The sequence below is a fragment of the Panthera tigris genome, chromosome C1 (assembly GCF_018350195.1).
Source record: "Panthera tigris isolate Pti1 chromosome C1, P.tigris_Pti1_mat1.1, whole genome shotgun sequence".
Taxonomy (NCBI): Eukaryota; Metazoa; Chordata; class Mammalia; order Carnivora; family Felidae; genus Panthera; species Panthera tigris.
The window spans coordinates 214,332,815-214,473,490 of NC_056667.1; the positions used below are offsets into that span (position 1 = coordinate 214,332,815).

Consider the following 140,676-nt stretch of genomic DNA (forward strand, 5'->3'; position numbering starts at 1 on the left):
TCGCGAGTCGACGTGAAATATATTTTACAACAACCCCGTAAGGAGAGCCGCATTTTAGGCCTGCACACAACCCGGGTAAAATCACCTCTTACGCCAGAAAGTTTACTGCCATAAGTTCAAGTTGTCCCCCGAGCCAGTAAGATCCTGTTCCTAGAACCTGCGTATGTTTTATGACTCGCTTCCTGTCACCAGGACCTAAATCTTCCGGAAAGGAGTCATTAAACCGGAGGAATGTTAACCAGCAGATGGGTCTCGTTTTCCCACATCTGGCCCAGCGCACATTTCTAGTTGGATGAATGGTGGTGGTAGTTCTCACTCACTCCTTTTGACGCAAGTCTGCAGCTGTGTGCAGCACAGGCCTGGCCTGGTTTCTGAGTTGTCCCCTCAGCAACGCTTCCCTCCTTCTTCTGATGCTGTGGCTGGTCTCTCATCCTAGGGGTTGTGCTTCCGGTCCTCTGTGCCGATGCAAAAATGGGTCAGAGAGGAAATGTGAGCTCCCTGGCTTGTGTTCGTCGTAGCATGGCACGTGGCTCAGCGTGACAGATGAAAAGGACCTCGTCAGTTTTAAAGAGCTACACGAGGTCCGTGGCCCGGGTGACACCACGCCGGAGATAAATTCAATCGCAGTAAGTCATTCGCAGAGATTAGTTTGCTCTGGCCGCCATCTGCTGTGTGAGCTCCCGACCTTTCCTTCCACCCGCTCCCCCCTGCCCCCCGGTCATCGCTGGGGTGTCTCCCGGGGAAGCCTCACGCGGGCCACGTGCAGATTCTCATCCTTCCGCTGATCTGCAGCTGAGTGTCCGGTTATGGGCGAACGAAGCTCAGATTCAAGCGGAGGCCCGTGTTTCCCTCTCCCAGGTAAAACTTGGCCATCTTGGCAAATTTGTCTTTTCTTGCTCAAGGATCCTTTTCTGCAAGGAGGCGTGGAACGATGAGCCACCTTCGCAGTGAGTTCTCAGCGGCTCTCCTGGCATCGCCTCTCGGGTTCCCCAACTCTTGAGCGAGGTTTGGCGGAACGGGGGATTCCTTCGAGAGGTGTTGCCGAAGCCACTGGCATCCCCTCGCCTACACCGTGGTCCATACAGAAAGTTGGCTCCTTGTTACAGAGCTCAACCTCATTTAGCTCTAAAGAACCTCAAGCTTGGAGTGTCCCGAGTCTCACCTGGGTGGCCAACGGGTCTCGAGACCCCCGGGGGAGGATCGTGCTTCAGAAAAACGAGAAGTCTGAGCCCAGAGCCTGGGTCTGCACCCAGAGAGAGCAACTTGTCTTGATTTGCCAAGGACATGTCCAGGGAATTGACTTGGTCCCAGGAAAATGAGACAATTGGTCACCCTACCTGTATTTCATGTGTTCACTGGTGGCAGCGGTGGGTACCTTTCTGACCTGTTTGCTCCACAGGCATGAGAGCGTTCCAAGGGAAAAGCATCTCTTTCCTGGAACAACCTCTTCCACCATCAACACGCACGTCCCTACCTCCGTGGGAAGTCCATCCTTCTCCCTCTTGTGACTTCTACGAGGACACAGAAGCTTCCCTCTTCTAGAAGTGTTGCAAGGTGCCGCGATAACCGAACTAGGACTCTTGGTTTGAAGGCACATTGGGTATGGCCCCCAATGCCCATTCCAAAATAAAAATGCTCTACACCCCCAATGCCCGTTCCAAAATAAAGGTCAGTGGGAAAGAAAGATTCCTGACCAAGCATCATAAGACACTGTAAATGCCAGGCATAGCTGCTGATCCCTCCGCTTCGCCAAGCCTGCTTTCACCTCAGGCCCCTTGCATTAGCTCTTCCTTCTATTTGAAATAGGTTCTCACCCTTCAAATATTTGCATGGGTCACTTCTGCACTTCATCCAGATCTCTGTACAACGTCACCTCCTTAGAGAGAGCTTCCGTGATTAATACGGCTGCAAGTAGGCTTCCCCGTTCATACTCTGCCTTGTTTGTCTTCACTGCCTTAATACTGTCCACACTGTATGTCTCAATTTGCCTGTGATACGTCTTCTCCACTAACATGTAACCTTTATCGAGGAAGGGACTAATCGCGTTCATCACTATTGTGCCCCAGTCCCTGGGACACTGCTTGCAAAATAGTGGATGCTCAGTTCAAAACGCCAGTGTCATGGAAAGAAGTGTCACTTGGTTTCTTGGGTTCCAGATAAGATTTAGCATATCACACTCCGTACATATTATATAGTAATGGTCCGGTGACCTCCCCTGAAAGCCTTCTCCACATTCTCTAGGGAGGTCCAGACATTTCATGGATACTTCTGGTACTCACCATCTGGGATTTCTAACATTGTTCAGTTTAAGTGGCTCGCCTCCACGCAATTTCAGTCTTTTAAATTGGTCCAATCCATGAGATGCTCAGAAAAGTCCCTTGTGTCAAGGAAGATGGAGTTCACTATACTGTGGCAATGCTAGCAACTTAAAAAAGAGTGCTGAAAGAAAGTCAGCAAGACAGAGGTGCAAAGAACACCATAAATTTGCATGATCCAATCGATGTGATTGACTACCCAACAGCAGAACACACATTTTTTGCAAATGCATACGGACCATTCGCTGATATAAACCGTGTGCTGTCTACAAAGCAAGTCTTAATAAGTAAGAAGGGTTAAAATCATATAGAGCTTTTTTTTTAACGGACAGAATATTTGAATAGGCTCTTCACAAAGGAAGATACATGAATGGACAAAAAAATATCATGAAACGAGTTCATTAGCATTCGTGATTCCGCAGGAGAACGATAATGAAAACCGTCGTAAGGTACCAACCACACTCGCTGAAATACCTAAAATTAACAAGACTGACAATACCACGTGCCGGAGAGATGGTGCACCCTCTTTGGAAAACCAACCAGCACTCCTTTGCGAAGTGAGACATATACCCACACTGCCCCCCACGATTCCACTGCTGGGATTTATCCAAGATCACTGAAAGCATCCTTTCGGAAGACTCGCGCAAGAATGCTCGCAGCACCTTTCTTCCTAACTGCCAAATCAGGACCACAAAACTCAGGTCTCCACTCACAGGAGGACCGAAAAAACAACCACTGTGGTGTATTCATACAATGACTGGTACTTAGAGACCAAGTACTGACTCACTACTGATCCATACAACATGGATCGCAAATCTCCGTGATCCCAGATACATACTGCATGGTTCATTTGCATAAAGCTGGAGAAACGACAGATAAGCCACAGTTACAGAAATCAGAGCTGTAGTGCCTCTATGAGGCGGGGCATTGACAAAAGGTGGCAAGAGGGAAGCTTCCGGAGTGACTGGCGTATCGTATATTTTGACCGGAATGTTGGTTTTGCAACCATCAAACCGAACACTTAAGATCTAAGCGTTATGTTCCATGTAAGTGTTTCCAGACGATACTAAGCTAGATTTTTAGTGATGCCAAAGTCAAAGCAAAGCAAAGATCTCATCAAAAACATGAGAGTAGCAGGTGTCCTGGGGGAGAAACACATTTGGGGGGCTTGGAGCCCTGGAACACTCTCATCCTCCACCTTGGACAGGACTTTTCGTTTCATATTTGTTAAAACACATATTCTCGGGGAGCCTGGGTGGCTCAGCCGGTTAAGCATCCGACTTCGGCTCATGTCATGATCTCACGGCTCGTGAGTTTGAACCCCAAGTCAGGCTCTGTGCTGACAGCTCAGAGCCTGGAGCCTGCTTCTGCTTCTGTGTGTCCCTCTCTCTCTGCCCCTAACCCACTCATGTTCTGTCTCTCTGTGTCTCTCAAAAATAAACATTGAGAAAAAAAATTTTTTAAAGAATACTGCATTTTCGGGATTCCAGGATAACACGATCCTAATACTTCATTCTCGGTTAGGAAGTCCCAGTTTCTATGACGATGTACTACCCCCAGCCATCACCACTTTTTTCTGAGATCCCTTATAAATGAGCTATGACATTTGGTAGCAAATCCTGGATATGCAGCCGAGGGAATAGTACATGATTTTGACAATGCATTTTACGCTGGAACGCAAATGGGTGTGCATTCAGACTTACATCACACACACTTGTAGGGTGTTAACTATTTGGAAAACGGAAATGCAGTGTTAGCGCCCTTCAGAGCTCAGATCTGTCCTCAGTCGAAAAGGGGTGAGTATAAGCAGCCTCTGTCTCCAGGTCCATTGACAGGCAGATTCCTGGAAATACCAGGGGACTCATAATGAAACCTTGCTTCTCAACATAATCCCAAAGCGTAGAGTCTGTTACTAAAACAGCAAGACTTCAATATACAGCTTTATGTTCAGCCTATTTTAGGACACCAAAAGTATGAAGATTCGTGGGCATTTTGTAATTTGTTCCTGATTTCTTTCCATCGCTTTAGAAATTGCATTCATCTGTATGATTTTAGTCCCTGGGGTATTTAAAAAAAAAAAAAAAAAAGACAAGAAAAAGCACGGAGCATAGGTCTCAGGCATCTATCCAAAGGTGGCCTCACTACTAAGCTAGCCCCCTGGGAATGAGCTGGGCTCACTGACGAACAGGTTCAAGGGGGTCATGCCAGATTCGGGAGGCCATTCTAGCACAAAAGGCATGCTTGACATATCTGCCATTCTCTGCAGAAACACCTACTGAGCCCAGGTAAGGGGGGGACCACAGAAGAAAGCAGCCTTTGCGTCAGCGTGCACCGGTGAGCCCTGCCCCGTCTGCCCGTTCCGTCCGTATCAAATCCTAGTTGCACAGCTTGGGGAAGAGCCCATCATTCCAATGATGCGTTTTACCGTGAAACCCCACGGCTCACCGTTGTTCAGAGACGACCAGTAAAGACAGAGCACCGGACTCCTTGGGGTCAGCCAACAAGGAGCCACGCTCTAGCACCGGGTAAAGGAGGGCAGGATGGGGGCCCCGTGAGCCCTGAACGCAGTCATCCATGCAGTCCAGGCTTTGAACAAATGCAGCAACACACCTTCACCACCGTGGCCCAGTCTTGTGGTTGGTTCCCCCAGTATGAGGTCATGCTCTCTGCACCCCAGTTCTGGGACTTGGGTCCTGTCTGTATAGAGAGCAGTGATGGTACCGAACGTTGCCCGATGCTACCCCATACTCTCGATTATGACATTCGTTAGGGGCCGGATCGTGTCCCCTCAAAATGCAGAGGTTGAATTCGGAGTGCCTCAGAACGTGAGCATGACCTCCGAGAGTTCTACGAACGTTGGGATCCGAAAATCTGTTCTGTAGCTCTGAGAGTGGCAAACTGAATTAAAATTCACTGGAACTCTCCTCTGGGTAGGCACAGTTCTTGGCACGTGAGAGCACCCCGGTTAGGAAAAGACAGAGTCCTTGTCGTTGAAAAGATGAGAAACAAACACGCAAAAAAATTGAATAATCAAAATTCTGAGTGACAGCTCAAGGGTCACAACTGGGTAGATACCATGTTGCGGCCCAAGGATAATCTCTAGATGACTTGAAAGATGAAATTGCTATTGGAAGAATATCGAATTTTAGACCAAGTCCCCGGGACATCTAGAAAACATATTTTCCAGCAGAGTGACTAATTAGGACACATCTGCTATGTGGTCAGTTTCGTGAAATCTTGGTGACACCACCCAGTGTTAGGACCTTGATAAATTGTGACGTTTCTAGACTTGGACACAGCGTTGGCTTCTGTTTGTCTGTTTTTCACCAACACTCAACTCAGGGAATGCAGATGTGTCCGATTTGTGGATTTCTATAATAAATATGAGGTTCCGATGTTTCCGCTCTAGCCACTTTGGAAGCGACAGTTTCCTGTGCGTGGGTAGGGCTTGCTCAGCACCCATAGGAAGGTGTGCTCCGAATCCCCACTTAAGAAAATACACTTGGGTGGGACAGCTGGTTGGAGGCACCCAGGGACACACTCTGAAGCTGAAAATAAAGACGCTTAGGTTTAGTGCCCATGTTGCGTTACCTTCTCATTACCTCCTCCATTAGCACAAATCACTTAGCCGTAGAAAGCACATCAAAACTATTACGCAAGCGCACATCTTACCATAAACTCTCCTCCGAGCTCTGCGGAAGGGTTTCCGTAGCCCCGTCAGACGAGTTCTTTTCCCAGAACTGCCCCTGTCACCTCAGGGAGAAAGGAAAGGGCTGGAAGCATTTTTTGGAAAGCAAGTGACGTAACGCAGGCTTTCTCGAGCTTGACTTCCCGAGTTACACTTGACCAGAGGATGCTCACAGGCGTGACACAGCCCCCGGGGGCTTTGCCGGGGCGGAGGGGCAAGCCACCCCTCTCTGGCTGTCACTCCGATGCTTTTCTACCAACCCAGCAAAACGGATGCCAGCGAGTGAGGATGCTGTCCTGGAGGTAGCAGCTCAATTTATTCTGATGCAGATCGTTAGCTAACTTTGGTCCTTTACGTATCTGCCGTAACAAATTGTGCAGGGTGTACCAAATGCGTCTGATCCCCCCCCCATGGGTTGCAAACCCCGGACGGAAAGAGCTAACACAGAGTATAGAATAAAGCAGCCCCCACCATTTGAAGTAACGCACGCCAAAGAAAAAACAAGAGTCGCATTTATTTTGCAAGCATACGCAAAACTTCAGCGCAAAGCCTCAGAGACTTGGGTGTAGACGTGCTTAAGGGAACCCTTTCTCTCTTACCAAGTGAGGTGCTGAAGGCACCAGTGAGGGAGGATCACAATTTTCACGCCAAAAACTGGAATACATCTGCTACAGGCAGCTAGAAAACAGACGAACTATCTAAATTCCAGATGGTTCTGTAAGATCTAAGAGATGTCGTGAAGTCAGGAGAAGGAAGGCCCGTGCCATCCAGCCAAGAGGGGGACAAAGGTGGACAATTAGGAATGGGAGAGGTTCTGGAGAGGCAGCAAGGACCTGAGGCGCTGCCCTAACCATGTGACAACGAGGGATGCGTGTTTTGTGTCCTGGTGCCCAGGGTGGCGGCACTGGGTCATGTCCATCGGGCGCAGCCGTGAACCAAACGTTGGAATCTGCACCTGTGATGCTCAGGTGCCCCTCTCCTCTACGGGACGGTGAGGATGCCACAGATACCTGCCTGCGTCTCTTGTTGGATAAACGTTTCTGAACATGGCGGCCACTGCACAGAACATAGCAGAACCGAATCTATTCACAAGATGGCGGGGGCGCCGACGGCCAAACACATTTCCAGGGCCGTTGTGAAAACCGCTGCAGGCCTGTGAAGTTGACATTGTTCTCACTTCTTCCTGGCGATCCTATAAACTGAACTTTGCAAGCCGATTCCTAAAACGTAAATATTTAGAAGGCGTGCTTGGTGATAAAAATACTCCATTAATAAATATTTAGGGAAACGAAAGTGTTTCTGCAAATGGTACCAAGATGAGAAATTCTTACAGCAAGAGAAAAGAAAAAAAGTCTGAGGTTACTCATAAATGGCCAAGCCACTTGAATTCTTTGTTTTGAGAATCGAAACTTCCTCCACAAAGTTGAAGGAATCCAAAATCCCCAGAAACTGAAATGTGTGCAAGGGTTAAACCTCTGGGCAGCGAAACAAAGGATACAAATTGAAAGGCGGCGGGAGAGTTTTGAGGAGATGGAGGCGCTCCAGAATGTTCTCTGTAGAAGATGGCCAAACGGAACACACACACGCACGTGCTCACGCGCGCACACACACACACACACACACACACACGAAGTTATGTTTTGTCATTGGATACTTTTTGAAATACGTATTTAATAAAGGAGCAAAAGTTTTGGGGGTTGTGGGTGGCTCAGCCGGTTAAGCTCAGGTCATGATCTCAGGGTTTGTGAGTCCGAGCCCCACAGCAGGTTCTGGACTGACTGTGTGGAGCCTGCCTGGGGTTCTCGCTCTCTCTCGCTCTCTCCCAAAATAAATAAATAAACTTTGATAAAATGAAAGTAAATAAACATAGGAGCAAATTTTCGGAAGCTGCTGCAGCACAAGTAGGTTCCTGACTATTGTGCCATCACCATTCTCGTGCTCTTTCGTGCAGTGGGTACTGACTGAGCCCTGAGACACCGAGGGAGAGGGTGGGACTCAAAGGCAAAAGACCCCAAGCGCAGGCTTCGCCCTCCTGGGCTTGGGGACAAAGGGAACACACCCAGGCCTGAGGTACAATCTGCAGTGAGCATCCCCCATCGTCGTGAGAACAGCAGCAGGGGGACTTCTCTGTGGCGGGAGACTCAGGTGGCCCGACCTTCCTGGTGCGCCTGGGACTGCCCAACCGAGTACCCAAAGTCCCTGGAAAGTGCATGGTCCTGGGCCAGCGGCCGGGTGGCGAGAAGGCAGGTGTTCGGGTCAGGGAGGAACGGGGTGCCGAGATGACAGGAGAGAACCGAACCTGGGTGTGAGTTGGGGATCGTCAGCACGAGGATAACACAGATGGTACCCAACCGCGGGGCAGGGGTTTGGGCCCCCTCCCCGGGACACGGTGTGCGTGCGTCTGGGACCCAGGCTCCGGGATCGCCCTTCCCCTGGGAGGCTTTTCCCTCCGGGCTCCGACGTCCACATGCCCCCGTCTCCCTTTCCAGTTCTCTTCCAACTGGCGCACGTTTACCCCTGTTTACCCCCGTCTCACCACATTTAGCCCTTCCCTTTGTGAGGGCATCGCGGGGCTCTGTTTTTCCAATTCCGATTTTTTCCTTTGACTTGGAGAGCGAACCCATGGCTACTCCTTTCTCCCTTCCAGTCAGCTCAGCCACTACCACAAACACCAGCGACACTGACTTGTCACAGTTCCGGGGAAAGGGAGTCCCGGATGGGCCCAGCTTGGGGGGGGTGGGGGGGCTGGGCCCGCTCTGCGGAGATCCCTCCTCCAGGTCTGGGGCTCGCCCCTTCCCGCTGTGACCCCCGTGTGGTGGGAAATGGGGAGACAAGGGAGCTCTCTGGGGGTCTCCCACTCAGGCGCTAGTCCCACAAGGAAGACTCCACCCTCGTGACCTAATTACCTCCCAAAGGCCCCACCTCCAAACACCATCCCAGGTCGGTGAGGGGTTAGGATTCCAACATACCAATTTGGGGAAGACACAAGCATACATTTATGTCCTCCTGTATTAGACAGTGGGCTGTGGTCCTTCTGTTTGCTTCTCTCAGCACTCTCCCCGGCAGAAAACAGGTATTTACCAAAGCCAATTTTCTCCAAATCCCACTTAATGGGAACCAGGAGCAGTGGAAGTGATGAGGCAGGAGGAGAGCGTCTAATCCAGACATGACCTCGGACAGGCGAATGGATGCGTGAGGAAGACGCAGACAGACACAGAGCCACCGTGCTCCCTCCCGTCACCCGGCCTTCGTGGCCACCATCCCAAATACCCCCACCTCCGAAATGGTGCTCCCCAGGGTCCCATTCAGACCGTGCCTTCTCCTTTATCCGAATGTCGTGCCCCCCGGCAACATACAGCAAGTTGGAAAACAAAACCTGGTCACCCTCTTGCTATCCTCCTCCTTGACCTCACGCGTTGAGGAAGTCCTGAGTGCTGGCCGTCCGCCTTCACCTCCCAGGCCTCCTCCAACCCTCCGCCGTCTGCCCTCTGCCCCCCTGCCCCTCCTCCATGGCTATTGCTAAAGTGATTCATTTTCCCGCTGCCAATCCAAAGGATGTTTTCCTGCGTTTCTCTTTTTAACCATCCTGCTGACACCGGACCCTGCTGATGCGCTCCTATACTTGAAATCTTTTCTCTACCTGTCTCGAAGTCTCCTATCTACCCCGGATCCCTATTATCTTTGACTGCCCTTCCTTAGCCTTCTTCCAACTTCTCTTTGGATGCTCATTTACTCACTCAACAAACAGCTATGCAACATCACCTATTTGCCGGTGCATAAAGCCGTGGCAGTAGCCTCTTTTCTGGCAGAATTTACAATCCAACATGCAGGGGGAGGGAGGGAGAGCAAGGGGTGACGGACAAACACGGAATGAACAAGTGTGCAATCTGATGTCAAAGAACTCTGTGTGTAGGCAAAGTCAGAGCTGGTCAAGGGTAGCGGTCGAGGAGGTCTCTAAAGGGAGAGAGGCGGTCGGAGAAGGTGTCTCCAAGAAGGACACAGTCGATCAGAGATGGGACAGGGCGAGGGTCTGGGGGAGCGCGGGTCTGACAAACAGAACAGCAAGTCTGGGACGCCGAGCAGGTGCCTGGTAGATTGGAGGGAACGTGAAGGCCAAGGTGCTTGGGCATAAGTGACAAAGTCAGGGCCTGCACACGGAGGAAAAAATGCCAGCGTTCTCCAGGCTGCTGTCTGAGCCTTCTCTCTCTTACATTTTCGTAGAGGAGCCTTCTCATCCATCTTCAATTAAGCTTCTGTTAAGCCCTTCATCCCGGTGACTCCAAATCTACAACTCCAGCCCGTACCTCTCAGTCAAGCGTCAGACCCGTAGTTAAGGCATCCGAGACATGACGCATCCAAACCTGACCTCAGCATTTCCTCCCAAACCGCCACCGCTTCTCTTCTGGGATTCTCCATTCCCCGGGGGGGGGGGGGGGTGGGCGGGGAGGGGGGACACGTGGTCCACTAGGAAACTGGGGCCCCTTCACTCAGCCGCCAAACCGTGGTTTCCGCCTCCACAATCTTTACTACTTTGGGGGAGGGGGACACACAGGGTAGTCCGTAACGGCTCGTAAATAGTTGTTAAATGAAAAAATGAACCTGGAATCTTGGGGCTGGTGGGGACTTCAGAGGCGATCTAGCCCATCTGCTTATGGGACCCAAACTGAGAGGACAGAGTGAGCTATTCCGGGTCACGCAGGCAGCAGGGAGCAACACGAAGGACTGCACAGGCTTCACTTGTTAGGAAGCAGCAGCAGGTGCACGGCTTGCTGGGAAGGACATCGGATGTCAAAGAGACCTGGGTTCTGGGTGCCTGGGTGGCTCAGTTGGTAAAGCGTCCAACTTTGATCTCACGGTTCGTGGGTTCAAACCCCACATCACGCTCTGTGCTGACGGCTCAGTGCCTGGAGCCTGCTTCTGATTCTATGTCTCTCTCTCTCTCTCTCTCAAAAATATATAACCATGAAAAAAAAAACTGTTTAAAGAAACCCGGATTCAAGTTTCTGACAATGCCATTTTCTGGCTCTGTGCGATCTCGAGCAAACCTAATTAATCATCGAGAACGATTTCGGCAGAAGGGAAAATAATACGAGGTAAAGTGTTAGCATCACACCTGCAACGCTAGAAAGTCTCAAGAACGGTGAGTTAAATTTGACTCGGTGCTTCCTGGGGGAAGGTGCTGCCCTGGAAAGCGCGCTGTGGCTCCTAAGATGATGCAGACAGTCTGTGCCTTTGACGGCCTCTTCCTGCGGCTGCTGGAGAGACGGGACGTGACGGTGAGGCGGGCAGAGAGTCCCCACGCTGGGGCTGGGGGGTCCCCCTGCAAGGCACAGAGCAGAATAAATGTCGGGAAGAGCTTCTCGTGGAAACAACTGACGAAGCCTTGGGAACTCGAGGTCTGCATTCTGAGCAAGGGCATGAACAGAGGACCCATCACCCGAGAGTGCAAGTCCCCGCGTGACAGATGCAATAACAAGACCGAGTCAAGGGGGGCTTGTGCAGACGACATGGGTCAGGTCTACGAAGGACGAGGAAGCCTCCCACCGCCTGAGCTCCACACCACAGCCTCTGGGAGGAAGAGACTGGAAGTTGCATCAGACGCGGAGGTTTGGGGACTCTTTTAGTGCGCAGTCTGGAGTTGTACGTTTCGAATACACTTCGGTACTGGATGCACACTTCGAGAGCAAGTGTTTTGCTGTCGAAAAGAACCCTCACGTCTTAGACTCCAGAAACAGATGGTCCCCCTCCCTCAGTCTATGAGAGCTTAGATTCTGATGCTCAGGGGAAAAGACAAGGTAACCTCGCTGACCCCCTTGCCCAGTGTGCCCTCTCTGAACCCGGCCAGTTACCCGGAGAGGGAGCAGGGTGAACTCTGCGGGTCACCTGCCGCCTGCCCTCTGACCCACCTGATCCCTGATGTGGCCTTGTCCCGGGAGAGCAGTTGGGGGGCCCTTCAGGCTGATACCCTGAATAATCAGCCTAGAGGGAGGCCACTGGAGAGGGATCACCCCAAGGCCAACCCCATAGCAGGCTGCCTCCCAACACCGTCCCCTCCTCCTATGTAATGGTTCCAGCGAATGCTAAACACTCCGCTGGCCAGAGCAGAGGTCTGCTGACAGCTTCTGGATTCATCTCCGGGGCGAGCTGCCTGCTTTCAGATAAGCAGCGAGGGCTGTTGGCAGCCAGGGAGGAATGAATCATGAGGGAAAGACCTAGACTATCTTAGAGTCATGACAAGCATGACCCTCCCCTTTGATGCCAAGAGAACTAGAGCAACGGGTATCCAGGCACCGAACGGTGGCTGGAATCTCAGAATCTGGTGTGAGGCCCACCCACAGCTCAGTTCTCCCTCTCTTCTAGCCGGGATCTCTTCTGAGTCATCCAAATTCCCTGAGCCTTGGTTTCTGTATTAACCACATCTTTGATTTCTTGGGTTCTGATACTCGGACATTCGATGCTCAAGAGAGTGAACAACTTGCCTGCCAGGACAGGATTCAGTCAATCCAGATCTCGTACTCTTTATTGGGCCTCCCGCTCCTAAGGCCCTTTCCAGTGGCCCTAATCACCCTCCAGCCGGGTCCCAGACAGCTAGTGACAGTCCTCGCGCCCCAGAGTCTGAGGCGGTTTTTCTAAACGATTAACCCTAAGCCTGTTCACCCTGCCTTGACCGTCCCTTCCTGTTCCTCACCCACATCTCCCACTCTCTCTGCCTCCCCACTGACCCTGGTTCTTCTCCACGTGGCCGTGTGTCCCATCCTTCTCTAAGGGACCGTATGATAAACTTCCTCCTTCATGACCATCATTTCCATGTCCGTGTGTCTTACCATACCTGATTAAAACAAGTCCTGGGTACTCTTTCTTTAAATTTTATTTTAGAGAAAACGAGAATGCAGCCGGGGGAAGGGGCAGAGGGAGGGAGAGAAAGAGAGAGAGAGAGAGAGAGAGAGAGAGAGAGAGAGAGTCTGAAGCAGGCTCCACGCTGAACACGGAGCCCAATGGGGGTTTGATCCCACGACCCACGGATCATGACCTGAGTGGAAATCAGGAGTCAAATGCTCCACTGACGGAGACACCCAGGTGCCCCAAGGCAAATCGTGGGTACTCTTAAAATAGTTTCCATAACTTCAAAGAAGGGATGATGAAAATTATGTCTTCCTCAAAGGGTGGCTATGGGGATTGAGTATAGTTGCCCACCTAAGGGACTTGGCATAAGGTCCCTGTCGGGGCCTGATAAAGCACGGTGATTATCACCTTCATTAGCACCTGGAAATTTCTATATGCCTGGGCTTCCAATGATGCTGCCAGAACGTGTCCCTCTCCATCCCAGGTTCCTCTTTCCCTTTTAATGGGCTCAGGTGGGCCCTCTCCTGGCAACAGCAAAAGGCCACCATGCTTCCATGCAGCTTCTGTCCCACCGTGCTTCCAGAAAAAGTCTGAGGTTCATGCCCCATTGGCTTACTTGAGTCACGAGTCCCTCCCTAAGGTTTGGAGGTTCTGATGGGCAGGGCCAGAAGTTGGGGGTGGGGTCATCCCCATCAGAAGCACACATACGAGAGGGTGACTCCTTAGAGGAAAACTGGGGTACACGAGTGAGGGGTTCTCGCTCTCAAAAATAAATAAATAAACTTAAAAATTTTTTAAATAGCAATCTCAAGTCCCCAAAAGGGCAATGAAGACAAAAATGCGGCTAAGATGGCTAAGAGACAAAGAAAGCTTCTTATCACACAATAGTATAAGAGGAAGGAAGGAAGGAGGGAAGGAAGGAAGGAAGGAAGGAGGGAAGGAAGGAAGGAAGGAAGGGAGGAAGGGAGGAAGGAAGGAAGGAAGGGAGGGAGGAAGGGAGAAAGGAAGGAAGGAAGGAAGGAAGGAAGGGAGGGAGGGAGGAAGGGAGGAAGGGAGGAAGGGAGGAAGGAAGGAAGGAAGGGAGGGAGGAAGGGAGGAAGGAAGGAAGGAAGGAAGGAAGGAAGGAAGGAAGGAAGGAAGGGAGGGAGGAAGGAAGGGTGAGAATGCCCTTCCTCACATCTTATCCATGGAAAAACCCACTCCACCAGTAGACATAACAGCAGAACAGAAGAAAAACTTAGAGGTTTTACTAAGGAGTATCTGTCCACCTCCGTGCTCTGTCATTAGGAAGAGATTCAAATGTTGCCTGTGGCTTCCTTATAAATTAAAAAATTTATATTTGTAGTTAGATTTTATATAGGTCATGGTTTTTGGACTGAGGTGCTATTTTACGGTACGATCCTCCCTTTCTGACAAATAATTATTTCTTGGGAACAATAATTTCCTCCTGTAAGGCTTTAGACATCCGGGATTCTGAAGGTTCCCAAGGTTCTCCTTCCCACCGCATGGACATCCTTGGGTCTTTCTGGGGTGACTGCTGGACAGGACGGGGAAGCAGTGTGCTTCACGGTGAGGACAGCGCAGAAAAGGAAGCCGCATTCCCCACTGCTGCATGGTGGTGGTCTTCCCAGGTTCTGGAAAGTCTAACCCCAATTTAAAGCCATATTTAAGCCCAATCTAAACCTACGTTGGTATGACCAGTAGTAACTGATTGAAAAAAGAAGAAGAAAGAAAGAATGCTACTGCCCTGGGCCATGTGGCCAAGCCACTTGCAGCGAGCAGGTAAATATCAGCCTCCCGGTAGACGTTTTTGCTGATCGCACTGTTTCCTCCCCACAAAATTGGCCACGGGTTGTAGAACTGTCATCTCTGCTGTCTATTCCCAAGCCGACTGAGCACTTTTATTAAATTCTCACGGTGTGACATTGAAATACTCCCTGTGGGGAGGCCTGGCCTTGCGCAGTTGGGGTGCTCTGGGCTGCACAGGACTCCCCGGGGTTAGAGCTACACTTTGCGTCCGGCCCGTGGACACATCCTGAGCCACGCCGCACACGCAGGCTGCCCCCTCCGAGCCCACAGCCCCTCCAGCCTCCAAGCCTGGCACTCGCACTTTCCACCTGGATGCCGCCCCTGTTCCCTGTTCCTACACCTGTCACAGTTGCATTCAGTCTCAGCCATCCAGCCATGAGGGTCCCCGTCCCCTCATCCAGGCTGGGTCAGGTGGCTGTCCTGTGTGGGTCCTGCCTAACACTCTACAGCATAAGTGCTTGTTCTCACAACTTCCTAGCCAGAAAGATCTAGAATGCACTTCTTTTCTTATCCCCGGGTCTAGCATGTTACCTGACATACAATAAGCTGTAGTCCAGACACTAACTGTTAAATGAATCACTGAATAAATGAGTAGGACTAGGAGTGTCTATTTAGAAGTATTTCTAGAAGTTTCCTGAAAACCCCAGAACTCCCCTCAGCTGACTATTTTGTCCGCGTCCCTTCTGGACTCTGCACGAGAGACTCGCGTGCTCCGGTGATGCCCTAGTTATGCCCTTGTGTGTACGGATTAATTAAGGACAACCAGCAAGATGGAGGGCTAGGTGTCACAGCATCTCAGAGGCTCCCCAGAACGGCAAACGGGTCACCCAACATTTTCTGACTAAAACAGACAGTCTCTCGTAAAGCTAGTGCCTGACGGATTTCTTGGCAAAGCAACTTTCTCTGAGCTGCCGTAGGAGTGGCAGAGGACGGGGCAGTAACTGGACACCCCACATCCCTATACAGGCGATAGGCTTTGGGGGCCCAGAACCCACCATCTCTCTGTCCTCACCTGTCCCTCTGTCTTCAGCTCACTTTTTCACCCCAGACACATAGGGCATCATTTCAGCTTCCTAAAGGTGAAAATCTCTTTCTGGCTTCAGGGTCTTCGCACATGCTGTTCCCTCTGCCTGGCATGCTCTTCCCTGGCTCCTTTCACTTTGTCTGATGTCACCTCTCTTGAGAGGGCCCTGCCTGGCCATCATACCTAAGGCAGGTGTCTCCTTTCTCAGCCTCTGGTGCTTGCCTTTAGGGCAGGTACCACGAGCAAGCTGGCCCCTTTCCCGTCTCAAACCACTTCTGGTCTCTCGGCACCACGAGAGCAGAGCTGATCCTGTCTCTCCCAGCCTCATATTCTCAGGGCCTGGCACACAGTAGGTGTTCAAGAAATATTTCTCAAGTACACAAACCTCATTCTTCAGGCTTATGAATCATGCAAAGACCACCTTCTCCCTCCACTTAAGTCCACAGAGGGCATTTATTCAGGCTACGGTTTTCACATTCTGAGTTGCAGACAACAAATGTGAAATTCCATTCGGCCACGTTGATGATTCAGTGCCGGTTTTATGGAGTCGATTGGAAAAAAAAAAATGCCTTATGCCTTATACTCTTTTCTCCCTTAGCTGTGTTTTGTATCTTTTTATTCCATTTTCTTCTTCTCACGGGCAATTTGTTCATTCCTGATTTCACGTCACCAAAAGAACAGTATTCTTTTTATTTCCTTGTTGAGAACGCCCTCGTCCATAGAGAGACACTTTCATGATGGGCCTACGTGAAATTTCTGGGTGGTTCCACCCTAACGGGAAGTGTATTTTGCAGGCGGCCAGAACGCTATAACATGAGCAAGTTTGGGCAGAGTTCAGGACCATATGTGGCCCTTGGGAGTTTTCTTCTTTGACCTGCTATCTCTGGGGCCGCTGTGTCTATTTTGAGAAGCACTTAGAGTGAATCTTCGGTGGTGGCGATTGGTGCGGATTAAGCTTAAACTACTGCGGGTTGAAATAACAGAGGCACGTGTTGACAGTCCAAACCACCCCACTCCCTTCCTCTAACCTATCTGTGCATTTTGCTTTCCTACACTCAAGAATCTTCCTAGAATGGCATTTTTCCTACGCACAGAATACAGACCCTTCTAGAAGAGCCCACACTCGTGGAGGAATCCTTTTGTGAAGTCTGAAGTTCGCTTTCTCAGCCTGTCTCCTCGACTCTTTCCCCTCAGAGCAAAGTTACCAAGTTGTCCCCTTCATAACTACAGGGACTTGAAAAAAAGGTATTTCTGTGCACAGATGATACAAACCTAAGCTTGCTCTCTTGGGTTTTATGTGACTCAAAGCACACGTGTAGATATGTGCGTGTGTAAGTAATGATGACAAGGGCTTATGTGTATAAATAATATACACACAACACGGAGCGATCTGCATGCATTCTCTCCCATCGAATCCTTGCGAGCACTGCACCCATTTTCTGATGAGTAAACACCCAGCCATTCAGCGGTGCGGCTGGCATTCAGCCACGGGAAGCCCCATCTCAGTGCCCATTACAGCCAGCCTGGCTTCCTCTGTGTACTTGAGCTTGTGTTTACACATACGAGAGTGAAGACACACATTCACATCACACACCCGTGTAAGATAAATTCAGGCACAAACACACTAACGCATATGTAAATGCTTAGGAAATGTTTCTGCAGGGACATATAATAATGCACTTTTAACCCGTGGACTCCCGGGAGAAGGTATGAAATGGTTACACTACACACTTTTCTAATCATCCCTGTCCTTTGAAACAAACATGCGTTAGTTTCGTACCTAAAACCCCAACTTACTGATTTTGCTGTACATGTTCCCACTAGAAATGGTTGTTGGGTCATTGAACGTTAGGAATAGCTTACGTGTTTGTTTGTTTGTTTGTTTCTTTTGTCTTTGGAAGGGCAAGGAATAAAAATTGGTGGAACGAGAAAGCATACATTCAACAGGAAGCAACCTCTTGAGACCTCCTTGCCTTCGAGAACAAGAAAGGCAAAAAGAGTCCGCACACAACTTACCCTAAACGTGCAACATTGTCGCCCAGCTTCTCCCAGACCCGACTCTGGCTTTCTTATTTATTATTTCTGTGTGTTGAATGCTGATCTGTGCTAATCTGCTAAACAGTTTACATGCAGCATTTAATTTTCATATTTGTTTAGGAAACTGAGTCACAGAGAGGTAAAACAGCCAGAGATTCAAGCCCAGCAGGCTGGCTCCCGGGTCAGTGCTCTTAGCCTGTCCCGATACCATTGAGAATCTCCTGGGCCCCCCAAATGCCCCTTTGATGTTCTCTTCCTCTCTGAGTCTTCTCTACCTGCCCTTTCAGGGTGACTGCCTCCTTTTAAAGGCTGCAACATACATTTTAGGGCTAATTGTATCATTTGCAGGAATTCAGGTGCCCACACCAAAATCAGAACACCAATATTCACCCTTCTTGAACCATGTCTCTGTCTTCCTGTGTCCTCTGAAAATCCAGGGTTTGCATTTAGAATCCTGTGCTCCCATGAGATCCTGATACAGCACATAAAATGAGCATAATAAGGGGCGTGTGGGTGGCTCAGTCAGTTAAGTCTCAGACAGGCTCAGGTCGTAATCTCATGGTTCCTGAGTTTGAGCCCAGCATCAGGGACAGCTCAAGCCTGGAGCCTGCTTTAGATCCTGTGTCTCCCTCTCTCTCAGCCCCTCCCCTACTCGTGCTCTGTCTCTCCCTCTGTCTCTCTCTCTCTAAAATAAATAAACATTAAAAATTTTTTTTAAATGAGAATAATAAAAGTATCTGCCCTACTGGTTAATGGCAAAAAAGGACTCAAGGGGTAACTAGCTATGGACCTTGGTCAGCCAATGATAGCTTTTGTCCCAGGAAAGACCCCTGATTCCTCCAGGTTTCTGCATTGTGAGGGCCTTCAGTCGTGCAGGGGGGACTCCCGTGCTGCAGTAAGAAGGCTGGCAATTGCCGGAAGTGGTTAGAATCCAGTCTCCAGAGTGGTCTCAGGTCAAATTCTGGTTCTATTACTTTCTTGCTGTCCAATCAAACCCTGGAGCTTCAGTCTATGCAAGTGTGAAATGGACTAAAGAGAGTAGCCAAGTATGGGATTTAGGATTAAGTGTGTCACCCCATGGAAAGTGCTTGCCACGCAGTAAGTCAGTGGTGGTTCAATTTACTGAGCATTTATTGAGCGCTTATTGCATGCCTGGCTTAGGGACACAGGCTTGGCGAAACGTAAACGGTTATGATGCTACGTATTCCACTTGCATTTTACGCAGCAGGAAGTACTCCTTTGTAACGTTCACCGTGACTGCCTTTCTTTTCGTCTTACTTTTCCATTTTGCACTTGCCCTCACAGCCCCGCAACCGCCTGCATTCCACCGTCCTCGACCGGTGTTAGAAACAGGATTCTCAGAGTTAGGCACCACCCTCCGCGTTCTGGCCGACGCTGGAGGATCCAAACCTCACCCAGGGGTCCCTCTTGGAGTTCTCCAAGAAGGGGTGGAAGGACAGGGGTGCGGGAAGCACAGGAGCGTGACCGAAAGGTCACTGTGAACCAGGCGCATCTAGATCTGCTCGGTGCCAGGGACCACGACCCCGGGGGCGCCCGGCGACCGGGACCCCATTCTCCGGGCTGGCGCCGGGAGGAGGAAGAGGAGGAGGCACCGAGGCCGGGTCCCCGCCAGGGGTAGGAGAGCCGCGGCGCCACCCCCCGCCGGCACGCTCTCTCCCGGGCGGGCCTCCGGCGGCCCCGGCACAGCCCCGCCCCTGCAAACCACACCCGGCTCCGGCCTCCCGGAGGCCCCGTCGGCCCCGCCCCCTTCGCGCTCGCCCCACCCCCGGCCTCCGGCGACAACGGCTCGGCCACGCCCCCTAATTATCCACATTCCGCCCCTCGGCCTCTCGGCTGCCGCAGCGAGGTCCGCCCCTCCATGTTGGCCCGCCCCCTACTTATTCCTACCCCGCCCCGGCCTAGCAGCCGCCTGGGCTAAACCCCGCCCCCACGGCCTCGGGGGAGCGGGGGGGACCCGCTGGTCCACACCCCGCCCCTGCCTCTGGCCCCCCCGGCCCCATGATCGGCCACGCCCCCTCCGCTCTTGCCCCGCCTCCGTCCGATAGGCCTGCGGAGGCCTGCTCCCTGCTCCCCCTCCCTGTCCCCCTTTTCTCCCTCACTCCCCGTCTCCCAAGTGGCCTCGGCTCAGGCACCGCCCTGCCCCCAGGCCCCGCCCCGGCGCGGAGACCACCCCTCCCCTCCGAGCCCGGGTCCCCGCCTCGCGCGCCCCGCCCCCGCTCCCGCCCCCGCCCTCGCGGCCCCGCCCCGGCGCGGGGACCACCCTCCGCCCGCGGAGGCGCGGGCCGAGCGCTCGGGGCACTCTCGGCGGTCCCGGCCGTTCGCCGCCGCCGCGCGGAGATTCGCGCGGAGATTCCGCGGAGCCGCGCGCGTCCCCGGCCGGGCTGAGCTCCCAGACCGCGACGAGAGCCGCAGGAGCCCGCGGGGACGCAGTGCGAGCCAGGTAAGCTGGCGGCAGCCCGGCCGTCCCCTGCGGGCCGCTCCCGCCCCGCGCCCGGCCTCGCTCCCGCGGCGCCTGCCGGGGCTCGGCGGGCTCGCACCCTCGTGGGCGCCGATCGCTCGCCCGTCGCCTGAGTTCGGAGCTCCGGCTGCCTGGGCACGGCCGGCGCCGGGAGGCTTCGGGAAGACTCGCGCCCCTGGCCGCCTCCTGGGCTCCCGAGTCACCCCGGCGCAGGCGGCCGGGCCGGGGTTCCGGGCGCCGAGCCGCTGTCGGAGCCCCCCTCTCCTGGCCCTGGCGCCTCCCAGGCAGGCCCTGCGGGGTGGCCCGGCTCGGTGACCGCACGCGTCCCCGGGGCGCCCCCTCGCGCGGCTCTGGGGAGGAGAGGGGGCGCGCGGTCCCGGGTTAAACTTGTTGGTGACAATGCATATTTCAACTTCGGAGATCCCTCGTTTTAGGATGGAAATGAAAATCCCGGGTTCTGGCCCGGCTGTCCGGTGAGCGAGCAGCCGCGAGCTGATAGCGCGGGCGGCCGGCGGGTGGGGACGGCCGGGAGAGAGGCACGTTGTTCTCCCAAGTGATGTTTCCCGGGAAGCCGGCTCCGCGCTGCGGATTGGTGGTGCCGGGGAGTGCGGGCGGCTCCTGGCCCGCGGCCGCTCCTGCAGCCGGGGGACCAGGCCGGCGCTGGCCCTTCCCCGGGGTGCCGGGCGGCGCGCGGGCGGCGGGCCCTCTACGTGCCGAGAGGCCGGGGAAGTCTCCCGGCCAGTGAGATTCAAGAAGGGGACGTTGGGCTGGATTTTATTCGTGCTGATTCTTGGCAAGTTGATGCAGCAGATTTGCACTGTGTCCTCCATCAGTAATAAGTTCGTGTAACTTTTGATCACAAAAGCAGTATATGCTTTGGGTAGAAAACGTAATAAAAAGAAACAGAAACAGTAAAACAGAAACCATCCGGGATCGCACTCTTCCTACCTGCCTTCAATGTTTACATTCTTGGGGTCACAGGCTTGGCGATTTAATGAGTAAGTTACAACTGGAGCCTCTCCTGCCTAAATCAAAGTAATCGCTTTACGCGACCTTACCCTTCCCCACCCTTCCAAGTGTGATGGTCTCTGAACACCAAAGTTTGGGTTTATTGGCCTGGCTCCCTTCTCAGCTGGCCACGGGTTCCCTTCCTGCAGGCCTGAGGTGGAGAGAGAGGGCGCAGTCAGCTTAGAACACTGGGTAAGACTTGATTGGCCTGGTGCCTCTCCACCTTCCCCTGTGGTTTTGGTTCCTTGCCTTGTAATAATGAAGGTAATGATTCTCAATCTGCTTCTCAGGCCACCATAAAAATTAATGGGTGGTTTGCAAAGCGTTTTGACATTCTTGGATGGACAGCGGCTGTACTTTAAGGGGCTAGGGAGCATTTTGGTGTTCCACGTTGCTGTCGTCATCAAATAAAAACAGTCTACCTCCCACCTGGCTGCCCTGACCAGGAAACAGTCTCTACTGATGTCCGGTGGAGCCTGGAGAACGTTCCCGGCTCCCTGCTCAGTGCATTCTGTCCAACAGGTCGGGGAGGGGGCGGGGGCTTGGAAGGAGACAGCACCCCCCAATCCGCGTCCTCGCTCTGCTTTCTGCATGTGGGCGGATGTGGGGAGGGTGAGGGGAGACTGACATTAAGGGGGCCCCCCGTTGCACAGGCCCCCGTGCCTGTCCATCTGTGGAATGCCAAGGCCACGCTGATCCCAGAAGGAACAGTTAGTTCTGGGAGGACTCAGAAAGTGAACAAACCTGGCTTCCTAGGGATTTGTCTTACAGCTCGCTTGTTTACTAAACGAACAATGAGCAGCTCAGATCGGCGGTGCCGGAGAAGCTTCTGTGAGCTTTAGTTTTTTTCCTGTTGTTCCAAGACGCAGGCCCCACACTTTGTGGCCTTTGAAAACAATTACTAGGGACTCGGACCTGGTGTGCGAAGCCCGCGTGGGGAGCGGTGCACGCACGTTGCCTTTTGTTCCCCCGGCGGAGAAACCACGGTGGCAGAGCCTCTCTGTAGGCCGGTCTGCAGGGCGCCTGTTTGTCATTTGATAGTTTCGTGTGTTTATTGTTGCTACCACCAGCACTTTGATCTGCCCAAGGTCTAGCTGATCGCAGCCCAGACACAGGGGGATTTCCAGAAGGACCCAGAATGGGGGCTGGACAAATTGCAGCTAAGTGTCCTTAACTGGGCCGTCTGCCAATTAGTGTTATGCTCTTAATTTTCTCGGTGGAGGGAGGAAGAGGCAGTCTTCCTGAATTTTCTCCCTTGCTGTTGTTTGCTAACTTGATTTCTGGTTACCCAGCAGCCTGGAATTACTTTCCTGCGGCTGCTGGTGCAGACTTTTTTCTTATTCTAATGGCTTCTAGTCCGTCGATAAGGTATGCTAATGTGAATGGGGTTTACGCCCTTGGGTCCTGGGAGGCCGCTCCCACATTTAAATCTTCAGATCGCAGCCAGTTCCTTGTGGGAGGAGGCGCCCTGGCTTCCCTCAGCTTCTTAGGGGAAGCCCTTGACCCAAACAAGGTTAAGAATCCCTGAGTTCGACCCTTGCCGACCTCATGCCGGGCTCCACGCAAATGTCTGTGGCTCCCTGTTTAGGGCGTCAGCCTTGTTTTGACTGAGTAGAAGCTGCTGTTGTAGCGAGCGGGCCTTGGGCCAGCCACGTGGGTTTTCCTTAGGTCTGTTATTTTCAAATTCAACACCTGAACCGGGCAGTGCTGTGACTTTTCTTCTGAGAACTGGAGTCAGGCCCCCGGGATATTTTCGAAGGCCCTGGAGATGCACACCGGGGCATCTTTGCCCCGAGGTCACTGCCTGACAACCCAGTTACTGGGAAAGGGGTCACCGAGCAGCTGCCTAGACATCACCCAGAGTGCTCTGGCTGGCTTTGCTCCTGGCCCAGAGGGGAGCCCGGGGTCTTTCAGTGTTTACACTCAGCTCCCAGGACTCTGCGCCTCCGGCCTCCCCAGCTATTGGCACAATAGAAGCCCCACCTTCCGCCTTCACCCTCCGCGGGAGGGACAGAAAAATAATTCACCGAGTCCCCGAACACCCAGGGCACAGTCCCGCGACTTATTCAGGATCTCTCAGGAAGCCTGAGCCTGCTTTTCAGTGGGCCCTGGGGCATCCGTGTGTTACGTAACGCACCTGGTGCCATCTGGCCGCACGTCTTAAGGGAGAGGATGTCCGTATTCGGCCTTTCGAAGGCAAGAGAGTGCAGAAGGTATTTTAGAAATAAAGGGGTGTGTTTCAGGGAGGGAAGGGTGAACCCCACCCGGGGCATCACGGCCCCCCATCCGCCAGGTGACCCAGTGCCCGCCCGAACCAAACGCTCAGTAAGCGAGTAAGATTTCAGGAAGTAGAGAGGTGGGCTGGGTTCACCTAATTGGAGTTGAAATTTGGGGCGGTTTGGGGGCAAGAAGGGCTTACGAAGCATCGGGCCTGGAGTGCACGCTTAAAAATCCTTCCAGACACCGCGAGGGGTTCCATTTTACAAGGAAGCTACGAGAATGTAAGCAGCTCTCACAACACAGTGGTCCAAAAAGTGCTCGAGCTGAGAAATCAGCCTATATCTGCCTGAGCCCAGAGCTCGTGATCGCATCTCCCAGTGTGCTAAAATGAAAAGCATTCATACCTTTGGGTCACATGAAGCCACGCACAGGAAAATAGCAGAGTACCTGCCTCCCTTGCACAATTCTAAAAAAGCTTGCACTCTGAAGGTGAGACATCTCTAAAACCCGTAAAAATCTCTGCAGCCTAAATGGAAGGCAGCCGGTTGGCACCTTTATTCCCCGGAGTGGGGGGGGGGGGTGGCTGTGTCCCGCCCTGTCCGCAGGGTCAAGGTTGATTTCTTTGGAAGACTGAGGTTTTGAAGTTGGGGTAACTCGGACAGGAGCCACCGTGAAGTCTGTTCTGGTACCAGGAAGCGAGGGTATTCCGGGCAGATGAGGTCACTAGAACAAGGTAAAGATTATGGGAAGTCTGTTAAGTCAATGTAAGATAAGGATTCCGCCTTCCGCGTCATAATCAAATAAATGACATGCCCCGCGATTATGCTTATCTGCTCATTAAAAGCTTGTCTCTGGAGAAACTCTCTGCTGGTTCCTGTTAGCCCCACTCCTCTGAACAAATTGAGAAGAAAACTTCCCGTGGAAGGCTTCTGTGGTTCCAGAATTCCTGGTATTCATTTCTCCGCTCTCTGTCTTCCTCTTTCCCCCAGTCTGTGGGACTGAGGCAGGAAAGCCTGTCCCATTTTTAGGAACACGCAAGCCTGCTCTGGTCCCCGGGCCTGGAGGGAATAGAGGTGTCCTTTGCCGGCCCGCCCGGGCCCGTGCTCCACTGAAAACCCCACTCTCCGAGGAAAGGAACAAAGAGCCTTTCTGGCGGCACCTGCCGGTTAGGGTGCTGTGGTGTCAGCACCCCACTGGCACCAGCTGCGGCACTAAATGTCGCACAACCTGCGGGAGCCAGTGGGAGCCGGCTGCAGCCCGCCTTTCGTTGCACTGAGCCTCCGCAGCCGGCCCCCTTACCGAGTGGGGGAACCCGTGACCCAGTCGCCTGGCTTCTGCCCGGACCGCGTGTGCCCGGCAGCTGGGCCGGGAGAGGACGCGGATGTCGCTGGTAGCCTGATTCGGCCAGCCTCAAAACGTACTGGACGTGGAAATCTCCTGGGAGATTTTGTAAAAATCCACCTTCGACAGCCTGGTGCCCGGTGGAATCCAGATCTCTGAGGGTGGGGCCCAGACACGGGCAGTTTCTACAAACTCCCCATGAAAATCCCCGTTCTACTCTAGTACTCAGGGCTCCACTCCGCCGAGGTGGGGGAATTTGTAGGAAGGACTGGAGATGTGGTTTGGGGCCGGGTGGGGCAGACCCGGTATTTGAGGCCAGGGAAGGTTTTTAGGGCCAGGTTCTTGGAAAGGCAGGCAGAGGTCCCCGATCTTTCCAGTTGCCCTTTGGAGACCTTACTCCGTCGGCCCTTTCCTTCCGTGGGTGGCGATCAGCATACTTCCTGGTGGTGCCTTGGTCTCTCCCGCTGGTCTAGAACAGAGAAGGGTGTTCGTGGACAAAGGGATCAGGATCAAGCCAGGAGGCCTGTCCTTGGGGCGATCGCTTCTTGGGTGGGTTTTTGAAGAGCTGATTTTAAAGCAGAGTGCCAGAGTCGAGAGGAGCTTCCCAGGACCACCCAAGCGAAGAAAGGAGAGACTAAGGGCTTTGTGAGTCTGAGCTTGGTTACACACATAATCTGATTATTTGTTCTCTATCATCATTAGCAGCCAAATTATTTTAAAACAGCGAGAGCTCCTTGGGAGACAGCAAGCACGTGGGAAGGGGGGAGCGTCCTTGAACTTCTGAGCCAGGCTTGTTAGCAGGCCTGTTAGCAGGAAGAGGGAAGCTAGGCTCCCGGGATGCAGAATTGGAGGAGGCGTCCCTGGGGTTGTTCCCTTACAGGGTGATGAGATGAGGACCGGTTGAGAGCGCCGACTGGGGCCTCGTTTCCTTAGGGTTGAGCCCATGAATGTGGAACAGCTCACTGGAGACTTTGAGTGTGAGCTGGGGCCCCTGGGAGCACGCTTCGGGTCACCCCATGAAGATGGGGCAGGAAAGCCAAGGGGGAGGAGGAAAGAAGCGGCTGGAAGCAGAAGACCACGCAGGCTCTGTGTCCCACCAAGCCGGGCAGGAGAAGATGGGGTGTAGAGGAAGGGGGTTGAGAGCCTGACATAAACAGGGTGGTTGTGGGGTTGATCAGAGAAGCAACATCAGGAAGACAGGGGGCCACTGGGTTTGGCTTGTTAGACCCGTGTGATTGTGGTGGTTGGAAGCTTCTAGAAAAAAATCAAGAACACCGAGCGTGGACCACTGAGAAGAATGTTGGCGGTAAAGGAAATAGGACTGTTGTTTGATGGTGTCGAGACAAGAGGGACCCAGGGCTGGGTCAGAGGGCCTGCGATGCTCCAGGGCAATGAGTGGGTGAGTGGCCCCGGGTCCCCTGAGGGAAGGAGATGGTTGTGGGTGGTTGTCATTGGGAAGAACAGGTTACAGAAGCCTTCCCCAAATGCCTTTTCGCCCTGTGCTCATCTGGCTCGTTGTTTTGCTCGCCTTTGGGGGGTGCTGGCTGGGGGACTCCTGGGTGCAGGCCCCTTCTCGAGAATCCCTTCCTGGGTCCCCAAGATGGGGAGCTGACCCTGCTCCCTGCATGTCTGTTGACCCGCTAGGCTGGACACTGCTCAGCACCGGTTACAATTGATCGCCACACCTTCCGTGCACAGACAGTGTGTCCCCTGAACGTGGGAACTGACAGGTGGAGAGAGGGGCTGACCAAGCTGAACACTCAAGGCGGTGACCTCCCGTATAAGCATTTGGGGAGCACGTTAGCATTCTCTTCTTAGACATCTTAACAGTTCAAAACGCACACTGGGTGGCGGAAGTAATTTCTGGCTTTTAAGAATTCTGGCCTGTGAATGGTAATCAGCTTACTCGGAAATGTCGAGTGGCACCTCTGTCACTCTGCCATTTACCGTTTCATTCAGCGAGGCTCACCCCACCTTTGCTTACCCATTTCCCGCCACTGCCCCAAATTCAAATCGAAAGGATTTGAATTTTTAATAGGTTTTGAATACAAAGAAGTAAGTGGGATATGCTAACGCTGCACATGCGTTCGACTCTCTGTTTCTTATGACCCTGAGAATCGTGGCTTTGGGAAGTGGTATCACATATGTGTACGTGTCCTTTGGGCGAATGGAAAGTCAAGGCGCTGTGTTGAAACTTCACTGGAAACCATCACTGGACCTGATACAATAATACATGTAAATAACTCACGGAAAGTGCCGGAATCGCTCAGCTGACGGCGTGGAGGTCCGTGGTCACAGTCAACACAGTCGTCTGCTCTGGTCTGGTCTCCCTTTTCCTCTCCGTCGCCCCCATCCCGAATACCCCTCGCGGAAGTTGGGCTATATTTCCCCCCGCTTTGTGGTTTCAGAAATCAGTGTTCAAGACGTTTCCAGGGGAAAAGCTCGGTCCCTCAGAGTCCTGGTGTCCTGGCGACACCTGTTGGATATTTTACCTTTGTAGTGCCGGATGAGGAAACCGCAGTGTCCCATTTTGTTCACGTTTCAGGCCCTCGTCAGAGGGTGCTGGCTCAGGGTGACGTCTCGGGAGATCGGACACTGGCCGTGCATCCAAAATGAATTTCTTCGAGTTCATGCAGCGCACGTGTTTCGCTCGTATTTTATTAGAACCATCTATGATTTCAGGACTGCTCACCTGGGGACAAGTGTATGCTGGTCACAGAGACAGGTGCCTGAAGGACCTTCTCTGCTCCGTAATCAGGGCTGTGGCGGATGCTGGCAGTCACAGGTGGTATAGCGACTGTGGGAAGAAAGGAAAAGGCCACCAGGAGTTCATTTTCTCCAGGTGCGAGCCTTGTCCTTTCCCTCACTTGTATTTTATTTGTAAATATCTTAAGAGCCCGAGAAATTCAGTTTCAGGTAATTTGACATTTAGATGCTCATCTCTCGGAACTGTAGTTACTGTTTGAAAGGGATACACACACACACACACACACACACACACACACGCACGCGCACACACTTGAAATACTCCTATCCACCTTTTAACATGGAGATTTTTCTGTGGTTTCAAGTATTCATCGGGCTTTTCCTCCTTGTCAGGCACTGTGCCGAGTCTCCTATAAATGGCCTTTTCTTTTCAGTCAGTTAGGAAACAGCCTGACTTGCACAAGCGAAAGTCACACGTGCTTCAAGGAAAATGAAGAATGAAGCGACCAGCCACCTATCTTGTTCTTCCAGCCCTGTTCTTTGTACACAAGCCGCTGTCCGGGAACAGAAATAGGTGAAACTTAAGTGTTTCACAGACCGGAATCCGGGAAGTTCCTCTTTGCCGTGGTGTCTCCCATGACTCGGGGCACACCTGGGGTTTCTCAGTCCCATGCACCTGTCCGTGTCTGGAACTTGGGCTTTTCTGTTTACTTCTGATTTTGACACCGGACAACTTCAAGACCCGGCTTTCTTGTCTGGCAAAGGGTGGTGTAGTGCTTACTTCTGGGAGCTGGGAGATGTCAACGCGGAGGTGTGGATTTTACCGCATCAGCCCCGTACCTATCCTGGGAGGTTTTTGTGACCGTGGCCTCTTTTGAGTCCTGTGTGCACCGCAGGTGTTTCTTAAATACTGAGTAAATAGAGATTCTTTGGTGATGTCTCGCCATCTGCATTAAACCGGAGTGCAGGGCTTCGATATTTTTAGGTGTTCAGTCTGACCTTTGGACCGCGTACAGGCGCAGACTGATGGCGTGATGTATTGGTAGATGTCTAAATAAGGATCACTTCCCCAGTCCTTGCCCCATTCCTCAAATCTCTGGGAGCAGGAGGAAATGGGAGGGATACAGTCAGCAGGTTGTGCCCCAGGCTCAGACCTGGGCTGGATTGTGGCTCTGGCTGGTCTCGCGTGCGGGGGGACCAGCAGCCGGTCACTGGTGGACGCTGAGCCTGCGTTTTAAAAGGCCTGACCTGCCCGGACTACCCTGAGGGCTGCGAGTGGGGGGACTGAGAAGGGAGTTGTGTTTAATGCAAGTACTTTCTAGATAAACCCATTTTTCTGGAGGAGTTTATTGTGATTTTTTCCTTCTTTTCTCTTAAAAAAATAAAAAGACCTCTCCCCCTGAGGTTTTTAAAATTAGTCAAGTAATCATATGTTCATCTTAGAAACATTACAAGACGTGGGGCGCCTGGGTGGCTCAGTCGGTTAAGCATTCAGCTCTTGATTTCAGCTCAGGTCGTGATCTCAGCGTTTGTGAGTTCGAGCTCCTTGTCAGCCTGCTTGGGATTCTCTCTCTCCTCTCTCCACCCCTCCCCTGCTCGTGCGTGCTCCCTCTCTCTCTCTCTCTCTCTCTCTCCCCTCTCAAAATCAATAAAAGTAAACTTAAAAAAATATATTATAAGATGCAAAAGGAGAAAAAAGTTCACATCACTGGAAGTCGGCCACTCACGATAACCACTCTGGTGTGGACAGGACATTTTTCTTAGGGTCTCTCTGACGTCTTCAGAGGTTAAGTCCAAGCCCTTGCAAACAGAGCAGGATAGTAGAGCGGGGACTTGTTCAGTGTGCACCTGATGCATAGCAAGTCCTTATTTTTGAATAAAGTCTATACTTTTGAAAAACTGCTTTTTACCTAAAATTGTTGCTGACGTATTTTCACATCAGCAGACACAGATTTGGACCCCCAAATGACCGTCAGATTTGTACGGGAGGTACCCTCTTTAACAAATCCTTATTCAGAGACCATTTCCAGCTCCTCTGAAATTATCAACAGTACTACAGTGAACATCTCCATACACACATCTTTCTTTCAGTACATGTAAGTTTTTCCTTTGGATGAATTTTTTACCACTATTGTGCTCAAATTCTCCAGAGGACTTCTAATTCTATTAACGGTTGGACGAATGTGTAATTGCTACTCAGAGAAACACCTCCAAAGGCAGTGACCTTGAGAAGAGTTTCTACATCCGATTCATGCAACCGGGTGAACTTTAAGACCAGCCTTAGACCTGCCGGTACCCCAAACCCTCATGCTCTGCATTGGGAGCTTTTGGGGTGGGCTTGGAAACGCACACCTGAATTTTAGGATGTGCACTTACACGCGGGTTTCAAAAATATTAACATCTGGGGGGATGTGTACATCTGAGGACACAGGAGGAGTTTCTGTCGGAGGTCCTAGGGGCCCCCTCCACCCTGGAAAGGAGTGACTGATGATTTCCTCGCCGGCAGCTTCAGGAACTGTCATTGCTAGGGGCCCCCCCTGCCTCCCAGGGCCATGTCATTCTGGGCACGGGGGTGATTTGTGGGGCGGTGTCTCTGATCAGCTGTGACGAGACGGACTGCGGTTGGATCTGGTGGGTCTGGCCCAGGGCAGCGCCCCAGACTTGGTTTTCAACTTCCAGGTTCATTAAGAGGCGAAAGGGCTTGCTGCCTTCCACGGACAGTGAGGCCGTCCTTTTGATTCCTAACCGCGGTCTGCTGTCACAGGACTTCTTCGTTCTGGCAAGAGAGGAAGACTACGTTCGGGGTGGAATGTGTTTTGGCCTGTGTCCTCAGCGTGGCTTTGCAAAGGGGGCCTGGCTGCCTCCTCTTGGCACAGCCACGGCCATGAGTCACTGCTCACCTATTGTAACATGAGGCAGCACTGTGGAGGCTGACGGGAAGGCCCGGGGACAGCTCCTTCGCTCTGGTTATTTGTTCTCGGTGGAGTCTGGGGGGCGGGGAGCCCCTAGACTGGGCCTGAGCGCTGAGCCTTTTGTGACTCTCCGGGGCGCTGTCCCTGGCCCTGTTCCCCCCGATTAGCTGTTGTTTGACTCAAAGTCCTTCATTCCCTCACTCACACTGACCCTGCTGTGTGCCAGGCAGGAGGCTGGAGAAACCACCGGAGGAGGCCTCTGTCTAGGGAAGTGGCCACCAGAGTACAGGAGGAGAGGTCAGGGTTCGCGAGGTTAGGGAAGCGGCCACCAGTGTACAGGAGACGAGGTTAGGGAAGTGGCCACCAGAGTACAGGAGGAGAGGTCAGGGTTCGCGAGGTTAGGGAAGCGGCCACCAGTGTACAGGAGACGAGGTTAGGGAAGTGGCCACCAGAGTACAGGAGGAGAGGTCGGGGCTCACGAGGTTAGGGAAGTGGCCACCAGAGTACAGGAGGAGAGGTCAGGGTTCACGAGCTGTGCTGGGGGCTCAGGACACTAGGTGAGAGACAAAGAACTGGGCAGGCGCCTGCAGGGGGCTTGGGGGCGGGGGCAGTGGGTGGTTGGGTGAGTACAGGAAATCAAAGGAGGTGACTGCTTTCTGGGAGACCCTGGCGGGGGATGCCAGGGGCTGGTGGCTGGATGGAACAGTCCTTCTGGGCTTCATTCAGCTTTGAGCTTCCAGGCCCTGGAAAAACTTGACTAAACATGTGGGCGTGACTTGAGAGGGGTCTGACACCCTCCCCTCACCCCAGATCACCCCCTCACAGCCCTCCTCTCCCCACCTGGGACTCCCGTGACCCTGCCGGGTGACCGGCCACTTCTCCCTCCCGACCTATTAGGAAAGTCTCCTAAAATCATCGAACTAAATGACCACTCTGCGCGGGGTTGCATTATCTTTGTTAACAGGAATGACACAGGAAGCTAAGGCAGCTGTCAGATTAGTAAGAGAGCCACAGCATTTTTGTGTTCCAGAAAGGAAGAGGTATTGAGGAAGAAGGGGAGGTCTTTCAGCAGAAGCAACATCAGAGGGACCCTGTGACGGAGATCAGAGCACCTCTCCTGGGTCGCTTGTCTCCGACGTGTGCACCCAGGCCGTGGCGCACAGGGGCATCAGGGTGAGCCCTGGCTTTCCTGGTCAGGCCCAACCCCCCAGGCCAGGCCATCCTTCCCCTCCTGACAGTCCCCTCCTGGGACCGCAGCAGCCTGAGCCGCTGAGAGGCCTTGGCTTTGCTGACCGTCCAGCGGATTTCTGTGTTTAACCCACGTTGACCTGGCTAATCCCGGTTCCGCTTGGGGGGAAACTTCAGTACAGCCTTCTGTCCCAGGAGGACCACCCGCCGTCCTCAACGTGCTCGGGGTAAAACCATTACGTTTTCAAGGTTACAAGAACATAACTGAAAAGCTGGAACATGATGTCACAAACACCTCTTTTTTGTCATTAGTGGAATTGTCAAGAAATTGGCTGCTGGCTAAATTGGGAGTCTGATTATTTTTCTGGGAAGGAGCCGGGTTATTTTGATGAGCAGGAAAAGGGAGAGAATGGCAGTGATCCCCTGGGGGGCGGGGGGTGTGCGGAGGCTGGGAGTAACAGGTAAGTGAGGCAGGCAGGACACAATGCCAAATTATGGCTGAGCAGACGACTGGGACTCAGGCACTCGGGGGGAAAAACCTGAGCGAGTGTGACTTCCAATACGTCAGGTGGTTTGTGGTTGTCCTTTGCCTTCGGGTTTTAGTGCCGGGAATTGCAAATAGGCAGTCGGGGCTGGAGGGGAGCGCCCAGAAGTAAGCAGTAGTCGTTTGGACGTGTACAGGGGCGGGTGAGGGCTGGGGTGGTCATCACCGGTCTGCCCCCAGCCCCCTCCATTGTCTTCCACAAAACAAGTAATCTGCACATTGAAACTGTTGTGGGAGAGGAGAGGAGAGACAAGTGGTAGCTACCTCCCCCTGCACCTGCCCCTGCAGGCAGCGAAACCGTTTGCTCCCGACTTACCAATGAGGACACTGAGGCCAAGAGACTCATGGATGTGTCCGTGGACCCTACGAGGACCTGGAAATACCAGGCAGTGAGGAGTTTTACGTGGTGCCAGTGCCTGGATGTGAACTGACGGGGTTGTTTGCCGAGGCACTTGACCGGGGGCGGGGGGGGGGGGGCTCTCCGTGTAATGGTTGTGGATAGCAGAGTGGAAGGGCTCAGATCGCTGAAAATGACCACCCCAGACGTGTCCCTGGAGGACGGTTGTTCACGGGTACTTCTGGGCTCAGCACCGAAATAGGGTTAACTCGCTTTGACTGCATGTCAGGGGTCGCGCGCTTCTCCCCAACCCCCCCCCCAATCCCCCCCAACCCCCCCCCCCGCAGATTTGAATCCAGGCTGTGGTGCTACACTGCTCTGCCCCCCAGCTGGGTGCCCGGGGCAGGGAACCCCCCAGGGCAAGGGAGGTGATTTCCGGAACCAGACCAGGGAGCAGCGTGGGGGCAGTGCTGTGGGCACACAGGCAAGATGACATCTCAGGCGAGATGGGCATGGGCAGGTGACAGCCAGGTGGGTAGTCTGGACCGTTCCAGTCCACCAGCAGGAGCCAAGGGTGGAGCAGCCCCTAACGCTGGGAGGTTGGGGACCTGGGCAGGAGAGAGTGTCCACATTCCCTCCCGACGGCGCCCTCACTTGGCAAGCCCACGTGAGCCCTCCCGCTGTGCCGTGTGGCCGTGTGACCATTTCCCTCTCGTTGCCATCGAAGGTGGCACTTGGCAAGAAGTACACCACGTCGGGCACCGTACGGAGCTCTCCGTTGAGATAATCGGGAATCGCGGATCTTCACAGCCCTGAGCGGTAGGTGTTCAGACAGCAGTCTTTGTACCCGAGAGGTCTGCCCTCAGATATTCCCCCATTTTGGGGTACCTTTCTGAACGGCCATTATCCGTTGAACTAAGGATCAGCACAGTACGAGAAGCCCCCTGCCCAGATGGGTGAAGGAGCCCCTGCTTTTCCTGCCACCCTTGGAGAACCCCCGGTGGGGCTTCCCTCCATTAGGTGGTGGCGGCCACGCCCAGGGCCACCTGGTCCTCCATAACCTGGCCGCCACTGATGGGATGAATGGTAGGCAGGCCCCCTCTGGGTTGTAGTCGCCCAGAAATCTGGAACTCAGGTTAGCTTGGTGGTAGAGGTGATGACTGATGGAAAGTTCCAGAATGTTGGAACCCAGAGGGAATAAAAGGAAATGGCAGCATCAGTAGAACCATGGCGGGGGGGGGGGGAGGGGGGAATGTGTGGTTACAGTTGGTTTTCACAGTGGGGCCTTCCAGACATAGTCACGTGATCAGGGCCTAGAGCCAGGTGGACCCTGAGCTATTCTCTTTGTTCTTTAAGTATTTAGTTTTTTTCCTTTTCTCTTTTTCCCCTCTTTCTTCCCTCTTATTTTCTAGTTAGCTTCTGGTATTACTGCATTGGGGCTCAATAAAGGCCTCAGGAATGCTTCCAGTATTTTCGAGTATTCCTTGGATAGTTGCACAGCAATTGCATTTTCTCCAGGACAGGGAGTTTGACGCAGGTCGATGAGATTAAGCTCCTCGATGATGTTGTGGTTTGTGTCGGGTTTTATTTAGGTTGGGTTTATGTGGCTTATGTGTGTTCCGCGTGTGGGCCCATCGGATTTCGAGAGCTGGGCTCACGTTCCTGGAGGTGACCGCGGTTCCGCCGTTTTCTCTGGATGACCGCTAACGGTTTTGGTGAGCATGACAACCAGACCCTTTTGCCACTTTGCGGTTTTCGTTTTGTCAGTGTAAAATCCCTCTTGTGTGTGTGTTCGACATTTCCGGTCCCGCTTTCTGGGTCGTTTTGTTTCTGATGGATTTCACGCCGCGCGTAAGCCATTCGCTGGCGGATGGACCGCCGCTGGCTTTGTCGCCACCTGATCTGAAGAGTTTGCGTCTCGGCCCACTTGGCGAGCTCCTTCTTCCGGACGCGGGGGTTACACCAAGTCCCGGGGCTCTGGTCTACTTAGCTCGAAACGACACGGAGAGCGTTCCCGCCGAGGTCACCTGACGTGTGTCGGGACTGCGTGCGGTTCTCGTGGACTGTGCCCCGTGGGCCACGAGAGGGGCTTGGCCGAGCTCCCGTCCGCCACCCCTCCTCTCGTTGGGGCCCCCGGCCCAGTTTTCACCGAGAAGCGTGACTTGTGTGTTGTTGGGTCCGCCGATCCTGTCACCCGGGTTTCGCTGGATGGAGATTCTAATCAGTTGGGTTTTCCAGTCCTGTGTGCGTCTGCTTTTGGTTTGGGGTGTTTAATGCCTTCGTCTGGGGGTGCCTCTGGGGTGTGGCGAGGGTCTAGGTCCCAGCCCCTGCCCCGGTGCTCAGAAGCCCCCTTCTCTGTATTTGGGACGTGGCGTTGATATGTGTGCTGGTGGGTTTCTGTGGTACTCCACAGTCGCGTCACGTCCCTTGCGCGCTGACGTCAGCTGTGAGCCGTGTGGCTCTGTGACCCGGGCGTCCCCCTTGTTCTAACCGTCCATCCATCCATCCATTCGTTGATTCCCCCAGCGAATGCACGCTGGTGGCTTCAGCCTGCTGGGCACGGTTCACCCCACGGCCTTTGCGTTTTCCCAAGAACTGGAAATACGATCTGGCCTGCAGGTCGCCGAGGCCTTCCTGGCTTTGCAGAGTCAGCCTAAACTTTTCGGTGTGGCCTGCTTCCGGGGACTGGCAGGCTGGTCTCCGAGCAGTTGGATCTCCCACCTGCTCTTGCCTGCATCCGCCAGGCCCGGCCCCCAGATTCCACGGTGGTCCCCTAAGCGATGCGCGTTCGTACCCCTGGGCTTTGCTTTTGCTGCTTCCTGCCCGGCGGGACCCTCTGCCTGAGGCTTTAAGGCTACATGGCTGCCCCACCCCCACCCCCAAACAGGGACCCTCGGCGCCTTACGTCTCAGTGCCAGCTGCACTGGTCAGAACTCAGAAGTCGCCGGCATTAGCACCGAGCCCGGCACAGGTGCGTTCCTTACTTTTGTTTTGAAGTTGACTCATTTTGAGAGAGAGAGAGAGAGAAAGAGGGGGAGGGACAGAGAGAGAGAGGGAAAGAAAGAATCCCAAGCAAGCTTCACTGTCAGCGCAGATCCCGACACGGGGCTTCATCCTGGGAACCGTGAGATCGTGACCTGAGCTGAAAACAAACGCCAGACGCTCAACCGTCTGAGCCCCCCAGGCTCCCCACTTTTCCTTGAAGAAAAACCTCAGCAGATTTAAATTTTTTTTTTAGTGTTTATTTAGTTTTGAGAGAGAGGGAGACAGAACACAAGCAGGGGAGGGGCAGGGAGAGAGGGAGACACAGAATCCGAAGCGGGCTCCAGGCTCCGAGCCGTCAGCACAGAGCCTGACGCGGGGCTCGAACCCACGAACCGTGAGATCATGACCTGAGCCGAACTCAGATGTTTAACCGACTGAGGCACACCCCCCCTTCCCCCCCCCCCCCCCCCGCCAGGCGCCCCTGAACCTCAGCAGGTCTAGAATATCACCTGTGAGGATTACAAACATTGCTCAGGTCCCTTCCCTAGAGAGTTAGTTGGCCTGGGGCTGGGGTCTCTGCGTCTCTAAATTTAAAAGCATCCTAAGGTGACTGTAGGCCCAGCTGAGAAAATCACCAGGTTAAAGTGACCCCTCCCCCGTGGGAATACACGTCTTGGTTCTCATTCCCAAGATGGTGTTTTTTCTAAACTTTTCGCGTGCCTAAATCTGTATTGTAAGAATAAGAAGTGCTTTTGTAGCCATTCCAAGTACTACGGACACGTAGAAGGTGGAAAGTGAGTCTCGGCTCCAGGGCCTTGGCTGCGTTCCTCGGGCAAGTGACCTTGACTGCCCTTGACCTCTCGGGCCGATTCCACTGAGCCGACCTGCATCGCTCGGGTTTCTGCGTCTGGATTCCCGAGTGCTGTTCAGGTACAGTTTTCTTTTTTCGTTTGTTAGCTTCGGGGAGCAGGGTCACTTTTGCCACGTAAAACAGGGGGAGTGGACGTTCTTTTTTTTTGTTGTTTTTTTCCCTGCTGCTTCAGACCCGTCTTGCGGGTACCAGGCCCGACTCGCAAGGAGTTTGGCTCGTGTCGTCGTAGGGCGTGGCCAGACGCGAATTTCTTCAGAAACAACATGAGGAAACAAAAGAGGCTGTTGTGTACGACCTTCCTCTCTTACAAACTTTAACTTCTTTTTAATTTGTGAACACAACCAAAAAAAACCCCGCCTGATACGAAACTTCCCATCGTAATGGTGTTTAAGTGTAGAGTTCAGTAGTGTAAAGCGTGTTCACACGATCGTGCAACAGATCTCCACAACTTCTTTGCATCTTGCAAAAGCGAAACGTACATTAAACCTCCCCATTTCTCACCGCCCACGCCCCGCCGCCCCCGGGGACCACCTTCCCACCCCCTGATTCTGTTGACTGTGTCGGATACCCCCTCCGATGAGTGGAATCATCCAGTGTGTGTCCGTCTGTGACGGGCTTATTTCACTCAGCGTGACGTCGTCCGGGTTCATCCGCGCTGTAGCCTGTGACTGGATCTCTTTTCCCTTTCAAGGCAGAACAACGTTCCACTGTGAGGACAGACCCCGTTTGCTTCACGCGTTCGTCCACCCCGGGGACATGTGGTTGCACTTCTTGGCTCTTGCACGTAATGCTGCTCTGAACCTGGGTGTGCAAAAATAGCTTTCAAGACCCTGCTTTCCGTTATTTTGGGTGCATACCCAGAGGTGGGGTTGCTGGATCCTATCGGTGGTTCTCGTTTTAATTTCTTTGTTAAGTTAATTTATTTTGTTTTATTTATTTATTTTTTTTTGTTTATTTACTTTTGAGAGAGAGGGAGACAGACAGAGTGTGAGCAGGGGAGGGGCAGAGAGAGAGGGAGACACAGAATCCGAAGCGGGCTCCAGGCTCCGAGCTGTCAGCACAGAGCCCGACGCGGGGCTCGAACTCACAGACTGTGAGATCGTGACCTGAGCCGAAGTCAGACACTTGACCGACTGAGCCACCCAGGTGCCCCTAAAGCTAATTAATTTTAGAGAGACAGAGACAGAGAGGGTGAACAGAAGAGGGGCAGAGAGAGAGGGAGGGAGAGAATCCCAAGCAGGCTCCACGCTGCCAGCACGGAGTCCGACGCGGGGCTCAGACTCACGACCAGCGAGATCATGACCTGAGCCGAAACCAAGAGTCGGACCCTTAAGCGACTGCGCCCCCCAGGCGCCCCCTAGTTTTAACTTTCCGAAGCACTGCCATCCTGTTTTCATGACGGCTGTACCTTTTTCCATTCCCCACACCAGGACGCCAGTGTCCCGGGTTCTCCTGTCTTCTGTTTCTGCATGTTTGATGGGAGCCGCGCTCACGCAAGTCAAGTGATACCGGGGGTTTATGATTTGCCCTCAGTGATTATTGACATGGAGTATCTTTTCATGTGCTTGTTGGAGGGTCTGCGGTTTCCAAGTGGCATTTATTTACTTAGATTTTCCATAAAGTGCTTTTGACAAGCCCTTTTATAGGTACACTTTATGGGTACACACGGCTTGTGGTAAAGACGAAAACTCTAGTGAATCGTCCTGTGTGTCCTCCCATCACACAGTAGATTGGGGGGGCTCTTTCTTTCTTTCTTTCTTTCTTTCTTTCTTTCTTTCTCCTTTTCTTTCTTTCTTTGTTTCGTTAGTTCTTTCTTTCTTTCTTTCTTTCTCCCTTTCTTTCTCCCTTTCTTTCTTTCTTTGTTTCTTTCTTTGTTTCTTTCTTTCTCTCTTTCTCTCTTTCTTTCTCTTTCTTTCTTTCTTTCTTTCTCTCTTTCTTTCTCTTTCTTTCTTTCTTTCTCTCTCTTTCTTTCTTTCTTTCTTTCTTTCTTTCTTTCTTTCTTTCCTTCTCTCGTAAGAGAGAGCACGAGCTTGAGCGGGGGAGGGGTAGAGAGAAAGGGAGAGAGACTCCCAAGCAGGCTCTACATGCCAGCGCAGAGCCTGATGTGGGGCTCGAACCCCCACGAACCATGAGATCATGACTGGAGCTGAAATCAAGAGTCGGAAGCTCAACCCGCTGAGCCAGCCAGGCACCCCGGAACCTTATTTCTGAGTAGACCACTTAGAAGAGGAGTTTCTTCGTGAAACGAGGGAACAAGCCTTCCTCTGGCATCGCTCCCAGAGAGCCACCTTCCTTCCCCCTTGCAGATTATTTAAAGAACCTATGTAACGAAAGTCCACTGCGACGAGTAGCCTCTAAAACACCCATGTGTCCCCGGGGACCTGTAATCTGAGACTAAAGGCCACCCAGTGACTGCAAAGCTTGGCCCTTCATTGTCTGTTCTGTTTAGGAGCGATCCATGCTAATCACAGATTTAGAAAACGCAGCCTGCGGAAGAAATGAAAACTCCTCTGACTCCCGGTGGCTCCCTCCCTGTGAGATAAATCACTAGGACGTTCTCAGAAGTAGGGCCCATCGTGCTCAGTCCTGCAAACCTGCCTTTTCACTCCGCGGCCATGGGAACAGCGTTTGCTGGCCGCACCGCATGCCATTCGGCGATATTGCCGCCCTGGTGTCGGGTGGAATGCTCTTTTCCGGGCGGTGTTACTGGTGGAACCCTTGACGACCCCTGAGTTGACCGCCCCCTCCTGTGCGTGCCCGGCCAGTCTTGCCCGCTGGACGGGTGCCCTCCCTTGGCATAAGTCCTTCAGCACTCTCTCCATCCTGAAGTCAAGCCAGCGAGGCATTGATGACCACCCCTTACGTGGCAGGCACCGGCCTGGGAGCCATTCCGGCTTTGGGAGAAGAAATACACAGTTTGAGCCTTCTGGAACGGACAGGAAATGCTTTCTCGCACTTCCCTCAGCCCTCCTGCCCTTTCTACAGCCTGGATTTGGGGGGACTGCAGGGGGTGCTGCCCCCGTGGACTGCGAGTCCTTTGCCACGTGTTTTTCTGGGTCTAGGTTGACAGGTGCGGTTGGGAGACTTCTCCTGAGCCTCTGACAAGGAATGTTTTCCGTTATCGTGGGTCAGCGCCTCGCCAGCCCTGGGAACATTCATTCAGAGATCCCCGAGAATGGTGACCTTGGCCCCCGGTGCTCCCCGTGAGATACTTCATTGGGCAGAGCAGGTGGGGTGGCTCAGCCTGTGGACACATGGCTCTAAGCTACCAGTGATCTTGACTCACAACTTGGAGGTGGGCATCTCTGGGATCTTCGGCCTGTCTAGGCCCCGAGGCTCCTGCCTTGGTGATGGGCTGGCCCTGTGTGTCAGCGTGGCCCTTGGGTGCTCGGGGAGACTGGGGGCTCCTTCCGTCACTGGCATGGGATTTCCTGGCTCAGAAAAAACTCAGGGATTCGTGGCTGGGCACAGCTTCTCCAGCTTCTCTCTACCTCCTCCCTCCCCGTGGCGCCCCGTGTGTTCACTGGGTGGTGTTGGGGTGCTTTTTGGCTGATGAGTGGGAGGCGGGAGGGAGTTAGGTGGGTCCTAGCCAGTCAGTGCGCCCACACTGGAGGGGATACAGTTCATCTTCAGCCACGGCAGGCCTGCCCGTCCGGGACACGTGGCGATTTGTAACGGGGATAATCATAAAGCTCACCCTGATTGTAGGCGTGTGTGGCATCCTCCGGGCACACATCTTGGCCTTGCTCCTGGGGATAGGCCACACATGGCCCAGCCAGCAGCTGCCTGGCCCTTTGCGGAGTTTGGGGCCTGGAAAGGGGAAGGCCGGGGGGTAGGGTGCAGGAGCTGAACTGTCACCACCCCGAGGAGCCTCGGGCCACAAGACTAAATGTCATGTGGTGTCCTGGACGGGCTCCTGGAACAGAAGAAAGACACCGGGGAGAAACCCAGGGAATCTGGGTAAAGAACGGACTTGGTTAATTATAATGTATCTGCGTCAGGTATGTTGGACAAATGCGCCCTCCTCACGCGAGAGGTCAGTCACCGGGGAACCCGGGTGTTGGGCAGTAGAGGACAACTCCCTGCGTTTTCTCCCCAGCTTTTCTCTAAACCTAAATCTAGTCTGAAAAGAAAGTTCATCTTTAAGAATAGACAAGAAGAGCGGCAGAGAAGCGAGTGGGCAATGGCGGGGTGGCCGGGCTGGCCCTCTGTCCCCGTGTCTGTGATGCCCGGCTCCACCACGGTCCGTGTCAGCATGAGGGTGTCCGGCCGATGCCGGCCAGTGGTACCAGGTGCCCCCTGCCAGGAGGAGCCCGGGGCCCCCCGCACCCCGGCCAGAAACGGCCCTTCTCTACAAAGCCAAGTGCAGTGGGCCCGGACCGCTCCGGGTCAGGCCGTGGCCTGTCTCTCTCTGCCAGCACATTCTTTGTTCTCTCCCGGACCAGACGTTTAGAGGTGAGCTGCTCTCCTGGCCAGTGAGGCAGCTGGCTTCTAAACACAAACACGGATCATCTTTTTGCCAGGTGAACTTGAGAAAGGTAGCAGAGCGGCAGAGACAATGGGCCCGTTTATAAGCTGCTCTGAAAATCGGAGTCCAGAACATTGGGCTTCGTAGCGAGCACAGGTGTTGGGGGCCAGAGCCCCGCTGGTCCTGTTAGCATCTCGGGGTCGATGCCCGGAAAACAGGGTGAGATTGTCTCCTGTCTGTATGCACAGAGTACACACGGCTGCTCTGAAGTGTGTGCTCCTTGAGATGTTTTTGGTTTATGCGGTGAGTCCGGGTTCAGGGAGCAAGCAATGTTACAGTCCAGCTGCACACGCGTGCGCACACACACACACACACACACACACACACGCACAGACTTGTGGTGCACAGGCTCACAGGCACAGAGTTTGGAGTCTTAGGCAGGAAGGCTTTCTTCCAGGACCCACCTCGAGGAGGCCGGGTGGACAGAATGCTAGTCTCTGGCTGGACCCGACGTCTCCCAGCCCAGCGCTTCTCAGATGTCAGGTGCTCCGGAATCACCCCGGGATCTTGTTAAAATGCAGATTCCGGCACGGAGGGCCTGGGGTAGGTGCATTTCTGACCAGAGACTGCACTTGGAGTGGCCGGGGCCTCCGCGATCAGCAGAGTCTCAGTCTGGGCCCTGGGCTGGCGGTGGCGTGGCATTCGGGAGAAGTGGGCTCGTGCTTCACGCTTCGGGGCCGGGGCTGAAATTTTGCCAGAAGGGTGAACCAGGAGATAAGCCTGGCCGTGCGTAGAGGGACAAGATTCGGCGAGAAGGAGACGAGGAGGTGGCAGGGGGGTAGGAGCAGTAGGCTTGAGAGCGTCCCAGGGGGCCTGTGTGTGTGCACCTGGGGTGCCGTCATCAGAGAATGACAGCTGTGAACACTTCTGTGGCGCTGACCGTGGCCTTGGTGCTGTTCCAAGAGCTTCGCACATGCTGTTCATTCCCCACGGCAGCCCCGTGAGGCGGGCCCCGTTTGTGCCTGTTTTTTGAGATATGAGCGTTTCTGCTGCCCGCTGAAGCCCTGCAGTTAAGAGAGGGTGGGAGCTGGGCCCCTGAACGCTGGGGGGGTCCAACGTCTGCTCGGAGGTGCTCAGGTGGGACAGGTGGCCTTTCCCGGCCGATGCGTCGGCACTCACGCGCATCAAAGCTCGCGGGCCCTGCACTGGGTCAGCGCCAGCCACCTGGGAGCTTCTGGACTCCACTCTGCTCAGGGGTGAGCACTGGGGCCCCGAGGGCTCCCGGGAGGCGACCTAGAGCCGGGAGGGCGCCTTTAGGGTCCTGACTGCACCGGGGACCCCTTCATGGCTGGCCGGGCTTTCCAGAAGGTCCTTCCCCTGGCCTCCCTTTGCTTCTCAAACCCGGGTGTGTGTCTGTCCATCCCCGACCGAGACTGGCGGCACTTTGCGGTTCAAAACCACAACCTTCCCCATCCAGTCCTGGAAGAAGCTCGTCCAGATTCCTTACATGCTTAAGGTATGTGAGGGAAAACACATTTTCTGGTCCCTTCTCTGGTAGAAACAGGCAGTGCGGTTTCCCCCGGAGAAGGCCTGGTGTTTAGGGGGCTGGACTTCCAGAAATCTTTTCTCCCTTGGGTCCCTTCCTCCCTCTCAAGATGCCGTCGGGCCGCGGGACCGGCGTCCGGAGAACGAGGTGGCCGCCACCGCCATGGGCCTGGCAGGGGGTTCGGTTCGCTCTGCTGCCCGCAGCAGTTTTGTCTCCCTCAGACGATCCATTTATGGTTGGCGTTTCTTCACACCATCTGGAGAGGCGCTTCCTTCACCCATTCACTCAACAACCGCTTGAGAGCCGGCTCTGACCAGGGTGCGGAGGGCTGGCCCAAATGCACGGTCCCAGGCGCCGTCTCTCCTCTCAGCCCAGACGCTCTGGCCCGCAAACCCCGGAGGTCAGGCTGGCACACGCTCAGGCCACTTGTGCCCGCCGACCAGTGCCGACCCGTGCGGGAACTCTGGCTGGGCTGGTTCCCTTGCTGCAGACGGCACGTCTCTCTTCTGTAAGCCTGCGTAGAAAGTTCTTTTGTTCGGCAATATTGGCATGACTGAATCGATGCTGCAGCCAAACAGGATGTGGTCTGGGTGGCTCCCAGCTTCCAGCCATCGGTGGTTCTTGTTTGCAGTTGCCTCAGGAGGTAACACCCACCGCCACCGCCCGCCATGGCGGAGCACAGGGCACTTCAAGGCCCTGGAGGGGAGCCTCCGGTCTGATGCGGGGAGACTGAGTTCTGCAGCGCCTCTGACCCCGCCTTTAACTGCAGGGAAGGGAGTGGGGGGAAGAGGCGGGGCCAGTTCTGAGTCATAATCCAGCCTTGGAGGAGAAGGCTTCCAGGTAGAGCTTGGAGGCCTTTGGACTTAGTTTGCTGGGAGGGGAGACGAGGACTTCCAGGTGGACCCCGCTTCTAGGTCGAAGCTGGTCTGTTTCTTTGCAGGGCGGGGTGAACAGGAGGCGGCTGTAGTGTGCGGGGCACCTGACCTCCCTCTTCCATGAGGTGCCGGAAGGCCGGCGCCGTGGTCCCTAAATCTTGAGAAGATACAAAGGACGGTTTGGGGGATGAACAGGAACTCACAAACGCAATGAGCGCCTGTATAGACGTGTAGCCACTACCCAGGCCAAGACATAGAACTTTACCTTTGAGGTCCTGGGCCCCTCCCCCCGTGCCAGTGTGTTTTATCCAAGATAGCGTAAGCGTTCAAGTAGCCCCTAACCTGAACTTTGTGGTTTCCCCCTGCTATTTATAGTCTTTCCACATTAGCCAGTAAACGTTGGGTCCTTAAGCACTGCCCTCTGGTTTTCACATCCGTAACGTTTGTACTGATGGAAGCATGCACGTTCTGTTTGAGGCTGGCTGACCCTAATAGGGTCCCCAGTCATCCCCACCTGGGATCCACGCCCTTGGCTCATCCCTCCCCCTGGTGTGGCTGGCCCGGCAACCTGCTTCAGATAGGACTCTTCTGGTGATGGGTGCCATTTAATGATTAGGTTACCTAGATTCTAACTGCTGGATAACAGCCTTTATCTCTTGCTTGCTTTGATAAAGTAGGATGCCGTACAGAGAAGCCCACTTGGCGAAGACCCGAGGCCTTCGGTCCAGTAGCCAGCAAGGGGTTGAATGGCGCCAGTAAGTACGTGAGCATGGACGGGGGGCCTCCAGATGAGCCCCTAGCCCTGGCTGAAGTCCTGAGTGTAGCCTGACGTCACAGCTGAGCCACATCTGGATCCCCGACCGCAGAAGCCCCAAAATAATAAACATGTGTAGTGTGGGGTCATTTGTTACGCAGCGCTGGCTAACTGATGTGTGTTCTTCTGAGAGTTCCTTTCTGGCTGCACACCATGTCCCTGAGGTTCACCTGTGCTGTGATAACATATAGCTGTAGTTTATTGACTTTTACTGCACTGTGGTTTTCCATTGTATGTTAATACCCTAGTTTACTTACTCGCGGGCACCAGAGCGCGTTCACAGCCCTTGCTGTTACAGCCTGCATGCAGGTGCCCATCTCTGGGAGCCGTCTAGCAAGGGGCCGGCGTCACTTCTTGCAAGCACTGTTCCGGGTCGTTCGGTTTGCTCCACACCGCCACCATTGTCCCATGTTGTGTGACTTTTCATTTTGGGAGGAGGTCTGATGGAAGGAAGAGGGCATCTGATTTGCTTTAACTTATGCTTTCATGACTATAGCTATATATTAATGTTTATTGGCTTTTCTGGTTTCTTCCGAGGTGAAGGTCCCTTTCAGGGTTTTTAACCCATTTTCCTTATTGGATTACAGGATATCTTTGAATTTTGCTGGAGAATGAAACTTTCTTGGCTTTGAGTGTTGCAAGCGTTGCTTCCCAGTTTGTTACTGGGCCACAGGGGCGTTAGCAGTCCCAATAACGTACATTCTGAAACCTCTCCCGAGGGGATAATCTGCAGCATTGCTTTGGAGGGTTCCACTTCTGGCCTGTGGTCCAGTCTCAGGGCCATGGCTGTGCCTGTGAAATTAGGCTCCTGGTCTGGGAGTACTTTCCTGTCCAGGGAGCTCCTGTCAGTCTCTGTCATTCTAGAGAAATCCGTGAGTCAGTGCTGGGACCCGGGTTCCATGTGCGCCGCCCCCCCCCCCCCCGGCAGGTCTAAATCCGCATTTTTCTCTGCGGTCCAGATTGCTCCGCATGTGGGTCTGGGGAGAATGTGCCCCGCGTGTTTAGAACAAGTGCATTCCTAGAGAAAGTTAAAATTAGAAAAAACGGCTACATTTCCTGCCATTCAGTGGCAGTTGGCTTGTGTTTGTTTGCACAAGGATTTTTCTGGTAACAATCTGTAGTCTGTTTCTGGTGGAATGGGAGGCGAAGTCATGATTTTGGGGATGGAGGTGATCTGTTTCCATGGCGATCTTTGTTGCCGGAGAGTGGCTGTATGTTTGTGAGCTCTTGCAGATGATGGCAGGAATGGAAAAATATTAATGGAAACAACCCTTTTCTCTAGCCGGCAAGAATTATTTTATTTTTTAACAAAGTTCTTTAGTGGGAAGTTACTATCTGGGAGCGCACGCACCTCTTTGTTGGCGAAGTCTGGCAGGAGTGGCCCTGGCGGGCTTGGCCGCTGATTGCCCTCCTCCTCCCACCTCTCCCCTTGAAGCGAGCCTTCTTGGGAAGTCCCATCTGGCACAGCCTGGAGTGGCCACCCCGTCACCCCCCACCCCTGTAGGGGTGCTAGGTTTAGCAAGTGAAAATGCACGACATCCAGCTATATTTGACTGTTTGGGACATACTTACGCTAACAAAATTACTCGCTGCGGATTCGAAATTCACATTTAATGGGATGTCTCTGGAGAGCCAGCGTGTGTTCTCTGCCGATCCCATGCCCCCTGAGCCCCGGCTGTGCTTGGCAGTCCTGGATCTTGGTCTCTCGTGGTGCCTGGGCCTCTCCCAGGTACGGAGAGGGCATCACCTGCTCGTGGCCGACTGGCTTGTGGCACCTGGGGACACACCTTTGGCTTCCCCGGCTTTGCTCCGTCCTCCTGCCGGCCGCTGTGGGCACCGAGCTGAGGCTGGGAGTCACAGAGATGCCTTAGGGCTCACGGCCTGTCCAGCGGCGGCGGGTAGCTCGTAAACGCAGAGTCGGGTCTGCCTGCTGGAAGGCGCAGGAGCGAGAGAGCCTGGAGACATGTAGCACCTTCTGGAGAGCCGGAGTGCTCATCAGACTCACCCCCAGGGAACAGGGAGTTGCTCACGTGTGCGGGAGGCCTCGGAAGTGCCACCCTCTAAGTGGGGGGTAGGGGGTGTTGCCAAGAGCTGAAGTGACAGGCTTTGTGGGGGGGGGATGGGTAGGGGCTGGACCCTGGGTTTATTATTTCTTTTGCACCGGCAGGGCAGGGCCTGGGGAGGCCTTCCCTACTGGAGCGGGCAGGATGTGTGTGTAGGAGTTTAGGGTCAGGCAGTGGAGCTGGTCAGTGAGAGGAATTGGCAGTGGGCGCTAAGGAGGCTGGGGGTGACACGGGGCCAAAGCGGGGAAGAGCCTTGGGATGGGTCCGGAAGGCGGGGCTCCACGCGGGCAGGTGGCCGGCAAGCAGGGCACCTTGTGTTCAGGAGCCGGGGAAGCGGGTGAGGCGGCGGGCAGGTAGGTGTGCGGAGGACGGGGCGGCTGGGACCCCTTGGGAGGCGGGTGATGAGCTGCTCCAACATCAAACTGCAGATCGCAGCCACCTGGGGGACTTTCTTTTACTATCAGGCGACAGACAGGTCCCGGTGATGGAGCGTCGTCCCCGGGGGCCAGGCGCAGGCCTGGGGCCGGCGACACGGCAGTGAGCGGACAGGCGGCTCCCGCCCCCAGGGGCCCAGCCGGTTAGCTGCCTACAGAGACGGCTGCTGGCTCCTCCAGGGCCTCCCGGAGTGTCCACCGCACGCCAGCTGTGTTCCAGGGCGTTCCGGCTGAACAGGATGAAGTCCCTGCCTTCTCGGAGCATTTTCCTCCGGTGGAAGAGAAAGGAAATAAACAAAACAACAGCACAGAATGTCTAGAGTGATCCGCGAAGCCAGCCGAGGGGGCGGGGGGGTGGAAGCGTGCTGGTTTGGATGGATATGTGGGAGGCTGAACGACGGCCCCCCGAGATTTTCCCATCCTCATCCTAGGACCTGTGAGGGGTGCTTTATATGGTAGAAAAGGACTTGGCAGATGTGATTAATGGAGAGAGACATCGCCCTGGATTCTCCTAAATATAATGTAGTGACAAGTGTCATTTTAAGAGACGGGCAAAGGGGATCTGACCTTAAAGAAGGCCTCGTGATGACCGAGACCAAGATCGGGGTGGTGGGCTTTGAGGATGGAGGAGGGGCCACAAGCCAGGAACGCAGGTGGCCCCTAGAAGCCGAAAAAGGCCAGGAGACAGATTCTCTCCTTAGAGCCTCCAGAAGGAACGGAACCTGCCATTACCCTGACTTTAGGACTGGTTTCAGATTTCTGGCTTCCAGACTGAAAGCGAATGAGGTGGTGTTTCAGGCCACCAAGTTCTTGGGGGGTCGAGGAAGCGACATTTGAGCAGAGCCCTGAATGCGGCTGACTGAAAGTCACAGCTCGTGGCGCTTCCAGAAGGCTGGGGTGGGCGTCCCTGCCGGTGTGGGCTGGGGCTGCGGGGCCTGAACCGGGATCCAGGCCCAACTTAGCGTCAGGAACTCCTTGGGAGCCATGGGCTCTGATGGCCTTGGCCTCCAGCCTGCACGTGAGCCACAGCGAATTTATTTTGATGTGAAAGGTCAGTTGGAGTATGAGGACCCTTTGCGTTTCTCCAGTTTAGCTGAATATAAATGTATCTCATTAGTGGGATGGTGGTGGAGAGGGAAAGGTTTCTGTTTCACATTTGCCCTGTGTTCTGGTTTGGGACCCCTGAGTGCAGAGCCTGAGGTAAGGACTTGGGGACCGGTAGCAGGGAGCCAGGAGTGTGAGTTGGGAGTGGGGATAAGCAGGTACAAGGTGAGTGAGTTTCTGAGCTCATGGTCACCGTGATGCTAGGGCTCCTTCATGCGGGGGATCGTCCTAGGAACCATGTGACTGTGCCATAGAACCGTTCCTTGGAGGACAGGAGGCTGGGGCACTGACCCAGGGCCGCCCCAAGGAGCGTGTCCCTCCAGGCTGAGTGACGGCTGAGGCCTGGGGTGTTGGGATTGCACCTGTCCGTTTGGAGAGCATCTTTTCAGCACAGCGAGGGGGCAACAGATCCAATACTGTGTGGCCTTCGTGTAGTCTAGACTTGGTGACGGTTCCCTGGGGACGTGAGAAAGGCTGATAGTTCGGCTCCCTCCAGCAAGAGCCGAGACAGCCAGCAAGGTCTGGCTTAATGACTGTCGGCCATCAGTGTGACAGGAGGTGTTCCAAGGATCATCAGAGAACGTTCAGATGTGTGTGGGAATGAGGGCGCAGGGCGCACGGGGATCACGGGCCGCGCACCTGCAGAAGGACTTCTGTGCCGTGTGCCTGGCGTCCTCCCTTGAGACCTGCTGGGTGGCGCCTTCTCTGTGCCCCAGCAGCCCCTTCCCCTCCGAGGAGTCCCTGCTCCTCGTTCTGCGCTCGGACGAGGACTTTGTCTCTCCGTGTCTTCCGTTTCCAGCCTCGAATGTCCCTGCCTGCTTTCTCTTCCTTCCAGCTCCAGGATGCAAAACCCCAGTTTCTTACTTACCGCGCTGTCCCGCTGTGCTTCACGAGGAGCAGAGGCCCAGTGGGGATCTGTGAGACGACAGAGTGGCCGGTTGGCCCTCGAAGCTCGTGTCCCCCAAATCCGAATGAGCAGCAGCCCCCGAAGCTCGAGCCGCGTTTATAGTGGTGTTAACCTCTCCTGTTTAATCGGTGGTTGCTGATCAGGAAGGCAAGCGGAAGCAGGTGTCCAGAGCAGTCGCTGGGCGGAGACACCGATCACACGGGTGCAGGTGGCTTTGTTGGGAAGTGCGAGATGGCAGTGAGAACCCACCTTTCACGCCCCCCCCGATAACCACCTGGACTGCTGCGTTCTGACCAGGACCCGGTTCCACACGTTCACCCTGTAGCTGGGAGCTGGGGGGACCAAGAGGGAGCTGATGTTCCACACAGCTATGCCCTTTGCCAGCCTTGCCGATGGGCAGGGGGGCACGGTGGTCGCCCAACCCCGTGCCCCCAAGGGCGACCTTTCCCGGGCGCACACCGCTCCGATGGCTTTTCCAAGTTTGCAAGGTTTTCTTAACTCTTTCTTTTTTTCTTGTTTGAAGATTGCGTTTTTTTGTTTTGTTTTTTTTTAAAGTTTAATAAGTAGGATATTCCCCGAGGATGGGGACTGCTTTGCATTTCGGGATAACAATGTGCTTATCTCAACAAGGAGATCTAGAAACTGCAGATTCATTTCGGGTAAATATTTAAAACTACAGAATGGTCCTCTTGTCACATTCGGGTCTCGGGCTTCAGAAAATGTTTATTCCAGTCAGTGATTCTGTCACTGACCCAGTTTCTATCTATGCTTCGCGGGTAAGGCTTGTTATCTGCGGAGGGGAGCGGTCTGTGATGTGTAGTCAAATTTAACGAATTATGAATCATTTAATGCCCCTAGTCAGTATCCTGCCCTTTGCTCCACCGCTCTGGCTGGGCTTTCTAAACCGTGGGTGTTTCCACGGTCCCCGCGGCGAGGCTGGCGGAGGCCCCCCGGGCCCCTTTACGAGGCTGAATAGCGGAGGGGGCTCTCGAGGGCCTTAGTCTGGGATGAGTCAGGCGTGGAAGGGAACTGGAATCGGTTGGAAAAGCCGACCCCGTGGGGCTCCAGCTGCATTTCTCCCTCTTGTCTCTTTCACTGTTGCTGAGGTGACAGGTTGCCAGGGTGAAGGTTGGACCCCAGGAGGGAGAATCCGAGAGGTCAGGCGGCTGGCGGCCCTGGGCTCTCCCTGCCGTCGGGGAGGGGCGAGCAAACACGGAGGGCGCCCCGGGGGAGGAGGTAGCCGTGGGGTTCTGGAACAAAGCCTGAGTCAGGTGATTCCCCGCCCTGCCCACCGCTGAGGCAAAGGGGTGAGACTTCCCACGGTCACAGCATCCGGACAGAGCCAGGACTCGAGTCCCTGTTCTGTATCTGACAGCGTCCGGGTGTTCAGCACACCAGACTTCGACTTGCGCCCTCGCCCAGGACTCGCTCCTGAACTCCCTTCGCCTCGTTCAAGCGGCCCATTTGACTTCCTCCTGCTTGAAAAGCCCTGAGAGGTGTTTTTAATCTCCCTGCCTTGGAGACGTCAGTCTTACCGCAGCCTGCTCTGTCCTCCTCTGTTGGCTTTGCATTTGACCTTTCTTCTGTGGCTCGGTCACGGGTGCTGGCCTGGCACCGTGCCTCGTGACCCCCGCTCTCCGCCACCGGACCTCGGCTCGGCCATCCAAAGCGTCCAGTCTTCGTTCTCCCATCTCGGAAATGGGCTCAACAGTTCCTGCCTTGCCCCCACCTCACGGTGTCACTGTGGGAAACAGCCAAGAGGCTGAGCGGGAAGGTGTGTGTGCAGCCATCATGCGTTGGTCCAGTGGTTCTCGAAGTCTGTTCCAGGCACCGGTCGCGTCACCGTCACGTGGTGAAGCCTCCAGCGGGTCTGAGCCGGGCTAGTCGGAGAACCGTCACCTGATGCAAATGTTGAACGTTAGGTTCTCACCCGTCTATTTATTCCCCAGGCGTTTTGGGGGGTCTCTGCTCTTTAGTCGGCACCAAGTATCTGGTCTTGCGCGTTCCAAAGAGAAAAAAGAAAAGCCTAATTGGACGGACTCTAGCATGGCTCGGAGAGCCCTGTTTTACCCTTGAGGAAACCGAGGCGCAGACTCAAGTTAGGCCGTTTACCCGAGGCCGTCGAGCTGGTGAAGGGCCGAGCTGCCCCGTGGGCCCACGGACGTCCTGCATCCACGAGGCTGCCTTCCGCCACCCGGGCCGCTCCCAGACGCCACTCCCTCCCTGACTGGAGCTCGTCTGCCTCCCACTTATTCGGGGGAAAAGTTACGGGGGCCAGACTCAAAAGCCCCGGATGCTGCCCTGGGGAAGCTGTCTCCTTCATTGTCACTTGGCCAGACGCTGGACTTACACTTCTGGTCCCCCACGGGAAGCCCAGGATCACAAGCGGGTCAGATCGCCCGCGTCCTTACATAACCACCCAGCAAGGTGGAAAAGTTAGTCAAAGCCTGGAAGAACAACTTTCCTTTTTTTGTTTTTCTTTCTTTCTTCCTTTCTTTTTTTTTTTTTAATGCGAAAGCCCAGGCCCACGCATCTTCCATTGGGTGAAGTTCTTCTCCAAGCGAGTCTGAGAGCAGGGTCCGGCACGAACCACAGCAAACCCCCCTGTTTTCCGGCTTCAAGTCACATAACAGCACAAAGACACCAGGGAAGCAGCCTGGGTCCAGTCGTCTAATTTTTTCCTCAGGTGTTCAGTGCCGTCTCATTTGGCCACCTGCTCTTAAGCGATTCACCTTCATGGAGCCTTTGCGGAATATTCCAGCTGATTTTCGTGGAAGCTGCCCTTGTGCACACTTGGCCATTTGTTTCATGTGATCGTTAAATACAGAAAGATTTCCGTAACAGCCCCCCCCCCCCCACACCAGCTGCAACCAGAGGGGACAGAAACCCAGAGGACGAGAGGCAGCGTCTGGCCACAGGAGTGCGAATCCACGTGTCTGAGACAGAGAGGGGACAGACAGTGCCTCTGTCACACACACAAACGGAAGCCTCCCCCTGGGGAGGAGGGACAGCCAGAAACGCCGGCCATCGCACACAGTGACCAACCACGGACTTGTTCCCGCGTCAGGTGCCCCGGAGGAACCCACAAGTCGTGGAGAGTGAACGGGTGGACCCGTAAAGAAACCACCGTGGGTGGCTGGCGGTCTGTCTCAATAAACCCCTGTCCCCTTGTGCTTAATTTTCCGTTTTTTTTTTATTTAATTTTTTTGTGTTTATTTATTTTTGAGAGCGAGAGACCCAGAGCATGAGTGGAGGGAGAAAGAGAGAGGGAGACACGGAATCTGAAGCGGGCTCCAGGCTCCGAGCCGTCGGCACGGAGCCCGACGCGGGGCCCGAACCCACGAACCACGAGGTCATGACCCGAGCCGAAGTCGGACGCTCCGCCGACTGAGCCCCCCAGGCGCCCCATTTGTGCTTAACTTTCAATACAGGTTTAATACAGGAGAGAGGAAAGGCTATTGCTTCTCACATACCCTGTAAGACTTGAAATGTTGTGTAATTATGGGAAAAGTCCGTGAGCCGGGTCCCCATTCTGTGTGAGGAAAGTTCAGCACATGTGTCAGGTGAGATTTCAGACACTTTCACTTGGCTCTGTAATCCACCACCTGGCTAAATACGCTGTCCGTTAACAGTGTCGAGTTTCAATTTTGATAACATTAGATACAAAGGTCGTTGCCCGTTACCAAAGTGCCACGTTTTCAGTTTTATTAAATTGGTTATCTTGGAGTGGGATGGTTTTCTTCCGTGATGAAAAGCCTGGGGTGAAGTCCACGGTCAGGCCAGGAGATCCCGCTTTGTCTTGAGGGTCACTTGCATAAAAACTACTGGTGTTGCCCTTGGGGGTCGGGGTCGGGGGTGGGGGTCACCGCTGCCCTTGGGAGGTCAGGGATGCCTCCATTACTGAGGTCAGAGGTAGGTCTAGATAACCATTTTGAATTGATGAAGTTTGCCTTTGGGGCCAGTTCTCTCTTCTGTTTCTGGCCACAACCCCTATTGTTTTCTTTCCCTCCTTGTTGCCATATCTCCTCCTACCTAGCATCTTGGCCAGCACGTCTGGCGTTTAGCCAGGCACCTGTGGATATATGCCCACTTCCCCTTGGCCTGAGCCAATCGCGGCCTGGCCCTCTGCCCCATCGCGCAAGTAGGGCCGGGAGGGAAATGGGGTCGGCCGACTTTCCCCGTAGAAGGTCAGACAGTGACTCTTTCCGGCTTCGTGTCCCGTCTCCGGCCCGGCTGCTGAGTCCTGGACATACAAAAGAACTAAGGACAGAACGTACACACACGGGTATGGCTTGTTCAATACAACTTGACTTATGGCCACTGCAACTTGCATTTCATAGAATGCTCACGTCACGAAACATTCTTGTGTTTGTTCCCCCCAAACTATTTACGAATGTAAAAACATTCTTCGTTCGTGGGCCACGCGAAGACAGATGCAGCACCGGATTTGGCTCTTGGGCCAAAGTTTGCCGCTGATAGAGGACGGGAATTTATCTGGTTCTGCTTTCTCCTCTTGTTCTGCTACTGTGGTCCCTTTTAGGACAGCTGTGTGATGAGGGGGAGCCAGTTCCTGCCGTGGAGACACTCCAGAGTCCGGCAGGCTCGGGGTGCGAAGGTTCCTTCAGCACATGGATCCATACATGTCCCTCCTGGTGGCTTGGAAACCTCAGCAAGTCTGCCATTCCCACAGCAGCCCCTGAGGTGGGCGAGAGGGATCATGGGAATTTCTTTTCCCGTCTCGCAGAGACGGTGTTACGGATTCCTAGGGCTGCTGTAGCCAAGTACGCCGTGGGTGGCTTAAGCACCAGAAATGTACCGTCTCACGGGTCTGGAGGTGAGACGTCTAAGATCGAGCATCGACAGCACTGGAGCTTTCTGAGGGGGTGAGGGCGCGTCTGTCCCACGTTTTCCCCCTGCTTCTGGTGATTCGCTGGCCATCCTTGAGGTTCCTTGGCTTGTGGACACATCCCCTGATCTCTGCCTCTACCTTCACATGGCGTTATCCCTGTACGTGTGTGTGTGTGTGCATGCGTGTGCATGTGTGTGCATGCGCGCCTCCAGATCTCCCCCTCTGTAAAGTCAGATAGGATCAGGGCCCACCCTAAGGACCTCGTTTTCCTTCCATTCCCTCCGTAAAGACCCTATTTCCAAATAAGGTCACGTTCTGAGGTCCTGGGGGTTAGGGCAAGACTCCAACATAGGAACGTGTGGGGCAGGGGGGCACAATTCCCCTGTTACAACAGAGGAAATGGAAGGCCTGGCTGAGCGTCTTGTTGGCGACCGTCCTGGGGTGAGAATGGAGGGCCAAGCTGTCACCTCTGTGTTGGTAGGAATATAGTTTCCCGTCTAAATGTCACCAGCCTCTTAGTATTCATGCACCCAGCCTTCCAGACCTTTTTCAAATAGGGTAAACCCTCTGTACTTGTGTCTTCAGCCGAGACCGTAAGCTGCTAAAACAGCTACTGACAGGTGCACAGGGACATTGGACTGTGGGCAAAGACACTTGTGTTTGGAGACTCCCCAGATCAACAGAATCTTGCATATCCTCCGCGTTGCTTTTTGACAGCTCGGTGGTTCTTGGAGATTTCCCTTAATTTTGTCCAATGACAGCGTTGACGTTTCTTGAAATAAAACCAGGGAGTGAGGCGTCTTCCCGACTTCAGGACTTGATGCCCACTTGACGAACATGCATTAAGTCCTGTGGATTCTTCTGGGGGGCCGTGGGGGCTGGGGGGCCCACAGAGGCATATGGCCACTCCCTGGGGAGAGCAGCGCCTCCCCGAAATATCACACCAGCTCTCCTCCAGGAAAGCTGGTCTCTGTGCAGAAACCTGGGGCTTTTGGAGGGGTGGAGGATGGAGCTAGGGAGTTGGAGAGGGGCCAGCAGGTCCTGTCCACTCAGTCCATCCCCCCTGGACCTCCCGGGCAGGACCATTCACAGCCAGACCCCCTCCCTTCCTGCACTCTCAACACCGAATTGCCAGAGGGTTCCGTGTGCGTGTGTGTGCACGCGCACCAAGTACCTGCCCAGGGTCCAACACAGACAGCTCTGAGCCAGCTTGTTGGGCAACACGGGGTATTAGGTATAAGGTAGGAGCTGACCCAGTCACCCCCCCGTCTGCCAGAGACTCGTGTGATGCAATACAACTCAGCTTCAGGGCCACGGGTCTGTAAGCGAAAGTTCTCTCCCTAAATAATCCTCTGGAAGGAGCGAATGGAGAGCCCAGAGAGCTTGCAAGGTCCTTACCCCAAATGCCGAGTGACTCAGCCCTTCATTCAGCAGTGAGTAAGCGTGTTGTGGTAATCTCTTCACGAAGAAAAATCCTGGCAACGTTCTCGAGTTAAGACGAGGTAGCAGCCTGCAGTTTCCCAGCAGACGTTTATTTTGTGCCTGGGAGATGGGCTCTGGGTAGCCCGGGGCGGGGTGAGCCGCAGCAGGGGTGAGGGAGGCCAAGGCAGGGACCACGTGGAGGTGCTCCTCCAGAACTCCGGCCTCGCCGGCCTCCCAACTACCCAGCCCGCACAGGGACCAGAGCAGGGGAACGAGGCCCCCCCAGAGCTGGCACCCGGTCAGAACGAGGCTCGAGATTCCCAAGACCCCAGCCAAGATTGGAGGGGTTTGGGGAACAGGAAAGGAGGCACCCCGAGTTCTGGCGTAGGCCGGTATCGTGACTTGGGAGGAGTGACTTTTCGCAATGGGAAACGCGGGCTATCCTGTCCTCACCGTCGAACAAATTGGGATCAGAGAAGTCTGAAGACGCAGAAGCCCCCGTGAGCCCCCTTGTGTTAACATTGTCACCACCTCCTGTCCTTTCTTGGCGCCTTGAGCACATTATCCCCTTTTAACGTGATGAGGTCTCCGTTCTGTCTTGCCATCAGTCTTCCAAGGGCCGTGAGCACCTTGCTGAATATTCGGGGAGTCCCTTGAGTCTCCTTGAGTCTTGGTGAATATTCAGGGAGTTCCTTGGCCCCCGTGGGTAGCAAGGTGGACGCATCCCAAACCAACGTGCCGGGTGGACAGCGGCCTCTGGTTTCCTGTGCCTTGAACGTCCTGTCCCCACCCCCCGCCTTTTTCTGACTCTTTTAGGATCTAAATCTTCTGTCGTGTTTGAATATATTTTCTCACATTGTTGCCTTTTTCAGCGCTCGTTGACTTTGATCGAGCTGTCTGCCTTGCCTCTGTGATTTCATTCATTGCTTGCGAAGTTTAGAAGTTCCGTCTACCTCGAGATTAACTGTGTACGTGCCACATTTTCTCTTCGCTTCGGGTTGGTTTCTTCCTCTGTCCCCACGCCCTTCTGTACATCTGGAAATTGTTTACGTTTGAAGCCCCCGGGCGGGGGGGGGGGTGGGGTGGGAGGGCAGACAACATACTCCCCGCCCCCGCCCCATCTCAGATCACAGGGAATGATTCCTAATGATGCCCCTTTTCATCGCGTGTGAAATATTTACACGGAAGAGGGTCTGTTCCGGGGAAGGGGCAGGGGGCCAGGGGGCCTTGATTTAAGGAGGGCCTCCAGAATGAGATTTCAGCCTCACATTCCACGACGAGATGGGGCCGGGAGGCAGTGGCTGAGAGTCACGCGTTGGTGACCTTCAGTCCCGCTGCTCTGTCCTGCCATCCCCGCTTCAGGAGTCCTTCGCGGCCGTGGGCTCTGTAGCGTCGCGTTAGTTAGGTGGGATTCGAACCACCTCCTCCTGAGCGGCCCTGCGTGGTGTGCGTGAGGAGGCAAACCCCACTGCCGACAAGGCAACTGGACTGTGTCTCTGGGGTTCAGCTCCTGAGATTGTCGTGTGGAGCTAAGACTGCCGGTCTCTGCGGCAGATGTAAGAGCAAGTGAGGGAAAACACAGCACTGGGGAAAGAAACAGCCAAGGAAGAAAAAAGCCCTTGTCGCAGGCCGGGCTGCCCGGGAGGCCAACTCTGACACAGGTCTTTGTGTGGGAGGCTGACTGGGGGGATGCATGCTTGGGGTCCGCCCTGCCAGGGCAGGGCTTGCAGAGGGAAAGCGGGGCTGCAGTGGGTCTCAGGGACTCCTGGGGAGTAGGGTGGGGGCGGCTGTCCGGGGAGGGTCCCCAGCATCCCCACCTTGCCGTGCGAACGTGGCTCGGAGCACAGGGGACTCTAGACCTGGAAGGGGTTCCGGCCGACCGACGCCCTGAACCCTAGGCCCCCCCCTTGTGTCTTGCAGCCCCCCCCCCCCTTCTCTGGAAGGAAGGCCGGTTCCCGGGACTTCTGCTCTGACGTCTGGAAGCCCGTGGCAGGTAAGCCGCGCAGGCAGGGTGTTGGGATGGGTGGCCGCCCCGGGCCTGCTTCGTGGAGACTGTGTGTGGTGTCGTGGCCAACGTGCACAGACCCGGATGGGGAGATGGGCCCGTACACCTGCAGAGCAACTCCCGAGGGAGGAGTCACTTCTGGAAGCTTCCTGGCCGTTTATCGCACGGCACACATCTCCCTCGGGGCTCTCTTGTCTTCTTATCCTCCTCCGCTCTCAGGGTCCCCAACACGGGAAGGTCAGGTGGCACCGGTGACTTCCCTTTCTGGTGCCAGGAACATTCTCGCTCTACCCAGAAACCAGATGGGCAGCTTGCTCTGCCCTGACAGCCATGGGGCAGAGCCCAGGTTGGCTGTCCTTCTGTGTATGCACAAAGGAGTTATTCTTACAACGGGAGAGGTTATGAGCTCCCAAACAATGACCACCGGCGACGGGGTGCGGGTTGAGAGAGTGCCATGTGGCCGCGGTTACGGGTCGCCCACCCCGGAGCTCTGGGAGGGCATTTGTCCCAGAAACGCGTTGGCAGGACGTTAGGAGGAAGCATTACCAGCCGTCACCAGGAGCAGGCGTGCCGCAGCAGCGAGAAAGAGAGAATGGTGTCCTCGTAGAACGTTCCCGGGTATTTTCTTGGCTTTTCCTTTTTTTTTTTTTTTAACTTTTACTATTGAAGGTGCAGTTGACATACAGTGTTACTTCGTGAGTTCCAGGCGCACCATGTCGTGACCGGATAAGTCCGGATGTAACTCCCTGCTCCTCGGGGAAGTGGAGTCCGCATGGGATTCCACTCCAAAGTGGGATCCTAGCAGCTCGTGATTCTCACTCGCTTGGCCAGCCATGGGACGGTCACCTCGGTGGGGTCATCTACACAGCGTGGTGCAGGCTTCCTGTGTTTAAAAACCACACACGTGTCCTCCCCCGGGTGAAAGGATCAGATAGAATTACGTGGAGCCTCTGGGTAGGAGAGGGGAGCTCGTAAGGAGTGGCTTAGAGGCTGCTGCCTTCCAGATCGTGTCTGAGTGATAAAAGCCCTTCCAAATGAAGTGGACAGCTGCTTGACTTCTTCCAGGTTTTTCCTTAAGCCTTATGTATCCTCTGTTCAACTGGGGAGGGGGCTAGATGGCTGGATTCTGTTCCAACATTCTTATCCCCCCACCTTGTGGATCAGGTCTCCTTGTTCCCCAGTATCTGCAAGTGCTTTAGGACGGAAAGAATGTTTGGGATGTCTGCAGGTTACGCCCTGGGGGCTTTTAATAGTGATGTAAGGAATTTAGGAGCCTTCTGACCCCAGGGTCAGTGCGGGGGGGGGGGGGGGGCCCGCCCCGCCCCGCCCCGCCCCGCCCCGCCCCCAACACTGAGGTCTCAGGATTTAAAATACTTCTGCCCTTGCCTTATAAGTACAGCCCCTTGCCCTGGAGGCTGTGGTCTGTTTGGATTGCAGCAAAACCCAGTGAAAGGCATCCAAATTCCTAGCATTCTTCTGGCCTGGCATTGGCCAGAATGCCAGGGGTTCTGAAATCAGCGAGCAAACACGAAGCTTGGTTCTTTTCTCTAGATAAACGTGATAGACACCAGTGGGTTGTACAACACGACTCCCTGTCCGACCCCCACGTGGTCTCATCCCCGGGGTTGGATGCGGGGTGCAGCTTGGCAAGTGCAGGCCACCCCCTCCTGAGTAAACAGCAGGAAGTTAGTGGGAGCCCCTGCCTGGGACCCCTCTCCTACCCCAGCAGCAACCTGAGTGGTATTCACGTGGCTTGCTTTTCCTGGCATTGAACCAGACAGGGTTCCCGGGGCGGCAGGTTGTCTGTGAAGAGGAAGCAGGCTGGTGGGACAGCGCCTTCCTTCTAGACAGGAGCCAGAGTGGTGCCCCTTGTCTCTGTCTTGGCATAAAGGGCTCCCAGGAGCCTGGAGAGCTTGTTTTGGGGGCTGAAATTTAGGGGAGTGGATGTGTGTCCTACAGCATTTAAAGAGATCATCTGTTGGCTGTGGCCAAAAAAAAAAGAGGGGGGAGGTTCTTAACATATGTGGTCAGTGTTTGTGGCTTTCCCCCCACGGGAACATAAATGCAGTTTTTTCTTTGTGCATTTTAATATTCAAGACCTGATTTGTGTCAAGTTCATCGTGCGGTGGGGCTTCCCGGGGTTTCAATGGGGATGTACAGAGTTTTGCTGGTGCCCGATTCTGTGATTTGCCTGTCATCCCAGCAACTCCGAATTAGAGTCTTAACCTGTTAGCAAGCGCCTTGTTACCACCGCCAGACATGGTTTGTTAAAGCACCTGCTTTAATGTTGGCTGCTCAAGATGATGGACCAAGGCAGGGAGCAGAAATGAGCCCCGACTCTGTTTCTCATCACTTTAAGACCAGTGTGAGTGGCCGTGTCGCCGTGTCTCCAGCAAGTACCAGAACTTGGCCCTACATCTCCTAGGGAAGTGTGCCAGCCGAGGGCAGAGCGCCGTTCCTCCTCCGCAGGGGAGACCGAGGCTCGTTCCCACGGTTCTGCCAGTGCCTGGGAAGGCTTCCAGTCACCACCCTCCGCACGTTGTATCTGCTCAAGCCCTGCGACACTCTTGTTGTCCTGCCCATTTTACAGATCAGAGATGTGGCTCAAGGGAGTACCTCATTCAAGTTCAAGTTCAGAGAGTCACTAGTAAGTAGAGAATCCCAATCCTGGAGCCCACCTCGTGTGCCCTAAGGCACTCCTTCCTTGCCCGCCCCCCTTTACCTTGGTCCTGGGAGGGCGCTTCATGGCTCACGTGGGCTAGGGTCTCTGGGTCCAGTGCTGGCCAGTGGAAACAAATTGCAAGCCACAAACGTGAGCCACAGAGCTAATTCTTAGGGTAAACAGCTGATCACGTTTCTTTTAGAACTCTAAATTTACCTGAAAGTCAAGGATACGATTCAGGAATGAGTTGCTCTTAAAGGAAGCTACCTTTCAGCTACCCGGATTCCTCTTCTGGAGGAGGGCCGGCCCTGGCCAGGCGCCCTCTGTCTAGACCACGTCAGAATCACCTGCTAATTCTTTTCAGCGGCTACTTTTCAGACCGGGGATCTCCAGACCTTTCTGATTGTGTGGGGTTTGGGAGTGTTTTGTGTTGTTTTGCAGTAAAATTCATGTAACATCCAATTCGCCATTGTACTTTATTATTGATTGATTATTTAAAAAAAATTTTTTAATGTTTATTTATCTTTGAGAGAGAGTCAGAGCGTGATCAGTGGAGGGGCAGAGAGAGGGAGGCTCAAAGACATAGAATCCGAAGCAGGCTCCAGGCTCTGGCACACAGCCAGACGCAGGGCTCGAACCCACAATCTGTGAGACCACGGCCTGAGCTGAAGTTGCATGCTTAACCAACTGAGCCACCCAGATGCCTCTATTTTTTTTTTTTTTTTTAATTTTAGAGAGTGAGAATGCACACACACGTGCACATGGCAGCAAGCAGGGGAGGGACAGAGAGAGAGAGAGAGGGAGGGAGAATTTTAAGCAGGCTCCACACTCAGCGCGAGCGTGACGCGGGTCTCGATCCCACGGCCCTGGGATCATGACCTGAGCCGCCCAGGTGCCCCTCAGTTAACCGTTTTAAAGTGTACCATTTCCTGGCATCTAGTGCCTTCCCCGTGTTGTGTAGCCACCGCCTCTCTCTGGTTTGCAACGTTTTCATCACCCTGGGAGAAGAGCCTGCACCCGATAAGCAGTTACTCCCATCGTCCCCCTGCCCCCCGGCCCCCACCCCCTGGCTACCACTAAGCGGTTATTTTTTGCAGTTTGGGTCTGGCCCCAGTGTGTACGGTCGTTGAGAGCCTCTTTCATATGCCCTTGAGACAGAGCAGGCTAAGGCCCGCATTGTCCACGGAGTGACTCCCAGGCCTGCTTGGACTGCCCCTGGCCAGATGACCTAGAGGCACCCGTTCTGCACCTGCCGAGCGTGGACACCCCCTGGGGCAGGGGCTGACCTCACAGGGTCAGAGGGGGTGACCCAGGAGCAGGCACAGGGCAGCCCCTCAGCCATGCGTCCAACCTGAGACGGCGCTCAGCCTCTTTCAAAACCTCTGCGTGAAAATGCCTCACATCGGTGCCGCCTCATTAAGTCAAGGGTGCAGTTGAATCTGAGTGAGGTCGCGGGCCAGCAAAGTACAATCTGGGGAATGTGGACAGATGAGAAACCCGAGCCACTCCCGGTGAGGGGTTACGCTCAGAATGGCACCTGCCTTCTTAAAAGCCTCCTGTGTTAGTTGTGTTAACCCTCCTACCCGGCCTGCCTGAGGACAGATGAGAAATTTTTAACATACTTGAGGGTTTGGAGATAAAAGGTGTGAGTGAAGGAAGAGTCCACCATTGTTTATTTCAAGAGCCTCCCAATCTCTGGCTAAACCCCCGCTCAGACGACAAAGAACCGATCTAATCAGAAACTCCCACATTTTCCTATCTCTCTGGCTTGAGTTTACCCCTTTGTTAGTTCATTGTTTAAAGCTGCCGGGCCGACTGCACTTGGGAAGGGCAGAGTGAGTGTATTTTATTCTCTGGTCAGAAAGCGTCCACGCAAAGAGCTTAGCGCTTTCATCTGTCCTGAGTATAGACGAGTTTCAGTTATGAGCCTGTGAGCATTTTGCCTACGTTAATTTCCTTGGCCTTCACTTTACTTGTCTGTAAAAATAGAGCCAGTGTCTAGAAAGTTCCTTCAGATCACATCCAATTAAATATGCACTCCAACTTGCTCAAGAGTGGGGCGCCCGGGTGGCTCAGCAGGTTGAGCAGCTGACTTCGGCTCAGGTCACGAGCTCACGGTGCGTGGGTTCGAGCCCCGTGTCGGGCTCTGTGCTGACAGCTCGGAGCCTGGAGCCTGCTTCAGATTCTGGGTCTCCCTCTCTGTCTCTGTGCCTCTCCCACTTGTGCTCTGTCTCTTTCTCTCTCTCTCTGAAAAATAAGTAAACATTAAAAAACTTTTTTTTAAATAAAAACTTGCTCAAGAGGAAGAAAAAGGATTATTAGAAGGATCGAGACCAAGCATAGTCGGTTACGGAGGACCCGAGAACCAGGATTTGAGAAATGAAGCTGCTTTCCAAGAATTGGATGCCCGCCCCCGCCCCCCTTCTCCTCACCCCTTCATGCTTCTGCCCTGTCACCTGGCCTCTGCTGCGCACCCAGCGTGCACCTGGCCCAGGAATGGCCTCCAGCCAACGCACGGCAGTCCTCAGCGGGACCTGCCCCTGGGCCATGTTGGCTTCCGGCACTCGGGAGTCGCTTGGGCCAGCTCATCTTTTTGGGCCAGTCCTCGCTGAGTCGTTGGGTCAGCAGGCAGGTCGTGGACTGGCTCTCCGGTAGGGGGTGTCCCTCGCGGATCCATCAGGGGGATGGGCGCGGGGCCACGGGCGTGTCCCTGGGCCAGGCAGTGACGGCTGATGGTCCTCCCGGGCAGGTGAGGAGGAGATCTGCATTCACCCTCACCTGGACTTACATGCAGTTTCCTTTCCCTCCTTCCCTCTTGCCTCCCCCCTCCCTCCTCTTCCTTCCTTCGGGACCTGGCCCCACCCCATCATTTTGGACTAGCCATTTAGCCCCTCTGGGCCTTCCTTTTCTCGTGTCTTTATTGAGGGACCGAGCATCCGCCATGTGGCTCCTCCGAACATGCAGTTAATGTGGTCAAGGGGGCAGCCCTCCCCTGACATTTCGGTCCACGCTGCCCGTCAGGCACGTCGCCCTCCCCACCTCGGGCTGTCCCGAGGGTCCCAAAGGTCAGAAGAGGGATTAACATGCCCCACTGGCCAGAGTGAATGACTTGGGGCCCCTCTTTCCAAGAAGTGAGCAGCTGGCCTGCGGGACGGCCGGGCAGAGGCGCCAGGCTGGACCTTCCTGGCACACTCTGGCGGTGTTTTGTAGGCTGTCGTCGGGCAGACGCATGTCCTGGAGCTCTACCTGTGATGCGCCCGGGACCTGCTTTCCGCTCTGTCGAGAGCAGGAAGGGACTTAGAAGACCCTGGGGCCAAGCCTTGCATTTGACAGGAGAGGAAGCAGAAACTTAAAAAAAGCCGGCGTCTGTCCAAGCTCAGCATTTTCCCAAGGTCACGGTGTCTTCCCAAGGTCACGGTGTCTTCCCTTGACCACCTGGCCGTCTGCTATCCCAACAGGTCAGGGGTCCGCCCTGGTGAGGGTCTGTCGTGTTCTACACCGTGTGGTGTGCCTGTCGCCTTGGCTCCTTGTGAACGCGGACCCCCGTCCCCCATGCCCCCCATCCACCCCCCAGGCCTCCCTGGACTCTGTGCTCAGTAAACACAACTTGATCCTTTTTCCTTCCTTTTCTGTCGTCACTGGAAATCCTGTTTACACTCTGTTCCCTGTAGGAGCTGGAATGTGCAGCCTCCTTCAGTTGTCCTTGAAATTGTGTCACCGAGTGATGCTTTAGGTTGGCCTAGGCTGGCCTCTGACAGTGTCCACCACCCTCTGGGCTGCTCCTTGTTCTCTCGAACATCATGTTTATCAGAAGCGAGCAGATGTGTTTCACCTGGGGCCCACGGCCTCCTAGCGTGGTCCTTCTAGAGAGTCTGTGGCAGAACTTTACAGGTACAGGTGGTTTTCTGAAGAGAAAGCCTGTAAGCCCTTACCAGGTTTCTCAAAGGATTTGCACCCTCAAAAAGGCAACAGTTCTGGACTTGGAAGAAAGCCCAAGACAGGCTTGGAGATCAGATAAATTGGAGATAAATTAAGCAGGGGTCGGGTCCGACCGAGGCACCGAATCTCTCTCCTTGGCTGGAGTACTGAGTGGAAACCAATGTGGAACTGGACAGAAACCGGTTAAATCTCTTCTTTCTTTACCTTCCCTTTATTTCTTTTGCTTTTTGTTCAATGCAGCTATTATTTGCTCAGTTACACAATGGGGAAGACTTGGCTTATGAAAATGCTTTGGATTTTCAAAAAAACAACACACGAAGAGCAAAGGCGCCGTGCAGGTGGCTAATGGAAACCCAGCGTCCAGATCAAGGGGCAGCATCCACATTACCAGCAGGCCTTCCGTGGGTCCCCCCGAATTGTTTAGGTTCCACGGCGTTGAGGTCTTGAAGCAGCATTAGAAGAGGAATTAATGAATTGTGGCTTTCAAAGGAGGCTGTTTCTTTTTAATGAATGGTACAGGAAGTCCTGGGGCCAAAGTCAGATCTGGCGAAGAGGAAGCTTCAGGGAGAGAAACGTTACTTGTATAGTGTTTGAAGACCTCTTCTGTAGCTTTGTTTCGTATTTAAATTTCGCGCGGCACTTTACAGTTTGCAAAGCTGTCTTAGATTTGTTCTTGATCTCTGCAGGGAGAGGTAGAGCGAGCCACATATTAACTACTAGCCTCGTCATACAGATGAGGGAGATTTGTGCCTTGTAGAAACTGAACGGGGATTAGAGTGAGGTCAGACAGAACCTTCCAACCTCAGCACCATCACCCAGGGTCCCCGTAATAAGAGATCTGGGGTCCCGCGGTGGAAGGCTAAAAGCAGGGTTCTGGAATTGTCCATCTGGAGAAGTCGCCCGACTCTAGCGGAGTCCAGGGGCTCCTGGATGGGCCTGACAGGAACAGTGCTCACCAGATTCCTATCTGGCTTGGATTTCTTGATTTCAGAGGGATTTAATGAGAACCAGGCCCCCATCCGCCAGGGCATGAAGATTGATCAGGGGGCAGATTTGCATGTAAGTCACCAGAAAATAGTTTGCCCACCTTGGGATGCCAAGTGTCTGTGGAAATTTCAGGGCACCACACGGGAGTCGGCGTCAGAGTGAATCTGAATGAGGCTGCGTGAGGCCCATCGAGGGGCCCTGTGGGCGGGGGGTGGCCGGGAGGCAGAAGGCAGCACCCCCACTTTGCAGTCCTCCGGCAAGGCTGGACCAGCACGACCCAGAGAGTCTCTGCTGGCCCCAGAGTCCAGACTCAGGGGGGGACTTACATCCTACAGACCCAGGCCACGGAGGCCAGGCTCCCGGTTCATGGATTTGGTGTGAGGGGAGCAGATGCTTTGGTGAGCACATCCTGGCTCGGGGCGGGGTGCAGCCACTGTGTGTTGCTTTACCGGTTGGGAGAAGAAGAACCCTCTTGACCAGTGTGGTTCTGCAGGGCTGCGGTCCAGACCCCGGAGAGAACCTGTCTGGGTGACTAACAGCTGTGTGGCCCCAATGACTGACCCGCCGCTGTGCCTTAATTTGCTCATCTGTAAAATGGGAATGAGGAGCTGCAGTTAGGCGAGCGTGGTGCCTTCATGACTGCGCTCCCACCTCGTACAGAAGCGCGTCTGTGGATAGAGCTGGCCCCGCAGGGACGGTGACAGGGGCTGGAGGCTGGGGGACGTTGCGTGTCCGCGTCCGAGTGGCTCCAGGGCCCAGCCCTGGCCTCCCTCAGCTGGACCATGGGCACCCCCGTGTGTTCCCGCTTTTGCTTAGTGAGCCGGAGTTGGGTCTTGAGAGCCCCAAAAAACACCCGAGCTGGCCCCACACCTGTCTCTGTTCGGGGCGTGCGGCCGCAGCGGGACCCCAGTGCTCCCCGGTTCTCTGTCAGCACCTCTGGCCACTACCGCCTCGATCCCGCCTGTTCGCGGCTTCTTCCTGCGCCTGCTTTTCCCCCCGAGTTTTCCTTTCCTTTCTCCTGACTGCACGTTAAGTTCCTTTTGTCCTGTAGTGGTTTCTTCCCGGTTGTAACTGACAGAAGCCTCCGTGTGTACACGCTTCTCAGCGAAGGCGTCTTTTCGGACCGTTGGCCCAGCACAGACACAACATTTTAGTCCCTTAATGGGTTCCTGACGCATTTTGAAAGCGTCCCAATTGAGCGACGTTCGGCATAGTCACGAAGTGGTGCAACCACCACCTCTGTCTAGTTCCAAAACATTTTACCCAGAAAGAGACCTGTGGGCAGCCACTCGACCTCCCTCCGTGGCCCCAGCGCTGGAAACCGCGAACCTGCTCTCCGTCTCTGTGGATATGTGCCTGCCTGGAGCCCCACGATGTGTGACTTTTTGTGACCGTCTTCTTCACACCCCCCAGAGTGTTCTCGGGGGTCATCCGTGTTGGGGCATGTGTCAGAATTTCCTCTCTTTCGTGAAGAGTAACGACCATTGTGTGGCTGGACCGTGTCTTGTCGGCTTCTTCCGTCCGTGGACACTTGGGCTGTTTCTTCCTCTTGGTGACTGCATGTAACGCTGAGGCTCGTTTCTATTTTGATGTTCTAACTAAATTCTACGAGCTCTCTTCTCTGCTCCCAGCTCTTGGAGAGAGACCGCTCGCTTTGGGCTCCAGCTCCCCCAACCTGCCCCCGTGCCAGTCCCAAGAACCAGGGCTTGACCCAATTGCTTCTTTGTGAAAGTCCTTTCGAAGGATGCTGATCTGAGCACACCGTCCCCTTCCTGTCGGGACTCTCGAGTGACAGCTCAGCCTGTCCCCACCCAGTGAAACGCCAGGGCAGGGCCCGGGAACCTGCACTTCTCAGACCCCGACTGACCTGGTTGGTCGCTGCCAGTCTCGGCTGCCTGTCTCCCCCGGTTGGAGGGCCCATCAGACGAGAAGCAGATGCAGGGGCGCCCCCTGGTTCGGTTGGGTGAGGAAGCGACTCTTGATCTCAGCGTCATGAATTCGAGCCCCACGTTGGGTGTAGAGATGATTTAAATAAATAAAAGTTTTTAAAAGGTTTAAAAAATAAGAAGAGGCAGATGTTTACTGAGCCCTTCCCGACAACCGGATGTTAAGCGACCGCACTGGGCGTCCCGAGGTCATGTCCCCGCGCCCCTGACAGTGGGGGTGCCCCTACAGCTGTCCAGCTCTGCCCCCCCGGCTCCAGCTACTAACTAATCCTGTCCTGGGCTGGTTGTGGTGGAGGACGCCCGAGGATGCTGCCCTCTCCCTACCGGGGTGTGGGCTGGGCACCGACCCTTCCCGCCCACAGAGCAGGTGCAGACGGAAGCCGGACAGCAGGTGGGCGGTGGGGCCTTGGACTTCGCCTCCTTTGTCTCTTCCTGCTTCGAGCCAACCCCAACCAGGCTTTTTCCTCCTCCTCCTTCCTGTCTCCCTTCCTTCCCCTCCCTTCCTTTCCCCTCCCCTCCCCTCCCCTCCCGCCCCCTCCCTTTGGAGATGGGTGCCGCCGAGGAAATCTCTGAAGGGCTACTTGCTGCTTTGGGCGGTATCCTACCTAATATTCCTCGGTCTTAGTAAAGAATAGATCAGCCAGAAATCCGCGGAATAGCACTGCTATGGGAAACAGAGCATATTCCCTTTTATTTCTAATGCATTTTTAAGGGTGATACAAAAACTTTCCAGAAAGGAGCCGGTGGGGTGGAGGCAGCCAGTCCTCTAGGATTCTCAGCACCGGCGGTCCCTGCACGCCGAGCTCACCTCACTTGCCCCCTGGGGCCCCCAGCCAGGGAGATTCCTGCTCCACCAGCGTCCAGACCACTGAGAGGAGGGCTGCCACAGGCCTCCAGGGCCACCCCTCCATCCTGTGGCTGTGCCCGGGGACCCAGAGGAGGGCAGAGGCCAGGAGGTAATAGGGGAGGGCTTGTGTAGCATCACGGTGAAGGTTGGGGGCATCACACAGCACCTGTGTGTCCTGGGGCGCGTTGCTTCCCCAGATCTGTTTCATCATCTCTACTAATCGAACCTGCCTTGGAGACGTTTATTGGAAGCCAGCCTCGCCCACCCGTTCGTCGTCTGTGCTGTCTTGGCCCTTCGGAGGCGGAGCCGAGGGGTCACAGTAGAGGCCCACAGAGCCTGCGAAACTCCCTGCCTGGCCCTTTGTGTCAATGCTGTCCCGGGGACATTGGGCAGTGTCTGGGGACACGACCGGTGGCCGCAGCTGGGGCTGGGAGTGCTACTGGCATCCGGTGGGTAGAGGCTGGGATGCCACCCGCCTCTCCACGATGCACGGAACAGCCCCACGGCAAGTAACGACCAGGCCCCAGATGGCAGTCGCCCCGAGGTTGAGAAATCCTGTTTTCCAGAAGCGGTTTTCTGTGCTAACTGGTTAGGGAAGGAGGCATCTAGGACAGGGGATTCTGAGTGGTGCCCTTTGCCGGGATGGGGATGCAGGGGTGCAGGGGGGAAGGTGAGGCCAGCGTGTCGCCGTCCTGAGTGGGTGTGGGAGGCAGATGGCTGCCATAGAGACGTGAGTTTGGGGATCAGCAGAGACGAGGCGGCCCCGTTGCTCGGGGTGGCCTGGCTGTGGCGAGGCTCACCCCAGCCTCTGGGGGAGGGCAGGCTGGTCTGCTGGAGGTCCTGGAGCCCCTCGCCCTGACGCTTGGGAGCGGGGAGGCCTTGGGCCAGTTCTGTCACTTCTCCGAATCTGTTTCTCGACAGTACGGTGGAGGCAGTGATCGTCTGTCTCGGGAACAGGTGCGCGGAAGGCGCCTAGAACAGAGCCTGCCAGTCACTCAGTGTCCAACAGGCGCTGTGCGTGCTCGCGTCCACAGACCGCGTGGCTCAAAACCACGGGAACGAGTTCTCACAGCCAGGAGGCTGCAGGTGTGAAATCCTGCAGGACACCTGCAGGACCACGTTTCTTCTGGAAGAGCCCACCCTTGCCTCTTCCCGGCGTCTGGGAAGTCTCGACGGGTGACCCGCCGTCTTGACGGTCATCGGCTGGTGGCCGCATCTCTCGGATCTGTCTCTGTCTCCACGTGGCCTTCGTCCCTCTGTGTGTGTGTCTGAGCGTCTCTGTCCCGATCTTCCTCCTCTCAGAGGGACACCTGTGATTGCGTTTAGGGCCCACCCTAATCCGGTCTAACCTTACTTCAACCTGATCGCATCTGCGCGCACCCTGTTTCCAAATACCAAGTTCACAGACGCTGGGGGTCAAGATCTAAAGGATCTTTTCGCGGCAGGGTCGGGGGAGGGGGTGCATTTAGCTGACAGCGGTGGCTGTGGTTGTCTGGATTGCCTGTGTTACGGTTTCTGTTGGAGTTCGTGTGCCTTCGGCCTTTCTGCGGGCCGGCTCAGCAGGAACAGGCTTACTTCTCTCTGTTCTTGTAGCAGCTGACGTGGCGTGTGGCCGATGCATCTCTGTAGTTGACTGAAATTAAGGAAGACTCCCCCTTCTGACGACCCTCGTCGTTTTCAGAACAGCAGCCTGCGCTAGACAGGCCTCAGGAAGGCCGCGAACCTAGGAAGTCTGGCTTTGGAGAAGCAGCCACATCCCTAACAGTGAGGTTGGGACAACCCACGGGCCGTTCACTGGTTCAGGTCTTTGCTGAGCGGCTGTCACTCTCTGCGGGGCGCTATGGGGCTGCCTGCTGGAGGACACGGTCCTCCCCGACCCGGAGTTTGCAGCCCGGCTGGAGAGGCGCTCATTTAAAATCATCGTAGTCAAGTGATTAGGTCCCATGGTGCCTGGGGCGCCGGGGCTGGTGACTGCAGATGTTGGCGTTGGCGCCCAGAGAAGCTTGCTGGTGTAAGGGGTCTGGAGCCTCCCGGCAGCTTCCTTTCTGCCCTGCACGGGCTTGCAGAGCACCCCGAGGGACAGCGGGCCGGAGGAGACAGCAAGGACAGGAACTGGGGACGGAGCACCAGCTCCCACGGCGCCCCCTCTGTATCACAGCACAGTTCAGGGCTTGAGGACCAGAGCCGGCGACCCGGTTTGCTGGGCAGGTCACCAGAACGGGCCCTGCGTGCGCCGGTTGAGAAAGGTGCCGGTTAGGGGCTCCGTGAAATTCTTCTCGCGGGGCCTGAGGGAGAAACCAGAGTTAGCCTGTCAAGTGCACCCTGTGTTGTCTTCTCGAACCTGTGTGTCCTCCAGTGTCTCCCAGATGACTTTGCGCCTCTCGTATCTGAGTGGGGCGGGTGGCCCACGTCACCAGGAAAGTGGGCTCTTGCTTTTACCGGTGACCCCTGTGCCCGCGAGGCCTGGCCTCATCCCAAGCCACGCACCGTTTTCCTCTGTTACCTGCCCGGCCCGCCGGGCCCAGGTGCGCACCAGGCTGCCCTGGCAGGAGCCAGCCCCAGGCCCTCTCTCTCACCGTGTCCGTTGATGTGCCAGGTGCGGTGGCCTCGCTCAAAAGCTGTGTCCACCCGGAGCCACGAAAGGTGAACGTAGTTGGAAACAGGGTCTTTGTAGATGTAATCGGTTCTGTTAAGATGAGGTCGTGTCTGGGGCGCCTGGGTGGCTCGGTCGGTTAACCACCCGACTCTTGATTTTGGCCCAGATCCCCATCTCGTGGTTCATGAGGTCGAGCCCCACAGCGGGCTCCACGCTGATGGGCGAGGAGCCTGCTTGGGATTCTCTCTCTCCCTCTCTCTGCCCCTTCCCTACTCACAAGTGCACGCGCTCCCTCTCGCTCGCTCTCAAAATAAATAAATAAACTTAAAAAACAAACTGGACGTCACGCCGCAATCGAGTGGGCCCCGATCCCGTGACTTGTGTCCTTAGAAGGCAGCTGTGTGAAGACTGTGGTGTGGAAGCCGAGACCAGAGCGCCCGGAGTCGAGGAGAGACCAGGATCGACAGAGGGGACAGAGCAGTTCCTTTGATTGAAGCCGCCCAGTTCGTGGCGACTGATTCCAGCGGCCGTGGGAAACAGACCCATCCACCGTGCCCCAGCCTCGCGAGCGGGGAGGCCCTGGGCGGTGCGGGCCGTGGGGCTCAGGGAGTGTGTCCTGTGGGTGAGGGGGCCGGTAACAGTGCCGGCCACGTAAGCCCTTGCCTGGGGCTCTGAAGCCTTCACCCCTCAACCTTGACTAGGAGGAAAGCCCGTCCCCCGTTCCCCTTGGCGAAGGTGGGCAAGTGGAGGCCAGGTTGGGGCATCGGCTGCAGATGATTCTAGCTGATACCAGAGGGTTCTGTCTACTGCAGGGAAGCCCTCCCGTCATTGGAGGCGCCACGGTGGATGTTCTGTCCCTCTGAGAGCCCCCCAGGCTGGGACCCGGAGCCCTGGGTTCTCAGCTCTGCGGGACTGATGAGCTCTCTGACTTGGGGCCAGCGGCTCCGCGTTTCTCTTCTGGTTGCTTCATTATACGCCGAGCGAGGCGTGCTGTTACTGTATCTGCACATGTCGTGCACTGGTCCCGAGCGCGTGAGCTTTCACGCACCCTTCCACCTGCGTGGCCACCCTCCCGTCGCCGGAGAACCTTCTCCGGGCCCTTCTTCCCTGCCGATCCCGCCATCTCCCCTCGACCAGTATTCGGGTTCCCAGAGTCCATTTCCACCGTGCTCGTGGGTCACGTGGTGTGCGCTCTCTTGTGTTGGGCCTTTTCTGGGCCATAATTCCCGTGGGCTTCCTCTGTGTTGTCACATGTGAGCGTTTCCAGTTGGTGGACACAGGGCTGTTTCCAGCGTGGGGCCGTTAGGGATAAAACCCCCGCAGACATCGTCAGGCGGGCCCCCTCCGTGGACAGACGCTTCTTTTCTCCCGGGCACGTGGGCCCAGGGGTACGATTGCCGTGTCTGGCACCCGGGAAGCGTCCCAAAGCGGTGGATGTGACTGACACTTCCGGCCGGACGGATCTCGAGGGATTCGGCCGCCTGGAGCGGGCGGGGGGCAGCCGGTGGGCAGATGGGTGGGACCCGGCTCCCCCTGCAGACGCCTGCCCGGCCCCCCTTTCCACCTACGGGTAGAACTACCGCGTAGTCCCCTCGCCCTTGCCTTGGGCTTCTGCCAAGACCCGAAGGATGGGCTCTGCTTCCGAAGATGGAACGCTGTGCCCTCCGGGCCTCACGATGCACAGCGACTGTTCCCAAGCGCTCGACTGTGCGTTTATGTGGTTGGTTCGGTTCAGACCCCGGCCCCCCACAGCGGAGCTGGGCTCGATCGGACCGCAGGTTTATCTGCACGGTAACCACACCAGGAGACCGTCCCGGGGGTCCCTGCTCTGCAGGGACTCACCGTGTCACTTTTCTCTTAGGACACACACGGATCTTCTCAAGGTCAAAGTGTTCTCTCTCTCTTTTTTTTAATGTTTATTTATTTTTGAGAGAGAGAGAGAGAGAGGGACAGAGCATGAGCAGGGGAGGGGCAGAGAAAGGGGGAGACACAGAATCCAAAGCAGGCTCCAGGCTCCGAGCCCTCAGCACAGAGCCCGATGCGGGGCTCGAACCCGCGAACTGTGAGATCATGACCTGAGCCACCCAGGCGCTCCTCGAAGCGTTCTTTAAGACAGAGTTGCCCATCCATTGGCAGAGCTCCCATCACCTGGGCATTCGGAGTCTGCACCCGATGGGGGACCAGTGACCCCAAGAGCCCTATTGTGTGTGCCTTGTGCACATCTGCAAACGAACTTCGCCTCCAAGAGTTTAGTGTGGGGGGGGGGGCGTGTTGACTCGGGACCTGTGTGTGACACCCAGAAAGGGCTGCTGTTTCGGGGCGCCTTTGTGCTGGGAGTTGGAGCGGGGGACTCGGTGATGGCAGAGCGGTTTCGGGAGCATCGGTTGAAGGGTTTGGCCAGCAGCAGGCGGGGAGAACCTTCCAGGGAAGGGAAACAGCCTTGGCTGAGCGGGCCGCGTTGGGTTTTCAACAGGGGGGATACTTTTAGCCTGTCAGAGGGTAGGCTGACCCAGCATCACACATGAGGGCTGTCACAGGGGAGAGGCTGGGCGGGAGATAGCGGGGGTGGGTGAGCAGATGTTATCTTGGGGGCAGAACAAATGAGGATTTTTTTCCCAAATAATGAGGCCACAGAGACGGGGGCAGGGATTTCAAGGGTGTCGGGGAAGGGCCACGTCCTTACCCAGTAGAGTTTGTTTGGGTCTCGAGGAGGCCAGGTGGGGGGCACCTCAGCCCATCATTTGCACTTGAGGCTGGTCCAGTGTCGGGGTGCGACCCCTCGGTGGGTGGGCACGTGGGTGCAGGCTGCTCGGCGATTCTCTGTCCTGTCTGTGCGTTGCGGTTACGTGAGAGCCTTGGCAGATCTCTGGATTGGGAAGTATTTGAAGGCCCGCACGGGTGCTTGTCAGCGGCATATCCAGGGTCGAGCAGCAGTGACGGGGACCGCTTTGGGGCTCAGGCACGTGAGGACCGTACCAGCTGGAGGCTGTGGACAGAAGAGAAAGGAGACAGAGAGGGGATCACGCTGGCCGGTGGCTCCGATCGAAAGGAAAAATAACATTAATCATAGCCCTCGCGGAGGATAGCAGTTCTCAAAACGGGTGCTCTCGCCACCGGGGACGTTTGGCAGTGGCCAGAAACATTTTGGGCGGTCTGGAGTGGGGATGCCCCTGGCTGCTAGTGGGGAGACGCCAGGGGTACAGCTGAACGTCCTCCGGGGTGCCTGACAAAGCACGATCCCGTCCAGGATGTTCACGTCCCGAGGCTGGGGACCCCGACCTGGGGAGCCGGCACTTACGTATCAGCATGTTTCATCCCCACGCTTTGCGGAGGTGGATGGTGTTATCCCCGTTTCATAGAAAGGAAGCGAAGGCACCATGCAGCTGAGAGTTTCAAGCTTGGAGCAGTGACATCACTGAGAAAGTGGGGGCGGGAGGAGGTCCTCAAAGGTGAGAAAGTGGGGACCTTGGTTTTGAATAGACGATGACATTGCCAAGAGGAAATGCAGAGGATTTGTGGCTTGTGGGACACCACGAAATCGAGTCCCTGGTACGGAGCTGTGTGGGGACACCAGGGCCGTTCCCATTTGTGTCCGTTCCCCAGGGAACACGGCGGGGAACGATAGACCTCGAGTGCCCGCTGTGGGCCCACCCGGCAGGGCAGGTTTTGCTGTCCTCCTGCAGGTGCCGGAGGCTCAGAGAGGTTCAGTACCTCGGCCAAGAGCACACAGCTCGAGCTGGTGCTCACGCTCAGATCGACCCTGGAGCCCCGTGTCTTCTGTGCCACCTCCCCTAAGTTCAGTCCCCACTGCAGTCTGAGGGTTGGAGGAACAAGACGCGGGCGATAATTTAATGGTTTACTGAGCATCAGGTGAGGAGACCGAGGCCCGCGGCCGAGGACAGAGCGGGGACTCAGAGCGGGGCCGGCTGTGGGGCTGGAGGCCCGGGCCAAGCGTACGAATGGGGGGCGCAGTGGGTTAAGCGTCCGACTTGGGCTTAACTGACTCACAGTCAGGATCTCACGGTTCGTGAGTTCGAGCCCCGTGTCGGGCTCTGTGCTGACAGCTCCGAGCCTGGAGCCTGCTTCGGGTTCTCTTTCTCTCTCTCTCTCTCTCTCTCTCTCTCTGTCTCAGAGGTAAATAAACATTAAAAAAAAAATGCCTTCGAAAGGCCACTGAGGTGACTTGGCCAGACTTTTCCAATAACACTTAGGAGGTACAAGTCCACAGTTGCCCTTTGCCTGCCGACCCCCGACTCCTCCTTCAGGAGCCTGAGGTGAGCACTCATCCGCGGTGCCCTGGTCGCTGGGGACCCGGGGATGGAATGTTCTGGAAGTGTGGAGGCAAGGTCACATGTTTCAGTTGAGTCCGTGACTCTCTGTTTTAGGACCTTGAATCTTGTTTGCTTCCTGGCGTTCCGGTCGTATTAGATGTGACGGAGAGGGAGACACGGGGGGAGTACGCTGGGACAGGCGTGCATTTTCCTGGGGCCGCCGTAATAAATTACCGCAGACTGGGCGGCTGAAAGCGACAAGTTCACACTCGGGGCTCCAGAGGCCAGACGGCCGAGATCACGGGGTCCGCAGCGTTGTCTCCCTCTGAGGCCGTGAGGCCGACGCCGTGAGAGGCCTCTCCCCCTGGTGTGTGGCCAGCCAGCTTCTTCGCGTGTCCTCCCACTGCCTCGCCTCTGTGCCCAAAATTCCCCTTTATAAGGACCCCAGTCATCGTGCACGAGGGGTCGTCCCAGTCACTTCGTCTGCACCGGATCATCCACCAAGATCTCATTTGCAGTGAAGTCCTATCTGCAGGTATCAGAGGTCGTTTGATGAGGCACCCGTGAACCCACCTTGGTGTGATTCTTCGCCACAGCAAACGGTAGGGCTCTGGACCACGGTGGTGCAGTTGGACAATAGCAAAGAAAAAAAAGGATATTTCGCGGGGACTCCGAGCACTTGTCGATGGAAAGTACAGGGCTTGTATGGGCGCTGGGTCCCGATAACAGCCTCACCTCTGACCTCTGCGGACTGTTTCCTGTGCCTCGGGCCCTGTGCACCGCGTAAGGGCATCACCTGTCGTGGGAGCTCTCGATACCGCTTTGCCTTCCTCGGGCAGGCGAGGACAATCGGGCACAGAGAGGTCGGGGTGAGTGTGGCTGAGGTGCTGAGTGGTTACATGGGGACCTTCTGAAGCAGTGAGCAAGACCTGAGTGACAACAGCTGTGAGCAAAGTGAAGTTCGGGGGGACGGAGATTGCCCGCCAAAGGGAACTGTCGGTGCCAAGGTCCTGGGGCAGAGATGATTTGCATTCGGAACAGGAAAAGTACCAAGAAGGAAAGAAGGTCATGGAAGGCTGGGTGGGGCCAGATCGTGGAGCCCTGATAAGTCTGTTAGATTTAATCTAAGTGCAGGGAAATGCCACTGGAGACACTTAATTTGTTGAGAGACCTCCAGCTGTTCTAAGGAAAGTGTGTGTTTAGGGGTCAGGGGAGAAGGGAATGAGACGTGGGAGACCAGGTGGGGGGCTGCTGCAGCGAGAGAAGGGTCAGATCAACACACTTTGGAGGCAGAATTGCCTGGATTTGTGACAAAGAATGTGTGGTCCCCAAAGTTTAATTTATTCTTTGTCCTTTACAGAAAGAGTTTGCCAGTCTTTGCTCTGTGCCATCCTGGGACTCATTTAAAAAAATTTGTTTTTGGTTTATGTTTATTTTTAAGAGCGGGAGAGACAGAGTGTGAGCAGGGGAGGGGCAGAGAGAGGGAAGAGACACAGAATCGGAAGCAGGCTCCAAGCTCCGAGCTGTCAGCACAGAGCCCAAGGCGGGGCTTGAACTCACGAAACGGGGAGATCCTGACCTGAGCCGAAGTCGGACACCCAACCGACTGAGCCACCCAGGCGCCCCCTGGGACTCATTTTTAAATAAATGAGACCCACCATGTGTCTAGAAGAAAATAAAGTATATAAAGATGCCAATTCTTACCGATGCCATGCCAACAAAATCCCAGAGGGGCTACTTTTGTGAGGGAATGAGGAGGTGGGGAGACATTTTATTAGATTTTTTTAACGTGCATTGGGAAGAAACAATAGATAAAAATTGCTGATAAGAGACTTTGAACTACAAAGTTGCTGGACCTTCCAGGTAGACAAATGTGGCCCAACTTCTACTGTACTAAATACAGGCTGATGTTGTTATAAACATTTGCAGACCGAGGGCACAGAATAGATGGGATTCAAACCCTGGTGTCCGCCCACACTGAGTGCACTGAGATGACATCACATCCATCAGCAGGGGATGAATTGATCGGGAACTGACATAGGAGTGATTGCTTAGCCGTCCGGTAATGAATTTTGTAAAGTTCCTCACCGAGCAGCACAATAAATTTCTTGTACGTTAATGTCACTGTACAAATCATTTTTTTAAATAAAGGAGAATAGATGTGAATGTTTATCAGGTTTTTCATTAAGGTAGGCCTTTCTGTGTTTCCAGGCAAAATCACAAAGGAAAGATTGATACGTGGCTGCATAATTGAGACTTTATCAAGTTAGCAAATGGGTTTGTGCGTGTACAAAGCAGCCGAGCAGGGAAGACATTTGCAATGGCTAGGATGAAATTTTAGGCTGTAATTGAGCAAAGGATACGAAATAATAGTCATAAAGCAGGAAATAAGGGGGGCCTCTGGGGGGCTCCGTCGGTTAAGTGCCTGGCTCTTGATTTCGGCCCAGGTCATGATCTCACCGTTCATGGGATCGAGCCCCGAATAGGGCTCTGCACCAACAGCTTGAAGCCTGCTTGGGATTCTCTCTCCCTTTCTCGACCCCTCCCCTCCCAAAATAAGTAAATAAGCTTAAATAAAATAAAAAAGCAAGTGCCTATGATTTTTTTAAAACAGAAAGCAGGAAGTAGTAGATATTCGAAAATTTCTGACCGTAGTGGCCAAAGGAATGTGAATTTAAACTTTAGTGTTTGTTTCCAGGAAAGTGTTTGGCAACGCTTCATACTCTTGCTAGAAAGTCGTCCTAAGAGGATAATCCAGAATGCTGAGGAAGATTAGTTATAAAGACGGTCACCACCACCGGGCCATTTATAGCAGCAAAAATCTGGCTCCCGCCAGGAGGAGCGGGGTCAGGGTGTTCTCCGATTGCGGAACCACGGAGAAGGCCCAGCTGGCCGGGTCGGAGTTAGCCAGCCCATTCATGAAACTTTCTGTGTTGACTTTCCCTTCTCACGCTCAGCTCCCATCAGGCAGCCCGCGTTGCAAGGTTCGTTGAATCGGAAAGGCCAGGAGGGAGGCTATGGGTCAGTATGTCTGGCATCCGCTCGCCTTTGTGGCTGGTTTTCAGCTGTGCCGTGTAGCGGGCTCAGCCCTGCTCTCTGCCTGCGGAGTTTTGCACACACGGTCACTCATCCGCGTGGCCCTTTTGGCTTCTGCGGCTCCTGCCATGTCTTGAGGATGTTAAACGCCTGCCTTGAACTTGAGCCTCAGACATGGCCTGCGCGTGTCATGAATGAGAGCGGTCCGTGGGGTCGGGGCAGCGTGGAACCGAGAAAGCCGCCTCCCGTCTCTTCCTTGTCTGAATCTGGCACTTTAATCGGGGTCTCGGAAACAAACCTCAGGGGCAGTCTCTCTCCGTGAAAACCAGATAAGCCTCCGCTTCCTTGTCTGCACAGAGAGTGGCACCGGCCAGGTGTTCGTTTCCCAGAGTGGTATCGAAGACGAACCTTGAAAACGCTGTTTCCAAGTTAATGTATTCTGGAAAAGTTATCCATGTATCTAAGGAATATTTTTTGAAAGGATCGACTAGCTTCCTCTTCAAAGCAACAGAAAGCTGCCTTTAAAATAACTTCCTTAGGGGCGCCTGGGTGGCCAGTCGGTTGAGTGTCTGACTTCGGCTCAGGTCATGTTCTCACGGTCCGTGAGTTCGAGCCCCGCGTCAGGTTCTGTGCTGACAGCTCGGAGCCTGCTTTTGGATTTTGTGTCTCCCTTTCTCTCTGCCCCTCCTCTGCTCACTCTCTTTCTCTCTCTCTCTCTCTCTTTCTCAAAAATAAACATTAAACAAAATTAAAACAAAAAAAAGAAAAATGATTGTTCTTACAGAGCTTCTGCGTAAGAATTTTGTTGGGGGGCACCTGGGTGGCTCAGTCGGTTAAGCGTACAACTTCAGCTCAGAGCACGATCTCATGGCTCATGGGTTGGAGCCCCGTGTCGGGCTCTGTGCTGATGGCTCGGAGCCTGGAGCTGGCTTCGGATTCTGTGTCTCCGTCTCTCTCTGCCCCTCCCCCCGTTCATGCTCTGTCTCTCTCTGTCTCAAAAAATAAATAAACATTAAAAAAATTAAAAAAATAAAATAAAATAACTTCCTTAAATACACTTGTTATAAAAAGTGGGTTGATCTAAAGACAACTGTTAATTTAGTTGTTTTTTTGTTTTTTTTTTTTTTAAGGAAGACCGTTAATCAATGACCCACATTTAGAAATCACAACCCCTTTTAGTGCTGCTGTTTTGCCTTTTGATGACCGTGTCAGACGGGCGTCCGTCCCCTGACCAGCAGCCCCCAGGCCAGTGAGCGGACCTCTCTTCTCGTCGCTATGACTGCATTTCAGAGATGGCCACACTCGTTCTTCCTGGCCACTGACTGGGGACCAGGGGTGGTGAGTGTTTCTCATCTGGGCTGGTCACAAGACCCTCCCTCACAGCCCGTCTGCCGCCAGGCCCGTCACAAGGTGGCCCGGCCTTCCCATGTGACCCAGCGTGGCAGATCGCAGACCACCAGACCTCCCGAACCCCGCGCTGGACGAGCGCCACACGAGGGTTATTCTTTGAACTCCTAGCCGTTTTCCGCAGCAGGCTAATGAGACACCATTCGTGGCCAGCCCCATAGCGTGCTCGGGATGACGGGCGAACCGAGAGGTCTGTGGGCCTCCGGTCCCGTGCGTGCCGGGAAGACGCGGTAGAACCCACCTCGTTCTCCTCCTGATGTGTCACGCGTGTTGCTGTCCCAGCCACATGATAAGCGGTGGAGGGAAGGGACGAGGGACTCCACCCGCCTGTGCCTTTTGGCGGCCCTCGGTGCCCCGTGGTGCTGAAGAACTGGTCGCGTGAGACATCCGTCCATTCAGCAGGTGACACCACGCACAGCTTGGGCCAAGCCCCGTGTTCAGTGCCGGGGAATCCGAGGAACCGTGTCCCCCGCTTGCAAGGAAACGAGCGTGGTCGTCAGGGGACCAAGTCACGAGCATGATAACAGCTGAGATGTTCGGGATCAAAGCGGCCGGTGCCCAGAGGGGACACTGAGAGCTCGGAACGGAGATGGGATTCCGTTGGCAAAGGCCCTGTTGGCCGAGGGTCCCTCTCAGATGGGCAGGTTTTAATGGGGGAGAAAGTAGGTCCCCCGGTGAGTTCAGGGGTGCCTCGGAGGCAAACGAGAGGAGCAGCTCCTGTGTTTGGCGAGAGTCCGGGAAATGGGAAGGAGCACGCGGGCAGACTGGGGAGAAGAGCCTGGGACTGCGGTTTTCCCCCAGGACCCTGGGCGGCAGGGCGCTGGCTGAAGGAGGCCGGGCAGGGGGAAGCTGGGCCGCGGAGGCCCAGCCCTGGGACGCTCCAGATCCGGGGTGTCCTCCTTTGTCACTGGCCGGAGAAGCACGCCGGCTTGCCCGGCCCTCACTCCTTGGACAACAGAAGCATCGAGTGAGAGGTGGGGACGCGGGTGGGCACCCCGCCACCTGAGGGACCCCTGCCACCCCTGGGGCCCTGGGAGGTGCTTCTTGAGCTTTGGAGGAACAGATAAGGGCTTCCGCGCGTGCCCCTTCCCAGCCCGGCATCTGGCGCACGGAACCTCCCCTCCTCCAAGCTCTAGGCTCCCAGTGGTGCCTCGGGCGTGGGTGCCTTGAACACGTCTGCTCTCACGTTTCCTTCTGCTGAGCACAGAGCCCTGTTCTAGAAGCCGGCGCTCGGTGGGTTTTCACGGAGGTGCTGGGGGCCCCGAGTGGCCCCTGCTGCCACTGCCCTGAACTAAAACCCGGGCGTCCAGCCTCAGTGAGGCCCACTCCCGACACGGGTCAGGGAAGCTAATTCCCCGGGGCCCCCGCCAGTGGACCCACGCTCTTGGCACCCCCAGAACGAGGCGCCGTCTCGCGCTGCAGGTGCACACGGCGGCAGAGCCCCGGAGAGGAGACTCCTGAAGCCACCTGTGCGAGGTGGCGTGGAAGGTTCGGGTTTCTCTGGGCCGGCCGCTCCCCTCTCGTAACTGGAGCCCGTGCCGTCCCTGCCAACCGAGAGCGAGCCTGGAAAGGGGACACAGGTCACGTGCTGGTTTTCCACTTGGGTCGTTGCCCAGCCCGGACGGGTCGGGGGTCAGGACGCAGCAGAGAGCTGGGAAGCTGGGAGGAGTGGGCCTCCTGCAGGGCTGTTTGCCTCAGAGGGAAGAGGTGACCGAGATATTGGCAGGCACACAGGCTTGCCCTGGCCTCGCCGGTTCACTGCCGGGCTCCAACCTTCCGGTGTCCTCAGTGTGACCCCCGTGGGAATCAGGTGTCCCCAACGGCCCCCGCAGGCCCCACAGGCGTGCTGGGACGCGTGGCGGCTTCTCCGCAGCTGGCCCGTGGGGTCAGGGCCCCGGGGCGTCGGGCTCCGGGCTGTTGCTTACGGGGACACAGGTCAGCTGGGGAGGGGGGTCTCCGAATTACCTTGCTTCTCCGGAGGCCGCTGTTGCGTGGGGAGTGAGCCAGGTGGTCACACGGGATGCAGTTTGTGCTGACGGTCCGGGGACCGAAATCACCGAGGGCGGGTTGAAACTCATGCCTGCTTTTTAACCCGGAGGAAATCTGATGCAATCAACACGACACTCTTACTCCAGAAATCAAAATCAAATGTGGAGATGAGTCATCTCCAAGAAGGCACGAACAGAAGTCACCGGGGAGGAACCCAGAGCGGTCTGGGTGCCCCGGTTCCCCCGCAGGCCCGGGGCCGGGCCCACAGCTTGCCCTCTGCACCTTCAGGTCGGGGCCACCGGGGGAGCCCCGCGTGTCACACACACACCCTGGGGTCCTGAGTCAGGGACCCTACAGACGCTCGCGTTCTTTGGGTTTTCTCGGTTGCTTTGCTTTTGCGATGTTCCTGGGGTGGGGCCTTGGCAGAGAGGCCCCCACATGAATATTCTGTGAATCTGGAGCCCGAGGAGTGAGGCGGGTCTGCATGGGTGGCCGGTGGGCCGGGCCTAGGTTCCCAAGTTTGCCTCGAGAATCTGGAAGTAATTCTGTGCATGTACAACGATGTCGTCTGTTCCGAGGCCAGCCTCCTCGTTCCCGGGGAAGGCGCTAGGAGCAGGCTCTTGTCTCCGCAGATGAATCAGCCTTTGCGCTAAAGAAAAGAAAAACTCATTAGTTATGAGTCAGACACAAGGAAGCTTTAATGCCCCTTCCCGTCTTCCCAGACTTGACTACTACCAAGGGGGCGGGGGGTTCCCGAGTCCAAGCATGGCCTGGGGAGGTTGGGGGGGGATGGCGTGGCCACACACCTCCCCCCCACTTCTGAGAGGTCCTGAGGTCCCGTGCCAGCCTCCCTGGGCAAGGGTGTGTGCAGCCACAGGCCGTCCTGGAGAATTGACTGACTGTAGTGGAGGGAGGGTGGCCAGACTTGTAGGTCGTGCCATCCAGGCGCATCTGACTGAGGTGCCCCCCCCCGCCGCAGGGAACCCATCAGTGATTAAGAATGCGCACGTAGATTTCCAGAATAGGCTAGGATTCTCAGATTCATCCTGCTTTGTATAATCAAGTCACGTGGCCATCTGGGGGACACTAGACATTCACGGGGGATTTTGACTCTTGCAAGATTATCCCAGGGACGCCTTTCAAAATGGTGTCCGGAGCCTTTGTCTTTATTCAAATAGAATTCATTCATTCGTGCTTCATGCGGGTCTCACACAGCAGAGGGGACACAGAAGCAGGGTGAGTGCTGTGGCCTCCCAGAGCTAACGTTCTCTTGGAGAAATCAGGCTGGAGGCAGGACAGCATGTGATTTGTTGGGTCCATAAGGAAAGTAGGGAGAGAGGGTGGGGTTAGGGATGTTACCGTAGCAGGCACCTGTCCCTGCCGATTTGGTGACATTCGAGCAGGGAGCCGAACGAAGTGAGGGATCAAGCCTGGTGAGCATCTAGGTTTGGGCCTCCCAGGTGAGGGGACAGCAGGTGCAAAGGCCCTGAGGTCGGGAAGAGGGAAAGAACTTCCGGAAAAGGGTCCACAGAGCTAGCGAGGACCCGTCGTATGAGGCCTTGAGGGCATTGTGAGCACACGAAGAGCTAAGAGGCTTTTGCAGGGCGTTGAAGAGAGTCCTGACTTCTAAAATCATTCTGAGGGCTAACTGAGGGGTAGGCTCCCCGAGGGCAGAGTTGGACACAGTGGACCTGGTGGAACGATGCCGATTACCATAAATGTGGAAGCGCTGAGAAGGTCAGGCGGAGGTGTGTGTGTTCTGAACGGGGCATGCGTGGCGTTGGGTGTACCCACACTTGCGGGCCCACCGGCCTCCACGGGGTAGGGGGGTGGCTGCTGGGGCACAAGGGAGGAGGGAGGGAGCTGCTGGGGAGGGAGACCGAGCTCTGTGGCTGGTTGAACGTGCCATTCAGCCACGACCGCGGTGGTGAAGCCTGGAGGGGGCCTGAGGCCACCCCCCGAGCTGGGTTTGGACCTGGGAGGTTCCGTTCTGAGGGGGCCCTCGGTGAGCTGGGTTTGGGGTTTCTTGTCCAGCTGAGCAGGAACCCGGCCGTGTCTCCTTGTGCTGTGAGGGGGCTCAGCGCCTTGGCCATGTGACCCCGTGGCTCCTTAGAGTTTTTCCCCGGGGCAAAGGGAGACACTTAACAACATTCCCTGCCTCTCTCTGGCAAGGCAGGTGATGCATGGTTCCTCACATCACCTTCCTCGTGTTTTTGGTTTGTGTGTTTGATTGCGGGCCTGTTAAAAGACGCACGTACATAGGAAAATAGTAATAAAATCGCGAATAATTTAAAAACAGTAAGATGGGGAGATGTAGACAATAAATGGGGCAAATGGCATCGCGTCTAGCGGATACAATAACACGTGACGACAGTGTCATGTGCAGGAAGGAAGCTTCACGAACTCGAACTCGTTACAAAGCGGATCAGAGCACTGAGCCGTTCACCCCAACACGACTTTTCTGACCCAAGCAGGGACTGATTCCGGGGGCGTGCTCCTTGAGCTCCGGCAACTTGAATGTGGAGCTCGGGGACGATGACTGCAGATCTGAGGCAGCGCATGAGTCACTGGAGAAGCTTGCAGGCCTGTGGGGAGGAGGGTGGAGCGAGAAGGGTGGAGAGGACCGTTTTCCTGGAGGCGCAGGTGAGGGGAGGGTGCTCAGGGAGCAGGAGCCACAGAGCGCCGGGCGCGCCCGAGAGGCAGCAGGTCCGCATGTGGTCACTGACTCACGTTGGGGTGCAGGTGAGTGACAGGCCCGGAATGGCAGGTGGAAACCGGGTCGTGGGGGGGCTCTGAATGCCGGGGCAGGGAGGTCAAACTTCGCGGATTTAAACGCAGGAAGCAACACCAGGGAGTTTTGAGCTGGGCAGTGACCTGACGTCGATGGGACAGCCTTGAGACAAAAGGGCGCTTCTGTAAGGGACAGCAGGAGGAATCGGGGATCCCACAGCCGCCGGCAGCATGGGCCTGGTGCACTCTGGGTCTGGAGAGAGGTGGTTAGCAAGGCTAGGGAGAACTCGAGGCATTTTGTCCATGCTGCCTCCTGGAGTTTTACCCGCCCTCTAGAGCATCACTCGCCCTCTAGAGCATCACCCGCCCCCTAGAGCATCACTCGCCCCCTAGAGCATCACTCGCCCCCTAGAGCATCACCCGCCCCCTAGAGCATCACTCGCCCCCTAGAGCATCACCTGCTTCCTAGAACATCACCCGCCTCCTGGAGCATCACCCGCCTCCTGGGCAGGTTACTCCAGCAATCTCTCCATGCCTGGCTCTGGAATGAGTGGAGATGCGGAGCTTCTCTGGGAACCCTCACCCTGATGGTATCTGGTCAGGGAAGGTTCCAGGTTCCAGGAAGAGAGAGTCTGCCAGGCTTGTCCAGCGAGGGCCGGCTGCCCTCTTTGCTGTCAGGACATGTCCAAGGATGGTCTCCCATTGTCTCTGAAGAAAACTTGCCATTCTGGGCTTTACACAGGGCATTGAGCGCCACGGGACAAGCGTCCCTCTTCCCGGGAAGGGGTAGCATGAACGACTGCGTTGATGGTGAGCACGCGATGCTTCTGGCTGCCCGGGAACCTCGCTCTGGTGCCTCGACTGAATTCACTCTGGCTGATGAGTGCTGGGCTTGTCAGGATGTACAGTCAGTGGCTTATCTCTTCCTTGAATGGCACCCTCTCCGGGGGTATCTTTGTTTTTAAAAAGGACTGCAGATCTCTTTATGTAACTGCTAACATGCCTTTGTGTCTGCTGGTTCAGGGTAAAAAACTAGGTCCCCCATCAACAGTAAACAAAAACAATGATCCATCTCCAGAAATCCCAGTGACGTCCTGAACTGCTTTCTCCTCTGCTCACCCCTAAGCCCGGATTCACCCCTCCTCCCTCCCCCCCACCCCCCGCCACTGCCTTCTCGGTGGTGATAGCGAATGCAGGAATCTGACCACTCGTAAACGTTTATCTCCAGTTCCATCCATCTGCCCGCAGATTCTCCCGAGTGCTCGCTGGGAAGCCGTGCCCCGTCCTGCAGGCACCTCAGGGGAGCTGCTGGCTCTCCCTCTCCCTGCCCTGCATGAAATCAGCCCCTCCGACGAGCACACCAAGTCGCCCTGCAGCACTTTGTGGGGGTGTTGGGGCAGGTGCCCCCTGCCGATCGCCACGTGCACCTGCTCCCCCCCCCCACCCCGAGCCCTCTGCAGCCTGTCCATAACCACACTGTCAGTAACGGCATCGCTGCTTCCGTTTTGCTCATCTGCGGCCAGGTGTCCTCCATCAGAAAGCTTCTGTGACTTCCCGTGGTCTCCAGGGCCAAGGTCGTGGTCTCCAAGGTCAACCCCATTGCCACCTGGGCTGCCTTCTCTCTCCTCACTTCGCCGGTCCCCAGCGCTCAGGTAGCCCCCGGGCCCCGCTCTGTCTGCCGACCCTTCCTCGGCCTCCAGAACCCTCCGGCATGTCCCCTACTCTGGCTAGCTTTCCGGGCCTCCCCCAGGCAGCTAATCGGGCTGGACTCTCAGTGTTATAGCGCGGGGGACCCCCCCCCAGCCCGCCTCGGGGTCCTCGGGCACAGGGCCACGCCAGCGTGAGAGCGAAGAACTCACCCTCCCCCTCCCCACCCCGTTCACCGAGTGCCCTGGGCAGCTCTGCAGTGGGGGGGAGGGGGGGACCTCATGGGACGAGCCGGGTGCCAGTCAGATTTCACCGCCAGCTGGCTTTGGCCGTGTCTGTCTGTCTGGCTGGCTGCTGTATCTCCAGGAGACACCGTCAGACCTAGAATCTTGGGTGGTTAATTTGCAGGTCTACCCGGCAAGCACAGGTCATGGTCTCAGAACTGTCCTGAAGCTTCCCCCGCACCCCCCCCCCCCGCTGCCTGTCCTCTCCGATCCCCTCCTCCCGCCCCCATACACAAGTCCCATTTTCTCTGTTCCTGCCAGTAGGGTGAGACCCGTCTTTTGGACCCAAAGGATTCTCACATCCTCTCGTCTCAGTGATGGATCTTATCATCACGCTTCTTTTCTGAAGCCAGGCTGCTCCAGGGGTGGCCTCCGCTTGTATCCTGGGGCCCGCGGACTCCCCCATGCACGTGGCCACGTCTTGCCTGGTGGGCACAGAGCCGCCTCTGGCCTGGTGACCGGCCTCCGCGGCCAGCTCCGCTCCCCCTTCTCGCCAAGAGCATTCCGGTGAGGAGCGTGGCGTTCGGTGGTTGAGAAGGAAAGAAGGAAAGAAATCCTCCCCGGGGCCGCGGTGAACCCCTGTTCCCCGTTCCAAGCGCCTTACACAGATTCTCATATTCAGTCTCCCCACACACCGGTGAGGGCAGTGCTGTCTTGGCCCCGCATCACAGGTGCATCAACTGAGGCCACCGACTTAAACGCTGAACACAAGACGTCCCCGCGGACGGCAGAGCTTGGACGCAAACCTGCGTGTGTTCGCTGCACGGTTGGCACTGAGCCCCCGGAGGCTGCGTGCGGAGCCTGGGGGAAGGGTAGAGGCAGACGGGCTAGGTCACCCCACCCCCCTGCCGCTGCAGGAGGCGGTGTTGGGGCCATGCGGGTCCCTCTCATTGGTGAAGGCCACTCATCTGGGCCAGAAGCCGTATTCCCAGCTGTCCTTGAAGGGCGCAGCCAGGGAGCCAGGGACCGGAGACCGGTCACACGAGCCGTGTTGAAACAGAGTGCAGTTCGCCTGCCCTCGGGTCCCTCCGTGCCCCAACAGGTGCGGCCAGCTATGGCGTGTCCTGTCCTCCCGTTTCCGGGGAAGAGCATGGGGTATTTGCCGCTTTGAGGTTGGCTCCTGGCTGTTCCTTTCCCCTCCGTGGGCTGGCAAGGGTCATCCCACAGCTGATCACTTCACCATCTCCTGAGAGAGCCCCCCAGATGCCTTTGTGCCCCTTCCGGAAAGAAACAGGCCCAAGAGTGGTTCTGGAGGCTCAGTGACACTGTCTGGGTACATATACCAGCTTCAGGGGCACACGTTCCGCAAAGGCCTCATGCGCAGAAGTGGCGACGTGTGTATCTTACTTAGGTTGTTGGGGATCCAGGGAGGATTTTAGGGGAGCGTGGGCAGGCAGGGAGCAGCCCCCCCACCCCCTAGGCGGGGCCACAAGAGGTGCTGTGCTGAGTGTTGCTTTCCGGAGTATCCAGCATCGCGGCCGGGGCTGTGCCTCTAACGGGACGAGCCATTGTCTGGGCACACGGACTTATTTCTTCTGCCCTGAACCCCGGAACCGGCCACGTGGAGTCTACAGATCCCGTTTGTCCCCCTCTTCGTGATGAACAGGCCGGCCAGGTGCTAGAACAAACTTCACAAGCCCCTTTGTACCCCAGGAAGAGAGGGTGCGAACAGCAGGCCAGGATGTGCTGCCCGGCTCTGTGCGCCCGCACAGTGGGTGAGATGGGCACAGGGTGTGCACAGGATCCGGGGAGTGGGCCCCCCCTCGCTCTCTCGGGCCAGGAAGAATGTCCTGGGTCTGTCTTGACTGGAATGGCCCTGGAAGAAAGAGAACTCCCACTTCCCACAAAATTCCTGTCCAACCTATGTCGTGCTTGCTCAAGGGAAATTCCTTTTTTTTTTTTTCCCTTTTCCCCCACTTTCAGGAAGAAGCACATTGCCCAGTTGACCCGTGTTCGGCATGGTTGCCTGAGGAGAGCTTCAGCGAGCGCTGGGATACCTGGAGGAAGGGATATGACACGTTAGCGGTCCCCCCAGGAAGAAAGTTCGAGATGGCAGCTCAGCGGATCCGAGCGGCCAACTCCGGCGGCCTCCCTCGGTGCAAGTCCGAGGGGACCCTGATTGACCTGACCGAAGGGTTTTCAGAAGCGAGCTTTAATGATGTCAAAGGTGAGCTCCCAGGAGACACAACTGTGGCTGAGGGGGCAGATTGCAAGTGCTCTGAGACCCAAGGACTTCTCTGCCTTCAAGGCTGTCAAGGCCCCATTCAGATGTTAAGGTTTAGCTCTCTAAACTTCCTGAGGACACATTCAGCCCTGGGACAATAACCATTTGTTTTGTTTTGTTGGTGGGCTGGGAGGTTATGAATTCCCCGTTGGTTATGAAACTTCTTCATACAGAATATGTTTGTCTTTTCTCCTCTCGTTGAGTTTGGGTGACCTTAAGGTAGGGTCCTGGGTCACACAGGGAGTATGTTAATCCTTGTGGGCCCTCCGGGTTCCGTCACACTGTGCCGCACCAGCTCGAGAGCAGTCACAGGAGAGAGTAAGCCATGGATATGGCTGTGTTCCAATAAAACTTTATTTACAAAAACAGCAAAGGGGCCGTTGTTCGCTGACCCCTGGTTTAGAGGTGGCCCCAGGGTCAATCACCCTGAGCCTCTGGGTTCCTCTCACAGACACTTACAGCTGGGTCAGTGAGATGGATGGGTCATTTTCTTCCTAGAAGTCCACCTTGACCTTACTAGGTGCTTACTGGTGTCATGGGTTACATCCTCATCATCCATCGTTAGGCGGCTTCCCTACAGCGTTTACCACAACGTGTTGAGGTTATCTACTGGGCCGTCCAGAATACAAGCTGAGCAGTGGGAGCGGACCTTTACCCTTGTGTCTTTAACTTGGCACAAAGTCAGTGCTAAGTGAATAGTTCTTGAACCAAACTGCTGTCTCCTGGGTCACACTGTGGCCCTCTTCCCTGATGTCCTAACAACCGTATGTCCCCCATTTGTCTCTTCCTAATCCCTTCTCCCTTCACTGTATCCTCAGTTGCTTCCTGTCTCTGCTTTATGCTGGGAGCCTTGAGCACTGCTTTAAATGTTCCTCCAACAAACATACTGGCAAAAGAAATCATGAGATTTTATTAATAACAGTAACAGAGTTACCAGGTAGTTTTATAAATAATGGAACCATTTATTTTTCATAGCCCAGTAATGGGCATTGTTTTCTTACTTTATAGCCTAGCTGATCATGGTTAAAGTTGGAAAACGTGAGCATAAATTGTGGGGTTTGGGCCGGGTTCTCGAAATGAGAGAGCTGAATTTTTAAAAATTATGATAATGATCTGAGAGGCATCAGGGTCCTAAACCCCCCGATTGTGGGAAAAAGATAAAGGAGACATCCTGGGATGTGACCTGGGGCTGGTCCGCTGGGGGGGAACCCCAAACCCATTTCCCAAGGGCAGCGGGTGGCCTCCCCTGCGTCCCCATGGTAGACAGGTGGGAATGTATTCCAGCCAAAGTGTTCTCTGTGAAGTCCTCTGCTCCCTGATAAATGTTCCGCCCGTATAAGAACCAAGGCGGAGGGGTAAGAAATGTATTATTCAGTGCACTGAACTTCCCGACACGCAGGGATTTTTTTTTTTTTTTTGTATGGAAATCAAGGATAGCTGTGAATCTGAGCCGCGCTCCCCAGAATTCATTAAGATGGGATTCGATAGGGATTCTCCTGCGTTTGATTGGATAGACGCCCCACCAGGTGTCCCCGGGTGCTCTGTGACAGTTGACTGATGGAGGGACCCGTCTGGCAGGAGCTCATACCACAGTCCATTTCCACGGAAGGATCGCCATTTCCCATTGGATGAGCCTGATCCTTGAGTGAAATATGTTACTGCTTCTCTGCTAAGGGGAGTGCTTGGAATTTTAAGTGAAACCATTTTTATTCTTCAGTCTGCTGAAACCAAAGTGATAATTTGCATTGATACGTTCTCTTAGGCTATATACAAAGCCTGCTTAATAGCTTTGGTTTTTAATTTTAAAAATATCACTCTAAGGGAATTGTTCTGGGGAACATAATAGGGATATAACTTCTGAGGGACTCTAACAAGATTTTAATAGCTGGCACGCGCTCTAATTTTCATTTGGTTTTAATTTTTATGTGACATTTGCATTAGACGTGTCAAGGAAACACACAGTGGTTTCTACTGCAGGAGACGGTGGCTGGAAAACAAAGCAAGAGAGGTCTGCTGTTGTCCCCCGACCCCAGCCTGACCCGTGCCCTGTCTCCCCACCTCTCCCTCGGGGTCCTTCTCTTTTACTTGAATGTGTTTATTCACTCCCCTCCCTTCACTGTGAAGTGATTTCTCCTTGGGGTGATTTTATAGCAGGGCACAGCCACGGAGAACTCTGGCTTTGCCTTTGGCCGACACCTTGACCCCAGAACATGACTATGGCCTCTCTGTTGTGTGCATACCGGAGGAGCATTCATTCCACGAATATTTGCCGAACACCTGCTATGTGGCAGGCTGCCTTCCCGGGAATACCACTGTGAGCAAGACACCCTAAGAGGGCTCCCACCCCAATAGGGCGATGCAGCACCCCCCCCCCCACTAAAATATTCGTAGTATATTGGTTAATGATAAGTGCTACGGAGAAAATAAAATTAGGAGGGGTGGCGGCGATGTCTCCTTTAACATAACAGTCTGTGTGTCCTCAGGCATCATTATGCTAAGCACATCATCAGAACGTTATCTCCACCAGAGCCCGTTGAGAGAGTATCTCGGGCTCCTGAGGTCTGGACGGAAGCCCGTGCCCAGTGAACCCAGAGCCAGATTCTCCCCACCGCCCCACATGGAGAGCGGGAACCGATGGCCTTCACCGCCCAGATGAGCTTTCTACCAAGCTTCTCTCTCTAACTTGGTTCATGGAAACAAACAGAAACTTCCGGCTTTATTTCCCCAGACTTTGCTAAGGAAATACAATTCCAGTTCCATTATTTCTTTTCAAAGGAAAGGGAAACTGGCAGACGCTGTTTTTTTGGAGGGCCAGTTTGGTAGAATAGAATGCTTCTTGACTCAATCGTATATTAGAGAAGATGTGGGTATAGGTTCCACTAAAAATACGGTCCTTAACGTTTTTTACAGGAAGCCAGAATATCCCTAAACCCTGTGAAACAAGGCACAGCTGGGGTGGGGGCTATCTTTTCTTTCACAAGGCGCTTTCCTCCTCCTCTGGATGTGCTTTGTCATGTATGGGTGGGAGAGAAGACAGGTGTTTCATCGTCCGATATTTTTCAAAACACACACCCCTTGTTGAGCTGACTTTCGTGGTTCCCATTGCTGCCTCCATCGGGAGCACACATAGTTGAACGCCGTGAACCCGAAATTAGCTCGAGTCGCTGTTGAACGAGTTGGGGGTTTTTCAGACTTAAACACTTGCTCGGAGATGACATGAATGACAGTGGACATAAACCTTTCATTTTCAAGACATGCGGGAGAGCCCCTTTCCAAGCTGTCATTTTGAATGATCATTTAAAGGAGGCTGGAAGGCACCAGCCTCAAAAGTCTTACTTTATTTTTTTAAGTGTATTTATCTTAAGAGAGAGAGAGAGAGCGAGAGAGAGCATGAGCAGGGAGGAGGCAGAGAGACAGAATCCCAAGCAGGCTCCATGCTGTCAGCCCAGAGCCCGACACGGGGCTCGAACCCACGAAGCATGAGATCATGACCCGAGCCGAAGTCAGACGCTTAACCAACTGAGCCACCCAGGCGCCCTTCCAAAGTCTTATTTTGATGAAGAGTGGGTTCAGCTTGGAAACGTAAGAGACGGGTCTGCTTGTCAGGGAACCTTCCCCCCATTCCCGTGTTCTGCGTTCAAGGCAGAGCGTGGGACCAGCTCACGAACTCAGATCCTATTCCAGGCTCTTCGTGTCCCGTCCCTGGCTACAGGCCGTGGGTCACCCCACTCAGAATGTGACAGGTTTTAAGCCAGTCACTTTCAGCTTCTCTCTCGACCCAGTGGCAGCTCCGGGTAAGTTAGTTACATAAGGAAAACTCTGGCCAAAATCCGATGGCATCGGGGGCGCCCAGCTGGCCCAGTCGGTGGAGCCTGCGACTCTTGATCTCGGGGTTGTGAGTTCGAGCCCCACGTTGGGTGCAGAGGTGACTTAAAAATAAAATCTTTAGAGGTTAAAAAAGGTTTAAAAACAACATGGCGTTTCAAAAGCGATCCCGGGGAAACGGGGGAATATGAGCCCTCCCGCCCAGTGGGCTGGGACAGCAGTGCCGGCCCTCGGGAGCACAGCGGAGTTCCCTGGGACTTCCTTCTGGCACAGCCGCCTGTCACCCAGAGCGCTCTCCCTCCTCCCTGGTTCCGGCCAGTGCTCCGCGGCGCCAGTGGGCCTCGCCCTCACCCCCTGTTTCTTTGTGTTTTATGCAGTGCCTTCCCCCAGTGCCTTGCTCGTAGACAATCCCACACCGTTCGGGAATGCAAAGGAAGTGATCGCAATCAAGGACTACCACCCAGCCAACTTCACCACCCTCAAGTTCTCCAAGGGCGACCACCTCTACGTCCTGGACGCGTCCGGCGGGGAGTGGTGGTACGCCCACAGCACCACGGAGATGGGCTACATCCCGTCCTCCTACGTGCAGCCCTTGAACTACCGGGACTCCACCCTGAGCGACAGCGGGGTGATCGACCATCTTCCAGACAGCCCAGACGAGGTGGCCAAGGAGCTAGACCTGCTCGGGGAATGGACAGAGGACAAGGGACCGAGCAAGACCTACAGCAATAACCCCTTCTGGAACGGGGCCCAGACAAACCCGTTTCTGAACGGGAACGCGCCGGCGATGCCCAGCTTGGACGAGCTGACCCCCAGAAGCACCGTGGATTTGCTCCTTTTTGATACGGGCACGTCTTCGTTCACCGAATCCAGCTCCGCGACCACCAACAGCGTCGGCAACATCTTTGACGAGCTGCCGGCCGCAGGCCGCCTCCAGGCCGAGGCGCCGGGCAAGCGGGACAACCCCTTCTTCAGAAGCAAGCGCTCCTACAGCCTGTCGGAGCTCTCCGTCCTCCAGGCCAAGTCCGATGCCCCCGACTCCTCGGGCTTCTTCACGGGCCTGAAATCCCCGGCCCCGGAGCAGTTCCAGAGCCGGGAGGACTTCCGCGCCGCCTGGCTGAGCCACCGGAAGCTGGCCCGGTCTTGCCACGATCTGGACCTGCTGGGCCAGAGCCCCGGGTGGGGCCAGACCCAGGCGGTGGAGACGAGCATCGCGTGCAAGCTGGACAGCTCCGGGGGCGCCGTGCAGCTGCCCGACAGCGGCATCAGCATCCACGTGCCCGAGGGCCACGTGGCCCCAGGGGAGACGCAGCAGATCTCCATGAAAGCCCTGCTGGACCCCCCGTTGGAGCTCAACAGCGACAGGTGCAGCAGCGTCAGCCCGGTGCTGGAGGTGAAGGTGAGCACCCTGGAGGTGAAAACCTTCATCATCGTGGAGATGAAAGTGTCGGCCGAGGTGAAAAACGACATCTTTAGCAAAAGCACGGTGGGTCTCCAGTGCCTGAGGAGCGACTTGAAGGAGGGGCCCTATGTCCCCATCCCACTCACCTACAGCTATGGGGACACGGTCCAGGTGCAGCTGGACAACCTGGAGCCCTGTATGTACCTGGCCATTGTGGCCCACGGCCCCAACATTCTCTACCCTTCCACGGTGTGGGACTTCATCCACAAAAAGATCACCGTGGGCCTCTACGGGCCCAAACACATTCACCCATCCTTCAAGACCGTGGTGACCATTTTTGGGCACGACTGTGCCCCGAAGACGCTGCTGGTCAGCGAGGTCACCCGCCAGGCCCCCAGCCCTGCCCCCGTGGCCCTGCAGCTCTGGGGTAAGCACCAGTTCGTCTTGTCCAGGCCCCAGGATCTCCACGTCTGCATGTTTTCCAACATGACCAACTACGAGGTCAAGGCCAGCGAGCAGGCCAAGGTGGTGAGGGGGTTCCAGATGAAGCTGGGCAAGGTGAGCCGCCTCATCTTCCCCATCACCTGCCAGAACCCCGGCGAGCTGTCCGACTTCACCCTGCGGGTTCAGGTGAAGGGCGACCAGGAGGCCATCCTGACGCAGTTTTGCGTGCAGACTCCCCAGCCGCCCCCCAAAAGTGCCATCAAGCCCTCCGGGCAAAGGCGGTTTCTCAAGAAGAACGAGGTCGGGAAGATCATCCTGTCCCCGTTTGCTGCCACCACCAAATACCCGACCTTTCAGGACCGCCCGGTGTCCAGCCTCAAGTTCGGCAAGTTGCTCAAGACCGTGGTGCGGCAAAGCAAGAACCACTACCTGCTGGAGTACAAGAAGGGGGACAGCGTCGCGCTGCTCAGCGAGGAGAAGATCCGGCTGAAGGGGCAGCTGTGGACCAAGGAGTGGTACATCGGCTACCACCAGGGCAAGGTCGGCCTCGTGCACGCCAAGAACGTGCTGGTGGTGGGCAGGGCCCGGCCGAGCCTCCTCTCGGGGCCCGAGCTGAGCACCTCGGTGCTGCTAGAGCAGATCCTGCGACCCTGTAAGTTCCTCACCTACATCTACGCCTCGGTCAGGACCTTGCTCATGGAGAACGTCAGCAGCTGGCGCTCCTTCGCCGATGCCCTGGGCTACGGCAACCTGCCGCTCACCTTCTTCTGCCGGGCCGAGCTGGACAGTGAGCCCGAGCGGGTGGCGTCCGTTCTGGAAAAGCTCAAGGAGGATTGTAACAACACGGAGAACAAAGAGCGAAAGTCCTTCCAGAAGGAGCTCGTGATGGTAAGTGCCCGGCAGGGGCTGGAGGGGGGGCCGAGTCCAGTCTTGCCGCCTTTCCCCCCGCCCCCGCCCCCGCCCCGCACACTCGGGCGTGGGTTCGGTGAATCGCTGGACCGGCATCTGGGCTCACCTCCGCTCCCCGAAATACACGCACGCGCACCTGGAGATGGGCGTTTGGGTAGGGACCCCCAGACGGCTCAGGGTCCAGCGTGGAGAGCCCCGTTCAGGCGGCTTCCCGCTGGACTGGCGAGCCCCTTGGAGGCCTCAGGCGGGTCTCCCGGGTGGCCGGTGGGCGTGGGGGCGCAGGGAGGCTCGCGCTCCAGCCCCCTCTGCTCCTTTCTCGTGGGAGAAGGTGCAGGTTTCATCAGGTTCCCCGCAGGATCTGTGCCGCCCCGAAGTCTAACTTGATCGAGGCGTCTTCCTCTGCCTCCTGTGTGTGTGTGTGTGTGTGTGTGTGTGTGTGAGAGAGAGAGTAGGGATTGAGGAGGGCCTCTGGGAACTGCGATCTGAGAAGAGGAGGGGGGGGGGGGTTGGTGTCACACTACAGGATACGCCCGGGCCGCCGGGTGAGGGGGAAAGCATTCGCTGGACTGCTGAGCGAACACGGCCTCCCCGGCCCGGGTTCCCCACCCGCTCTCAACAGTTCATCTGCTCCCGGTGGCCTGTCTTGGAGAAGCTGACTTGGAGGAACTCGATAACGCCCTTCTCTTGGCGTCCGCCTCGTTTCCGTGGGGGACGTCCTCTCGATGGGGAGAGCCTGCTTCGTTCACCTCCCCCCCGCCACGCCATCTTCCCAGTAGGACACATCCCCGGGGCTGTTCCTCTGGAAACCCTTGTGATTTTCCACTGGAAGCCCCTTGGTGTTCCTTCCTTGCTCCGTCAGGCTCCACACAGCCTTCTCGCCTCCCGACTTGTGTACGAAGTGAGTCTCGGCGGCCCTAGGATTTCTGCCGCCCGACCCGGCACCTGCCATGCTGTGTGAGCGCCTCTGGGAACGGCCGAGCCGGGTGTGTGTGCCGAGGTCCGTCCGTGGCGCTCATGGCTCTCGGGAGCCGGAGATACCCAGTCCGCAGGGCACAGCCACCGCGGCGGGGAGCGGGCGTTGCAGCCTGACGGCGCCCCCAGGAATGTAAAATGCCAGGCGCGTGCCACACAGTGAGAGCCAAACCTCGTCCAGAAGAAGGGACGGGAACCGAAGGTGTCGATCTTGGCAGCCCGGAGGCTGGGGGCGCTGGGTGGCAGCTTCCGCGGGGAGGACGAGGGATGGTCGTGGCTGGGGAGGGCCCGAGGCGGCAGGGGGACGGCACGTGGGCCCTGGGCATGGCCGTCACAGCAGTGGGACACCTCTCCCTTCAGGGCATCTGCCCCCTCGCTGGCCCGGCCTGGAATCCTCCCCGGAGCTGCGTCGAGCCCTCGAGGCCCTCTCCCCTCCACGGACCTCGAGCACCGGGCAGGGGCGCGTGTCCCTCTCTCACGGGGCCTCAAGCTGGGATTCGCCGCGGGTTCTAGAATCGGGTGCTCTCATGGCACATGAACAGAGTTGATTGTTCCTTCATTGCCGCCTAAAAAACACTGCCCCCGAGTGGGCGGAGGTGAAAAACAACACGGCGAGAGCGGCCCTTCCCAGCTGTGGAAAAATAAAGACCGAGGAGGCGGCTTGTTCATCCTGGTCCTTCATGTCAGGCCTTTTCAGACTTAAGCGAAGCTCTTTCTGACCCGCTTGGGGGACTTCTCTGACAGCACAGGTTTTCGGGGGGACGTCCCTGGGCTCGTTTGTGGGAGCGATGGGGGGGGGTCTCTTGCGCCCCTGGGTGGGAAGGCTGGCACAGCAAGGTCTGCTCGGAGGCTTGCGGGTTTCCCTCGCCCGGGCCCTGGGCTGAATCCGTCACCATCTTGGGAGTGGGCGGATCTGAACGTGGGCGAAACCTCCAGAAACCCCAGGCTGCTTTGTCCCAGCACGCAGAGGAGTCCTGAAAACCGGGATTCCTTTCTCCCGGCGCTCGCACCACTGAGCAGTGGTATTCTGCAGTCTCGGCCTCGGGTGAGCCGGCCTCCGGCTGTCACCGCGTGGCTGCCACGACCCACCCCGGCCACCGAGTCGTGTCCCACCCCCTCGCATTCTGAAGATGGTTTTCTGTTCGGTTATGCGTCCGTGGTCTGGAAACTGAGTAAACGAATTGGAAAGGGGGGAGGTTTGAGACGGTAGGTTTGCGGGGAGATGGGAAGGAGCCCGGAACGAAATGAGAACCGGGCGGTTCCGTCCTGCCCACCATCGAGTGGGGTCCGGGCCCTGCCTCAGGCCTGGAGCTCTGCCCGCAACGTCAGGTGGAAGGCTGTCACGTCCCTGGGGAACCAGCCCAGAGGCCGTGCTGGCAGACCTTTCCCGCGAAGCGACCCGGGGCCCGGGGTCACTGTACTTCGTCGCCCCAGACCCTGGGCTTCACTGGGCTTTCTCCCACCCACAGTGGCCTCGTTTACTCGTGTTCCGGTTTCTTCTTATTGTCCGCATCGGATATAAACGCCGCGAGAGAAAGGACCCTGGCCCCCGGGACACAGTCCGCTACTTGAGGAGATGCACGAGTGAATGAGAGCAGACCTCGGCCCGGGCTGAGGACCTGAAGGGGTGCCGCCCACGCGGCCAGCCCGCGCCCGGGCCCCGCTTCTTTGATTCCGTGTCCTTGCTGTTGCTTCGGTGCGGGTTTTCGCTATCAGCTCCTCCGAGGGCCGTCTTGCACAACCACGTGGGCTCCTTGGTGCGCCTGCCTCCGTCTGCCCTTTCTCACCCACACGGTGCGTGACCACCGTCAGAGAATGCCCCGTCTGTCCCCGGCTCACCGAGCTCTGCAGGAGAAGCCGGGACGGCCCGTGACAGAGGATGGCCAGCCCGTCGACGGCCCACCCCGGACCTTATTGAACGTGGTGGTGAGGGGCACTGCCGGGCTGCTGTCGGGAAGGGGCGTGACTGGCACTGACCGAGGAGGGTAGGCCGGGTGGACAGAGCCCCTGGGGCCCAGAATGAAAGGGCCGCCACAGAGCGTTGGTACTCGATATTCACGAAGCGTGTCTTTGCCGCCTCCTGTGGGCTTAGGGGCGATGCTGGGTGCTGGGCTGCCCAAGAACACGGGTCTTTGACTTGAAGAAGGCACGGAGTGAAGAGTCACAGCGCAGGACTTACTTGTCTCGAGCCCCGAAGAGAAGGGCCCCCCGGCGGATCAGGGAACGGCGAACAGGGTTGGGGCAGGGTGGATCCTGATACGGGCAGGAAGCACGGAAGCCCACCTGATGAGGGAGGGGCTGTCAGGTTGGGGGTACCGCGAGGGCATACGTAGATGGGGTCCGATCAGAGGCTGGGGTGATAGAGGATGGCGGTATGTGGGGTGTGGAGCCCCCTGTACCAGATAATGCTCGTGCTTTATTCAGTAGGCATTGGGGGGGGGGGTTACGTGTTTTAGGGGAGGAGAAGGGGAGTCAGGCTGGATCCAGATGTGTCCCTGGACCTTGGATTCCAGGTGCGTCCCTGCTCCTCGCCACGTCTCCCAGTCTCCGAGCCACCCAGAGGCAGCGGTCAGTGGAGAGCCCCAACCCTGAGTGTCCTTCCTTCCGATGATCAGGACGCCTGGGGGTGGGGGACCTAATTTTCGTACTCCTCTCCAGGTAGATTTGTGTGAAGGAAACAAATGAGTAATTCTGACACCGATTCCCCGGGCCACGCCCCCTCCGTCTGGTTTTCACACCTGGCTGTCCATAGCCCCAGGGTGCGCCCCGCAGCCGGGCCTGTGGTTGCTGGTCTGCCGCGTTCTCCCTCCTCCTCTGGCGGGTAGGCGTCGTGTGGCTGGTGGGTCCCAGGGCCTGCGGTCACTCTCTCACTGCATCGTTGGTGACAGGCTCTGTCTTCCTGCACATCAGTGTCAACCTTCAGAGCGTGGGGGGTCTTTGAGTTTGCATAACTTCCTTGACTCACCCCGGGTGTTGTTTTTTTCCTGAATGAAAATAGTCCTCACTGATTTTTGTTTGTCTGTAAACACAGCCTGTGTTTCTTTTCTGCACCGAAATTTTACATGCATGAAGGACAGAAGCAGAAGGCGGAGGGGTCCCCGGCCCCATCGCCCGTCGTCAACCTCTTTGAGCCGTTTGGGGCGTAGACGCTGCGGCTGTTTATAAATTCCGTGGGGTTGGCCGAGGGGCTGCCCCCTCCTCTGCGATGCCCCGTGGAGAGCGTGCGGGCAGCCCTGGGCGCATGCCTGCTGCTTCCCGGGTCTGTGGAAGGGCCGGGTGCTGGTGCCTCCTTGTCCGTGTGGCTCTGCACGCCTGTCCACACTGAGATGTCCCAGGGGCTCTGCACGCCTGTCCACAGATGTTCCAGGACACTAAGCCGTGGGCCCTTCCCGAGCTCGAGGAGCCATCCGTCGGCGACGTCGCGAGCGTCACTGGAGGGGGGCACAGCTGTGAGTGGCAGGTGCTGTTACCGTGGTGGCTGACCGCACGGTGCGTACCCTTCCTCACTTTCATCGACCTTGGGCTCCGTGTCGGGATTCTTGCCCTCTGGGGGGACAAACCACGGCCGGCTCTTTGCCGTCGGCACATTGAGGTTCTCTACCGCTGCTTCTGGTCCACTTTGTGCAAAACACGTATCTGAGTGTGTTTGTACCGGGAACTGTGACGACACTGAAGGAGAGGGCTTGGCTCACGCGGTGGCCCTGAGTAGATCTGGGGGGCCGAGTGTGTGCTTGGAGGGTGGCACACGGAACCCCGAGGTTTTTGTTCCGCGACATGCTTCCGATAGGAGAAGTCATGTCTCGTGTCCGGGAATCCCTCGCAAACAAGACACAGGGTCTGTCCTCATGGCGGGGAGGGAAGGGCCGTCGGGGACAGGGGCAGGCCTCCCTGGAGGGACCGAGGCCAGCGCTCAGAGCTCGTTGCTGGAGCCGCCAGGGTGGCCGGGGGTCACTGGTGGCGGCTATGGCTTGGGTCGTTTGAGTCCGGGTGCGGGCTCTTTGGAGAAGGTTCTCTGAGAAGAGAAACTTACTCTAGGACACAAATCGAGGGAGGGGCGGCTGTTTCCAGGAGTGAGGTGGGGTGGGATAAACCCCCCAGAGCCTTGGACGCTGATGGAGGTCACGGGGAAAATCGCGAGGTGGGGGCAGACGGGGGCTGGACGGGATGGCGATTCTCTGCGACTCGGCAGAAAAGCCTCCTTATCGCCCCAGACAGGAGGCAGGTAGCGAACCAGTGTGCATTTAGGCAGGTTCCCGGGGCTCCAGCGCCCCCAAAGCAGGGGCTCCCCTGCCCGCCGCTCATGGGGGAGCGCGGCCCTTCTGGTGTTTGCACATCTCGGGAAGAGAAGCACACGCGGGATTCACGTACAGCAAAACCAAAATGCCACCTCATTATGTGTTCCTAAGAGTGTCTCCCCAAACAGCGCTTGGCAGACCGGCTCCTGTGAAGGAAGTCGCGCTGGACCGAGCTGTGCCCGGCGGTTCCCCCACGTTTCTGCTGTTTTCCCTCCACGCCGGTGGATTCGGGTGGCTGTGGCAGAGACCGCGTGGCCCTCGGAGCCACGTGTGGCCCTCTGTCCACCAGGTTTGGCCACCTGGCTGAAATTCGAGTTCGCTCTGAGATTGCAGCCGGAATCAGCATCGTTTTGAATGGGGTTTTCTGGGATGACGTGTGTGTGTGTGTGTGCGCGCGTGTGTGTGTGTGTGTGTGTGTGTGTGTGTGTGTGAGAAAATTGAGGAGGAAGCTACAGGGAAAGGTGTCAGAGCCTCCTATGGTGAAGCTCTCTACTACCCAGCTCTGGTGGCACCCAAAATATGCCCTTAAAAAAGTGTCTAAACTGCCCCTTGGTGGTGGTGTGGCAGTTTTGTGACGCTTGAAGCTGGTGTGGCTCGATCCAAGTTGTGTCACCAGAGCTGAAATTGAGAAAGGAAGGCACCTCCATCCCTGTGCTCCCCGCACTCCACGGGACGGAGCCCCCGCCCTTGCCCAGCACCCCTGGGGACAGAGGCGCGACTCTGACACGTTCTGTTACCTGGAAAATGAGGTCGCCTCCAGAGCCGGGCGGCTGAGTGAGTGCACAGACACACGCTTGCTTTGTGTGAGTGGAAGCTGAGTGGGGACACTGGGGGGCCGACCGTCCAGCTCTGTGAATAGCCCATTTGCTGAAATACATAAGTAGTTGAAATGAAGCGCAATCCAGACCCGTGTTTTATCGGGTTCCGTTCCTGACGTCGAGTAGCAAGTGTCCGCAGAACCGCGGAGGCCGTTCGTTGGCCTGAGCGCCACGAAATGTGACCCTGCCTCCATCTCTGTCACCCCGAGCAGTGGGACCCTGGACAAGCCGCCTGGCGTCTCCGGGTGTCTGGATCGGAGCAGAGGACAGGCAGGCGGGTCTGGCTCTGACGCTCAGTCGGTGTGGGGGCCTCTCCGTCACTCTCTCGGCTTCATCTGCAAAATGGGGTGAGCTCAGCCCCTGCTTCACGGGGGTTCTGAGGAGTGGATGAGCCCATGCCTGGCTCACAGTAAGTCTCAGTAGTAGTGGCCTACTGCGAAACAAAACAAACCGGAAAAGGACCACGGGATCCTCAAGCTGCCTTCTGGCTAACCACAGGTGCAGCTAGTTGCCAACCTTGGGACCCAGGACAGCACCAGATTGACCCGTCACCCCTGTTTTCAGTTGCAGAGCTTGGGACGCCTGGGTGACTCAGTCAGCTGACCGTCCGACTCTCGGTTTTGGTTCAGGTCATGCTCTCGCAGTCTGTGAGTTCGAGCCCCACGTCAGTGCGGAGCCTGATTATGATTCTCTCTCTCCCTCTCTCTCTGCCCCTCCAACGCTCACGTTCTCTCTCTCTCTCTCTCTCTCTCAAAATAAATAAATAAACTTTAAAAAAAAAATTGCAGAGCTTGACCTGCTGGGGCATCCAGCTAATGCATTCAGGAAATTGCCAAAAAAAAAGTCACTAATCGTCCGTACTGTTAAACTCCCCCAACACAAATGTGAAATGTAGATGAGGGTTCTCTGTCTCGATTAGCTGCGCCCTTTATTTTTTTGTTGTTTATTTTTAAAATTTTTTTAATGTTTACTTATTTTGGGGAGACAGAGAGAGAGAGAGAGAGAGAGACAGAGTGTGAGCAGGGAAAGGGCAGAGAGAGAGGGAGACACAGAATCCGAAGCAGGCTTCAGGCTCTGAGCCGTCAGCACAGAGCCCGACGCGGGGCTCGAACTCACCGGCCGCGAGATCATGACCTGAGCCGAAGTCGGACGCTCAACCGACTGAGCCCCCCAGGCGCCCCTAGCTGCGCCCTTTAAAGTTAGCGACCCGGCAGACCGTAGCCACACTCATCCAAGGCCACCCGCCATCCTCACAAAATACGGACAGAGTTCTCGAACGAGCCATGTGTTCGGCTCATTTGGGAAGGGGCTGCTTCCTTTGTTGTTCTTAACGTGCTCTTCGGAGTCTGGAATTGTCAACCGCAGGGGCTGGCATGGAGCATGGAGGGACAGGACAAACCCCAGGTGCCTTTCTGCCTCTAGCCTCCCCACCCCCATGCTCGCCTGAGGAACCATCTCCAGGGTGCTCCCACTTTTCCCACTGTCGGGGTGTAGTCCGAGAGGGTGCTGGGCCGCAGAGGCTGCGTGGATAGTGCCAGGCCCGCGTGCACCCAGCAGCCGTCACGAAACGTGGGTGGCAGGACTTCTGCATCTCCCCGTGTGCAGACGCGTGGGCCTGCTGGTTTGCGCCGGCTGATGTGATTTTCTTTAAGACCCCAGCCCGGGGTCGCACAGAACACACCGTGTTGGAAGCCGGCCTGATCCCGCCCCTTTCCTAGATGGGGAAGCAAGTCCCGGGTGGCCACCAGCTGGTCCAGGGCCCGCCTCTGTCGCATTGCCTCCTTCCCGCCCAGGGTGGCGGGCATTCCTTGCCCTCCTGAGTCCCTCCGGACTCCTGTCTTGAAAACACACTAGAAAGTTCCTGCAGCTTAGGCAAGGGAGCAGTCCTGTCGGTTCCAGAAAGTATTCTGATGGTGCTTCCTTGGGTTCAGCCTCCGGCCTCCCCGTTCTCCTTTTCCTCCACACGAGGCCTTCACTTTGCCCCCCAAACCCGAGAGCCCAGATGTCCGGGTGAGCTGCGGGCCCCAATCTGAGCCCTCTGCCTGCGGAGCTCTGCATCCGGCCGAGGCCCGCGGCACCTAACGTCAGCCCGGCTCTAGGTCCGGTCCCCTAAGCCCCGGGCGTGTGTTCTGTCTCCCCGAAGCATCGCCCTCTCCAGCCGTCCCGAGGGTGCAGAAACGGGGCCAGCAGTGCTCACCTGCCCTCCCGCCGGGAGTCAGCATCCCGGGGCCACTGAGACAAAGTGCCACAGACCGGGTGGCCCGGGACAACAAAAGCTTATTCTCTCCCAGCGCTGGAGGTGTTCGCGGGCCTGGGTCCTCCGGGAGCTGCGAGGGAGGGGCTGCCTCTGGTTGCTCTGACAGCAATCCTTGGCGCTCGCTGCCTGTGGCCGCCTCTCCCCCGTCTCTGCCTCTGTCCTTCCGACGTGGACATGTCTCTCCTGATAGAGACAACCGGTCACTGGCTGAGGGGCGGCCCTCGTCTTCCGTGACCTGGTTTTAACTAATTCACGTCTGCAAAGCCGCCGTTTCGAAACACAGTCATTGTGAGGTTCCGGCTGCGCGTGAACTTGGTGGGAGAGCACAGTCAAGCCCAGGCCACCCCGCAAGCCATTGCTCTCGCTCCGTCCCGTGCCGCAGCCACGCTGGGGTTCGGGGGGCACTTACTAGGCTTAAAACTTTTCGGGGGAAAAGAGTGCACCGCCTCCGCGTGGAGCTCTGCCTGAGACCAGAGCCAGCCCTCTGACCTGCCCGGTGCTCTGCTCCTTTGTCCTCAGGCCTTACTGAAAATGGACTGCCAGGGCCTGGTGGTCAGACTCATCCAGGACTTTGTGCTCCTGACCACGGCGGTGGAGGTGGCCCAGCGCTGGAGGGAGCTGGCCGAGAAGCTCGCCAAGGTGTCCAAGCAACAGATGGACGCCTACGAGTCTCCCCACCGGGACAGGAACGGGGTCGTGGACAGCGAGGTGAGCGTGGGCCGTGACACACAGTCACGGCGACATCCACCCGACAGTGCGTTCGTGGGGATAAGCGAGTCAATGCGGGAAAGCACGTGGCAGGCTCTCCCTGCGTGGGGCAGGCCCCATCCCTCCCGGGACAGTTGGTTCTGACCGTGGCAGGGCCGCTGTGCCCAGAGGAGGGAAGTCAGAGCGGCCTGAGCAGAAATGCCCGCCCCTGCAGATCCTGATCTTAAATTACCTTCCGTCGGACTGAGAAACTTGACCTCCCGTGTGAACGGAGCCCTTTGTGGCCGCTTGTGGTCGGGCTCCGTCCGGGTCTGTGTTGGATGGGTACCCGGTATGTTGTGTAACTTCGGCCACAGCCGGTGGGGTTCCTGCTCACAGGTCCTTTGTATCCTCCCTTGTTCGCTTTAAGCTTCCGGAAAGATGGGTCAGGCCCGGGAGACCCGGGAAGCAGGAAGTCCCCAAGAATAAGGGCGTCCTTTATTAACGCAGCGAGTTTCTAAAGAAATGGCCCACACGGAAAACGCCACAGGGGTTGTAAGGAGAGAAATCCTTCCTGTTGGCCCAGACGCGATTTGCCACTTAACCGGCTCTCGCACGAAACACGTTCCTCCCTCAGTGTGCTGGTCCCAGGCAGAGGCCGTCCCCCCTGCTTCGCCGGGCTTCTCACTCTCAAAAGAAAAGCCTAAGTACTGAGCCCAGGAGCTGCGGGTAAGAGGATCGAATCAATAGGGTCCAATCTCTTTGCTGTCCCCTAATCCTTTCTTCTCCCTCCCTCCTTTTATTTTGGACTCCGCCACCCAGGCCATGTGGAAACCCGCCTATGACTTTTTACTGACGTGGAGCCACCAGATCGGGGACAGCTACCGGGACGTCATCCAGGAGCTGCACCTAGGCCTGGACAAAATGAAAAACCCCATCACCAAGCGCTGGAAACACCTCACGGGGACTCTGATCCTGGTGAACTCCTTGGACATCCTGAGGGCAGCGGCCTTCAGTCCCGTGGACCACGACGACTTTGTCATCTGAGCGGGTTCCCTCCCGTCCGCTGCTGCTCTGGGGCATGCACCCGCCGCCCCCCGTCTGTCCCAGATGCCCGTGCAGTCACCTGGGGGGAGGCGGGAGGGGCCGGCTGCTCGGACACACCCGGGGTCCCCCTCGGCTGGACCCGCGCCCGAGGACCAAGCACAGACAATGCTCTGCCGTCCTCCTCCGTTGAGGGGGGAGAGGGGGTGCTGAAGGGAATTTCTACCACAGGTCGTCGCCAACCAAAACAGCTTTCTATTTGTTAGGTATAAATTTAAATTTTAAAATCATATTTTTTTTTTTTTTTTTTTTTTTTTTTTTTTTTTTTTTTTTTAGGACGGGGGGAGGCCTATGAGACAGGTGGTATCTAATTTTTTTAATGGACCAGAAAAGTTTAAAAAACAAAACAAAACACCTTCATAGGGGCGGATGCTGTTGAGGTTTTTATGTTCTAGAGAGACCTTTTTAAATTATGTTACGGATGTATATATGTATTTAAAGGCGATTCCCAGCCTCACTTTGCATTTGAACACTTAGCACGGAGAGACGCTTGCTCAAGTGTTGGACCTCTTTTGCTCTGTCCTTGTGAAAAGGGTGAACCCAATAGGAAATGTGGTTTTTCGGTAGCTGAGTCTAGCTCTTGCCCGTCCTTTCTGGGAACGTCCTGGGCCCTGCTGTCCCCTCTGAACTCCCGTTCTCTTCTGTACCTTTGCCCCGTGTCACAGTAAACGATCAGCGGGAGCGCTTGTGACCCTTCTGTGAGCCTCAGTGGGCAAAGGAAAATCCCACACGAGCCAGCAGGTGCCCTCGAGATGACAGGCCGCTGGGAGCTGGCGTTCACTGTGGCCCCCGCCTGCGTGCGGTCGGTCGCTCAAGAGAACGGTGCCACGTGCAATGCGGTGGTCCCTGCAGCTCTCAGATGCCATTACCCTGGGGGCAGGGGACGGCTTCCGGCAGGGCTCCAGGCCTCTCTGCTCCGTGGGAGAGACTTCACCACGAGGGACCCCTGTGCTCGTGTGTGTGCAGACGTGCCTGCCGTCACTGGCCAAACTCCGCTCCGTTCCATGTGACGTGAACCCCGCTCCCTTCCTGGTGCACCCATGTCCCCCAGGAAAACACAGCGTAAGGGACACCTTTTTTTTTTTTTTGTACAATTAGAGATTATCCGAGCAGGATGTATGTTTTCTACAAATGAAAACGTGCCCCGCCTGGAACCGGAGGCAGAATGCTGCCCGCCTTGACGGTTGCAGATCGGCGTGGCCATGTGCGGGTGAGCGGTGTCGGGCCCCTGATCGCACCGTGGTTGCACCCAGCTCAGAAGGGAGGAAGGGGCAGGACTGAAGAATTGGAATTATGTGGCACACGGAGAGAAACAGTTCCTGGGAGTGGGTCAGCACCCGCGCTGGGCGGTCTGGGGTTCCTGGACCTCGTTCTCTGGATCTGCTGTTTTGAAACACGTCATGTTGATCACTGGGTGTAATCAGCCTACGATCCCTATCGGGCTGAAACATTCTTATGTACCTATCGACTCAGATACTGAAGACCAACTGGCTAGGAAAAAAAAAAAGAGAAGCACCTAGAAAAACTACGTTTTTTATGCTGCAAGAAGCAGGACCCGCAGTTCCCCAATGATCACACGAAATAACCTTAAATTCTGCTTCCCCTGTCCACCCTCATTCTTCCCAGAGATTGTCTCTCACCTTCTCCCCAAAGAAGAGACAAACCCAGTTGCACCTTAAACCGTGGATATTTTTCCTCAGGGGCTTGAAGTAGTTTCCTATGCAACATGTCTGTAGCACAAATTGAATTCTACAAAAGTTGCAGTAAATTTTATTTGCATATTTTAACCTATTAGTGTGCGTGTGTGTTTCTGTACCCATCCAGGCTTTAAATTTTGTCTAATGTTTATGCATTTTTGAGAGAGAGAGAGAGAGAGAAAGCAGGGGAGGGGCAGAGAGAGGGAGACACAGAATCCGAAGCGGGCTCCAGGCTCCGAGCTGTCAGCACAGCACAGAGCCCGACGCGGGGCTCGAACCCACGAACCGCAAGTTCACGACCTGAGCCGAAGTCGGACGCTTAACCGACTGAGCCACCCAGGCACCCCTACCCCACCAGAGTTTTAAATAATAAGACTAGACTTTTAAATAAAAAGACCAGACTTTTAAACAATAAAACCTAGTGTTTTATCTGTGCATAGAATAATGGCTCCCTCCTTCAAGAGCCACCCCTGGATGACAGTGTGACAGTTGGCTTAGCACGTTACTTTTATATTCTTACTGAATATTCTCCAGGCCGGTCCAAGAAGTTCAGTTAAAACTTCCATTTCTTTACTGATGTTAATTTCAACGCTTGTAATAATAGTAATTTGCATATGAAGTGAGGGTATTTGCAGGTGTTTTTGAGAACCAAATATTCAGGAAAAGAATTTGGTTGAAAAACATTCTAATTTCCCAAGAAGAAGACCATTTTGTCCATGATAAATTCCCGCCTTGGTCCTCGCTTGACCGCCACGCCGTCATGTCACATGGGGCCCATGTCAAATCGCCTGTGATCACCGAGCCCCCACCTCTGTGCCACCTGGTGCAGCAGCCAAGCCCAGGCTTGGTCCTGGGACCTTCCCCACCAGGGGTCACCAGATCCCAGCACCCTGCGATCTCCCAACCATTGCTACTGTCCTGACCGGACCACAACCTTTGCCTTCTGTCCTTCTGCTCCCCTTACTACTTACTACTTGGCACCCTCCCATCTGGTCCACGGCCCGCTCTCCCCTCCTGCTTCCCGCCATACGGTCAACTCCGGGCTCACCCTCACCCTTGGCTGTGCCTCCCACGCGCTTGTCCCCGGCTGAGCTCCCTCGACCATCGCCTACACCCACAACTCCCTGCCTTTGAGCTGTTCCCCCAAGCTGGCACACCTCTCCTTTCTACAAGGAGCCACACTGAGCTCCTTAAGGGCATCCAGTGTCTAAACTCGTCGCTGAATCCCCAGAGCCTGGTGCCATAAACGTATCGCGGGAGGGAACTGACCATACCTCCGCAATAGAAACGCATCCCGAACGAGGATCGCTTGGCTCTCGGAGGGCCTAGAACGGCCTTTGTACTGGGTGTACGACCCGTGTGAACGTATTCGGCCCAGCAACGGGGGCATCGGACTCAGCTTAGTTTTGGGTGTTCAAAGGGGGAAATGTGGCGGGGGTGGAACTCGAGTGTACCCCAAAAGCAATTAGTTTTCCTACTAGTTCATTTCTGGGCACGAGGGAAACACTGTCCGTTTGGCCCCACGATTTATGCTGTAATAAAATTCAGTATTGTCTAAAATAGGTTGAGATGGCTTCATCTGAAACCGACAAGTAACCTGAATTTAGGGGAAAAATTGTCCTGCCAAGTGTCTAGCCTTTGCTGCGCACCTGTGGTCTGTGAAAGGTGTGCTGTTTAACCTTCGTGGTGACCTTGGTTTCAAAGACGAGGAGGTTGGCCGGGGGCGGGCGGCAAACAGGATGAGCGGGGGCCAGCGAGAGCCCCGTCCACTCCAGCCGTGCCCTCCCGCCGCACCAGAAGCAGCGAGAATCCCGAGGGTTCACGGCCACTGCCTGGGAAGCAGGTGCCCGGGAGCGAGGGGTTCCCGTTGACGGCTGCGTTCTGGGAAGGGGGCTGGGGGTCCACCCCTCTCGGACCTCTGCCGGAGCGTGTGTGTGAAAACCTTCAGTATGTAACGTATTTGCACTTAGCCCAAATTTTTCTTTTTTGACAAACTTTGGCTTTATTGAGCTACACTTGACATATAAACAAAAGTCTTCTGGGGCACCTGGGTGGCTGAGTCGGTTAAGCATCTGACTCGATTTCAGCTCAGGTCATGATCTCCCAGTTGGGGGGATCAAGCCCTGCCTTGGGGTCTGTACTGGCAGCATGGAGCCTGCTTGGGATTCTCTCTCTGTCCCTCCCCCCCAACCCCCAATATATTTATATAGATTTTAAGTCTTCCTTTTATTCTAAGTTTATTTATTTTGAGAGAGAGAGGGAAAGAGAAAGAGTGAGTGCACACGAGCAGAGGAAGAGCAGAGAGAGAGAGAGAGGGAGAGAGAATCCCAAGCAGGCTCTCCGCTGACAGCACAGAGCCCGACGGGCTCAATCCCACGAACTGCGAGGTCATGACCTGAGCCAAAACCAAGAGTCGGACACGTGACCAGCTGAGCCACCCAGGCGCCCCGAGATTAGCCAGAATAGTATTTCTAAAGCTTTTGCTTCTCTGAGCCGATTCCACCGAACGGAGGAGAAGGGAATCTCGAAAAAATACACCGGTCGTGTCTGTGACTTTTTCAATATCCAAAGTCATGTTTCTTAATTTTCCATTTCAATTGTGCTTTTCAGAAGAATGTCTATAAACTCATGTCCTGAGTATATAGCACAACCTTCTTTATAATCTTCACCTCGGGGGTCAGCAGAAGACCACGAAAACGGAGTGTGCGTGCGGCAGGGAGGGCCGACGGGCTTCTCGCCTGCCGTGTGTCACCCGGAAGCCAGTCTTGGGCAGGCGGGGTGTCGAGGGAGAGGAGAGCCGGCTCCTGGCCCTCCAGGAGTCTGTATTCCAGCAAGGAAGATCCAGGCCTTTGAAACTGAAGGGAGATGGAAACGTTATCGTCCGAATGGACCGAGAAAGAATTTGAAAAACCATGGTGTTCTCTCCCCACGCACAACAGCTCCCAGCCTATTGATCATTAAGGCTTCTGATTCAACCCCTTCCATTTCTCTCAGGGGGCTCCGCCTCTAATCCTGACCACCAACACGTCTCCCCCATAACCTGCAACTCCGGGCTTGTCCCCTCGAATCATCCTGCACACGGCCACCAGAATGGTCCTCCTCAAATATAAACCCATGCCCCCGTTTTCCCCAGCCCCCTGTGTTTAAAGAAGATGAACAGAAGCCTCTCAAGCGCCCGCCCACGAGTCCTTGCTGACCCTGATGAAGCTTCCCCCGACCCACACGAAATAGAAAAGTAAGGACAGCACGCTGAGCACCTCCGTTCGGCCAAACTTCGGTCCACCCAATAATCACTCCTGATTCTGAGATTAAGTCCTTCATGCTTTTTTGGTGTTAAAATGTCCTTTATGTGGGTAACTGATAACAGTAAACTGTAGACACTGCGGTTTTAATGCCTGTCTTGGCAAAGTAAAATGTTGGCCGAGGACAGACATCCACACTTTTTTTTTAAGACTTGAATCTCTGGACAAATAAGGGAGACACGACACGAAACCGTCTATTTCTGTGGCCCTTTGTGGCTGTTTCTACTTAGACCACCCTCTTCACCCGTGGTGATAGCGTTATCATGTTTTCTGGGTGCCCGGAGAACACGTTTGCTATGTTTGGAACCCAGAGCATGCAAACTCGCAGCTTGTCTTGCAGCTAAATGCGGGCGTGTTCCTAACTTACGCCACGCAGCTCCCTGATTCAAAGACCAGCGACTTGCAGAGGGAGGAGGGGGTGTGATGGACCTTCCGGCGTTCCGGGCAGCGGTGGTCACGGGGCACCCTCCTTGCCCCGTCATGGCATCGGTGCTAGCCAGCGTCCGTGGTTGGTGTGCAGGGGCACATCCCTCACCAGGCCGGTTCTGGACACCGGCGTGGAGCGTGGCTCCTCTCCCAGCCCTCTGGTGAATGACCCAGTTCCAATTTCTGTTGCCTGCAAATAAGCACGTGGGCTTCCGACCGGTTTTATTCCTTCAAGATTCCGCTCTGATAATCAGACTCCCCTGGGAAGTCCTCTGGGATGCACCAAGGAAAACCCTTCCCCTGTTTTCCCACAGCCCTCCGCCCTTACCCCAAGTATAATCTGAAGCTTTCTGTGTCCGAGCTGTGCCTTTGCTGGCTGGCCCCCCAGACCATAAACTGAGCAAGGGAGATGTCTAGCTCACGCTAAGTTCAGACGCCCCCTCACTAAATCCTCGGATGTGTGGCTGGATGAGTGGACAACTCCAGGGACCTGCCGACCCATTCATCCAGGGGACCGGAAGCTAAGCCCTGGCTCCTGAATAGCTTTGTGTATAATCGTAGGGGTTTCTTTTTATCAAACACATAGAAGTTTTTTTTTTAATGTTTATTTTTACTTTTGAGAGACAGAGCATGAGCAGGGGAGGGGCAGAGAGAGAGGGAGACACAGAATCCGAAGCAGGCCCCGAGCTCCGAGCTGTCAGCGCAGAGCCCGACGCGGGGCTCGAACTCACAAGCCGTGAGATCGTGACCTGAGCCGAAGTCGGACGCTTCACCGGCTGAGCCACCCAGGCGCCCCTCAAGCACATAGAAGTTGTATGGGGAGACTATTCTGGATTTTTTCTAGAAACGTTTATATCTCCACTCAGTTCACCGGTCTTCCCGCTATAATATTACATGTCTTTTGCTCGGCTGGAGCTCACACTCGGAAAAACAAGGGTTTGCTTTACTGTTCACACATCCACGTCTTCTCTGTCCCAAATGCAAAGTCATTTCACACCCAAGGTGTGGATGATCACAGCTAGGTGAGAACAACAGACGCGGAAGCACTTGGTGAACATCTATAGCCCCCCGGGGAACGGTCTTGTCACAGGCCTACCTGGACACCTGAGCGAGCAGGACGCAGGACGGGCAGGCAGGACGCAGGACGGGTTGCCTGGCAACCCCAGCAATCCCAGGGCCCTCCTCCTCCCCCAGAAGGGAAGAGATCTGGAGAGTTGCCTCCCTTTCATTTTCGACTCTGAGCCGGGTTAGAATCAACGTCCACAGAATGAAGACTGTATGGTACAACCCAGGCCAACAGGTCAGCGTCACGACTTGTCCCATCGCACCGTACAAATAGAATCCTGTGTGTGGACAGAAGTAGGTGTATTCTCTGTACACCTGGTGAATTCAGAAGGATACGTTTATGTGTTAAAAATCTCTTCGGAAAATCAGGGGGCGCCTGGGTAGCTCAGTCGGTGAAGCGTCCGACTTGGGCTCAGGTCATGATCTTGTATTGTAGTCCATGGGTTTGAACCCCGCATCGGGCTCTGTGCTGATGGCTCGGAGCCTGGAGCCTGCTTCGGATTCTGTGTCTCCCTCTCTCTCTGCCCCTCCCCTGCTCATGCTCTGTCTCTCTCTCTCTCTCAAAAATAAATAAATATTTTAAAAAATCTCTTTGGAAAATTAGATTCCAGTTCTCCAAGTATTTTTGCAAAACACCTTCACCGATACCTAATTATCACATTTTCCATGTGAGAGATGAGTTGAGAAAATTAAAGACACAGAAGGTAATGGATGTGAGTGAGGGATGCAGGCACTTGACCTAGTTAGAGCTAATTTATACAGACCTTGGAGATTTATGTATTGTTCCCAGGCCCCGGGAGTTAGCGATCATTTTTCAAATAATAGATTTGTGCAAAATACATAGAGAGGTACCAAGGTACCGATGGCCAGCGTCACGATGCCACGCACAGGACAATCAGAGCTATCAACACAAAAATAAATTGGTTTTGCATTCATAAACCCATACCTAAGTAAAAGTGGCTCCCTTTTCTGTTTGTGGCATGTAATGTATCCCAAAATTGTGCTTAAAATATTATTGGATATCTTTGATGCACTCGGGCAGCATTTTCTTCCTAAATGACAAAAAAAAAAAAAAAAAGCTTTGCACAACGCTCCTGCCTCCCTTCCGACAAGACAGGTTATTAGCGTCCTTATTTCCAAAATGTTTTCAAAACATAAAACCACTCTGTGTCATTCAAGTGTTTTTAATATTCGCTCCGATTGGGGTGTTTTGCAAGTCAATCAGATTACAACAGAAGTCTGGTTGAGACATTATTATTTTGGATTCCTATACGTCTTCCACCCACAGCTCTGGGCAGAAGTGAAATGGGTCCCAGCCTAACAATCTTGAGAAAGAAAATTCAGCTACTTAAGGTTATTTTTTAAAAACCGTAATTGCTGTGACCACTCGCCTGTTTTTATTTCTTTATTTTTTTAATGTTTCATTTGTTTTTGAGAGAGAGACAGAGACAGAGCACAAGCAGGGGAGGGGCAGAGAGAGAGAGGGAGACACGGAATCCGAAGCAGGCTCAGGGCTCCGAGCTGTCGGCACAGAGCCCGACGCGGGGCTCGAACCCCCGAACTGCGAGATCACGACCTGAGCCGAAGTCGGACGCTCAACGCAGGCGCCTTTCACCTGATGTTTTAAGCGAGGTTCATGGACCGCCTGAGTGAGACTCACGGGGAAGAAGCATATTTTTAAAATGCAGATTCCAAGGTCTTCCTAGGCCTTTAGAATCTGATGCTTGTGGCAGCCCAGGAGTCTGCATTTTACCAGGCTTTCCATCTGAGTCTGGGGTGACATGTGAAGACCAGGCTCAATTTTTGATTTTATGGTAAAACCCCAGGCAGAAAAGAAATGGAAGTGACTTCCGTTTCTGGGCAGGAGGGACGGGTGCGGATTCTGTTTTGTGGGGTCCGCGCGTTTCCGCAGCCACAGCTCCCGGCTCCTGAGCCCCCTGGACTCGGCGCGTCGTCCCATGTTCCCTCGCCCTCCCGCTGAACTTGAACTCAAATCCAGCCGATTGTTTGGGAGGCTTCTCGGACGCGAGCCGTGTCGCAGGCCCCGTCCCCGCCGAGGACCTACGGGGGCCGCCGGTGTTTAGGGGCAGGCAAGCCCTCCCTGTCCTGTGCCTTCCCAGGCCTCCTGGCTGGCAGGCAGGGATTTCTGCCCCCTGCTGGAGACTGTGCTCCGCAGCCCCGGGCCCGGGTTTGGGCCTCACCCAGTGTTCTGAATGCAGGGACCACGGTCCACACCGGCCGTGGGGATTTACAGCTGCCGAGTGGGAGACCTCTTGCGGGCAGAAGCAAGTCTTGTCATTTGGTTAACGCTGGTCGTTAGGCAGGACTCTGAAAAGTCCCTCCCGCTGGCCAGTGCAGGCTCGATGGGCTCGGATGTCCCCGGGAGGTGTGGGGGTGTTCTTGCGTGTGCGTGTGTGCGTGAGCGTGCGAGTGTGCGTGTTGTGTCTCCACCAGACGTCCAGGAGGACTCTGAGGCAGGCCCCCGCATTGCTTACCTGGGGCGACGTCACCGCCGCAAAGCAACCGGCCCTTCAGCTTTGTGCCAAGGCCACCCAGACTAGTAACAGCCAACACTTAGCACTTGCTTTGTGCCTTGCCGTGGTCCTAAGAACTCGAGAGGTTTTAACTCGCTTGATCCTTGCAACATCCCTGTGAGATACGTATCATTATTAGCCACAGCTGACAGATGAGAAAGTGAGGCCCAGGGAGGGTAAGTGACCTTCCCAAGGTCACACAGCGTCCACGTGTGGAGCTGAGATTCAAAGCCCGGGCAGCTTGGCTCCGAGGTCCTTGCTGTAGCCCACTCCTGCCGCGGCCAGGTGATGTTTTCCTGTGAGCCAAACCCCCTAGCAAGAGAAGGAAGCTGTCGCCTGCCTCCCTGAAAGGGATACGCGGCACAGATTGTATTTCTGACTCCAGAATGTTTTACGTGGGGATGATGAAAAGCGGAGAAGGGTTTGCAATAGCCTCTTTGTTCTTACTTTCCTTGGGTCGGGCGGATGTGATTAGTTTGCACGCTGCCCGCAGACGTCAGCGGCTGGTGTGGAGCCCGCACAGAGGCCGGCTGGAGTAAGAGTGACTCTAGAATTTGCCACATCATGAATGCCCGTCAATAATGGGGCAGTGAGGGGCGCCTGGGTGGCTCAGTCGGTTAAGCGTCCGACTTCAGCTCAGGTCACGATCTCACGTTCCGTGAGTTCGAGCCCCGCGTCGGGCTCTGGGCTGATGGCTCAGAGCCTGGAGCCTGCTTCCGATTCTGTGTCTCCCTCTCTCTCTGCCCCTCCCCCGTTCATGCTCTGTCTCTCTCTGTCTCAAAAATAAATAAACGTTAAAAAAAATTAAAAAAAAAATAATGGGGCAGAGAAATAAATTGCTGTCCATTTCCACAGTGGAATACCGTTCAACCGTTAACGGGAACAGGGCGCTCTATAATCGTCTGCGCGAAAGGGTCTCCAAGGCCCGGTAAGTGGAACAGAATAGAACGGTGGGTACAGAAGGTTTCATTTATGTTACAAGGGAAAAAATAGGGCCCTCCACAAAGCATCCCTAGACCGACACCAAAGAAGGATGCTCAGGGGGTTTCCTGGATCCTGGAGAAGCTGCACCTGGGGGAAGGCCTTTCTTCTCGTGCCTTTTGAGTTCCTACTCTCTCGTGGCGATACTTTCATGATTCTATCTATCTTCTGCTCCAGGTAATAATTTATGAAATGAGAGTCATTTAGAATCGGCTGCGGGGATAGAACGAATACCCCAATCTGCAGAATTAAAAAAAAAATCAAGCAAGTACCTACTTTGCATATTGTTAATCAGCGAAGTGGGCATAGAGAGGCAGACGATCAAAACTGATTTACGTGCCTCCAACAGGATGTTTTCAGACAGGGTCCCCGGGTGGGTCCGGGGGCGTTTAGGAGACCCTCAAGGGGCGCGCTGCGTTTTTGTTCATTCTGCTCTGCGTATCTTTTGAGGAGGCTAAGTGGAGTTTTGAATGGCTTGTCCTGCACGTCGATAATCCACAAAAGTTTAACAACCATTTGCCTAGAAGCTATGCAAAAGGATGATGTCCATGTAGAAGACTATACTATTCAGAATTGGGTTTTTGTCATTTATTTATTTAGAGAGAGAGAGAGAGAGAGCAGGGTTGGGGCAGAGAGAGAGGGAGACAGAATCTCAAGCAGGCTCCGAGCTGTCAGCACAGGGCCCCACGCGGGGCTCGAACTCACGAACCGCGAGACCATGATGTGGAGTCGGACGCTTAACCGAGTGAGCCACCCAGGTGCCCCTATACTATTCAGGCTTTTAAATGAGTATCCCAGAGGGATCCTGCAGCATCCAGCTAAGGAAACGTAAAGTAGGGAGAGGCCGGCACCCGGGCCATGGTCCGATGCAGCCTGCCAGCCTGTGCCCGGGGCACGCCCCACCCAGAGGCTCTTGGCAGCCACGCGTCACGAACAGCCTACATGTGACACGTATCGTTCAATCTGCAGGGACGGCATCTGGCTGCCTGTCACAGAAACCTAAGAGGGGCTGGGTCAAGGAAGGGGCTCGTTTTTGTCACCTGACAAGGTGGCCAGGGAGGGAGAGTGCTTGGGGGCTGGCGCCCTTGCTCAGGGAACCAGCCTCCCGTTCTCCCTGCACAGCCATCCTTAGCGTGTGGCTTTGTCCCCTCGTCGAGTCTGCTGTCGAACCTCGAGGTGCCAGGTCTGTTTTCCAGGCAGGCATAAGGGGAGGGGGCACGTGGCATGGGGTCGTCAGCTAAGCTTGTCTCCTTTTACAAGGGAAACCAGAACTTTCCCGGCAACGGCACTCAGCAGAATTCCCTTCCCTTCTGGCCTTTCTTTAGCCAGGACACTGTCACACGGCCACCGCCCGCTCCGAGGAGGCTGGGGGTGGGGAGCACTGTGTCCGCTGGTTGGTTGCAGTAACCAGAAGCTAACTAGAAATCCTGTTGGGATGAGAGGGGGGCCAGTGGAGACTGCAAGGGCCCCATGTGGAGCGTGTGTGGATGGACCTATTTTTCCGCCGCGAGTTGGCAAGCGTGGATTAGTTGGTCAATTGGCCCTAAAAACTGGCCTAACGCCCTCATTGTGAGGGTGCAGTCAGGGGTTAGAACTCACGGACCTGCGTTTATTAGTGCCGTTGGAATCGGAGATGAATATAATTGCATGATTTTTTTTACATGTTATTTATCTATATATTTAGTTTTGAGACAGAGCACAAGCAGGGCAGGGGCAGAGAGAGAGAGAGAGAGAGAGAGAAACAGAATCAAAGCAGGCTCCAGGCTCTGAGCCGTCAGCACAGAGCCCGACGCGGGGTTTGAACCCACGAACCTCGAGATCATGACCTGAGCCGAAGTCGGACGCTTAACCGACTGAGCCACCCAGGCGCTCCCTTTTTTCTTTAAGTTTTGTTTTTTTTTTTTTTTTTTTATGTGTAAGCAAAACGCATCCTAATAAAACCGACCCTGACATTCAAGGAAATAATTGAAACAAACAGCAGGGGCTGCTTCACTGGAGCCACACAGAGCTCGGATGGGAGTCAACCGAGGGCACCTGTTACCGACCCGACGTGCCAGGAGCCTGGCCCGTGGGCAGATTCTGTCCGCGTTCTTCCCTACGATAAAAAACCAAGGATGCCTTTTACCTGAGCTCCTTTCCCAGACACCGCCAGATGCTAGAACCCCTCCTAACTGAGGACAGGAGGCCCGGGGCGGGGGCTGCTCCCGGGAACGAACCTGCGAACCGGGAGGTGGTTTGAGCAGAGCAAGCGAGAGCTGGAGGTGATCGAGAGAGTCTTGAACCATAGGGAGCCAACAGGTCCCTAAAGGAACGGGCCGTGACTGGCCACGGAAGGAGCAGACCCGCACTCACGTACGACTGGCGTCTGTTGACCTGACAATATTACACACACGATGTCGTCTCCAGTTACAATAGAAGCATCTTCCCGGTGGACCAGCAGGTGGCCCCCCGGGCTCACCCCTCGCACGCCCACCCCCCTCCGGACCCCAGCCGCCCACGGTCCAAGCGGCCCCACCAAACAGCCAGGGAACTCCTCGGCCGGGCTCAGAAGGGGTGCTCTGGGGGACGTTTTGCTAAGTCATTTCTGCAACGCGGTATTTCTCCAGAGGCCAAGACCCCGCTGATGAGCAGCCCTGCCCCGCCAGATGCCGAGTCTGAATATAAACGTAAAACCCTCCTGCCCCTTGGAAATCTTCCATTTTCTTGACAGTAACGCTGAAGCGTTCGTTTAAAAGCCTCGCATTTGAAAGAGATGTTGCCGCCAAGCCAAATCTTCAGACTTCGTCTCCCCTGTCTGTTGCGATGTGACATCTGTCCTCAACTCTAAGAGTTCGTCTGGATCCGGATTTCATAGGTGAGGAAAGATTGCCGGAGTCTGTCTTTGCAGAAATGGCCACAGGTGAGGGAAAGGAGTAAGAGTTCATTTCCCAAAAGAAAAAAAAAAAAAAAAAAAACGACTCGAACACATGGCACTTGCCCCGCCTTTGGGGGAAATGACTGGAGAATGAGTTCAGATAGAGCTTGTCTTTTATGGTTACACATGATGGTATTTTTTTAAATCACACAAGGCACCTTCGAGTTATGTTTTCTACACACCCACGGGAGTAACTGTAAGGTGATCCAAAAGCTGTAGTTGGGGAGGAAACATCAGTTCTTGCATTTGGTTTCATTTGGTTTTAGTTTCTGAAGATAAAGTTAAATCTGTCTCCCTAATGTAAATACTCCTTGTTTATCGTAGCCCTAAAACGTTTTAAAGAGGTAGATTTCATGTAGTCTGGTTCTTTAGAGTTCTTTGAAACATTCTCTGACAGCTTGTGAATCTTTAAAACATCCCTGTGGGAGGTGCGTAAAAAATTAAAGAGAGATCCACTAAAAAACGTAGGGAGCTGTGAGTGCTTTTGTTGAGAACGCCCACAGACATGTCCCGAGTGTCTGCCCGGCCCCTCCTCGGGGGGCTCCACTCCCTCTGAGAATGGGTAGCCAGAACTCTCTTATCTGGATAGACTTGGGAGGCAATGGCATCTTGCCAGCCCAGAGAAGGCTGAACCTTGGCCGAGATGTCCTTGAGGACAAGAGGAACAGAAGGGTCACATCTGAGACCCGCTCTCGGTTCTCTGACCCTTCCGAGGCACAAGTGGGGTCCCGCTCTTTGAGATGGCTCTCTCTCTTGCACCCCTCCAGGCCCACCCCTGGGTGGCTCCTTCTCCGGCACCTCCCTAGGCTTACCCTCCCAGCTGTGGCCTCGGCCAGGTTCCTTTGTAAACCACTCGTACGTAGATCCGTGACTCTTTCCTCCTGAGAACTCACCTCACTTGGTCATTTACACCATCTTTATTTCTTTTTAAGGCAATGTATTTAGAGAGAGAGCGAGAGAGGGAACGAGCACGAGTGGGGGAGGGACAGAAAGAGAGAGGGAGAGAGAGAAGCCCAAGCAGGCTCCACGCTGACAGCCCAGAACCCAGAACTCGGTCTCGCAAACTGTAGGATCACACACAACCTGAGCCCAGAGTAAGAGTCAGACGCTTAACCGACTGAGCCACCCAGACGCCCCTACACCGTCTTCCATGTCTGCCTCTCCTGCAGGACTCTGGGCTGGTGCCTTGTGGGGCTCCGCTCACCGCTGGGCCCCCTGGTGGCCAGCGTTGGGCAGCGCAGTAACCACCGGTGGGAGGAAGCAGGGGAGCGGAAGGGAGGGTCTCGCCGGTGAGTGGCTCAAACTCTCACCTGGACGGTCTGCTCTGACAGCCCGCAGAGCCCCAGACTTGCCGAGCACAGTATTGGTTTCGTCGGTTACTTTGATTCCATCCACATGGCCAACAGTGAGACTCTCCTTCCTTGGAAGAACTCAGCCCAACTCTTGGCTCATTCACCGTCGTTCATGTCGCTTTTAAGCAGCATCCTCTATTGTGCTTGGAGCCGTTTCAAGGAACAAAAGCGCCGTCATATTTTATAAAACCCTTTCATACCCAGAGATCCGAACGTATGGTAGGCTCCTGAAAACTGCCTGCGGGAATATCTGCTTCTAATATCATTACCTGTGGCTTTAGGGCTCAACTTGGTCAAGCCGTCAACAAACAGGAAGTCGGCTGAAGTTCCTTTTAGTTCCCCGGGAAAACTTACGGCCTTGAGCTGCACCTAACCACCTCTGCCTTGCAACAAGTGTTTTCCACTGCTGCTTTTGCTCCCCGAGTCATCCGCACATAACCGGAGCTAAATGAGGAAAGACAAAATGATGCCTTACCTCCGCGACGTCAGCCTGAACCTCACATCGAGGGAAACAGGATCCTCTGTGTTGCGAGTGGAAATCAGGGAGGAGCACAGCTCAGAATGTTGGAGACATAGCCCCGTCCGTGACCGAGAGGGGCTGTCGCTGGCTAGCACCCTCCCCACCTGCCCCACGTTCTAGCATATCTCCTTCCACCCTGGAGGGTCAGGTGGGAGCTCCACCAGGCCAACCACCCCACGGGGACACAGAGAAGCCCGCTCTGCCCTGGACCTGAGAGCCTGAGGGAGCAGGTGGGCGGTCCTGAAGAAGAAACGTATGGGGATTCTCTTTCCCCTCCTCTCTGTGCTCTTGAACAGGCTCATTTCTTTTGAATTCACACTCGTGATAAAAGTGGTTTCTACCAACATCTCTCCACTCAAGGACGGTTATTGGCAGTTCAAAGCTTTCTGCATGCTACTGAGAGCAGTGCGTGGTTATAATGTGTTGGGTCCAGACGCTATTATGTGTGGGTATTGAGTGTGTCCTCAGGGGGAGGAGGGAGACTTCCGGGTTTCTGCAGGGCTGCTTGCTCATCATTCGCTCTAAGGATCGGATTTCTTTTAAAGCTCTTTGAGGGGCACCTGGGTGGCTCAGTTGGTTGAGCGTCTGGCTCTTGGTTTTGGCTCAGGTCATGATCTCACGGTTCATGGGATCGAGCCCCGAGCAGGGCTCTGAGCTGACAGTGTGGATCCTGCTTGGGATTCTCTCTGTTCTTCTCTCTCTGTCCCTCCCCTCCTCAGGCTCACACAAGAACTCTCTCTCTCTTAAAATAAATAAACATTTTTTTAAAAGTCTTCGAGGCCTGGGGTGCCTGGGCGGCTCAGTCACTTAAGCTCCTGACTTCAGCTCAGGTCATGATCTTGCGGTCTGTGGGTTTGATCCCCACGTCGGGCTCTGTGCTGACAGCTCAGAGGTTGGAGCTGCTTCGGATTCTGTGTCTCCCTCTCTCTCTCTGCCCCTCCCCTGCTCATGCTCTGTCTCTCTCTTTCTCAAAAATAAATAAACACAAAAAAAATTTTTTTTTAAACTTCGAGGCCTATGGGAACTGGTTCCTTTCTATTCTGATTTACGGTTGTTTTCTTTATCTGTCCTTTTTTTTTTCTTCCTACAAAGATCACAAATGTAATATAAGAATAAGACAATATAATGAGTCATGGCCACTTCTTACCTTAGGTGTCCTTCATGCTGGCCATAAAACACTAACCGTACTTCTGTCTAGACCTCATTTCTGCCTTGGTTCATTTAGCAGAAGGAGTTTCTAGATTGATTAAATGTGTTTGTTTGTTTTTAAGAAATGGTAAAATTGGACTCTCGCTTCCAGCCACGAGGTGAAACCAGTGCTGAAAAACCTAACCGACTATAAAACTGGATGGAATGTAAGCGGCAACAGCATTCAGACTTTGGACCAAAGTCAGTGCGGGATTTTCAGAGGAGCAAAACAAGGGAATGCCACCATCACCCTAGATTCCTGCCTGGAGGTACTCTCCAGAGCACAGCACAAGGAGAAGAAATCCAAGTGTATCACAAAGACCCCACTGAGCTAAGGGTCAGGGACCGGAGTTCGGAGAGTTCAGGATGTTGGAGCACAGCACTGGAGCAGAATGAGCTACCCAGAAACACCGCTCTTTGGAAGGTCTCCTTCAGCGTCCTTGTGTCTTTGGGTAAAAACTATACTGCGCCCACATGAGACCACCTCTCTGGGTTGAAAGTCCTACTTTCGGGGAAAGAAAAACCTCAGGAGCCCGGCCTGAAACTTCAGAAACTTCGTGTCCCCAGCCTCCCATCGGCCCCTCCCTAGGAATATCACCAACAAAGTTATAACTGGTCGCTCTGTCTCCAGTAACGCCACATAAAAAAATTAAAAAATAGAAAAAACTTTTTAAAGAGCCACTCTGGAGATTTGGAAGGCAAGCAATATCCAGAGATCGTACAGTTCCAACCAGCCCAGTGGAGAGGCCCCACTGAAGACACAAGGCGTTCGGAAAAGAATTCGGAAAGGTCATGCTTGAGTCGCAGACAAAACTAGCCCCAGAATAAAGATGATTCTAAGCCTATCAAAAAAAATGAATGAATGAATGAAAACAACACTCAAAAAGATCAATCTGATGCAAAAATAATTTCACTGGCTTCCAGAAAGCAAAAAAGAAACCCACAAAAAAGCCAAAAACAAAACCCTGCCATACTTTTTAAAGGAAGACAACAAAATCTGGACACTCGGTAATGTAACATACACAATGTCCAATATCCAATCAAAACGTACTAGACAAAGAAAGGAGTGAGAAAACGTGACACATGGGCAGGACAAAAATCAGTCATAGAGACAGACCCAGAAATGCTATAGATGACAGAGAGGCGATGGCCCCAGCAGAGAAGACCTTTAAAACAGTTACTATAATAGGGCCCCACCATTTTCAGGCAAGCAGACTATAATGAGGAGAGAAATAGAATATGGAACCATAGGAAACTGCTGGGCCGGATAATACAATACCTGAAATAAAAAAAAATCTCTACACCTTTGCTAAACCAAGGGAATGATTTTTTTTTTAATCTTTTAACATGAAAACATTTCAAACACACGAAGGTAGAGAGAAGAACACGATGACCTCACAGCGCTCGTCACCTATTTCAACATTCACCCACCTTCCGTTCTTTGTATTTCTATGTTCTCCTAAAACTTTTTTCTTTTTTCTTTTTTTTTTTTTTTTTTGGAGCAATTAAAATAAATGCCAGATATCATATCATCTCACTCATAAATACTCCAATATTTACACCTAACAAATAAGTGATCGAAGCTTAAATGCACACATAATACCATTATTCCACTCAAAACACTATCAGCGATTTCTTCATATTACATAATAACTACTCATTCTTCAACTTTCCCGATTGTCCCAAGAAACTGGACTTGGCCTTTATGGTTCATCTGCCCTCTTTATTGCTTTCAGTTGATGTGTCTCTTAATTCGCCTGTAATCTTCACAGTTTCACCTCCTCCTCTGGTTTTTCCATGTCAGTTATTTGCTGGAAACAAGCTGATCATTTTCCAGGTCATTTGCCCGACAGAATGTCTCACTTCCCGATTCGGCCGGCTGAGTCACTGGGGCATCATTTAAATTTATTCTAAGCCTCCTATTTCCTGTGAATGGCTAGATCTAGAGCCTTGGTTGGGTTCAAGTTCAATTTATGGGCGATCGTGCTTCACAGGGGGTGCCGCAGACCTCTTAGCGCAGAGCGTTGGGAAGCGCCTGACGCCTGGCCCTCCCTTGGTGACATTAAGATAGATGAAAGGGATCAGCTATTGCCAGCCTAAGCCATCCGTTTTAAGTCCCCCATCACCTCTTGACCCGAGGTGAGGTCTCTTAGATCTCCCTTGGAATTATAATTTTTAAATATCTTTGCCAACTTGACAGCTGAGAAATTGGACCAGTTTTACTCGGTCAGTTGTGGATTCATTGCCTATTTGTCGAGGACCCGGGAGGTCCTCGCCTCCTTGCCAGGCCTCCTCGCTGGGTCTTTATCATCTCCGCTCTACTCCTCGTCTTTCCCATCTCATCAGGCCCTTTGGTCTGCTGGGTGTGGAAGCCATTCTGTGCTCAGCCCCCAGGACCTGTCCACGTTCCAGGCCACAGGTAAGTACGAGATGCCAGGCCTTGCTTCCGGCTGTGCAAGGGGAGGTCTTTGAAGCCAACGGTGCCGCAAGAGAGCCGCTGAGGTCACCACGCTCGTTCCTAACCACTTTTTAATTTCCAGACCCCCTTCCTCAGACACAGGTATGAGTGTGCATGGGTTGGGCCGTGGACCAGTGTATGGGACACACACCTTCCGGAGTCCAGATGCGTCTCCCCTCTCCGCTCTGTGCTCTCCTACTCTCCTCCGTCTTCAGATGAGTTATTTCCAAATGTATCCTTGGTGGGCTGACCCCAGAGGCCATGTACACAGGCCACAGAGACCCGTCGAGGTCTGGCCGAGCCCTAGGCTGAGCAGAGGCTAGGCCGGCCTGCGGGAGCCCCGCCCCTGCCTACACGGTACCAGGAAGCAATGAGGTCACTACCCACAGAGAGATGCTAAGTGCTGCCTAAAGAATGCTTTTCCAAAGGGTTGTTTTGTTTTGTTCTAAAGGAAAACAATGGAAGAAAATCTTTTTAGTAATCCAGGTGTCTTTGTGAAAAATGTTGAAAACCCCCTCTAGGAGTTCCTACCCATCTCCCTAGGAAATCTACAGGACCTGTGCAGCTCTCCCTCCGGGACTGGGCAGAGCACCTAGAAGCCTCTTTCCATTTGCCCCCCCGCACCCCACCCCCCCATGAGAAACTCCCTCAAGCCGCAGGCCCTCATCAACGACACGTTTCGAACCGGGTGTAGTTTGGGCCACGTCGCGTCTTCCGCAGCTCTGAGAGAATTCCAACGCAGAGTCACTGTGAGGGGCTCCGGGATGGACCCAAGGTCACTCACTGCCATGACCACCGTCCCAGTGGCATTTAAACATTCACAGAGCATGCTGGGGGATCACGACGAGATCAGCAAGCCCTTGAGTCAGAATCTTGTCCCCAACACTAGCCTGGGGTCACAGACGCCTCTCTCAAAAAGGCTCTGATTCCAGCGCCCCCTGCTCCAAGGGTGGGAATAGTCACACCTTGGAAACCAGCAACATGAAGAGCGCGGGCTGTCTTACTCATCGTTCACATAACGCTTTGTTTTTTCTTTGGAATAACAGAGGCAGTCACTTCCATTTCAGCCACTGACAAACCATCAGCTCCCACCGTGCTCCTGGCCCCACGGCCTCGTCCAGACCACCGGACATCTCGGTCCCCAGGCTGATTCCCCTGCTGCCAGCGCCCTGGGCTGCTTCCTTTCTCCAGCCGGAAAGCCAGTGGATCCCAAACACTATTTCCCTAGAGCTGGCAAGGATTCTCCTCTTTCTCAGAGTGGATTTATTCCAGTTGAATCTCAGCTCATTCTATCTCACTCAGGGAGGAGTCGCCAAGCCCCAATGACAGCTGGTGAGGACATCTGACCGGAATGAGCCGTGGACCGCTGAGCAATTTTGTGTCTGGACAGTCGGCCCTTCGCCACATGTGGCTGGATTGGGGCGCTGTGCAGCCCCCCAGCCCTCGTCTTCTGGGGGAGTGGGGCCACGGGCACCAAGTCTTCAAGCTCCCCCGGGTCGGGGTCCCACCACCCCACCTCCAGCCACTGCCGCTATCTCCTGGGACTCCCCAGAATGGCAAGCTACCCTTTCTTCCAGATTCAGCTTCCTTCCCCTGCTCTCTGCAGTTCTTAGAGGGGAGTTAGTCATTCCTTCCATGCTGATGCACATACTCTGCACCCCGCACCCCGAAGCTGGGAGGACAGTACGGCAAATGTGAGGCTGTGTGACGTCTGAAGTCGGGACAAGAGACCACGTGGTTTCGGGAACATCTGCTCTTGAAGTCCCGACTGCCATGTGAGAAGTCCAATTATTCTGAGCAAGTCCACACCACAAGGAGGCCATGAGGACACGCTCTGGTCCACAGTCCCAGCTGAGACCAGCCTTCGGGTCAGCCTGGCCCAGGCACCAGACAAGTGGGTGAAGAACATTCCAGAAGGTTCCAGTCACTCAAGCTTCTCACCCTGTGGAACAGGGACAAGCCATCCTGACTGGGCCCCCGTGAATTCCAGACCCACAAAATTCATCAACGTAGTAACGTGGCCGTTGCCTTCCACCTCCGCGTTTAGGGAGTTTTTTCCTGTGGTGCCCAAAAACTAGAGCCTCGCTCGGTGGCTCTCCTCCTCGGTCTCCACCCACGCGTGGGTGGCCTCCCTCTTTTATCTCCTCCTCCTTCTGTCTTTCCTCTCTTTTGCCTGGCATCCGTTATGTCTGGGGAAACCCCGAACTTTCCAGGCCCTTCTAGAAAAGCCAAAGGAGCATCTCTCAGGCTTTTAACAATCAACAGTCCATCCTTCAGAAGTCTCTAGAAACGTGCCAACGAGAGAGCCCGCAGGGGCACAGGCGGCTGAGGTGGACGGGAGGTCCGGGGTGACCATTTGCTTCGCTGACCCTCGTTCTCAACTATCTGAGATGACAGAGAGCTGAGCAGCAGAAACGAATCTCAGTACAAGGCAAGTCGCGCCACCAGGACGCTCGTGGTGGATTTAGCCGCATCCGCCCTGAGTCACGCACAAAGGTGGCTGTCCGGGAGACGGCTTCGTCCCTGTGACGGAGTCGTGAGCTCCGCTTAGGATGATGGAGTGGGGACAGCAGAGGCTGTGGTGTGCACCTGCGGAGCGAAACAGCCACGGGGGCCCCGGGAACAGTCCTAAGAGCAGTTTAGAAAGAAGAGAGACGGACCCGGCACCTAGTGCCCACGTGCAGCAGGGAACTTGGACAGGAGTATTCACCGCAGCCCCGGTGGCCTTCGCCACGACACGGGAACGACCCCGGGGCCGTCAGGGGGAAGGGTGGGCAGAGGATCTCTATCGGTCCACGGCTCTGCGGTAAGACTGCCGGCAGCAGAGCCGGGTTCCGGCGACGATTCGCCTCCGGTGGGAGAAGGCACGCGGAGGGAGGCGAAACCACCTGGGTGCGGGGTCGCTGCTCACCTGCCACCTGTTGCTGGGGGCGGGGAGTTCTCGGGTACTTACAGACGCCTCAGTGAGCAAATGCACAAGGGGGCGTCACCCAGGGGCCAAGGACGCGTGGGTGCCCCAGGGAGCAAGGACTGTGCCGTATCCAATTCCGTGTGCGTGAGGCTCAACAGAGCAAAGCGAGGGCAGGAACGTGGCGGGAGGGAAGGGCGGAAGGCGGGCTGTGGCCGCAGCCCCGGGGAGCGGACAAGTTCACAAGGTGGTTCCGCGGGTGCTCGTTTTGAGTTGCTTGCTTGCTTAACGGGAACAGCGCGGTAGCCGGAAAGACTATAGATGCAGGCGACAGGGAGGTTCAGGACCCAGATCCTCGAGGAGGCAAGACGGAATGTGACCCGGTGCCGCTTGAGAGTCACTCTTTGGAGCAAATTCTTCTCCTTCCCAATGTATCCGCGAAGGAGCCTTGTCCCCGCCTGGTAGGGTACGGCCTCCAGCAAGGGGGGATGCTGAGACTTCTCCCTTGTGCCCACGTGGCTCAGCTTACTAGCCACCATTGACACAGGTGGCGTCTTCTCATTGGCAGGGTCTGAAAAGCCAGACTGTCCCCGTCCACCCGGCCGCCTTTCCTCTGAATCCTGCCTCTGTCGCCATCCTCCTGGGAGAGCCAGGTACCCCACCTTTCCAAGGGGGGCACACTAGGCAGCCATTAAGCCACCAGCGGGTTTGTGGGCTGCCCCACCTGTGCAGAGAGGGGCCCCGAGTCCCCAAGCCCTGCTCAGACACCCCCCACAGCTCCCCCGTCCCCAAGCCCTGAGCTCCAGAGAGCTGGGCACTGAACTTCCTCCATCATTCTGCTCCCGGAAGGTCTTCCCTCCTTCTCATTTGTAAGAAACGGTACCTACCATTTTAAGCTTAGTTCAAAAGCTGCCTCCCACATGAAGCATCCCCGGCCTCCCCTCTGCCTGCCCCTCCCTGCCTTTCCCCTGCCGCCCGTACCTCTGTGTCCCCCGCCATCTTGGGTCCCCGCAGGAGCCAGGCTGCCAAGGCCCTCTTCTGCCCTCCCAAGCAGCGGGCCCACAGAGAGAGGCTGGGGGAGCCGGGAATCAGGCCTAACCCTGAGTCAAGCTCATCAGTCAAAACCGAGCCTGGGCGATGCACAGTTCTGCTTTTCCCGAAAAGTCTTTGTTCTTTGAAAAGCGGACTTCGCCGTCTGTGACGCGGTTCTTAACCCCAAGCTGGAAACAGATACCTCCAACTCCTTCTGGAACCTTCCTCCAGGGTTCATCCTGGGCACGCCCTGCTAAACGCCCTCTCCTTCCTCCTCCCCCTCAAGGAGCCTCCTGCCAGTGGGGGCTGGGCTCTCCTACTTCAGACCTCACCCCGCCCTGGCCCCATGCCCAGTCATGCCCATTCCTGGATGCCAAGGGTGTGCCCCCTGTTCCCTGCACTTCCCCCTTGTCCACCCCTCCCGGGGTCGGTGCCCCCCGCCCTGTTCCTGCAGCTCCCTTGCACCGTACGCCTAGACCAGGGGCGGAGGCTGACCTTGGCTGAGCTCCCTTCTGCTCCCTGGGGAGCTGGGCACCCCGGCTGGAGCGGACAGGAAAGGCTCTCGTTGATTGTGGCCCTCTCCGGGCCAGCTGCCGTTTCCTCCTGCGGCATTAACCAACCCCTGCCTCCCACCCCAGACCCTTTCTCACAACCGGGAAGGTGGGCTGGAGCAGAAGGGGAGGGTGGAATCTGGTCTGGCACGCTTTCCATTAATTATCTGCAGAGCAGCAAGAAACCCGGAGGAAGGACCCACCACACGACCCACTACCCTGCCTATACGTTTCCCCAAAGTTTGCATCTCTAGGTACGCAGGGGAGTTGAGGGAGCAGGGCTGGGGCCTTCGGAACAGAGGTCTCGCACAGCATTGCCAGCCTGGGGCCTGCGTGGGGGCCCCCCACGGGAGGGTAAGGGCGGAGGGCTGGAAGCATCCGAGGGTCCGCGTCCTCAGGGCTGATCCTCTCGGGAGTTTTCAGATTCCGTTCTGCCCCTGGCATAGGAATCTCCCTTCCTTCCACTCCGAGGCCAAAATAAGAGAGAGGTTTCCTCAGCAACCGAGGAAACATCTCAAGAGGGCGGTTATGTTGTTTTGAAGTGTTTTGAAATCTTATCAATGGTTTCCAGGGAAACCCAGGATGATGCATTGAGGCCTTGCGAGGTAACTTTAAGACGAGGCACAGAGGAGCGTATTTGAACTCACCGGCATACAAGCAGGGAGCTGTTTATTAAGGCAGAGACGCGTATCTCCCTCACACCTGACGTTTTCATTCCGTTGCCAGTTCGGTGTTCTCTGAAGTGACTCCTCGGGGAGGTCAGCATTAGTTGGATCGCAACGTAAGAAATGACACGAGGCTTAAAAATTTTGAGATCTGGGAATCGCAGGAGACTCGAAATTTTAATTACCTGTGTGTTACACTTTGGGAAAACCAAGACAGACCGAGACTGAGCGCCTCGGCTGCCAAATGTTGGGCAGGACAGTCTGTAGGCCCAATACCGCAATGACAAATGAGCTCAGTGAAAAATGACCGAAACCCCTGTTTCCCACCAGACCGTCCTGGCTGAGACTCTGTCCTGCCGGTCGCTTCGCCCCTGCTCATCAGTCAAAACCGCGTCCGGAGAGTCTGGCTCCCTAATGGGTATTGGGCTTTAACGCGCTTTTGGTTTTGGCTTTGCCTCCGCTGAGATCACTGGTGCTTTCGCAGGAAGCCACGTCTTCTTGGTCTGTGATGCCCTCTCGTGTCATCTTGCTTCCCCGTCTCAAAGTCACTTTGCCCGTATTTACCGTGTGACTAGTTAGGAAGTCTCCCCAGCTCTCTGAAGGCTTCTCAAAGGTGCAGGGAAAGAAGCAGATGAATCTATGTATCAAATTGATATAAATTGATAACAGGTAGACATCCATCTAAGTAAATTAAAAAAAAAATTTTTTTAACATTCGCTCATTTTTGAGAGAGAGAGAGACAGAGACAGAGTGCGAACGGAGCAGGAGCAGAGAGAGAGGGAGACACAGGATCCGAAGCAGGCTCCAGACTCTGAGCTGTCAGCACAGAGCCCGACGCGGGGCTCGAACCCACGAACCATGAGATCATGACCTGAGCCGAAGTGAGACACTTAACCATCTGAGCCGCCCAGGCGCCCCACAATCCAAGTAAATTTTGAAGAGCTTTCTCTGGCTGTACACCCTCTGGTGGGATATCTTTTGAGGACAAAGGGGCTACAAAGAAACTTAAAATTTACTTAATAGGTTTTGGGGCACCTGGGTGGCTCAGTTAAGCATCAGACTCTTGGTTTCAGCTTGTAGTTCATGAGATCAAGCCCCTTGTTGGGCTCTGTGCTGACAGTGTGGAGCCTGCTTGGAATTCTCTCTCTGTCTGCCCCTCTTCCATTCCCATCCTCTCTCTCTCTCTCTCTCTCTCTCTCTCTCTCAAAATAAATAAACAAACTTAAAAAATGTACTTAATAGGTTTGTTTTTCGTAGTGATATTCGTGTAGTAATTACAGAATGCTATTTCATGCGTATTCTAGGACGGGGCAAATGAGTCACTATGCAAATGTTGGAAACAACAAATCTTGCTGTGAGAGGGGGAAAACTAACATGAGCCGTGGCGATATGAAGAGGACCCCTCTGATTTGTGTTGGAGGTAAAGGCATCTTCAGTAGGAACTTGTAATTTAAAATATAAATATTTTTTAATCTCTCTGCACTGACAAGATATGGATGCAATGACCCTCGGTGGCTCTGAGCACACTCAGTCCCCAGAACGTGGTTTCTAAATTCCTTTCTCCCCCAAAGGGAAATTGACTGACTCCAGGCCTGGAGCAGGGCAACTACAGAGTCATCCTGGAATATTTTACAGCCTCAGAGAGAAGGAGGGGCCCGAAGACTGATGTGGACGTGTGAAAACAGCTTTCTGGAGGGGCCTCCCCCCGTACAAATTTGGGATGATTTGAGTGGTAAAGACAATGTGATTATATAACAGAGTGAATTTTTTAGAAAGGTGTTCGTGAGTCCAAAAGAGTACTTTAAAAAGCGGTGAGGGGATAGGTCTTCTTTATGAAATAATGTCAGCAAATAAATTGAGAAGAATCAATAGGTTAGAAAAATCACAGATTTAATTATTCAGGTAAAGATCGTAACTGATGTCTAAAATCATTGGGTGAAAGGTTTCTGCGGAACCTATTCACATGGGCTCAAAATGTCACCCCGCAGGTTAAAGGATAATGAATATTTAAACACAGTAACTTCATGGGGCGCCTGGGTGGCTCAGTGGGTTAAGCGTCTGACTTCGGCTCAGGTCCTGATCTCATGGTTTGTGAGTTCGAGCCCCGCGTCGGGCTCTGTGCCTACAGCCTGTTTCGGATTCTGTGTCTCCCTCTCTCTCTGCCCTCCTCTAATTGCACACTCTCTCTTTGTCTCTCAAAAATAAATAAACATTAAGCCAATTTTTAGAAAATGGTAACTTCATGTTACCCGTAATGGGATAAAGTCACGATTGCCCTGTGTCTCTTGATGGAGGGCACCTGTCCACACATCATCCACGTGACATACCTGCCCAAAATGTCTATCCTCAAGTCTGTCTTGAGCAAACAGTGAGACAAATCCAAGCCAAATTATGGGACATTGGAAAAAAAAAAAAAAAAAAAGGCTGGCCTGGACTCTGAAAATATCAGTCATGAAAGACAGTGGATGGATGGGCGGCTTAAGATGGAAGATGAAGAGAAAACCATGAGAACTGAATCGAATTCATGGCTCCGGATTGAATGTTGGATTGTAAAACAATCATGAGGGACATAATTGGAAAGATTCAAATACGGATTAATTATTAGGTGATATTATTATATTAAAGGTAAGTTTCTTGGGTGTAATCGTGGTATAGATGCTTATAAAAGACAATGTTTTTATTCTTAGTGTTTAGGAGTAAAGCACCAGGATACCTGTAGCTTCCGAAGAGTCAAACAGTCCAAGGGGGAGATCATTGACGTGATATATACACAGATATGTAAAACATGCCGTGTATTGTAGCACACACACACACACACACACACACACACAGCAAATGGGGCAAACTGTTAATTGATGGATCAACGTGTAGATTATTCTTTCAACTTTGCAGTAAGTTTGGGGAAAACTTTTCAATACAAAGTTTGGGGAGAAAGTCAAAAACTATATTATCTTTCTCGTCTTACCACGACCTAGGGGGCCTGAAACAGCCAGCTTTCGTCTCACACGGTGCTGCAGGGCAAAAGTGGGAAATCAAGGGATCAGCAGGGCCGGGCTCTTTCTGGTAGCTTCAGGGGAGAATCCTTGCTTCCTCCAGCTTCAGGGGGCTCCAACTTCCTTTGGCTGTGTCACCCCGGTCTCTGTCTTAGTGCCCACACGGCCGTCTTCTCTGTGTCTCTGTGTGTACCAGTTCAGTGTCCTGGCTATGATATTGTACTATGTTAGACAAGATGCTCCCTTCTGGGACACCACGTGGAAGTTACCGGAGATCCTCTGTATTCTTTCTTACAACGGTATTGGAACATAAACTTATCTCAAACTAAAAAGTTTGTGTTTTTGTTTTGTTTGTTTTTTTTTTTTTAAGTTGGCAGAGACAGAGACTGAGGGGGGAGGAATCTGTGGGTCTGGCCATCTGATTGGCCACGGGCGGAGGGAGAGGTTGAAGGTGACATCACAGTTTCAGGCAGGGATGATGGGAGACGGTGGAACCAGAACAAAACCGAGGCCAGAAAAGGAGAAGCACAACCCAGGCTAGGGGACCCATGGCCAGCAGGATGGGCTTGGGGGACCAGAAGCACATGTGTCTTTGGGATGCAAGAACCATGCAGGACCAAATAGAGCCCGCTAAAGCAGAAATGGGCCATTTCCTCTAAGTCTGCAAGGGAGACCCACTGAGGCTAGGGCAGAAATGCAATTGGGCTCGAGGGGGAGCCAGGACCAGGATGGGGGTGAAGCCCTCTCTGTCTTTTCCCCTAACAGACTAGCTCTCTCCACGCCTGAGTCCGCACACTGCGCAGAAAACGGTGGCCCCCAGCTCCCAAGTTCTTGTGTGGCCATCCCAGCCTCCGGGAGAAACTGACCTCTTGCTACTGGTCTCGCTCCCAAATCCCCAGGGGAAAAGTTCTGACCGGGTCCCCTGGGGCAAGGTGCCCTCACCGCCACCGTGACCAGAGTGCAGGGTCACTTTACACAAGCGTGGCCGGAGCTCGGTGCCCCCGTCCGAGGCGGGTCATCGCGAGCTGGGCAGACGTCTCCAAATGAATCGCTCCCAGAAGTCCAGAAAGTGCCTTATGTTGAGGCCAATGACCTTATGAGAGCCAGAGAATTAACCACCACGTTTCCTTTTTCAAAAGAGAAGTCCCTGTTTTCCAACCATCACTTTTTAGAAAAACATTCGTCAACAGGAGCTGAAGCAAACATTTAGATTGGCTTTTTCTTAACCAGGAAATTAAAGGAACCAGAGCATCTAGTCCCCGAGCCTTCTGAGAATCAGTCTTATTTAATTTTTTAATTTTTTTAATGTTTATTTATTTTTGAGAGAGAGAGAGAGAGAACACAAGCAGGGAAGGGGCAGAGAGAGAGGAGACAGAATCTGAAGCAGGCTCCAGGCTCTGCGCTGTCAGCCCAGAGCCCGACACGGGGCTTGAACTCATGGACCACGAGATCCTGACCTGAGCTGAAGTCAGACGCTTCACCAGCTGAGCCACCCAGGCGCCTCCAGAGTCTTATTTTTTTTATAAAATCCTGATCTAGACAAATAAAAGTCACTCTTCGGTGGATTTTTAGTAATCGCTCCCCCCACCATCTCTGAAACGTTCTAAAATCATTACTAATGGTTCCGATAAAATTGATCTGTCAATCGTTTATGGTAGAACAGCCTGTTGGTGCAAGGCCACTTTCCTTTCACGGAGAAGTATGGCTTCTTCGCAGAGACAGACACAGACGGGCGCAGCCCGTGGTCATTCTCCGGAAGTCTGCGGCAAGTGGGGTGGTCACCTGCAGGGTCACGCGGCACCAGAGCGTGGGGCTGGGGACAGACAGGTGGTGAGCTTCAAAGCCTCCAAAGCTGGGACAGGAAGAAGGCTTTCCTTTCCTTCACTTGTATGAAAATACAAGAAAACCTTCTGGGAGAAGGGCTTCCCCTCCTGTTGTGGCATTTGGGGAGCCAGGTCACAAACACCACACATCTGAATAAATAAATAGGTCCGCTTCCCAGATTCGGGATTTGTTGCTTTAATCCTACAGTTCGGCCTCCTGGTGATTCTTCATTAATTGCACGCTCTAGAAACAAAGGAACTTTGTATTCTTTAATCATGGACTTTCCAAAGCATCAAAGTGGGCAGAGAAGTTTTCAGCTGCCCTTTGATTTTACACATCCCCCTCCCCCTCGGGGCGTCCACCAGTGAAGGGGGCTAAAGGTCAGCCCCAGGGTAGGGGGGTGGGGCTCCCCATAAGCAGGGAGGACGGTCTAGAGCCCTCAGGGACAGTGGCTCAGGCAAATGTGGTTGAAAAAGGAAAAGGCTTTTTATTATTATTATTATTATTAAATCAGAGCTTTTAAAAAAATTTTTAACTTTTTTTTTATTGTTGAGAGACAGAAAGAGACAGGGCATGAACAGAGAACGGGCAAAGAGAGAGGGAGACACAGAATCGGAAGCAGGCTCCAGGCTCCGAGCCGTCAGCACAGAGCCCGACGCGGGGCTCGAACCCACGAACCGTGAGATCATGCCCTGAGCCGAAGTCAGACGCTTAACCGACGGAGCCACCAGGCGCCCCTTAAATCAGAGCTTTGAGCAGCCCCCAGAGGTATCTCTGCCAGGGCTGGCATTTGGGGATGTGGGTAATATAATATAAAGCGAAATCACATTCCGAACCTGCCGTTTCTGGTGGGGGGTAAATGCGTTCAGTAAAACCAGGTTCGAAGAGAGGTCTGCACGGGATCTGCGTGAAATACTGTTAAATAGCAGGGACCGTCTATGAGTCGACTCGCAGGGTTCCACACATATGCGAGCAGACGTTTTGCTCGGAAATCACGTGGCCATGGAACTAAAAAGCATCCCGAGGAAAAATGCAATGGAAAAGAGTGGGTAGGACAGGTGCGTGGGAGCAGAATCCTCAGGTGGCTCCCCAAGACTCCAGCCCCCAGGCAGGGGGACCCCGTGTAATACCCTCCTGGAGAACGCAGGGGATGTGAATAGTGTCCGCTCTCTGCTCTTAGGATGAGGTTACGTGTGACCAAGTGATGGGACTGTCCCTCCTGTGAATATATGACCTTATCCAGGACTGTGAGACTCTGTCTCGCTGCCTTGAAGAGCTGCCGTGTCGGTCTCGGGATGGCCACCCGGCATCTCAGGGAGGCCTCCAGGAGCTCAGCGTGACCCCAGCAGGCAGCCAGCAGGAAGACGGGGGCCTCTGGGCTGCAGCCACGTGGTCCTGGATTCTGCCGTCCACCGGGTGAACTTGGAAGAGGACCCAGCTAACCCACTCAGGGACTCCTGACACACAGAGACTATGAGATAAAAAAATGTGTGGACTTCAAGCTGCTGCGTCGGGGCCAATTTGTGACACCACAGGGAAAACTAATATAGATCATACTAGAAAGTCGGTACAATTTATCTTAGAGCTTCTAAAAGGAATTTTACCCACCTATCACAGAAGACAGCATTGCTGGTGTTCGATTAAAAACTTGAGAAACCTCAGTGCATCACTGGAAACCGAGAGCACTGTGCTGAGAGTCAAAAAACATGATTCTGGCTCTGCTTGTACTGGCAGGGTAACAGGGACCAGAAACTTCATTGCAGCATTGTAGATTTTAGACCTTGTTCAATGATGAAATGCAGCAAAGACGACTCCCTAAGTTTTCTTCTGATTTGAAGACACTCCGGGGCCGCCTGGGTGGCTGAGTCAGTTAAACGTCCGGCTCTTGGTTTCCGGGCAGGTCGTGATCTCGCGGTTTCGGGAGCTCGAGCCCTGCATCGGGCTCCATGATGACAGTGCAGAGCCTGCTTGGGAATTTGTCTCCCTCTCTTTCTGCTCGCGCTGTCTGTCTCTCTCTCAAAATAAATAAATGCACTTAAAGAAAAAAACCACTCTGCCAATTAGTCCCATCTGTCTGTTTCAATTGTTAACGTTATTGATAGGCGCATTCATTGACCTGCTTAAACCTCCTAGCAGTTGGCTTCCCTGGTATATTTTAATGTTTATTTTTGAGAGAAAGAGAGAGACAGGGCATGAGCGACGGAAGTTCAGAGAGAGAGGGAGACACAGAATCCGAAGCGGGCTCCAGGCTCCGAGCCGTCAGCACGGAGCCCGACGCGGGGCTCGACCCCACGAATCATAAGATCATGACCTGAGCCCAAGTGGGATGCTTACCGACTGAGCCACCCAGGCGCCCCATTCCCTGGTATATTTTAAAAGTCCAGGGGCACCTGGGTGGCTCAGTCGGTTGAGCATCCGACTCTTGATTTCGGCACAGGTCGTGATCCTGGGGACATGGGACCGAGCCCTGTGTTGGGTTCAGCCTGCTTGAGATTCTCTGTCTCTCTCTCTCTCTCTCTCTCCCTCTGCCCCTCTCCTCTGCTCATGCATGTGCGCTCTCTCTCTCTCTCTCTCTCAAATAAAAGTCCAGCTTATATGGCCTCATCGATATTTCCAGCTTGTGTTTTGTCCCTCCCTTGTCACCTAACTCTCCGGCTTAGCCAACAGCCCTTGGAGAGCCCCCCCTTCTCATACAGGTGTGCCCTCTTGTACACCCTTGTGCACCCGCCACCTGGCCGTGGCCAGGACAAGCCCCCTAACCTCTTAGTGTCCCATTTTTTCTCATCTATAAGACGTAGGTAATGATACTGTCTTGTCTTCCTTACAGGTCGCTCATTTACTCCGCAATCATTACTGAGTACCAGCACTGTGCCACTCCCTCGTTAGGTGCTGGGGTTACAGTGATGAAGAAACTACACAAAATCCCCGGCCCTCTGGGGCTTGCCTTCTATACGGGGCGGTGCACCAAGGCCTCTCTGATCCGATGAGATCAGGACGAGCCATGAATGAAGCGAGGTCACAGCCGTGCGGTCGTCTGGGGTGAGGGCACCAGGCGAAGGGAGCAGCGAGGACGGAGGCCTGGCTGTGTGCGTGGCACGTTGGAGCAGCGGAGGCTGGGCGGCAGTGGGCAAGACGCCCCTGTGATTCGTGGGGACCACAACGGCCCCGCAGGCCTGAGCACGGGGCCCGTCCTGGGGGACAGAGCGCCGTCACCGGAAAGGGAAGGTGTCCTTGGGTAGCTCGCTCTGTTGAGAGGTGTGAAGGAGCTTTATCTTCCGAGGGGGGTCGGAGAGCTTTGCTAGATCACGGGGTGTGGTTCGGGGGCCTCGGTCCCCACGCGGCCTGGCAAGCCCCGGTCGCTGGCACTGGCTTGCTCTGAAACTGGGGAAGTCGCGTTGCCTCCTTGAGCCTCCTCTCATTCGTGCACAGAAGGAGCTGGATTCAGTCAGAGGTTTCCGTCCCAAGGGCTCGGCTCTGAGCAGGGAGGAGCCCCTTGTCCTAGAGCCGTTGTCGCTCGGGACATCTGCCTGAGCCCTGGTGCCGTAGACGTGCTTTCAGAGCTCACCTGCACTTTGGACAGTCGAGAGGGGTGAGTGGGGCGAGGAAGGCACGGGCCCCTGGTGCGCAGGTGGCTGTCCCTGCCTGTGCTGCGGCCTGAGGAAGAGAAGAGGTCGATCGTAAAGACCCCAAGAGCTGCCTCCGTCGGCGAGAAACTCCCAGTTCATGCTGCCTTTGGAAGAACGTTCCTCGTCCTTAAATGCAACTTTAGACCGCACTGTCTCTGAGAGTTACCACTGAGGTGCGTGTGCGCGCACACGTCCGTGCATGCACATGTGTGCGTGTGTTCGTGAGTGCTGTGTGTGTGGATGTGGATGTGTGCCTGTGTGTGTAGATGCGTGTGTGAGTGAGTGTATGTGAATTTGGTTATTTGTGCGTGGGTGGTGTGTGGGTGTGGGTGTGGTCTGTGTGCGTGTATTGTATGTAATTGTGTGTGCATGTGTGTGATGTATGTGCATGCGTGGGGTGTGTACGTGTGTTAACGTGTTGTGTGTGGCGTGCATGTATGTGTATATGCAGGGTGTGTACACGTGTGTACATATGTGGGGTGTGTAATGGGCATATGTGTGTACTGTGTTGTGTGTGTGCGTATGTGGTGTATATGCATGTGTGTGTACAGATGTGGGGTGTGCACGTGTTGTGTGTGTGCATATGTGGTGTGTGCATGTTTATGCACATATGTGGGCTGTGTACAGGTGTTGTGTGTAGTTTGCATGTGTGTGTACAGATGTGGGGTGTGTACATATATGGTGTGTGCATATGTGTACATATGTGGGCTGTGTACACGTGTTGTGTGCAGCGTGCATGTGTGTATACATATGGGGTGTGTACATGCGTTGTGTGTACATATATGGTGTGTGCATATGTGTACATCTGTGGGGCGTGTACATGGGTGTACATATGTGGTGTGGTCTGTACATGTGTGTGCATATGTGGTGTGTGCATGTTTATGCACATATGTGGTCTGTGTACACGTTGTGTGTAGTGTGCATGTGTGTGTACAGATGTGGGGTGTTGTGTGTGTTCATATATGGGGCGTGTACATGTGTGTAGTGTGCATGTGTGGTGTGTGCATGTTTATGCACATGTGTGGGGTGTGTACACATGTGTGTAGCGTGCATGTGTGTGTACATGTGTGGGGTACGTACACGTATGAGTGTGTTGTCCACAGAAGACAAGGAAACCAGAGGAGGAGGAGGGGTCGGTAGGTCCCACAGGAGATCGGCGTGGAGACCGGACCCCGGGACGTGTGCCCGTGGGAAGATGCCACGTGACGTCAGAGATGGTGCCAGACCCCGGACGGGACGCTGCGATGGTCAAGCGCCTTCCGTAGTGCAGTGCAAGGGAGAGAAGCCCGTCCAGGGCGATTCCAACCCCAGAGGCAGGAAGTGATGTGTTCTTCATGGAGGGGAAGGACTGGAGGACAACCTCCCAGTCGAGGTCTCTCCTGGGGTCTCTCAGAGGAGGAGGAAAAAGGCGATTCCTTCCGTGCACCTGGGTGGGCTAACCTCATTTCCCTCTGGTCCCCAGGAAGCGTGGTATCAGAATCCAGGTGGCAGCACGTCCCTGCAGCGGGGTCATCACGACATCACGTCTGCTGCTCGGACGCCATCCTGGGTGTGTGCCGCGGCGGGACGGCCGGAGAACCAGGGGTCGGGGCAGGCTCCCATTCCCTCTGGTCACTCGTGGCTTCAGTGCCACTCACCGGCTTACCATGTGCCACGCGCTGTCCTCGCTGGGAAGCACAGATGCGTCACTGTAGGGCCATCCCGGCCTTCTGGGCAATGGCAGGAGTGACGCAGACACAGTCCAAGGTGGGGAAGGGCAGGAGGCGGGGACAGGGCAATCCTTCGAGCAGCTGCAGGTGGTGGAGGGGGTGGGAGGTGCCCTCATGTCCCTCCCGACATAGCAGGAGAGGGTCGGGGGAGGGCCCATGATCAAAGGATCCTTGGTGAAGAAACTTGGGGGTGACCGAGCTGCAGAATGTCTAGGTCCCCCCAGTACCGCCCAGCTTTCCTCGTCCAGCGTCGGGGAACGCTTTTGCCTCTGCCCTCACAACACGACACGCTTACACCTCCTACCACCCCGAGGCTGTCTGTCCATAAATGCCATTGATGGGGCAAGGGTACCACCTTCTTGTCGAGGGACTTAGTTTCCAGCACCCGTGGACACCAACCCACGGAGGAAGGTCACAGCACCAGGAGACGCAGGGCCAGAGTTACCGCTAAGTGAACTGGAAAGTGAATGTAGTAAGGTTGCCAGATACGAAATCAACGTACAGAAATCCGTGCCGTTTTTATGTTCTAATAATGAAGCAACAGAAAGGGAAATTAAGAAAGCAATTCCATTTATAATTGCACCAAACATCATAAAACACCCAGGAATAAATGTAACCAAGGAAGTGAAAGACCTACACTCTGAAAACTGTAAGGCTGCTGAAAGATACTGAAGATGACACAAACAAGTGGCAAGATATCCCATGTTCCTGGATTAGAAGAATAAATATCATTAAAAATCCACACTACCCAAAGCAATGTACATATTTAATGCAACCCCTGTCAAAATACCAGCCCTATTTTTCACAGGACTAGAACAAACAATCCTAAAACGTGTACAGACCCCAGAAAGATCCCAAATAGCCAAAGCGGCCTTGAGACAGAAACACAAAGTTGGAGATATCAGAATTCCAGATTTCGGGTCATACTGCAAAGCTGTCGTAATTAAAACAGTCTGGTGCTGGCACAAAAACAGACACACAGATCGATGGAACAGAATGGAGAGCCTAGAAATGAAACCACGTTTATATAGTCAATTAATCTTTGGCCAAGAGGGCAAGAATATGCAACGGGAAAAAGACAGCCTCTTCAACAAATGGTGTCGGGAAAGCTGACGGCTACACGCAAAAGAATGACAATGGACCACTTCGTTACGCCGCACACAAACATAAGCTCAAAATGGATTAAGGACCTCAATGTGAGAGCTGAAATTATTAACATCCTAGAAGAGATCGCAGGCAGTAATGTCTTCAACATGGGATGTAGCAACTTTTTTCTAGACATGTCCCCTGAGGCGAGGGAAGCAAAAGCAAAAACAAACTATTGGGACAACAACAAAATGAAAAGCTTCCGCACGGCAAAGGAAACAGTCGACAAAATTAAACGATAACCGACTGAACGGAAGAAGATATTTGCACGTGACGTATCCAATAAAGGGTTAGTATCCAAAATAAGGAAAGAACGACATGACTCAACATCCAAAAAAGTGATCATTCAACTAAGGATGGGAAGAAGACACGAGTAGACATTTCTCCCACAAGGACATACAGATGGCCCCCAGGCACTTGAAAAGATGCTCAACGGCACTCATCAGGGAAATGCGGATCAAAACCACAATGAGCTATCCCCTCACCCCTGTCGGAATGGCAAAACCCGACAACACAAGAATCAACGGGTGTCGGCGAGGATGCGGAGACAAAGGAACCCTCTTGCACTTTGGGTGAGCGTGCAAAGTGGCGCAGTCACTCTGGAAAAGGGTACGGAGTTTCCTCAAAAAGTTACGAATGGAAGTACCCTACGACCCGGCCGTTGCACTACAAGGTATTTACCCAGAGAATAGAAAAACACTAATTCAAAGGGATATACATGCACCCCTATGTTTATGGAAACATTATCAGCAGTAGCCGAACTATGGAAGGAGCCCAAGTGTCCATCGATGGATGAATGGCTAAAGAAGATGTGGTATATATGTTATATATACATACACACACACGCACACGCACACGCACACAATGGAATATTGCTCGGCCATGAAAAGAATGAAATCTTGCCATTTGCAACAACACACGTGGAGCTGGAGAGTAAAACGTCAGGCGAAACAAATCAGCGAGAGAAAGACACACACATGATTTCGCTCATATTTGGAATTGAAGAAACAAAACAGATGAGCCAAGGGGAAAAGAGAGAGAGAGAGCGATAAAACAAGAAATAAACTCCTAACTCTAAAGGACGAACCGATTTGTCCCTCCACCAGAGCGGAGGTGGGCAGGGGCGGGGCGGTGGGAGGAACGAAGGAGTGCACCTGTCGTGATGAGCGCCGGGTGATGTATGGACGGGTTGAATCCATTTCTCTATTGTACCCCCAAAACTAAGACGACACTGCATGTTAACTATGCTAGAATTAAAATAAAAAACTTCACTTAAAAAAAAGAGAGTTACCAGCAAGCAGGTCAAACCCTGCCGTCTGTCTCTGAAGTTTCTGCACCGGCTGGAGTCTGAGAAGGAAAAAAGGAGGGAAATCGCTTCTCGAACTCCTACCGCTGGGCCGCCCACCTGCTCCATGGCAAAGAGAGAGGCGGGCCGTTCAGACTGATGCCAGCGTGACTCAAGGGAGCAGAGCTCCTCCCGGAAGGCCGAGCTCTGATGAGGGAGCCCCCTCTCTGAGCAGTGAGGAACCGGGGGACACGTCTCTGTCCTCAGAGGTTCGGCTGCCTGCACGCCTGCTTCCCCGACGGCGCCGTGGGTACGGTCCTTTCTGCGCCCTAACGCCATGCTTCTTCAGGGAGTTTTCAGGCAGTCGTTTCTCTTGAACGGGAAGCCGGCCCCCAGCCAGCCTTCTCTCTGGCTTTTAAACATTTTTA

At 54.7% G+C, this 140,676-nt stretch overlaps 1 protein-coding gene and 1 long non-coding RNA gene across 5 annotated transcripts; one reads left to right on the forward strand and one right to left on the reverse strand.

Moving 5' to 3' along the window:
• Positions 1-20,020: 20,020 nt before the first annotated feature.
• SH3BP4 (SH3 domain binding protein 4) lies at positions 20,021-104,320 on the forward strand. Of its 4 annotated transcripts, XM_042995736.1 has the most exons (10): positions 31,815-32,031; positions 33,179-33,270; positions 55,662-55,757; positions 56,710-56,782; positions 84,728-84,856; positions 85,397-85,642; positions 87,059-87,302; positions 91,562-93,918; positions 102,801-102,989; positions 103,791-104,320. In XM_042995736.1, exons 7-10 carry the CDS (start codon positions 87,185-87,187, stop codon positions 104,013-104,015), a joined length of 2,889 nt encoding a protein of 962 aa, XP_042851670.1. In that variant the 5' UTR covers positions 31,815-32,031; positions 33,179-33,270; positions 55,662-55,757; positions 56,710-56,782; positions 84,728-84,856; positions 85,397-85,642; positions 87,059-87,184; the 3' UTR covers positions 104,016-104,320. The 4 variants fall into 4 exon arrangements, with proteins under 4 accessions (XP_042851672.1, XP_042851670.1, XP_007083052.1 ...); XM_042995737.1 differs by lacking the exon at positions 31,815-32,031 and having other exon boundaries at positions 33,150-33,270; XM_007082990.3 differs by lacking the exons at positions 84,728-84,856; positions 85,397-85,642.
• Positions 31,317-32,759, reverse strand: LOC122241071. Its single transcript, XR_006221019.1, has 2 exons — positions 32,431-32,759; positions 31,317-32,339 (listed from the first exon to the last, which is right to left on the reverse strand). It is a non-coding gene; the product is annotated as an uncharacterized LOC122241071 (long non-coding RNA).
• Positions 104,321-140,676: the final 36,356 nt, after the last annotated feature.

What these genes read in the sequence shown, in the direction of transcription:
- SH3BP4 (XM_042995738.1), top strand. Translation starts at nt 87,185, where the DNA reads ATGGCAGCTCAGCGGATCCGAGCGGCCAACTCCGGCGGCCTCCCTCGG. An exon ending in GAGCTTTAATGATGTCAAAG is followed by an intron (nt 87,303 to 91,561) that starts GTGAGCTCCCAG and finishes TGTTTTATGCAG; the next exon opens with TGCCTTCCCCCAGTGCCTTG. An exon ending in ACGGGGTCGTGGACAGCGAG is followed by an intron (nt 102,990 to 103,790) that starts GTGAGCGTGGGC and finishes TCCGCCACCCAG; the next exon opens with GCCATGTGGAAACCCGCCTA.